The sequence below is a fragment of the Sciurus carolinensis genome, unplaced genomic scaffold (assembly GCF_902686445.1).
Source record: "Sciurus carolinensis unplaced genomic scaffold, mSciCar1.2, whole genome shotgun sequence".
Lineage (NCBI taxonomy): Eukaryota > Metazoa > Chordata > Mammalia > Rodentia > Sciuridae > Sciurus > Sciurus carolinensis.
Window position 1 is genome coordinate 819,099 of NW_025920144.1, and position 144,179 is coordinate 963,277.

A 144,179-nucleotide genomic window follows, 5' to 3' on the forward strand; every position below is an offset into this window, starting at 1 on the left:
ATTATGAGGCAACCATTAAAAGAATGAATTAGGTATATGTATTTTTATAATGGAAAGACTTCCATGACATATTTATAAATTAAAAATGTAAGTAGCATGTAAAGCTGGATCCCATTCTTATAAAAATATTTCTCAAAATATATAAGTAAATCTTTTAAAAATTTATATAACGAACCAAAAGTCTGAAAGCACACATCCCAAACTTTCAACATTGGATAGGTAGAAGGGGCAGAAAAATTATTAAATAATTTCCTTAAAATCTCAGTGCCCTTTAAATGATATTGTATTGTTATTACAATTTTAAGAAATGTTATTTATAAAAAGCATCAATTGATACTTTGTACACTAAATATTTAATTATATTACTTTTCCTTGGTATTTATACAAAAGCAGTATAAAAAATTGCAAAGTGACCTTTGCAAATACCCTATATAAATGGTCATTACTCAAAACATACTTACCATTTCAACTCAATTACATCACTTATTTGTGGGGGGAAGCTGCGGATTGTGTCTGGAGATGCTTTACTACTGAGCTACGTCCCCCAGTACCTTTTATTATATTTTATTTTGAGACAGGGTCTCACTAGTTGTTGAGGCTGGCCTTGAACTTACAATTCTCCTGCCTCAGCCTCCCAGATTGCTCAATTACATCACTTCTATGTAATGTTTTCCTTTCTATTTCCGTTTCATTAAGTCAAATGTTAAAACAATGTCTCTTCCTTTATTAATAACCAGTGTATTATAACCCCAAACTAATTTAGACTAAACCAAAATACAAGATCATGCATATCATAGAACAATGATAATCTGTCTCCTCGAACATAAAATCCTTAAAAATTTACCTCAGTGATTATACAGTATAGACTTATAATGCAAGGAGAATGTTAGAAAAAAGTAAGAATATAAACTACTAAAAATTATTAGATGATAATATGAATATAAGTCCATATTCCCATTTGAATATCCCACTGCCACTTAAGAGTCAACACATATGTAACTAAACTCATCACTTTCCATTCCCATTACCATTTCCCCTAATTCTATTAATGTGAGTGAAGCCTCCCAATGCCCACAATTCACACTCAAACCTGTGCACCATTGTGGACTCTTTCTACCCTCCCCGAGTTCTAGTTGCCATGTTTTGCCATTTCTCCTTCAAATTTTTCCTTGAATTGCTCCTCTTACAATGATCTTTCCTTTAAACTCATTCAATTTTTTTCCTCAGAATCAGTAATGTAAAATTAAACACAAAGGACCTCCCAAATGGTTCAGGCATTATTAATTTATAATCGGCCCTCCCACTCATATTTTATTTGTGCAAAAAAGTTCACTTTTATAAGCATTTTTTTCTCATCCTTAATAAGATAAACTGATTCTCATCAGAAGATACCCATAAGATAAAGTCTGAGTCCTACTCCTCATCAATTCACCATTAAACATAGTCACTACCAGTCAACACCACCAAACTGAAAATTCCCAAATGACTGAGAACATATTGGGCAATCTGTTCTAAGTGCTCAATAAATGTTCATGGGAAATTAAATAAAAAAGGGTTGGGATAAAGAAAGAAAAAAGTAGGATGAATTTAGAAACCAGAAAGCGAGGGAAGGAGATGCAAGAAATGAATAGACAGAACAAGTCAATAAAAGAGTTTATCGGGCCAGAATTCAATGTAGGGAAAATACTAATGTGATGTACAACAGAAGCCGGTCAAAGACAGATTAATTACCTTCGAGTTTCCTAATACCACGTATGTTTATCGTGCTATATATATAAGACTTAAATTGACCTGTATTTGACCAGATGGAGAAAAAATTATTTTCCACTACTCCAATAGCACATAACCATTCATTTTTTAAAAATTAAGTCATAAAATGGTTTTGAAAATGGTCCCCTTCCTCTTAACACCATTCGACCAAAATTGGCCAAAGAACCGCAGGATAAAGAGCAACCCTGGAGCCTCCCCCAAACACGGGCTTTTCTTCCAATCAGGCACAGACGTCGTGTGTATGAACAGTGAATCACACTGCCCCTCAACGTGTTTCCTCCTCCCTATGAATGAGGTGCTCCCCTTCCATACCGAGTAAATGCAGGGCTGTGGCTAATGTCCCACGGGGAGCCAGGGTTACCTGGACAATTGGGGTGCTAATTCTTCCCCCACTAGAATAACCACCAGACGCAGGGGCGTCGCTGGGAAGCAGCCAGGAGCCCTGACCCAGCGGTGCCTCCCAAACCCTCTGAGTGCTGCACGCGGCTGGCAGGCGCTCAGGGAACCCGGCGCCTGGGCGCCACCCCACGACCAGAGGCCCTTGGCCGCTAGTCCCCAGGGTCGCTGCCCGTCCCGCCGGCGGCCCGACTTCGGTGCTGCTACCCGCGCCTTTCCTATGGGCAACAAGTACCCGCCCTCCGCCCGGCTCAGCCCTCACCGGCACGAGCCGATGGTCTTGATGAAGGGCATGTCTCACCCAGGAACACATCCCACAGGCTCAGCCCCTCCAGCAGGCGCCTCGCCGTCTTGGTCTGCAGCAGCTCCTCGAACTCCACCTTGATCTTCTTGGTGACCCAGCGGCGGGTGAGCGCGGTGTCCCGCAGCTCCGGGAACAGGAACAGGATGGCGGCCTTGAGAAAGTAGGTCTCCTGCGTCGGCGAGGCGGGGGCCTTGGGGCAGGGGTCGCGCAGCCCTCGGCCCCGCAGGAGTGCTCCTCAGCCCCGCAGCCGCCATAGAGGTGCTCCGGCAGGACAGGCCGGCACCGGCTCCATGTAGCAGACGCCGTCGCCCCCGCTGGCCGTCTCGTCCGCCGGGCTCAGGCTGCCTGCGACCCAGCAGCAGGACCTGGGCGAGCAGCGTGAGGAAGGAGCCCAGCACGGCCACGCCAGGATCATGAGCAGCAGCCCCATCCCGCCGCTGCCGCCGCCCCTGCTGCCTCCATGTTGAGGACGTGGGGCGGCGGGGTCGGGGCGAGTGGCTCCCGGGGCCTCGTCCGGGACTCGGCCTGAGCGCTGAGGCGCTGGAGCTGCAGTGACCCGCGCCTCTTCAGACTCTCCAGAGCCCGCCTGGCGGCGGCGGCCTTAAATATCATTTTGATGTGTTGTCGGGCACTGAAGTCGGGTCTGATTCAGTTCACTAACCTGTTTTCCTTTCCTCTTTTCACACATTATTCTGACTTCTGCTTCACAAAGTATAATTAATGTCCTTCATTTCTTGATGTGAGGCCATTGCTGCAGGCTTCACAGAATCATGTAACATAGTTTTTCACCCTCCCGAGGCATTTCTTCATGTGTCCAAAATAGAACACAAATTGAAAATACAGTGTGGGGCTCCCGAATGGTCAGTGTAACAAATGAAGTTTCTTTTTGTTAATCTATGAACAGGTTTGTGAAATAACCAGGTTGGCGTTTGCCACAGAGGTGACCAGATAACCATATCATACAGCATTTTTGTCACTTGTCAAATCAGTTCCTCTGTTGAGAGCTCCCTGAAGTGATGATTGTCTAGATACAATACTGGACTTACAGAAATCAGTTCTTAAAGTAGTGTATTTATTAATTCTTCCATCGTGTATTGAGGCCCCACTATAGGCAAGCCTCTGAGTCAGGCAAGGTAAGCAATTAAAATACAAAAGATGCTCCTGCTTTCAAAGAACTTAGGTAAGAGAACCAGACATACCTCCACCATAGAGTTCTCAACTTTTGTAAATCATGTTGATATTTGAAATGTGCCTATAATGATGGTTATGTTAAGGGTGACATATCATTTGTTGTTCAGCTTGGGATACTTTGAAAGTGAAAGGGAACTAGTTTTAAACAGCCTAAACTGTTATTGTTCTGGCGTAACCGGGAAATATCCTATTATCTACCCTGTAAAATTAATTGTTTCACTTGGTACACTTCTGTTCTCCTCAAACCACAGTTGAAGTCTATGATAGGTAGTTCCAGAAATCAATTCTACATGTTACAAATTAATTAATTGGTCAAGTGATTCAAATCAGACCATAAAGTTAATCACCTCTTGTTAGTTTTCATTTTCTTATTTCCCTTATTGTTTACTTGAGCAGAATTTTTGGCATTTGGTTCCATATGTCAAAAATAGAGTGATAATCAACCAAACTGGAAACTGCTAGTTGAATACCAGGCTGGGGTTGTGGCTCAGTGGTGGATCACTTGCCTGGCACATGTGAAGTACTGGGTTTGATCCTCAGCACCACATAAAAAGAAATAAATAAAATAAAGGTATTATGTCCATCTACAACTAAAATATTTTTTTAAAAACCTGAGTACCGTGCTGTTGCCTAGTACAATGTGACATGAATTGTTTCTCTTAATTTTAATTTTCAAAAAAGGGGTGTATAAATTTTTATGTAATATGAATCTTTTAAATAACTTACATTGCTTTTATGAAATAAAGTTATATCTCAATAAATCCATTGCTGAATTCTTTTGGTGAGAATACATGATTGTCATACAGAAAACTAGATACATAGCAACATTTAACATTAGAACAATTTTAAATATCAAGGTAACTTGAAATTGGTAATTGTTTTAATATTATTTATACTTAAAGCTTTCATGACACAATATTTATTCATGGTATATATATATATATATCTGATTTTATACATATATATGATTTTCCTGATCATTATAATTAAAAAGTATTCTTTTTAAAAAGTTATATTTTGTTTCACAATGCTAGTTCTGAAACATAAATTCATTTCATTTAAATTGTTGAAATCTATTTAAACTAGTTGTCTACAAAAAAGCAATATATTAAATATGATATCCAAAACAAATAGGATATTTGCATTGAAATGTATGTGATCATTTAGAAAGCCCATTTATGATTGCTCCATTTTCCAGTTTAATTTAGTTCTGTAATAAATACATTTTATTTAACATTAAAGAGAATACATGTTTCTTCAATCTATCTCCCTTAACATTCCCTTGATAATCCTATGCTGATAACAAAATATTGTTATAAAGAAAAACAAAGATATTTTCCTATTTGTTATTCAAGGTGGCAATATATATAAATATCTGATAAATGACCAAAATCTCTCTAGTTGATACATAAAACTTAGTAAAAAATTACATTCTAAGACCAATATCTTCCTTTGAATTTTTTTAATAGCCAGCATCATGTTGATTATAAAGTAGATAATATTAACTGATATAATCAAAGAAGTTGTTTTGAAGTAAGTGCAAAACAGCAATTGCTAACTTTAGAATTGGTGTGTGTGCATATGTGTGTGTTTGTGTGCTTGTGTGTATGTTCAGTCTTCTTCACAGTTACTAAAATTAAGATGAAAAATAATGATGCATATTAAGTACAGAATATGGACTTACTTTCCCTAACAAATTCATAGAACAAAAAACAAGGTATTACGGTTTTTATATAAGGTGTCCCCCATTATGTCTTGTATTGATGCACAATGTTCAGAGGTGAAAGGAATATATTATGAGAGCTCTAATGAGTGGATTACTCCATTTAATAAACTAATAATTGAAGTGGTCTTACTGAGTGGTTACTTTGGGCAGGTGGGGCATGGCTGGAGGAAACAGATCACTGGGGGCATGACTTTAGGGTTTACATTTTGTCCCTGATGACTCTCTTTCTCTGCTTCCCAGTTGGTATTTGCTGAACTGAGTTTTCTTTCACTAGGACCTTCCACCATGATGCACTGCCTTATCTTGGACCCAGAAAAATGGAGTCAGCCCACCAGGGACTAAACCTCTGAAACCATGAATCCCCAATAAACGTTTCCTTGTCTAAGTTGTTCTTGTCAGATATTTTGGTTACAGGGATTAAAAGCTGCCTAACACTAGATTTGGTAACCTCTTTGTTGATGATAGTGTTTTGGAGTTAAGTAAGTCACACTCTCCAACATTTCCATTCAAGAACCAAATTCATAGACAGCTTTTTATTCATGTTGGACTGAAACTTGATATAAATTAGCTCTTTCCTGTACCAGTCCCAGAGGAAGTTTAGATCCATAAAGATACAATCTGTAACTCGAGTATTATATGATATCAGAATGGGCAGGACTCCTCAAAATCTTAGTGATCTAGAAGAAGTGTAATCTCTCTTCAAAGTTAGATAAGTATGGTTGAATCATTAAAATACATGTCCTAACCTAAACTAGTAAGAACTGACTGCTATTGCAACTTTGAAAAGATATTTTAAAAGAAAGTTGCTCATGTTTCTTTTTAAAACCCTCATTTCATTCTTCTTTGCTTAGTGAAATATACATTTTCAAAATTTTCCAATGAAAACTTCCTGGCTTCCCCCACCACAATCAGTATTTGGAGGGTCTTGTTTCCAGAACACCAAATACACCTCTGCCACATCTTATAATAACACTAATTAATGAAGACTGATATTTGCTGAGTACTCACTCTGAACCAGAAATTATTCTATGGTCTCATGCACATTATCGTATTTGTTATTCACAGAAGTCTTAAGACTCCTTCCATTTTACTGGTGAGAACACAAACAAGAGAGACAGGAGAAAATGTTGTCTTTATCTTTAATAAATTCAGTGCCTGGCAATCATGCATGGCAGAGTAGTGTTTCAGTATTTACTGAAGGAATAAATAAATGCTTTTTAGTTTTATTTGATAATTTGTTTGTCATTTAAGTGTTGTTTTCAATGTAGAAATTTACAAATTGTGCTCCGTATGCAGAGAACTGAGAATGCCAAGTATTTATGAAACAATGTAAGTGCCATATTGTGATCATAATGATCCTTTGTCTTGATGGATTACTAGTTCTTTCTATAACTGCATTTTTACATTTGTGAGGGTAGAGGAAGAAAAACCTGGGAAAAAATCATTAAAGCCTTAGACTTCCTTAGGGATCACTTAACAAGGCTTGTAGATATGAGTGAAGGAAGGGAATCTAAGACACAGGACCAAAAAGATAAACAACATCAAGGCAGATTGCTAAAAAAGACCCCAAACAACAAGAGAGTAAAATATGCCAAGGAAAAACAGGTGGTGCCAGAAGAAAAGGAGTATCTAGGAAAGATCTGGAAGAGCTCCTGAGTAGAAATAGCCCTGGTGCAGCCACAATAGCTCTGGGAAGGGGATAGAGAGTCCTGCATTTGCCCTCAAAGTACCATTAAAAAGACCAAAGTTGATCATTTCTCACAAATCTAATTGTTAGAAAATAAGCCTTATACAGCATTTTCCAAAAGTTCTCCCCTTTCCAAATTCAGTCCAGCAGAAGGGTTTGTACTGTGCACTCCCACTTCCTCACTGCCAATTCAGCCTCTCTCTAATTCACCTTCTTGTACAGTAACTGCTCCCTTATGGACATGCTGACATTCTGGGCTCCGAGGCAGGAAATCCAATGTTCTGTCCTTTCATGGGTCCCATGACAATGCAGAGAGCTGCAGGAGACAGTGCCTTCCACATATCCCCTACAACAAAAAGAGTGCCAGCATCTTCCAAAAGTGACTGTTTCATCTACGTGTGTTTCTTCACTACCTCTGGACGTGGGTAGGATGTAGGGAGAGATGGAGGAAAGTGAGCAGAAAATCAGAAATACAATATATATTCCCTACCATAATAACCTCGAGGAAACTGTAATCTTATTGTAGGGAACAAAAAAGGAAACTGAAAACATATCAGAAACAATCAACCCCTAATTTATGTCATTGAGTAAAAGCACATATAAATTCACAGAAGTCTGATCTCTACGAGCTATTGCAACAGGGGAAGTTTTTATGGAGGATATGGGAATTAAACAAGGCCATGAAATATGAGGAAGATTATTTATAGAACAGAAATTGGGAGAGCATTCAAAAAGAAAAAACATGGCCTAAGTAAAGACTTAATAGTGGGAAAAAAGTTTATATGGGAAAAGAGTAGAGATTAGATAGGCCTGACTGGTACAGGCAAAGAATGCTGGGAAAATGGCATGTGAAGTGGGTAAATTAAGTGTAGGGTTAGAGGATGGATTAAATTGATCAAGCTTCTGTGAAAACTAAGCCAGAGAAAGAAGAGTCTTTCAGAATTCTGTGATTTAGGCCTGAGCTATAGTTTCCTCGGAACTATTTCCTACAGCTTGCTGGCTCCCACTCACTTTATGACTGGAAGGAATCATCTTAGATTATTTCATTGATTGGTTGCTTTTAAACAGCAGAAATTTATATCTCACAGTTCTGGAAGCTGAGAAGTCTGAGATCAAATTGTTGGCAGATATGGTGTCTAGTGAGAACCTGCTTCCTATTTGTAGCTGGTGTCTTTTCTCTGTGTTCTTACATGGTGGAAGGGACATTCATGAGGGCTTTACCTTTGTGAACTGATCACCTTCCAAAGGCCCTGTCTAGTGATACCATCATCTTGATTTCAGGGAGACACAAACGTTCACACCATAGTAGGACCTCACATCAAAATGGTAGCAACTTTCCTTAGTGATGTTTTTATTTTCAATAAGAATCCCAAATTATATTCTTAGACTTATTCTTCCATGTAGGAACTCAAATCACAAAGATGGTTCACTGTTACAGAGGTTACGTATGTGTGTGTGTGTGTGTGTGTGTGTGTGTTTATAATGCTATGCAGACAGGAAGTTTTTCTTTAAGCAAACACTTGGAGAAATTTGGTCTTTTAACTAGCCTGTTACATACGCATATTACTTAGCCCAGACTTTGATTTTGTCTAATTAAAAGTTTTTTTTCTGCACATAGTTTTGTTCCTAAATTTTGTTTTAAGCCCTTTTAAAAAAATTATTTGAATCCTTTCTAAAATTTTTATTCATTAATTAACATTTCAAGCCTGTCATACTCTCTTTCTATTTCTATCAAAGATCCAAAGACATGCTTTAGTCTGGGGAGGTTTGAATATAATCAGTTTAAATCTCCCCTCATGGAAAAACAAAAACAAAAACTAGAAAATTCCCTGGATACTCACCACTGGAAGAGTCTCTGGGGAAATAGATTAATGTTATTGTTCATGATCTTAAAGAACATAAAATGGAAAAATATGTGAACTCACTTTAGAAAATGTCCCAATTGACTAGATCAATACAAAATGTGCCCTAGACTGAATAGCAGGTAGTCTGAACATGTTCTATGATTAGTGGGATCTATTTTCAGAGCTAAGGAATCCAGTTATTATAAAAGCAGAACCTTAACTGCCCAAAAGACATTAGCCCATTGCACAGAAATGCGCTCCCCACACACACCTCAGGAATAAGATGGGCAGGATTCCCAAGGTGCTTCCTCCTTCCATGAGCTGTATCCCCTGATTTGGGGCTCTAGTGATGAAGGGAAGCATTCACCATCCAGTATCTCATTTAATCCTACCATCAGTAGTTCTATTATGTCCATGTTACAGATGCAAACACTAAGGTTTGAAGAAATTAAGTGATTTATTCAAAGTCACTTAGTTATTCCAAGCTGAAATCCTCATTTTCCCCTTTAATATATAATTCTGGTTTCTAATTTGTAAAATAAAATATTTAAAGATCTTTATACTGGAAAATTATAGAAATGTTAATGTTTTTTAATTGTAAAATGAGTTTTTAAAAATAGATACAATTACATATAGTTCACAAAAACAAAAGGTTTTCATGAGACCAACAGTGCCCAAGAAACTCTGTGGATTTTTTTTAAGAACATTCCAGAAGCAAATGAGGAATAAAAATGGGAAGGAGATTGCAAAATTTGCTGTATGGTCCTAGTGGGATCTGTATCTATTTATTTTTACTGTTAAGTCCTATGAATGCTAGAGTTGATCACAGCTGGCAGTATGTAAATTATCCTAATTTGTAGCTTCTTGAGGTTAAAGGTTGTGTTTGTTTAGCTGCTTAACTGCATTGCCACTTAATTACCAATATAAATGCTGTCAAATTATAGAAACCAATAAAAGCACCTCAATTTAAATTTTTATTTGCAGAACCCTAAGTAATGACATTGAACTTCACAGTCACCTAGTGAGGTGAGCTGAAGATATCTGGCTTCTGTGTATAATTCTGCCTTGAATCAGAAGTGAAGTCTTTCAGAGGATTCCAGCACGACTGGGGAGGACAAGCCACTCCTCCTCCAATGGAAAAAATATGTGCACCTTTAGAAAGAGACACTCTGGGATGTAAAGGACCTGGAATAGGTTATGAGGGCCATAAAGGCGATGCTCAGGCACATGTTGGCCAAGCATTTGAGCAGCGAGCTCTACCACTTTGAAGTAAAATATTGTGTGGGGTAGAGTAGGCTGAATCCTGAGTGTAACTCACAAAGCACTGTTAGCAGAAAAGAGCATAACAAGGATACTACCCTTGATTCCATTCCCTTTTAAAGACTCATGCACTAATTTACTCATTCCACATCATTCCAATAATTACAGATTGCAGTCATAACCACAAACTCAGACTGAATTCTCTTGGTTCAGATAGGGCTGGATTAGGCCTGATACAAAGATATATAGAGACTTCCCCTCTGCCTGAAAAACATTTCAAGTGTCACCTGGGCATAGCAAGAACTGATCATCACTCATGTTGAGAAGTGCTGCATTTGGTTTACAACACCATCTAATTTGTTATTTCAGTTTAAAAAAATTTAATCATCTACAGATCTTTATGAACTTTGAAACTGACTTCATGAAGAGAAAAAAGAAATGGTATGTAGTTTGATTATAGCTTTCTGAATATACTGCATATAGGAAAGTGTGGGGCTTAAAATCATACATTAAGTAAAAAAATGTGATATGTTATGAATTGCAGGAGTTCACGGCAGAGAATGTGCCAATTAGAAATTTTGCTACATAAAAGTATACACTTATAAATAAAAGTAGTTAGATTTTCAACATACTACACATTTATAATTCTGCCTTCCTTGATTTTGTACATTAGAGTATGTAGCAATTTTGCATCTGACTTTCTATATGCAGTAAGGTGCCCTTGCAGTGAGATAATTTAAGTGTATCTATATACTATATCACCATCCTTATCAACATGCATTTATTCAATTCAGACACTGTCCATGTATGCTTTATAGATTTGATAAATAATACTTAAGTATATTTTATGTAGTGAAATGTGTGTGCTTTTTCCTATAAATAATGTTCAGGTCCCTTTTTAATATTACATTTATAAGTAAAGATTTTGAAACTCAGTGTCTTAAAAGGAGTAAAAACCACTCTGCAGTTCTCCCAGGCTCCAGGGGTCAAATATAAAAGGCCTCTTTAGTTTGCCCCCAAACTATTCCTATTTATCCTTATGGAAACATAAACTCCTAGATTTAGAGAAAAGGAACCAATGTGCTTGGGGGAACCAGGTGTAAGTAGTATGACATTCAAAAGAATTAGCTGCCATTACTGGGAAATTAGAAAATGACTGTAGAATTCTTAAGTATGCACAAATTTCAAACTTTCCTTCAACTTATGCTGATGTTAGTCAAATCTCCTGTAGGCATTGATTCAAGTACCTGCTGATGGAGTAAAAATACACAGAAACTTGTTTACAAGAAGTGCAATTATCTACATCTCAGCAAATAATGCCAAGTGTCATGTAATATGCTGAGCTCAGGCAGCCTGTGGCCAATGACGAGCTCTCTCTTTGCTTCCCATTAATATTTACAGTTGAAAGCAGTACATGGCTACAATCTAAGTGCTGCACCTAAAAAGGGAGTTGATGGCTTGATACCTTGTTTGCTGACACTGTGAAACCCTGAAATAGCTACCTTCTTAATCATCACCTGATAACATTGTGTTAAAACTGGAGCAGGTGTAGCGCATGGCTGTTTTATACAATCAGCAACCCCAGGAGATTGTCTACATTGTTTAGTTGTTTTATTTCTCGATAGACATGCTGGGTGTTAAAAGCACAGAACTGAAAGTTGTGAATTATGGGTCTTTCTCTTTGTGCTCCCCCTGAATTTTTCAGCATTTACACAGGAAGGCACTGTAGAGACGGCTTACGGCTCAGACACCCGCTGTGTGCTGGGCACCTTCCTAGAACTCACCAAAGAAGCCCACCAACCCATCTGCATGCTTTACCAAAGCTCGTTCTCACATGTGAAGCATTAAAATAATTACACAATCTTCTACAAGCAGGGAAATGTGACTGGCTATAAAAGCACTGTACACAGGAAGGGACCTGAAATAGAAAATAACCAGTGATACTCTTCTTTCAGTGAATAAATATGCCAACTAAGGGTGACAATTGAAATGACAGAGCAGATTTGGGGTTACATCTATACAGTGCTCCACCTAGCATGCCACTGGGCAAAACTGAACAAGGTCTAACAATTTGGATGTCAGATCTGTGGCTTCCTATGACTTTGGATAAATTGCTTAAATCCTCTTTTAGATAATCATTAATTTGATGGTTGTGAAAATTAAAATGGCGTGTGTAAAATACTGGGAATATACAAACTCTTCAGTTTGTAATGACTTTTCTCTTTTCCCTGTATACCAGCTTTTAGTTAAAAAAAAGTACTTTGCAGGTAATTCCATTGTAGAAAAAGAACTAGATATTGGAAAGATTAATTGCCTGGATAGAATGCACAAATAAGCAAAGACCTAGTTGTCATCTTTGTGGCAAAAATAATATATTTATCATGGGTTCCTAAAACTAGGAAAAGAACCTTAAAAATATCAGCAAATGGCTTTAAAGAAAAGAGAAAAATGAAACCATGTGATACAAGACCAGTTTCTAAGAATAAGAACAAAAATGTTTTTAGCACTGCGGTGATTTCTGCTTGGGTCTCCCACCACACAAAGAGGAGTACTCGGACTGAGTTAAGCCATGTTGTGGCTGCTTTTCTCTCAATGATTTTATAGCTACTCCTTGCAATGTTGAATCACAGCAGATGGCTTCCTTTTACACCCAGCTCTGTCCAAGAAATGTAAATGTGTCTCCTCACAACACTGAAAATACCGAGGCTGTGTGTTTAATCTGTGCTATGCTAGCAGAATGACCCTGAAAAGAACATGAGTAGGGAGCATGATTCGAGAATTGGCATCTATCCTTGTAAACAGCATCAGGGAGTATTTTTTGAGTCTAGTGACTAATCACAGTTTTCTTCCTGGGGCTCCTAACACAGCCATATCCCTGAGGACCAGTAACATAAATAGTGATTGAATAGAAAAGTTATAGACCCAAGGGAAATCTTTTTTAAAGGGGCAGAGAAGAGGATGTTTTTCTGGAATGTGGGGGAAAAAAAAGAGGGAATTGTGATGAACCACAAAATTGAAGAGGCTGAGTTTATCATTTGAATTCTCAATTCTAAGTCCCTTTGGGAGTTAAGAAAACAAAATTTCCCTAGGTTTCAGATTATTAAAGTTAGGAAGAGGAATATTTTAGTAATTACTTCGAAATTCAGTACAAGAATGTAAATAGAATATGAGAAATTGCCATAATTGACAAGATTATCCAGAAAAAGAACCTTATATTCTGAGAATACTAATAGTAAACTATAGAACCAAAATACAATAAAGCACTTTAGCTGGGTCATCTTATTTCCTCTTAAATAAGTATCTGAAATGGATAGGAAGAAGGAAATTTGATTTTCATTTGATTAAAAGAGTTACTAAAAATCAGTGGCAAAGAAGAGTTTTTAATGTAATTTGCCCTGTGAACCTTTCTTAGGAGAGTATCAAACTTCTTGGTGCCTCTATCTCCCATCCTTTCTTGGGTAAGGACAACATTTTAAAGAAGGTGGAGACATTATGAATATCATATTTACTCTACATATTTCATATAGAATTAGAGCTCCTCAAATATAAAGTAACCATTTTGGCTTACTGGCTGATCTAATTTTATAATGGCTTTTAAATTCTGTGCTAAATTTTTATGTAGAGAAAGAGCAGTTTTAGTTTGGCAGTATTTTTAAGCTAGTCAGAAAATGCTGTTAGACTTTATTTTGGTCTCTTTCAAGAAGAAATGCTTAGTGCTAATATAAACATATCTTTTTCCCCTGTTGTGCATTTGGGCATTTAGTACACTGTTAGTAAATTGAAACATAAGAGTTTAGTTTGTTTGTTTGTTTTTCCCATTCCTGCTAACTTTAAAACTCACAGACTTTTCCCAAATGGCTTATTTGGAATTTGAAAGCCCTCCAACTTCTGAAAGACTCTTTTAGTTCTAAAAGTAAATATTATTTCAACAAATCCTAACAATGTGAAGGTTTTGGTTTTTGCTAGGTGTCAGGTACCTTGGTGATTTTAGTTGCTATTCACTCATAGATTCTGGTAATTATCACTTCAGATCTGCCCAGTCATAGCTCCACAAGATCCTTCTCTGTTTAGACATGCTGAGTCTTAAACTCTTCGGAAAAGAGAAGGCTGTGCAGTGAAAGGCTTTCCACTAAAGCACGGTGTGTGTCCTTCATCTTCCAGGAGGCAGAGTTTAAAACTGGAATCCTGATAATTTGATGTAAACTGACAGTGACAATAGAAATGGCTAATTCTGAGATTATTTAAGGGAAGAAGCAGGGTATAGACATTCATCAACAAAACAGAAGAGAGCGTTTTTATTTCTATGTTTGCTTTTTAAAATAAGAATGGAGTAAATGACACAGTAGATTATATAAACAAGGACTTCAATGACAAGCTGTCAAAGTTAAAGTAATATATTTTACATGGGTGACCTGATGCCACACTTTATCACCTACACTAGGGGAAGCCAATTTGAGACTGGTCAATAAAATACAACCTCCAGAGTTGGGTTTGGGGCAAAGCTAACGTGGCATGGCAGGGCACGGTGATCTTGGATCCTCTTCTGTAGGATGGGACACAGTGGGAGTTGGCACTGCTCCCATCTGGGGTTCATTTGGTATTTAAGCTCGATTTGATAAACACTTGGGCAGGTATGTCAGAAGGGACGACACAGCAGGCTTTGCTCCAGTGCAGATTATGCTCCAGTAATTTAATGCAGGGCTGAGGAATAAATGGGACTAGTGATTCAAAAGCTCAATTTACTGCAGTCTCACAACTGTTGAAAATTAAAATACATGTGCTGCAAATTAGGGGCTACTAGGGTATCTCATTATAGGAGACTGGTGTTTTTCAGAGGCTGGAATCTTTATTGAATTATTGAGGGACATACTTGAATGTAGACTTGGACCAAATAATTTTCTGATAAGTTAACCATAAATCCTCAGTAAAATAAGCTTGGTGTTCTCAGCATATCTATTGGCTTTTTGATCATTTTTATGACTTTCCTTTTACTCGTCAAATTATCCTTATATGCTCTTAAAGCTCCTCTGACATGAATTGAGTCAACACAAACCAATAGACCTTCATTACTTCGGCAACTGGTTTTGATTTGGGGGCAATAAATATGATGACACAGACTAGGTTACCTTTGCTGAAGGAATATGCGATAAACCACAAGGATGTCAGGGATTTGGCATTCTTTTTCCTGTGCAATGTGTGAATGAATGATTAACAGCTTTCAACCAGCTGAAGAAAGTTGGAAAGAAGAAAGAAATCAGAATGAGAAAAGTGTCATGGTGTGGGTTTTTGGTTAAGAATGGTGATAACAATAGATCATGAGAAAGTCCATGAACACCCAGTGCATGCCTGACACTGCTTGGCACTGGTAGGCAAGGTTCAGGGCAAATAGGTGAGGAAACTATCATCTGATGTGACCCATACCTTAGTATCTGGAAGGAGAGATTTGGCCATCAATGGGAGTAAAATTTATTGTCTGATAAAAGTATAGAGGAAAGAGAAATCAGCAAGGGCTGGAATAGCCAAGGAAGGGATAGTGGGAGAAAGAAGAACTGCACGTTTTGGAGGCTAGAGAAACTTTTCAATATAAAAATCATTTTTCAAAATACCACTTTCCAAATATTTTTGGAATGAAAGCTCAAATCTAAAGAGAGTCTAAAGAAGAAAGGTTGGCCCATCACCCAGATTGACCAACTTTAAGACAATTTGCTACCTTGCTTTATTGTTAGTTACATATATTTGTTGCTGAATCATTACAAAGTAGATTGCAGACATTATAACATTTTTCTATACAATATTTCAGCAAGCATCTCCTAAGAAAGAGGACTTTATTCTAGAGTTACAATGCTAGTATCACATTCAAGAAACTTAACATTTCACATACTATCCATATTCAGGTTTCTCCAACAGTTCCAAAGATGTCCTTTTTTTGATTCCTTTTCATTTATTTCTTTTTATCCAGGATACAATCAATTGTATTTGGTCATCTCTGTTGTTATGTTTTTTAGTGCTTTTAACCTCAAACATTCCCTCTGCCTTCTTAATTCATTTGCCACTAAATATTCTCTTTCTTTTGAAATCATGTATAAAATAAATTGGCATATTTTTCAGTCACCTCCTAAAAATCTATGTACTATGGAAGAGATGGGGTATAAGAAACTCAAGTCTTTCCTGTGCTATAAAATGCAGATTAGTAGAGGACTTTTGACATGCACACAGAAAAATAACTAAAATAATAAAGTTGATATATTTCTAGTAACTGGTCCAAGTCACATGGAATAGGAAAGAACCAGCAGAGAATGTACATGAAATGGACTTCCACTTCACTGAAGGAGAGGAAACAAATCCTCCTGAGATAGTATCTCCATGGGCTACCTGCCCAGGTTGGTAAACACCTTCCTGGTTGAGCTGCCACTCCCCTTTACACTTCTCCATTTGTGATTCTACATAAAGTCTCACCCTTTGCAGACAAGAAGTCCCACTACCATGTCATGCTTCTTGTTCCCATAATGCAATGGGACCATGATGTTATTATCTGCCTAATACCCCTTCCATCTCCATCCCATAAGGCACTGCATCCCCAGCCCTATTTATTTATTTAGAGACAGGGTCTCACTAAGTTGCCAAGGCTGGCCTGAAACTTGCAATCCTCCCACCTTAGCTTCTGGAGTCCCTAGGTTTATAGTTTGTGCCCCTGTGCCTGGACACCCTTCCCTTCTTTACCTCATTCTCCCAGCAGCTAACTCCCTCTGAGAAACTCAAGGTTCACCATGAGGTCCACCTTCCTTCCCCTTGCCACCCTTTAGACTCACCTCCAACCTAAGGCAACCCACATGACAATGGTTGTTTGTAGCTGCCCCCACTCCTACTCACTACCACAAAATAGAAAGTTTAAGACCATGACTGTGACTTTTAGTTCCATACCTTCATTACCTTCAATGTCTGAAACTTTAAAGGCATTTAGTAAAATTTTATTGAATGAATGAATGAATGCATGAATAAGTGAAAGAATTAATTCACCACCAATAAATTTTCTGGGCTATCCAGAACTCATCTTATGACTGCAAACAATTTAATAATGCATTTAACAGAGCAATGAACATTACAAGTGTGTGAGTCAATAACAATTGATCAGACACTTTGTGCAAAGCTCTTAATTTTGTATTATTGGAAAGTTCCAGAGTAAACAGATAAACAGATATTCCCCTTACAGTCCTAAAGGGAAGGGGCAGAATTTGGCTTAACTCACAAAAAGCAGTAGCAACACATTCAAGTGCATAGTCCATGCCATACAGCCTGGCTATTGGTCTTCCCAATTACCAGCTGACCCTGGGTATAGCTGTATCCAGGACCCAGGGAGGTAGAGTCACATGGGCTTCCCTGGGGATGCTTTGCAAAGAGCAAGGAAAGATTAAGTAGTGTTCTGCAAAGGGGAGAAAAGGTATGGTTGAATAAATGGCATGTTTCATGATGGAGAAGTGGTATTGGCAGAATTAGGTGATTCCTGCTTGAGAAAGAGAGCTGCATTGCTGGAATGGAGGTAGATGGATTGTGACACATAATAACCAGATGGAAGTTAAATAATAAAGAGTATCAGTTTAAAGATGAGAAATTTTGGTTTGATATGTTTGGGTTAGTTTCCATGGACTTCTAAGTCTGGTAAGCAAAGTTGTGTATTGTTTTCCTTTCTATTATGGTTTTCCTTTCTGTTATGGTTTAGATGTGAGGTGTCCCCCAAAAGCTCATGTATGAGACATGCAATAAGGTTTAGAGGTGAAATGATTGGGTTCTGAGAGCCATAACCCAATCGGTGAATTAATCCCCTGATGGGGATCATCTGGGTAGTAACTGTAGGCAGGTAGGGTCTGGCTGGAGGAGGTGTGTTCCTGAGGGCATGACTTTGGGGTATATATTTTGTATTTGACAAGTATTTCTTTCTTTTTCTCTCTTTCTCTGCTTCCCCATCTTCATGTAAGCTACTTCCCTCCACCACACTCTTCTGCCATGGTGTTCTGCCTCACCTTGAGCCCTGAGGAAGAGAGCCATCCTTCTATGGACTGAGACCTCTGAAACCAAGAACCCTCAAATAAACTTTTCCTCCTCTACAGTTGTTCTTGTTGAGCTAGTTGGAGGGTGCATATTCTAGGGGAAGAGGAAGTAGCTGGAAGACTATTCAATCACTCAGGCAAAAGATAGTTAATGCCTTAGACCAGGATGATGACTATGGGGAAGCAGAAATGTGAAATTTAAGTGGAGGACCAAACTGGGAAAGGATCTGGGCAGAGAGCAGTGAAGATGGGAAGAGATCAGGATTTAAAACCCCAGGCATCAGCAGCTCACAGTGCTGTACGATTTACCCACTTGAATCTTCAGTTAGCAACCCCTGTTTTCCAAAGTAAAACAGAAAAAGAAGAGGAAAATGGAAAGAAAGAAAGAGTATGCACAAAGATCTTCTGAAACCAAGATGGGACAAGATAATGTCCATTAGTTTCATCTAACTGATGAAAAGAAAAATTCGCAGATAGAAGATCACAGCTGGTTGCTGCTACTTTATTGTTTAAGCTTCACTAGCAGTTCCTGCTTGGGTCACCTGGTGATGCACCTGCCCAGAATATGAGGGGCAGGAAAAAGGAAAACATAAACAGATTATGTCTAATTTCACAAAATGGAAAATGCCCAACCATCTTCATGCCTTCTGGGTGCCTCAGTCATCTCCTATCTTATCTACTACACCAGTGTTTGTCAGCAGTACCTCAAAGATGGCATCTCCCTTACAGGGGAGCCAGAGAGCAAAGGCTTCCATTTCTCTGTCAGACACATGCTGGGGTTTCTGTCCGGCAAAAATTCTAAGAGAAGGAAGTTCTGAGTGGAAAAAGTCCATAGCTGGCTGTATGATGCTGGAAAAGTTCTTAAACTTTTAGCTCTCTGTTGTCAATTACAGTATCTCTCTTGACAGATACTGTTCCAGGTGCTGGGGCGACAGGTGGGAACAGGGAAGACAAATGTCTCCCACTTCACGGAGCTTCCATTACAATAGGAAGACACATAAACTAGACAGATGTCAGAGTGCCTAAGAGAAAGCTGACTGCTTGCTGTTAAACAGGGTGGTCAGGACAGGCCTCCCTGAGAAGGTGACACAACATAGAAACACCTACCTCATTGGGTTAGTAGGAGAATCAAAGTGGTCTCTGAGTGTAAAGCACCTGGCAAAACTCTGACAAAAAGCTCAGAAGAAACGGTTAGCTATTATCTTTAAACAATAATTTTACAAAACATAATGAAATCTGAGTTTGGACTGCTGGGACTTAGTTCTTGTATGAAAGAGAGATGATTTTTATTCATGAGTTCTTGCATTCCAAGGAAAACAATAATATCACTTACACCACCTGCTCCCAGAGAGAAAAACATGAAGACAGCGTCTCCAAACTTCTAGCTGCTTTCGTGCTTCTGCCTGCAAACTGGGTTCTGAAGCAGCAGGAGGCTGTGAAGCATCAGGCAAGAACTCAGACCCACTACCTGGGCTGGCAGTGCAGGAACCACTGACTCGCACTGGATCTCAACTCAGCTCTTACCCAGAGCACACATCCAATCATTATTTGTTGAACGCAAGAATAAAGGTGTCCCTTGATGCCCAATATCACAGCACATTTCAAGTCACAATATAATTCAGCTGTTTCCTAAAGGTCACAAGAGGAAATGTGCCATGCTTGGGTTAATGTACAAAAGAGGCTAATGGTTTAATTGCAGCTAGAATTCCAAATATATCTCTTTGTGCTAGAGCAGTTCCTTTTTCTCATTTATCTCCAGCATTTTGACAGGAAATTTGCATAGTCACTATCCTGCCCTCTTGAGCAGGGCCTTGTACGCAGTTAGAGATACTTGGTTACATCATCTCTAAGAATCAAATCCACTGTCCCTCTGCTCCTGATTCAAGTTTCCAGGTGCCAACATGGGACTCGTCCAGCTTAGGTTATGCACCTGCCCATAAGAATGTATTTGAAAGAGTTGGTGGTCCTCCAAATGGCCCAGAGATGTTGTCACCAGAAGTAAGGAGAGTGGTTGAGGGCAGCAAAATCAGGCGATACCCCTGGCACCACCCCACAAGCTGCAGAAACCCTATGACCTGGGGCAATTGTTTAGGGGCTTGCAGGCCACTTCCTGCTCCATGAGCTGCTCTTTTACCCAAGTTGACCAGAAGTGCTAATGGATGAGGTGGGTGCTCTGTGTCTTGGAAGAATTTTCTGGCTCTTTCTTAACTACCCCAACTCTTGCCCATTTTACAATGCAATCCTTTTCCTACCCTTCCTCAACAACCTGCTCATGCACACATTACTGGCTTCTCCCTTCATGATCTCATTTCCCCATCCTCCTGGGGTGCTCCTGGGGATCTCCATCCAAACATAACACTTATACTTGAACTCTTATCTTAGGGTCTGCTTATGGGTGGCAAGGCCTACCTGTATGCTTTGCCACAATGACTGAAAAGCCATAGAGAAAGCACTTACTTATGGATGCACCCAGTGAGTTAGGAGCTGTAGTTTCAGGCCATTGTGCAACCCTGTCCCCTCTTCCTCACCCTGAACACTGACTTTTTCTCCTAGATAAGGTTAATGTGTTAATGTAACAAAGGTCTTAGGTATGGACAAGTATCATAAACCTTTCCTAAAAGAACTGTCTTGCTGTCCCAGGAAAGAGAAAGGGGACCCCTCGTTAGAGCACACAATTGAACTGTCAATACCTGGATGCTAGAACATAGAAGCCTCTTCCATAGACCTCCCTCATCATTAAGATGGTAACCAAGTCCCCAGACTTAGTTTATGATTGGAAAATGTTATTCAGGTAATGGTCAAGTCATCACAGACTGTTTTGGCTGTCATCCCCAGAGTCAGAGGCTGAGACAAGGATTCAGGGTCACACAGTTCATTGATGGGGAGAAGAGAGTGAGGGTAGGTGGGGGAAGGAACTAAGCAAGGGTGTAATTATGTTAAGTCGAGCATTGGCCTGTAGTTGTCCCCACCTGAGATAAATGGATGACCTTTTGTAGCCCTGCATTGGTAAGTCATTGGTTGCATGTCACTGCCAGGAGAGGGAAGTTATAACCAGTTGGTGAAGTTGGTGCCCATTGGTCAAGAGCTATTCTTGGGGAATGGATGCAGCTATGAGTGTTTGCAGCCAGCAGATAAAGCAGCTGCAGAATTGTGTGTTAGTCCGGTGTCTGATGGTGTGTGTGTGTCTGTTTGCATCTGCATGCAAGTGTGTGTGTGTGTGTGTGTGTGTGTGCGCATGTGTGTGTATGAGAGAGAGAGAGAGAGAGAGAGAGAGAGAGAGAGAGAGAGAGAGAGAGAGAGAGAGAGAATGTAATATCTACTGGTTGGTGGTTTCCACTGACAATGTTCTTTTGAAATTACATCAACTGCCACAATTATTCACTTACCCCTTTCTTATCTCTGTTCAGTCAAGAAAGTAGATTAAAAAAAGAAAAATAACACTAAGAAAGAGATCTGATAGTTCAGTTTTTTCTCTATGCATTTATTATTTAAATTTCATTCACTCAGAAGACATTTATTGAATTCCTCCTATGTCTGAGCCATAAACACAACCAAATGCTGGTGGTATTTTTGTGATTTCTTCCTGATTGGAGATAATTCATGTTTATCTATAAGCTGAACAATATCATAAATATCCAGGTCCCTATACTGAGTCTTGCCATCTTTTAAATCATCTACCTATTCACCTGTCAATCCAGTCATCTATCCAGTCATCCACCTGTTCACTTGCTTGACTACCCATCCACCCACCACCCCATCCATCCACCCACCTGTCTACCCACCTGTTGGCTTGCCCACCCTTCCACCCACCCATTCACTATTAACTCAACTCTATACTTGTTCACTCATCTATGAAACCACCCATTCATTCAACTCTCCACCAGTGAGCACCTACCACCTTCCAGGTAATATTCCTAGGTTCAGTCAATTAATCAATATGTTTTGAGTACCTTCTAAGTGCCAGATACTGTTCTAGGTGCTGGAGATAAAGCTGTAAATAGGAAGATATGGTCCTTGCCCTCATGTATGTTGTAATTCATGAGTAAGACCAGACATTCAACCAACAGTTAGGAAGGTAAAATATCAAGGTACTTCTCCCCCTCCTAATACCTTTCTCTCTGAGTCTCCTCTCCCTTTTATATGCTTGAAAAATTTTGATTTTGAAAAAAATTATGGAGAATTTAGCCTAGAAGGATGAGTATTTAGCCTAGAAGGATGAAAGAAACATCTTCCAGAGCTGAGTGGGATTTATGTTCACTAGATTCTAAGATCCTTGAGGGCTATAAGTGTGTGCTTTAATTCATTGCTTTATCTTCAGGGTCTATCTCCTAGTAGGCACCAAACAAATATTTGCTAAATGATAAAGAGAGTTCAGACTTACTCTAGTTTCTGGAGTTTTAACTCACTGAAATCTTTTTTTTTTATTGTGAACAAATGGGATACATGTTCTTTCTCTGTTTGTACATAGAGTAAAGGCATACCATTTGTGTAATGATACGTTTACATAGGGTAATGTTGGTTGATTCATTCTGTTATTTTTCCCCTTCCCCCCACCCCTCCCATCCCTCTTTTCCCTCTATACAGTCCTTCCTTCCCCCATTCTTGCCCCCCTCCCTAACCCTCACTCTAACCCTAAAACTAACCCCTCCCACGCCCCATTATGTATCATCATCCACTTATCAGCGAGATCATTCTTCCTTTGGTTTTTTGAGATTGGCTTACCTCACTTAGCATGATATTCTCCAATTTCGTCCATTTGCTTGCAAATGCCATAAATTTATCATTCTTTATGGCTGAGTAATATTCCATTGTATATATATGCCACAGTTTCTTTATCCATTCATCAACTGAAGGGCATCTAGGTTGGTTCCACAATCTGGCTATGGTGAATTGAGCAGCAATGAACATTGATGTGGCTGTATTTCTGTAGTATGCTGATTTTAAGTCCTTTGGGTATAGGCCAAGGAGTGGGATAGCTGGGTCAAATGGTAGTTCCATTCCAAGTTTTCTAAGGAATCTCCAAACTGCCTTCCAGAGTGGTTGCACTAATTTGCAACCCCACCAGCAATGTATGAGTGTACCTTTTTCCCCACATCCTCGCCAACACCTGTTGTTGCTTGTGTTCTTGATAATCGCCATTCTGATTGGGGTGAGATGGAATCTTAGGGTGGTTTTGATTTGCATTTCTTTTATTACTAGAGATGTTGAACATTTTTCCATATGTTTGTTGATTGTTTGTAGAACTTCTTCTGTGAAGTGTCTGTTCATTTCCTTAGACCATTTGTCAATTGGGTTATTTGTAGTCTTGGTGTTGAGTTTTTTGAGTTCTTTATAGATTCTGGAGATTAGTGCTCTATCTGAAGTATGATTGGCAAAGATTTTCTCCCACTCTGTAGGCTCTTTCTTCACATTGCTGATAGTTTCCTTTGCTGAGAGAAAGCTTTTTAGTTTGAATCTATCCCAGTTGTTGATTCTTGCTTTTATTTCTTGTGCTATGGGAGTCCTGTTGAGAAAGTCTGGTCCTAAGCCTACATGTTGAAGATCTGGACCTACTTTTTCTTCTATAAGATGCAGGGTCTCTGGTCTGATTCCGAGGTCCTTAATCCATTTTGAGTTTAGTTTTGTGCACGGTGAGAGATATGGGTTTATTTTCATTTTATTGCATATGGACTTCCAATTTTCCCAGCACATTTATTGAAGAGGCTATCTTTTCTCCATTGCATATTTTTGGCCCCTTTGTCTAGTATGAGGAAATTATATTTATTTATGTTTGTGTCTGTGTCTTCTATTCTGTACCATTGATCTACCTGTCTATTTTGGTACCAATACCATGCCGTTTTTGTTACTATTGCTTTGTAGTACAGTTGAAGTTCAGGTATTGCAATACCCCCTGCTTCATTTTTCCTGCAAAGGATTGCTTTAGCAATTCTGGGTTTCTTATTCTTCCAGATGAATTTCATGATTGCTTGTTCTACTTCTGTAAGGTACATCGTTGGGATTTTAATTGGGATTACATTGAATCTGTATAGCACTTTTGGTAGTATGGCCATTTTGACAATATTAATTCTGCCTATCCAGGAACATGGGAGATCTTTCCATCTTCTAAGGTGTTCTTTAATTTATTTCTTTAGTGTTCTGTAGTTTTCACTGTAGAGTTCTTTCATCTCTTTTGTGAGATTGATTCCCAAGTATTTTATTTTTTTCGAGGCTATTGTGAATGGAGTAGTTTTCCTAACTTCTCTTTCTGAAGATTCATCACTTATGTATAAAAATGCATTGGATTTATGAGCATTGATCTTGTATCCTGCTACTTTACTGAATTCACTTATGAGTTCTAAGAGTTTTCTGGTGGAATTTCCTGGTTCCTCTAAGTATATAATCATATCATCAGCAAATAGGGATAGTTTGAGTTCTTCTTTTCCAATTCGTATCCCTTAAATTTCTTTGGTCTGTCTAATTGCTCTGGCTAGAGTTTCAAGGATGATATTGAATAGGAGTGGTGAGAGAGGGCATCCCTGCCTTGTTCCAGATTTTAGAGGGAATGCTTTCAGTTTTTCACCATTAAGAATAATATTAGACATGGGCTTAGCATAGATGGCCTTTACAATGTTAAGGAACGTTCCCACTATCCCTATTTTTTCTAGTGTTTTGAGCATGAAGGGGTGCTGTATTTTATCAAATGCTTTTTCTGCATCTATTGAAATAATCATGTGATTCTTGACTTTAAGTCTGTTGATGTGGTGAATTACATTTATTGATTTCCTGATGTTGAACCAACCTTGCATCCCTGGGATGAAACACACTTGATCATGATGCACTATCTTTTTAATACATTTTTGTATGCGATTTTCTAAAATTTTGTTGAGAATTTTTGCGTCGATGTTCATTAAGGATATTGGTCTGAAATTTTCTTTCCTCGATGTGTCTCTGTCTGGTTTAGGTATCAGGGTGATATTGGCTTCGTAGAATGAGTTTGGGAGGGTTCCCTCCTCTTCTATTTCATGGAATACTTTGAAAAGTATTGGAATGAGCTCTTCTTTAAAGGTTTTGTAGAACTCGGCTGAGAAACCATCTGGTCCTGGACTTTTCTTTGTTGGTAGGCTTTTGATGACTTCTTCTATTTCATTACTTGAAATTGGTCTATTTAAATTGTGTATGTACTCCTCCTTTAGTTTAGGCAATTCATAGGTCTCTAGAAACTTGTTGATATCTTCGAAATTTTCTATTTTGTTGGAATATAGATTTTCAAAATAGTTTCTAATTATGTTTTGTATTTCAGTCGTGTCTGTTGTGATATTTCCTTGTTCATTCCGAATTTTGGTAATTTGGGTTTTCTCTCATCTTCTCTTTGTTAGTGTGGCTAAAGTTTTATCAATTTTGTTTATTTTTTCAAAGAACCAACTATTTATTTTGTCAATTTTTGTATTGTTTCTTTTGTTTCAATTTCGTTGATTTCAGCTCTGAGTTTAACTATTTCCTGTCTTCTACTACTTTTGGTGTTGGTCTGTTCTTATTTTTCTAGGGCTTTGAGCTGTAGTGTTAGGTCATTTATTTTTTGAGTTTTACTTCTTTTATTAAATGCGCTCCATGAAATAAATCTTCCTCTAAGTACTGCTTTCATAGTGTCCCAGAGATTTTGATATGATGTTTCTTTGTTCTCGTTTACCTCTAGGAATTTTTTAATTTCCTTCCTAATATCTTCTGTTATTCATTCCTCATATAATAGCATATTGTTTAATCTCCAGGTGTTGGAGTAATTTCTGTTTTTTACTCTTTCATTTATTTCTAGTTTCAATCCATTATGGTCTGATAAAATACAAGAAAGTGTCTCTATCTTCTTGTATTTGCTAACATTAGCTTTGTGGCATAATATATGGTCTATTTTAGAGAAGGATCCATGTGCTGCTGAGAAGAAAGTGTATTCACTCTTCATTGGATGGTATATTCTATAAATGTCTGTTAAGTCTAAATTATTGATTGTGTTATTGAGATCTATGGTTTCTTTGTTCAATTTTTGTTTGGAAGATCTGTCCAGTGGTGAGAGAGGCGTGTTAAAATCACCTAGTATTATTGTATTGTGGTCTATTTGGTTTCTGAGATTGAGAAGGATTTGTTTGACATACATGGGTGAGCCACTGTTTGGGGCATAGATATTTATGATTGTTATGTCTTGCTGATTTATGCTTCCCTTAAGCAGTATGAAATGTCCTTCCTTATCCCTTCTGACTAACATTGGCTTGAAGTCCACTTTATCTGAAATGAGGATGGATACCCCAGATTTTTTGCTGGGTTCATGTGCATGGTAAGTTTTTTCCCATCCTTTCACCTTTAGTCTTTGGGTATCTCTTTCTAAGAGATGAGTCTCTTGCAGGCAACATATTGTTGGATCTTTCTTTTTAATCCAATCTGCCAGTCTATGTCTTTTGATTGATGAATTCAGGCTGTTAATATTCAGGGTTATTATTGAGATATGGTTTGTATTCCCGGTCATTTGACTCATTTTATTCATTTATTTGCTTATTTTTGACTCGACTTGGTTCCTCTTTATTTGAGAGTTCCTTTAGGATATCTCCTCCCTTTCCTGATTTGCTTCTTTGTTTTTCATATCTTCTTCATGGAATATTTTGCTAAGAATGTTCTGTAATGCTGGCTTTCTTTTTGTATATTCTTTTAGCTTTTGTTTATCATGGAAGGATTTTATTTCGTCGTCAAATCTGAAGGTAAGTTTTGCTGGGTATAAGATTCTTGGTTGGCATCCATTTTCTTTTAGGGCTTGAAAAATGTTATTCCAGGCCCTTCTAGCTTTTAAGGTCTGGATTGAAAATTCTGCTGATATCCGTATTGGTTTCCCCCTGAATGTAATTTGGTTCTTTTCTCTCACGGCCTTTAAGATTCTGTCTTTATTTTGTATGTTAGGTATTTTCATTATAATGTGCCTTGGTGTGGGTCTGTTGTAATTTTGTGTATTTGGAGTCCTATAAGCCTCTTGAACTTGATTTTCCATTTCATTCTTCAGATTTGGGAAATTTTCTGAAATTATCTCATTGAATAGGTTGTTCATTCCTTTGGTTTGTTTCTCTAAGCCTTCCTCAATCCCAATAATTCTCAAATTTGGCCTTTTCATGATATCCCATAGTTCTTGGAGATTCTGTTCATGATTTATTACCATCTTCTCTGTTTGTTCGACTTTGTTTTCGAGGTTAAATATTTTGTCTTCAATATCTGTGGTTCTGTCTTCCAGGTGTTCTATCCTATTGGTTGTGCTTTCTATGGAGTTCTTAATTTGGTTTATTGTTTCCTTCATTTCAAGTATTTCAGTTTGCTTTTTTTTCAATATCTCTAACTCTTTATTGAAATGGTCTTTTGCTTCCTGTATTTGCTCTTTTAACTGTCGATTGGTGTGTTCATTCAATGCCTGCATTTGCTCTTTCATTTCATCGTTTGCTTCCCTTATCATGTTGATTATGTACATTCTGAACTCCCTTTCTGACATTTCTTCTGCCATGCTGTCATTGGATTTTATTGATATAACATCCAGATTTGTTTGAGGCATTTTCTTCCCTTGTTTTCTCATGTCGTTCAGGTGTCAGTGGACTGCAGATATGTTGCAGATTTCCTCTATTGACTTATAATGTCCCTGAAGATTGCTAGTGTATCCCCTCTTATCCTTCAGTAGCCTGAAGTCTTAGAGGAAGTTGATACTTCGGTGTTCCCCTAGGTAGCTGCCTCTCTTGGGGTGGTGATCTTCAGGTGGGGTATATTCCCTGCTAGAGGGCAGAGGTGCCTCTACTTGTTGACCAATGGTCATCCAAAGGGGAACTAGACTGCGGGGTGAGGCAATGCCTGTTTGGGCCTGTGTCTCTGGTTTTACCGTCTTTGTGGGAAAACCTCACTCGGCGGGGAAGACCCACCCGGTGGGGAGGTCTCGCTAGTCCGTTCCCCTCCTAGAGGTTCCCCTCAGTCCACAACTACCACCTGGGCAGGGCAGCCTTCCCAGGCAACGTTTCCAGGGGCCTGGACCTACCTCCTGGGCTTGGGAGCCCTGCCCTTCGCAGACGAGTCTCCTTAGGTGGTCCCTCCTCAGAGAAGCTGCCCGCAGTCCTGGAACCTTTGCTTCACCCCTCAGCTGGTCTCTGTGTAGCTCTTTCAAGAAAAGGTGCTTAGATCCCCGGCTCGGACCGTGTTTTGCACCTAATCGGCCTGGCTATGCGACCCCTCCTCTGAGCAGTCACTTGGAGCCTCGTACATATGCTCCAAGCCCCAGTGACCCATCGCTCGTCTCTTCCTCCAGGCAGCCACCCGGTGCTCTGTGTGGGCGCTTGGAGACCAAGCCACTCACTGCGTACCTCCACCTCCTCTGGACAGCCCACTCCCTGTTGCTCAGGTGGTTGCTGGATCCAAACAACTCGCCGCCCCACTCTTTCTCTGGCAGCCGCTGGAGCTCTGGCAGATCACTCCAAAACCAAGCGGTGTGTTGCGCAACCTCCTTTGCAAAGTTCCCCGCTTTCCGAGTTCACTGTGGGGGGAGGTGTGTCTTGCCGCCTGGGCAGGGCAGGGCAGCCTTCTCAGGCAACGTTCCCAGGGGCCCGGACCTCCCTCCTGGGCTTGGGAGCTCACCCTTCGCAGTCGAGTCTCCTTAGGTTAGAGAAGCTGCCCGCAGTCCTGGAAACTTCAATCCGCCATTTTTCGCTCGCTTCGCTGTCCGTTTTTACCGCTCCGGCGGGGGAGGGGCGTCTCGCCGAGTCACTCTACTTCACAAAGTTCTCTGCATTCCGGGGCTACTGCCCCATCCGGGATGCCTCCCCTATGGGAGAAACTCACCCGGCGGCTTTGAGTTGGTCCCAAGTCACTATCTCCTGTTTTGAATCTTGAGTCCTGGAGCAACATGAAATGCAGCGCCCTCTAGTCCGCCATCTTGAACTCTTCCTGAAATCTTTAAAGAAAAAAAAATTTTAAAAGAAAATAGCACTTTCAGTAATATATTCTTATAAATTCTTAAGGTTGTTCCATGTTAGCCATAGTAGAAGTAGAAAATCAGCCCAGAAAATGAAGTTGTAGAGATCAAAGAGTCCAGATGGACAATCCAAAGTTGATTATCCTTTAAAGATTCTCAAGGAAATATTAATACTAGGAAAGCATATAGAAAGCATATAGAAAATCTAGTAAACATTCACTAGGAAAAGAATATTCTCAACACCAGCAAAGTTGGCAGGATTGAGATAAATGACACTTTGCAGGATATTTTCCACACATGTTTTAATGCTTTTATTGAACAAATATTTGTATTTTTAAAAATCATTTTGAATTTTAATCATAGCAAATGTGTATATTTGTTTTAAAATGTATTTTACAGTAAGATGCATGAAGACCACCTGAATTCATCTATCTCTTTTTTGGGGAAGTTCCAAAATAAAGTCCAACTTGCTTCTATGTCCTCCAACAGTTTAATGAGAAGATATAAAAGGGTAACAAAAGCGAGATTTGTGACAGTCCTGGAAGTGGTGCCTTCTTTCTAGCATCTTGGGATCCAACCAAGAGACAGTGGAGTAGGTGCCCATGCAAGATGGTTACTGTGGTTTGAGTGTTTTCCCCCAAAGTTCATGTCTTGGAACCTTAATTTCTCTTGCAGCATTGTTGGGAGATGAGGCTTTCTAGGACATGTGTGGGTCCTAGGAACAGGTCATGTGGAGGTCATGAATAGATTTATGCCTTTCTCACAAGAATGGGTTAGCAATCAAGAGAGGTTTCGTCTCCTTTTCTCTCATGGCTGAGTCTCATCTCCCCTTCCAACTTCTGCCATATTATGAGGCAGCAGAGGGCTCTCACTTGATACAGTCATCTTATCTTGGACTTCTCAACCTCCAGATCATAAGCTCACTAGACTTCTTTCTTCATAAGTTACCCAGTCTCAGGTATTTTATTAAAGCAATGTAAAATAGACTAAGGTGGGGTATTGATAAATGTAACTCTGGTGTCAAGAAGATTCCTGTGTTAGTCATGTTTTCATTGCCGTGACCAAAACACCTGACAAGAAACACTTAGAGGAGGAAGCTTTATTTTGGTTTATTTTCATGGTTTCAGAGGATTCAGTCAGTGGTCAACTGGCAGAAGGGCATGGCGGACGAAAGTTGCTTAGCTCATGACAGTCTAGAAGTAGGGATAGAGACAGAGGTGGTGGTGCGGGAGAGGTGGAGAGAACTGGGAGAAGATAAACGGGTATGGCCTCAGTGACCTGTTTCCTCCAACTAGGTCCAACCTCTGTGTAATCAATTCAGCTACAAATGGATTAATCCACTGATGAGATCAGAGACCTTATGTTCCAATCATTGTCTAAAAGCCCTGACCTTGCTGTCTTGGGGACCATGATTACAACCCATGAATCTTTTGCGATTCATTCCAGATCCAAATCGTAACAAATTCCTCAGTCCTTAGGGAGGTGATGACTTGGACTTAGCCCTCAGGTAGCGATGGGGAGCATGGAGTTGAGAGTAACCCTGCACCCCACATCTACCAGATTTTGAGTCATTGGAAGCCTCTTGATTAAAATCCCAGATAGACAAAAAATAAGATATTCATAGCATACTACCCAGAAATAAATTTGTTAATGTTTTTATGTAAATTCTTTTGGGTATTTTTTTTGTCTCCATATAGGAAAATATATGTAGAAAAATATTTTTAATAATAATGGGATACCATATATATACAGTTTTATAAACTATTCTATTAAAATATTAATATAAATGTCTTTATACCCCCTTATATATTACCAGTGGGTACTTGTTTACTACCTGTAGCTACCATGCTACTTGCTGAGGGATTTTAAAGATATTAATCAGCATTCCTAATTTCAAGATTACAGTTTAGGTAACAATTTAGTTTAATGGACTGTCTTAGTTCATTTTCTGTGACTATAGCAAAATACCTGATGCCCAGATGTTTATATAGAATAGACAGTTATTTGGCTCATGGTTCTAAGACTGGAAAGCCCAAAAGCATTGACTGACATTTGGTGAGGGCCTTCTTGTGGCAGAGGATATCACATAGCAAGACAGGGCAGGCATGCTACATCAGGTCTCGCTTCTTATAAAGTCACTAGTGCCATCATGGGGTCCCCACTTTGATGACTTTAATTCTAATTACCTTCAAAAGATTCACATCCAGATACCATAAGAATTTGGGGATTAAGTTTCCAACACATGAATTTTGGGGGAACCTATTCAAACCAAGAAAGAGGACATACACATTAAAATTGGTATAGCAGAGGGAAATGAGAGGGAGAGGGCTATGAAAAATGGTGGAATGAGAAAGACATTATTACCCTATGTACATGTAAGATTATATGAATGGTATGAATCTACATCATGTACAACCATGTACAACCATAGAAATGAAAAGATGTACCCCATTTGTGTACAATGAATCAAAATGCAGTCTTTAAAAAAAACAAAAGAATCACATGGAAGAAAAATTTGGTATAGCAATAGAACAGCTAAATAATAAAAGACAGAATTGTAAGAGTCCACACATTATGGTTTGAGGAAGATAGTCGACAGATCCTTATCAACAGAAGTCTTGAAGTTATCTCAGCAATATCATTTACTCACTGGGTTTGTCAGACCATACTTTTCAGTCTTCTTGTCTACAAAGTGGGAATGAGAATAAAAATAATACCTACTTGAAGGGTTTTGTTTTGGAGATAAAATAATAAAATAATGATAAGTAATGGGAATAGTAGGCACTCACACCGATCTTACTTCATGCTGGGCAGTATTCTAAGACTGTAACATGGTAACTAACATCATGCCAGACCCATGAGTATGGAACCGTATAATTAGCTCATTTTACACATTAGACAATGGGAAGCCCAGGGAAGCTGAGTAACGGCCCAACATTATACAGCTGAGAAATGGCAATGGTGAGACTAAGCCAGGCAGTTTATCTCTATGTATCTGAAGGCGGCTTTGCAACCAGTGGAATGGGGACAATAAACTCCATTGGGACATTGACTGCTGGTCCCATCTATCACTAACATCAAGAGTGAAATCAGGAAGAATTCCTGCTGCAAGTGATTAGACCATTTCAAACTAGCGGGAAAAGAGGTTTAATGGTTATAACTGAGAGGTCTGAGGCTGGATCCAGGGGTTCACCCAAGCCCTATCTCTTTCTTTTTTTTTTTTTTTGCCATCTTTGGCTCTGTTTTCATCCACAATGGCATCATTCTCAGACTCATCCAACCTGGTGGAAAGGATGACCTTAAGTAGCTCCAGTCCAGTATGACTGGAAATTGAATGGTTCTGACAGTATTTTTTGGGAAGGTTTTTCACCAGGCTGACCAGGGGCACATGCCTACTCTTGGCAAGGTGGGACCAGCCTGAGGTGAAACACATCCACTGAGGATTCCTGCAAAGTGAGAGGGGGATGGGTTCTTAAAAAAAAGAAAGCTTGGCAGACAAAAATCATGCATTATGCAGCCTTGCTACTGAAAGTGAGGTCAACAACAAACCCCCAAACTAACTTGAAAAACAAAAACGGTGAAGAGCTCACCAAAACATCACATAATTTTTGTGGACAAAATTCAAATATTATCATTCAAAATCCTAAAATAATGTGAATATCTTGTTTCTCAGAACAAAGGACAAAGGAATAGGATAACATTTTTTCTCAGGTGGAAACAAGGTTACCAACAGAACAAAGCTGTGAGGGGCCATTGACATCAATGGTTAGGTTTTTATTTTTTATTCCCTGAAAGATATAAATTTATGTGGGGCATGGTGGCACACATCTAGATGAACAGTGGCCTTTTTTTTTTCGTGGTGCTGGGGATTGAACCCAAGGCCTTGTGCATGCAAGGCAAGCACCTTACCAACTGAACTATCTCCCCAACCCCTTGGCACACATCTATAATCCTGTATTCCCAGTGATTCAGAAGGCTCAGGTAGGAGGATTGTAATTTTGAGGCCAGCCTCTGCAATTTAGTGAGCCCCTGTTTACAAATAAAAAATGAAAAGGGTTGGGATATAGTTCTGTGTTAGAGATTCCCTGGGTTCAATCCCTAGGACCAAAAAAAAAACCCAAACAAATAAATGATACAAACTTCTACTTCATCCCAGTTTAAAATGTTTTATTTCAAGACAGGGTCCAGGTTGCCCAGGTTGGCCTTGAACTTGACTCCTCCTGCCTCAGCCTCCCTTATCTCTGGGATTATAAGCAGGCACCACCTGGTCCTCTGCTTTGCTTCTACATTTTGCTTACAGGTAATCAGTGAAAGTACATAAAGGAGATGGACTAATTCAGTTCACTTTGTGCTTGGTAATAACTTGGAATTGGTGGAGAGGTTGAGAAAGTTGGAATTAGCTTCTAAAGTTTGTTTGAAAAACTCTTTTCAATGCCCCAGACTCTTACAGAGCCTGAAGTGCAACTCACCGTCTTAGAGTTCTTAGCATCACGCATGAGTGGTTCTGCCGACTTCAGATCCTTCTGGACAGCATCTTCCCCACAGTTCCGAAGGGAGTTGAGGTGGTCTTGTACTTTCACACAGATTCTGTCAATCATCTGCTCCAAACCAGAACAGAATCCAAGTCAGCCCGGTGGGTGTTCAGACAGAAGGAAAGAGAATGAAGGAGGATGAGAAATCAGAAAAAGGAACGCATGGGCTGAAACCTTCTCCTGACATCTTGGAGAACTCAGCTGCCAGCTGATCGTTGAGCTTAACTATTCACGCAAGGAACATTCACAGCATTAACACCAGGCACTAGGTCCCTTTCATGCCTTACAAAATGCCACACTTAGGATGATGAGGGCATTTGAAAATCCTGTAGGCCCTCGGTGACACTTTGCTGGACAGTAACGCTCCTCCTCGACTATCCCTAAGTGCTCGCATGGTGGCAGGTACTGAGGAGTGGGCTCTACAGTGTGGACGCTTCTGAGGGGCACACGAACTGACGCCCCCGGCCCGCTGGGCTCCACATTACAGAAACCAGAACACTTTCTGGGAATTCATGGTTTTTCAATTAATTCAATTACTTCGAGTACTTTTCTATATAAAATTAGAGCCACCAAAACATAAAAGTGAGTTGAGGTTGACTATGTGAACACAGGTAAGAACGAAGTTAATACACCTAGTTTCTGTTCTAAGAAGGTCTCCCTCTTGGGTCAACCGCACTTGAATCACTTTCAGTTGCTCCATGAGTTTAAATATAAGACCCACAGGGAGTGGCCGACCATTGCGGCAGATGGAAGGCACCACGGTGGTGAAGACTGTGCACGCAGGGAAGCGCAGGGAACGTGCTGCGTGTGAACATGATCAGGCCTGGTGAAGGTTTGTGTGGAGGGTCAGTGCTCCCAGCCATGGTGTGCAGGTGGCCAGGGCATTTAGGTCGGGGGCAGAGCCCTCCTGAGCACAGGAATGACCTTCTTGAGTGGGCACCCTCACCTGCCTCCCAGGCTGGCCATGCAGAGGGGGCTGCTGTGAAGCAGGCTGCCCTGCTGCTTTCTCTCCTCAGCCTGGGCCCGAAGCCCACCCACTCTCCACTATGACTGGAAGCAGCATGAGACTCTCATCCTGGCACAGTGCTCTTGGACTCTCCAGTCTTCAGAACCTCAAGACAAAATAAACCTCTATTCTTCATAAGTCACCCAGTCTCAGGTATTCTGTTATAGCATCAGGAAATGGACTCAGGCAGAAACCAAAGAAGTCTAAAGAACAATGTGTGGCTTAATTTTTTTTCCCAGTATCTCTTTATCAAAGTTATAGGTTACCCATTTCATGTCCTTAAAAAAAATTTAACTCTTCAGAGATTTTACATGTCAAGAGTCCTTTCCCATCTGAAAATTCACTTGGCAGGAGACAATCTAATAACTCTTTTTTGGTTAAGTTCACATCTTTCTATTTCTTTTTAATTATTCGATATCATAACTCTGGGCCCCGAAGTCTGCCCTCCTTCTCCCACCAACTCCACCGTAACAGAAGCTTCCCAGCCTGCTCAGAAGTGGTAAGTTCTGCATTCAGAGCTCAGGTCTACCTGCAGCAGGGCTGCCATCCATCATCTTCCTGTTTTATAAAATCAGGCTCATGGTGCCTACCCAACTTCCTTCCTCATGTCCTATAAGACCTGCTAAATAACAGCACTCTAAGCTCCTGCTTTGTTGACAGAGTCAGGGGCTTGCTAACAGGTCCCTTAGCTACAAGCACACAGAGGTTACCTGAAGATGCCCCTCATCTAACACTCTCTCCAGCTAAAACAAGGATGCCTGTGGGCAGAAGTCACATCTAACTTCCAGGTTGACACAATGCACTGCAGAGAGCTAACCAAACACTTGAAAATGTCCTTTTAATTGATAGAAATCCTAACTCCTCAAACTGCATGTTGATCTATGCTTTCATACCTAACTAAAAATAACTAAAAATAAACTCTGATTTCAAGAGACAAATCACACAGTGAGAAAGGAACTGATACACCTCTGGGGTCACAAAGTCTCATTTGAAAGGCAAGTGGATGTGGCACAGTGACATTATCAATTTTAGTAATCACAAAAGGACAAAGAGACCCCTGAAGTGGACACAATCAAGCATTCACCAAGGAAAGAGCATTCAAATCAACCTCGCAAGAATGGAATTGAAGAGTTGAACATTTCAAAGTCATGTCCTAAAGGAACATAAAATTTTAGTTTTTCAATTCAAATGAGACTAAATTTCACATCTGGAACACTCCTCTGGGCATGCTCCTCAGGGTTAATATAACCACGTGGATCCTGTTCAGATGCTAGAGCCCACCATAAACTGTTTGGATGACACAGAACGACTGCACAGGGCAAGTCAAAAGTTTGAAAACAGAAACAAGGAGCTTGACTCTCAGTTTACAGATCATGTCCCTAGGGTATGCGAACGTGAGAAATGGAGGAAACCACAAGCTTCAGGCCTGCCATCTCTGGATTCATCCCATCAGGAGACCCTGCAGTAGAGGAGTGTGTAGGGCTTTCACCTTAACCTACTTACATCACCAGAAATCCCTAGGATTCAGTTTTTCTAAATCAACACAAAAAAGCTGTAGACCACAGTAGTCTGAGAAGCTCACTTCTTCCTAGAAAACATGCACTCCGTCATCTGGAGAGAGCTTTTCTGTACCTGGGCCTGGACCGTCCTCCTATGTCCTTCCTACAGGTCCCTCATCTTCCCTGGAGAAGTCATGAACAGAGCGCCATCTTCCTGGGACGGTCCTCACAGATCTGGGCACAGCTCTCTCCTTCCCTGACCTTTTCTTCAGGCCAAACGCACCCAGTGCCTTTTGCAGGTCCGTTGGTAACAGTCTGGTGATCTCTGACCAGTCAGGACACTCTTCCCTGATTCTCTCTTCTGTCTAGGGCCCACGAAGTGTGGCCCATCAATAAGATGTAGGTACAGGCAATGCAGGAGGTCAGGACTGGACATGGGACTGGACCACCACCTTCCTCACTGAAAAAAATCCTTCTGCAGGTGGGACCGGGGGCACAGCCTCCTCACAACCAGGTGGCACGACCTGCCCAGGTCATGCTTGCTGGACCACCAGGCCCTCAGGTAACCGAGCAGCTGAGCCGAGGGCTAGGACTTAGAACCGCCTGCAGTAAGTGCTACGGTCACCACTCAGCTCGCTCTGGGTTCTGACAAAGAGCCTGCTTGTGAGAACTCCCCTTCCTCCATGTCTGTTACGGGTTCAGTTCAAGAGAGACGCTGTGGCAACCGGCACTGCAGAGGGAACGCTGGAGGGAGGAACCACACACAAGCACCCACAAGCCTGTGGCAGACGGCCTCACAGGAACAGCAACAGAGGACAAAAGGGCCACACAGCCAAGGGGCCACAGGGCACAGAGGTGTCACCCGCTGCTCTACTCAGACCCCCTGTCCCACAACAGTGCCTGCCATGTGGCAGACTTGGGGTTCTTCAATGATAAACGTGCCAGAGGAAGCTCTACAAGGCTGAGGGGAAAATATGAGTACACGACCAATGCAATCCAGGGCACGAGCGTTACACTCCACGTATGCTATGTCGAAATGCATTCTGCCCTTGATAACAACCAGTAAGAACGGCAACAAAGACTGAGCTGAGCTCAAAGGCGGCTTGCTGGCTGTTGTTTCTGTGGAGCAGGAGAAGAGAAGGATTTGGCGGGGAGGGTAGTGAGATAAGGTCTCACTGTTTCGCCCGGGCTGGCCTCAAAGTCCTGAAGACGCCTCCGCCTCCAAGTAGGGGGCACTGCAGGTGTAAGCCCTGTGCCAGGGGAAATGCAGGCAGAAGGATGAACAGCAGCAGGGACACATCCAGGCACTGCGGCCCAGGGGACAGAAGCACCCTCAGGCTGCAGTGTCTCATTAGGGCACGTGTCAGGGTCCTAGCACAGCACAGGCATCGGGCTACAGAGTACGAGGAAGAGCAGCACGTCCCTGCCCAACTAGGAGATCTGGGAATCCCCGCCTCACACCTGGGGTGTTGTGGGCAGGGGAAGGTGGAAGGAGATGAGAAGATGGAAAAAGCAATTCCTGTGGTTCTTGTATTAAAAGAGGTAGAAGGCTGAGCAGGGAGGTGCACGCCTGTAATCCCAGTGGCTGGGGAGGCGGAGCCAGGAGGATCGTGAGTTCAAAGCCAGCTTCGGCAACAGTGAGGCGCTAAGCAACTCAGACAGACTCTGCCTCTAAACAAAATGCAAAATGGGGCTGGGGATGTGGCTCAGTGGTCGAGTGCCCCTGAGTTCAACACCCAGTAACCCCCAAAGAAAAGATGTAGGAGGAAGTTAATAAAACCAGAACAATATCAGCAAAACAAAACCTCTGAGCAAGAGTGCCAGCAGTAGGAATAGAAAGAAAAGAACGGCTGCTAAAGACGACTCAGAGGGAAGTGGGTGGTCAGAGGGAAGTGGCTGGGTCAGAGAGAAGTGGCTGGGTCAGAGGGAAGTGGGAAGGTCAGAGGGAAGTGGGCGGGTCAGAGGGAAGTGGGCGGGTCAGAGGGAAGTGGGCGGGTCAGAGGGAAGTGGGAAGGTCAGAGGGAAGTGACGGGTCAGAGGGAAGTGGGCGGATCAGAGGGAGTGGACGGTCAGAGGGAAGTGATGGGTCAGAGGGAAGTGGGCGGTCTGAGGGAAGTGTGTGGGTCTTAGGAAGTTGGCGGGTCTTAGGGGAGTGGGCGGACCAGAGGGAAGTGGGCAGTCAGAGGGAAGAGGGCAGTCAGAGAGAAGTGGGCGAACCACAGAAGCCGCCAGGTGAGGGAAGGAACAAGAGGCTAAGAGACTCGGCGTGGTGTCACAGAGAAATGGCCAGCTCAGGAATTCAATTGTGCTGTCTCATGAGCCCTGGTCTCCGAGGGCTATGCGGTGGAGATGCTGAAAAGGTTAGTGGAAAGTTGGACGCCCACGAGGGGTCAAAGCAGGACCATCCACGGCCAGACCTGGACAGGCAGACAGGACAGCCCCCATCATGCAGCTCAGAGAAGGCGCTCCTTCGCGAGTCGAGAGGAGAAAGAACTGGAGAGAAAAAAGAGAAGCATGAGAACGGAAGACAGCCATTCAGAGTGGCCCACTGTCTCACGTGGGAAAGTGAAGTTTGAAGAAGACGCGGTGACCCATACCACAGTACTCCAGGTAACAGAGACAAGAGCAGCAGACCCCCAAGAAGGAGCCGCCGCTCCGTGCACCTCTGAAGCAGGTGCTGTCAGTGTCCCCGCTCTGCAGAGGCAGAAACAAAGGCTTGCAGAGGTTAGTATGCGACCAACAGAAGTTCACAGGTGGGTAATTGCGGAGCCCGGACTGAAAGCTGGGCCATCTGATCTGAAAGTCCAAGTTCCCAACTAAGCGACACTGTCTTCCTTCATCAAAGACGCAGGAGGATAGGGCCCCGGATTGAAGACACGGTGGGAACTGAGAAAGCACTTCGGGGAACAGGCAGCGAGCGGGCCCAGCTTCAGCAGTTACAGAGCATGTGGCAGCAGGAGCCCGGATCTCAGCAGCACAAGTTTCAGGTGAAGAAGCGCGTGGGGCAATGGCTTCCTTCTCCTCTTTTATGTAGGGTGAGAAGACCAAGGGCAGAGCTCAGAAGGGACAGCGAGGGATCAGTGTCTGTAATTGGGACTCAAGGGCACAGCCAAGCTCACCTTCACATCCTTGGTGGCTGCTTCCAGCGTCACGTGGCTTGAGAGCTGCCGGAAACCCTTAGCTGGAATCCTGGAATATTTACTTTGCATGGCTCTATGCAGAAAATGCTTGACTCCCAATCAAGAGCATTTACAAGGTGGAAAGGAGGGATATGAGCTGAGGGGGACCCAGAACCTTACAGAGCTTTCCTATCAAAGCCAACAGACAAAATTAGATACAGGAGCAGGGAGCTGCCTCAGCAGTCCAGCAGGCCAGCTCTGACCTCCTAGCCCTGAGGACGGGACTGGCTGCAGGCTGCTGGGCACTCCTCACAGAGGGACTGTGCTTTCCATATTCAAAGTTCTGAGAACCTCAAGGCATGTCTTTCCCTCTAAGTCACTGGATGATTCAAGTCTGAAAATTGCAAGTCACAAAATCCTCAGAAATCCCCTAAGCGAAAGCGGGGCAGCACACCCGCTACCTAAGGGTGGAGGAACTCGGAAGGATGCCACCTGTGCAGGACTGCGCATCTGTGGCTTTGCCTGTGCACGATTTCCTTTTGATTGAGAGGATGAACTTCCCTTTAAGAATAAGCACTAAAAATGGCAGCAGGGAATTTTAGGATGAGCAAAATACCCTCTGGATGCAGAGGAAGGCTGGAGAGACACTGACTGAGAAAGAAGCCTGCATTTCAGTGACTCACAGAGGAATGCCAAGCAAGTCCCAGGTAACAGATTAGCACTTCCATTAAACCCTAAAACCAGGAAATAACAGTAAACCAAAAAGTACTAAGCTAATATTAGTCCCTTGCAGGGAAAAAAAATAAATTTTTTTAAGGTACTGATAAAGTCAAAATAATGTTTTCTCAGAAGTTCTGCTACTTCACTAATATGCGTGATTATTTTTTCTCAACACATACTCTTTTGCTTTTTCTCAGTTGAAAAATACGTGTTTATAAAAAAATAGTCAAATAACTCTGAGACATACAGGGGAAGAACACCGATGCTCACACTGCCTACAGCTGCCTGAGGGGACCCCTGCCAAAGCCGAGGTGGACCTCCTCACGGTCTGCACACCACGCAGCCACCAGTGTCACTGCACCTAACAGGGACCGCCCACGCTTCACTAGCGACACCTCTCATTCTCTCAAGAAAAAAAATGTAAATGACACCTGCCAAGGGCGAACACAAGACAAACTATCCAAAATAGCCTAAAATGACAAAAGCCTACCCCCGTTAGCTCCACTCCATCGGCAGAGACAAACACTTCCTTTGATTCTTCTAGTGGCTTCCATTATGAGATTTAAGAGTATACTGATCCTTATATGTTTTTGACTTATGAATTTTAGAAAATAACAGGCAATACCAGGAAACAAAAACTTAAAAATCCAGCCTCCTTCTGCTGGCACTCAACTGGCCTCTTCAAGACTAACCTGAGTTTCACTACTTTTACAGAATCAGGATTTCAACAGGGACGTTCTGTAATGTAACAATAAAGTTTGCCCTCATTGTCCAAGTTAATATAAAAGCCTAATTCCTCAAAAACTCAATTCCAGAATTGTAATCATGCCCCCGCACCAGAGAAGGGCCTAGATCCTACTTCTCTTAAACCTACAAGTTGACTGTCTTGAAGTAGGAGCCTTCTAAAACCTTCAGATGCATTAACTTCTATGATTCTATTTCTGTTTCTTATTTATACCTCAGCACTTGTTTTTCTTTCTTATGCTCAAGTAACTTTTTTTGTATGGGGTATGTGGGGACAAAAATACTGAGTCCATGACTGAAAATATTTTTGCTGTATCTTCACATCTATGTGATACAATGGCTAGATACACAATTCTTGGTCCAAAATAAATATCCTGCTGAAATTAGATGACAGTACCTTGCTTACTTCTAATAATTGGGATGGATGCTAAAAATTGGTTCTGCTATTCTTTTAAGGAAACCTGGGACTCAGGATGAAGCTCTGTAGTAGAGTGCTTGTCTACCATGCAGGGGACACTGGATTCAGTCCCAGCACTGCAAGAAAGAAAAATCAGATAACCTGTCCAATCTCTGTGGAACTCCTAAGATTTCTTCCTGTCTCCTCAGAGGTTCTGGAAGTTCACTGCCCACTAGCATCTGGCAGCAGCTAGATGTGGATCTGCATATCCATTCACTATGATCAATATGAGTGAGCCATCTCAACTCCAAGATCCATTTCAAATGGTGCTGTTCTGTTCTGCCCTCAGACATCTGTCATTCTTAAGTCCCTTTTAGGACTTCTTGGTCTTCCTGATTCTGTCCTCCTAACTTTTCCTTTTTATTTTTTATCTGTTTTTTTACAACATGTCATAAAGATTTTCCCCACCTTTTTCTTCCAGCAGAACAGTCTACTTTGCATCCCATGAGCTTATTAATTCTGTATTAGTTATATTTAAATTGCTCAGGATTATTTCTAATTTTCTGATCCCTCCTTTCACAGTAGCCTACTCTTACTACACAGACAGCATTTGCTCAAGTCCCAAGAACTTCACTAATTACAATTTTATTTGAAGTCCTCTACTATCTCTGAATTATCTGATCTCAATCCTTCCATTAATCTTGTTCTTTGACATTCTCTTTGTTTTCCTCAAATATCACAAGACCCTAGTTTTGTTAATTTTTTGAGGAAAATATTTCTTACTTTTAGAATTAGTGTTATAATTCTCTGTTCCCTCTCTAATGTTGATAGAAAGGAGTGAAGCAAAAGAGATTGGCTCCTTGGTCTCTCCTGCATTCAAGTGTTAAGTAGTATTCCACAAACTCTTAAGATGCACAAGGCGATCTGCATCCACTCACAGCAATGCAGAGGAGAAGGGAGTGCAGACAGAAGGTCTCCGAGCTGAAAATCCGATGTCTCCTGGACTCTGCTATCAATCAGGAGTTCCTGGCATCTGTACATACACCTAAAGCACACCTTGCTGGCAGTCATGCAGGCTCAAGATCCACCATCACCCTGGGCATCAGCAGGGGCTACTTCCACCCCTCTGCCCCTCCTCACAATCCTCTTATGTTGCTGTCACTCTCAGAAACCAGTTCTTAGCCCCTCTGGGAATGAGTCACATGAGAAAGTTCTGCTCCTGGAAAGCCCAGCAGAAGCGGGACGAAGCCAGGGTGCCCTTACCTGCTGGGTGGTGCTGGTGACGATGCCCTGCTGGAGGCGGTAGGCCTGCTCTTGAAGGTACTTTCTGGTCTCATGGTTCCGGAGCAGGTAGTTTTCTATCTGGAAACTAAACAGATGCGTCTCTCAAGATACACTGTTCCTGAACTGACAATCAAAGCCCTGTTGCGCACCTTCTCCCAGCACCTAGACCCCACAAAACGGATGAGATGTGGGAGCTGCTGGTCACTGACATTCAGGATTGGTGTGTTTCATTAGAAAAATCAACTTTCGGGTATTTGGAGTGATTTCTGTGTGACTAATAGCTGACAAAAGAGAAGCTGGCATCCAGTTGCCTGAGACCCCATCTAGCCACTTCCTGTCACTTGTCAGCAAGAGGCGTCATTCCTTCCACATGGCTCAGAAGTAAGGTGAATGCCCCCCACACAGTGCCAGTGGGACTCCAAACCTCAGACTGATTCCAGTTGTTGAAAATGTTTTATTTTAAGGGGGGGGAAAGACTAGCTACAAAAATTAAAGGATGAAGGCTGGTACAATCAACAGACACATACTCCTTCCATCAATGCATCAGGTTTTCATATTTTCTTAAAATAGTAGAACAAATAAGAGAATGAATTTCCACAGAAAGAAAAATCCTGAAGTTGCTTGGCAATTTTGCTTATGCACAGTCTCCTGTGCAAAACCAAAATGTACAAGATTCAGAAAGCATGTCTATGAAGGGCCAAGTGCCCTGGACACACACTGAACTGGAACACAGGTTAACTTCTCACAGTGATGGATGCCCAAGAAGGGGATTTTTAAAGAGGACTGGATGTGGGCCAACTGTGCTAACTACATTTTTTTTTAACTTGTTTTGTTTCTTTTAATACTAACACTTAATACTTGGCTTTTAATTTGCCACGGCAGGTCCCTGGTAAAGAACTTCCAATAACTGTGAAGCCCTCAGTAATATTAAATTTTCACTTCAATTTTCCATATGCCAAATGACTACTACTTAATAGCAATTAGGAACAATTAAAATACAGAGTGTAATTACTATCATTCACGGAAACAATAATGAGGAGTCAAATGTACCTCTCTACTAAATATAAAGGAGATTATAAAAATGAAGAGACCCCTGAAATGAAACCTCATTAAAATGACACATCAATGCCCTGACATTATATGACACTGACTTTCTCTTACTGCCTCCCAAGGTGACACCACCACTGTAAACGGTTTGCTCAAAGATTCTGAATAGGAAGGGCACACACGGCACCCAGCTTCGGGTCCTTTGCTTCATTCCTGTCCTTTCGGGTATGGCCTCACATTTGGCCAGCCTCACTGGCCTGGGTCTGAGGGCCCTTGGGTTGTCCAGGAGGCTTCTCTCACACAGGTGGGCAGTCAGGGCTGGCCCTGAGCTCCAGACCTTTCCAGGTCCACCCTCCATGCTTCATAGACTAAGCCAGGAACCAATGTGAAGAAAAGCAGTATTCCATGCTTGTCTCTCAAAACAAGCTGAAGGGAAGATGAGCAACCACTTCCAAACATCACTTTTTAATAGCAGTCATGTGCCCATCACTGCTGAAGCTATTTGCATCTTGGCAGAGAAGACTGAACTTTCCTTCCATGCACCGTTCCAGCTCCTGGGTTAGGAAATAAGGACCTGGGCTCTACCAGGGTAGCACTTGCCTTGCCTGGCATACTCCAGGCCTGGGGCTCCATCCCAAGTACCACGGAAGAGGGAGGAAAGAGAGGAGGACCTGGCTAAGGTACACTGGGAAGGAAGGGGACAAAGGAGTCATCGTCATGTCCTCCGGACCCTTGGGAGCAACGGTGAGTTGGGAGATCATCTGGAAAGCGTCAGACATCTCCAGGCTCACTGCTGCAAACGACATCGCCACAAGGAGCAGGGCACATATGTGAAGTAAAGGAATCCTGCATTTAAAGAAAACTACCAAGAGTGAGTGGTGGGTCACACTTTTTGTTGTTGTTGTTTGAATGGAGTAACATTCAACAAGCACATTTCTTCCAGAGGACAAAGATCCCACTATTAAAATGAAAACTTGAACATGGAAAAGGAGAGTTAGGTTTTATAAGAAAAACCATCATGAACTATAAAATCATCCATTTTCATCAAAAAACACAAATTTTACAGTCAGCCCCTTGGCCTGGTCCTTGCCCCCAGTCTCCATGTTCTCTGTTCGCATCGGTTGGCTGAACAGCAGCCGCTCTTCATAGAATGGATGAGTCTAGACCACGTTTACCACACTGCGCTCATGCCACTTGTTCCGGCTTCTGTTTTCCCTTCTTTGCTGCCTTTTGTTCCAACTAAGCATTTCATAGACCTGCATTTCTCTTCTCTCTTATCATACCAACTATCCAGGTATAGCATACCTAGTCCAAACATCAAAAACCCAAAAGGTTCCAAAATCCAAACTGAAATGTCGTCACTGGTGGAAAGTTTTACATCTGACGCTAAGGCTGTAGTCGAAATGCAGCTGGGTCAGGTGTTTCACATGGAACTGCCCTCAGGCTGGATGCTTGAGGTATATATGAAACAAGAGAATTTCGCATTTGCATTTGGGTCCCATCCTCAAAATGTTTCATTATGTGTATGCAGATATCCCAATTTTGGGTGGGGATTGAACTCAGGGGCGCTCAACCACTGAGCCACATCCCCAGCCCTATTTTGTATTTGATTTAGAGACAGGGTCTCACTGAGTTGCTTAGTGCCTCACTTTTGCTGAGGCTGACTTTGAACTCAAGATCCTCCTGCCTCAGCCTCCTGAGCCACTGGCATTAGAGGCATGCACCACTGCGCCTGGCCCAAATTTTTTTTAAAGTTCAAATTTTGAAAATTTCTAGTTCCAAGCATTTCAATGAGGGATATTCAACCTATCCTCCTTTATAAAAGTTTGTTTATTGTTTGAAATATACATTTATAACCAATCCAAGGTCACTGTAAAATAAGAAAACAGGACTTTATTTTCCTTCATTGATTCCTCTGTGGTGCTCTTCCTTTTCCTAGATCTGAGTTGCTGACTTACATCCTTTCTCCTTCGCTCTGCAGAACATCTTTTAATACTTCCTGTAAGGCATATCTACAAGCAATACATCCTCGGTGTGGTTGTACTAGAATGTCTGTATTTCCTCTTCACTTTTGAAGGACAGTTTCACTGGACACAGAATTTTAGGTGGCTGTTTTTTTTCACCACTTTATAAATATTTCCTTCTTTTCATGTTTATGTGGTTTCTGTGCTGCAATTCTTTTCCTCATTTCTCAACGCATTGGGTGCTTCTTCCCTCTGGCTTCTTTTGACTCTCTCTTTACCTCTGCTCTTCTGTGGACTGAATGTGATAGGCCTATGTTAATTTATCCTGGATGCTCCCTTAGCTTTCTTATTTGACAGTTTAGTGCCGATCACTAATTTTGGAAAATTCTCAGCCATTATTACTATGATGTTTCTTCTATTTCTTTCTCTTTCTTCTCCATGAGTTCCTACTATATAGATGTTATATCTCCTACTACTGTTCCACAGTTCTGGGTTTTTTAAGTTTTTTTCCCATTCTCTTTTCTCTTTGCCTTTCCCTTTGGGAGGTTTTTTTTGATGAATCTTTCCTCACCTGTGTCCAGCATACTGTCAAGTTCATTAGTGGCACGCTTCATTTTCTGCTACTTTTAAAAAACCTTTTCTAGAATTTCCTTTTGATTTTTTTCTGAGAAGTTTCTCTCTCTCTGCAGAAGAGCTGGTTGTGTTCATGTTTCCCGTTGCTGTGTGTGCCAGAGGCTTCACCTTCTAGAATCCTTCCTTCTTCTCCCCTGTGGTTTTGGTGTTTCCCTAGAAGCACTCTTTTTGAGGCTGTCCTGCTGCTTGCTTAGCTGTAATCTACAGTTACACTGGATGTGGTGGGGAGGGGTCAGGGAGGAGAGGCATTCTACAAGCTTATGATTAAGTTTAGGGATGTTCTTGGTCACCCTGAGTTCCTGGGCAACTTTCACAATTGTTTATTGTTCAGTACTGGGGATTGAACACAGGGGCACTTTACCACTGAGCTATATCTCCAGTCTAAGTTGCCAGGCTGGCTTTGAACTTGTGATCCTCTTGTCTCAGCCTCCTCCAAAACTGATATTACAGGGAAACATCAGGGGATTTCCTACAATATTTGCTATGACAACTGGGTGGGGCTTCTGGAAAGAAGGTTCATGCCTGGCTGGGGAGTCCCTGAGACTAGGACCTAGAAGTTAGATTCTTAGGCATGTCTAGAGCTGGCCTTCAGCAATCCCTCCCTACAATGTAGGTATTTTCACAAGTTACTGACTCTCCTGGCTCCTGCTCCTGATCAGAGGACCTCAGCTACTATTCAGTGATTCCTGGTACTTTCCAGGTTTCAGGGTAGTAGTTTAAGAAAAGTTGTTGATTTCTGTTTTTCTCAGAATTTTTTCGGTTGTGGGTGTGGGAGTGGCCACTCTCACTGACAGAAATCCAAAGCCAGAAACCTGGATTCTCTAGAGTGCAGGCTTTGTTCTGAGCTGGCTGACACCCAGATGCAAAGTGAGACACCTGACATTTGTATGCTGCTTTTCATATACGTTGCTTTGCCTGATGCACATGGTCACCTTGCTTGTTCTAATTAATAATTTTCCTTAACTTCAGTTCCCTTATCTGCAAAATGGGCATATAATGGAACTCACCTCATTTGCCATTTTAAAGATTTTGTGTGTTAATTTTTGAGACGCATTTAAGACGGTGCCAAGCACCCATATGTAAACCTATTTTTAAGTGTCTGATAAATATAATTATTGCATAGTTTTATTTTTCTTATTTATGTAGATGAAAAATATTGAAATTCAGAAAAAAAAATTCAAGTAACCTATTGAAGGTTAAAAAGCCAGGAAGAGTTTGTTTTGAAGTCAAATCTTTCGAATCCAAGTCTTAGATGATTTCTTTGGCCTTACCAGCGCTTTCCTCCCCTGGACCCCTTTCCCTGTCTCCAATCTTATGCCTCTTTATTCAACAAAAGCCTACCAAATATCCAAGCATGCGTGCCAAGCTGCAGAGGATTAAAAAAACTAAAAATACATAGACTCTGCCTTCAAAGAGTTCACAGTCTATCAGCAGGAAAAAATGAAAAAGAAAGTGGAGGCATTGACGTGGGGCAATATCACAGAGCTGACAGCACAGACAGGCCAACTGCCCACCCAGGGGAACTGAGGTGCTCTGAGAGTCCAGGATGGCCTGACGCTCGATTCAGTCGACAGGCGAGCACAGCAGCGTGAAAAGATGAACTTACGGCACAACCGGGACAGACTGCCGTCACGGGAAAGCAAACAAGAACTGCGAGATCCTGCTGCAGTTTCTGAGGTCTGGAATCTGCATCTCCAGGGAGTTTGCTGAGGTGGAACAAAATGGAGAGTGAAAGTTGGTGGGAGATGAAGTGCATGTGGAGAGAAGCAGATCCTGGGCAGAGTCTACTGCATGTTGTGGAGAACAGGCGCTACGACCCTGGCAGCCATCGGGGGAAGGGGTAAAGGTTCTAGTTTGCTCAGACTTACCATGAAATATGATGGCTAATTTTTCTTTAAAACAAGATAAGAGGAGGAAAATGTGGCAATGATCCCGGTGCAAGATGGTGGACTAGAAGAAGGAATCGGGTGGGGAGTGAACGCAGAAGCTCAGGCTGCAAACTGGTCAGCCATGACTGAAGGCTGACAGGCTGAGGGAAACCAGGGAAGGAAGTGGAGTTGGGGAGTCGAATGAGAAGAACGCAAGACAAAAGAGTTCAAAGATACCCCCCAGCATCTCCGTGGAAAACATGGAACAGCCTTCTTGGAGGGAAACATTTGAGCACACCTAAAATGGAAAGCTAAGGAGCCAGAGAAGGCAAGGAAGGAAATACAGAAAACTAGGGAATGAGTCTGAGGCCCGTTCCCAGTCAGGGCAGAAGCGAAGGCCACTGGAGACTTTGCAGGTGGTGAGGCTTCGGGGCAGAGGCTGCCGTCATCCCCAGAATGGAGGCGGGAATGGTGTGGGTCAAGACATGGTTGTTGACTGTGAAGGACAGAAATTTACATACCGTACACATAGCAGAATGAGAGCTCAATGATTTTCCAAATTTCCTGATGAAGCAGGAGGCAAGGTCCTCTCTGCTGAGGATGAGCAGGAGGGGGACCTGTGAACTAGCATCCTGCTCTCTGCATTTCCAAAGGGTGATCCGGAAGGTATCGTGCATAGGCTCTGGCACACTGAGATGGCCAGCATGTTATTTTATGCCACTAAAACTTCATGATAAGTTTTAGCCTTATTTAATGTGACCCAGTCAGGCATTATGCCTGGCACGATCATAAGAATACACACACAGGAAGTTTCAGAACCTTGTAAAGGAGCAGAACTGCTGGTGTGTTCAGAATCACCAGTAACAAAGCTCAAACGCATTTACTGTAACTAAGCTACCGAGCCTGCAATACCTTTTGCAGAGCCTCTTCTGTCTTCTCAGGGTTTGTTTTAAGGGCTTGAGAAGCATCGTACATGGGAATCAGCATGAATCTCAAAGTGTAGTTCCTACAGAAAGAGAAACAATGGACAAATTTTAAGATAACTTCCTAACACCTTAATCCATCACTCTTATTTAATGTTTTGTTTGTTTTTTTTAAATTTTGGTATCAGGAGTTGAACCCAGGGGTGCTTGACCACTGAGCCACATCCCCAGTTGTTTTATTTAGAGATAGGGTCTCACTGAGCTGCTAAGTGCCTTACTAATCTGCTGAGGCTGGCTTTGGACTCACGATCCTCCTGCCTCAGTCTTCCAAGTTGCTGGGATTAGAGATGTGCACCACCACAACCGGTTTAGCACTCTTATTTTAAATGATGGTCTTAGAAAATTCTGCCACCAGGCTATGGCAGCTCAACCTTCTTTATTGGCCACACATGCAGTGCCGATGCCACTTCCTTAATTCATTGTCCTATCAGCAGAACACTAAGGAATGTGCTTTTGTTGTTTTATTTTCATTTCTGAATTACATCAAGGAGATTTTGTAAATAGAAAATGTATGTAAAATGGAAAATTTATGTAAAATTATGTAAATTGAAATTTTTCATATTGGGACTGAAAAGATGGACTGAGAAAAAGCCCGGGGGGACATGCCCAGCATGGACTTGCTGCATGGGTTTTAGCGACCATGGGATCCGAACAAACCTGGGTCACACAGTGACCTGGTGACAGCCAGTCCCAAACAGGTAGAGGGAGAAGACAAAACATGCACTTGTAAAGCAAATCCTTTAGAATCCACAACTGTCTGTTCAGTCTCCGGGCTCCTAAGTAACAAGGCCCCACTCGGGGCTGTCCCAGGAGTGAGCCCCTGGAATATGTCCTGCTGCCTCACACCCTCCTCTCCGCGGATCCCTTCAGTTCATGTTCAGGATCAGTTCAAGTTCACTGGGCTGGAGAAACAAAAGAAGTGACAGTGGGTGCCCCGTCCACAGGTCACCTCGATGGCCAGCAGCAGGCTGAGGAGGCACAGTGCAGAGGCAGGTGTTCTGGATGAGAAGACTGAATCTGGCCCCTGGCCCTGATCCTGACACTGCTCCCAACTGCAGTGTGCCCAGGTGACCATGAACACCTGCCCTCCTACCTTGGACGACTGCCAGAGGCACTTTATCAGTCCCACCCCCCATGCATCTGTCCAGCCCTGCAGCCTGGTGCTCAGGAAGAGGCCTTCTGGGCTGCCTGGTGGCAATGGGGGTGCTTGGTGGCAATGGGGGTGCTCTCTTGGAGCACTGGAATTGCACAGCTGCCTGTCTGGCTTTGGGTCTCTGAACGACCAGCAAGCACTCACCACGTGATCCCCCCACATCTGCATGACTTCGAATGAAGGAGTGAGTGGATTACTAGTTCCCAAAGTGAGGTGTGAAGAGATAACAGAAAATAAACACCTTCCTTGCTAATGATGGATTTGGATGGTTATTAACTCGTGGGAAAATATTCTTTTAGTCCAACTTAAAGAGAGGTTTAATATAAAAGAATCAGATAAGGATAAGGCTATCATTTCTACAACTTATATCTTCGCTTTGTTCTAGCAAAGCTGTTTGTCTTAAGAGGACCCAGCTCGCTAAAACTCTGAAATGATATGTCCTTTTTTTGCATTGAAGATACTCCTTTTCCTCACCAATGCTTACATGTTTCAGACCAGCATAGTTTATTTAAAGCTGATGTGGTTCTGAAGCGCTGGCATTTTGGAGCACAGTGTATGTAATTCACTGTGGTCCAGGGAGACCTACGGTCCACCCGAAAGTGCTGGGTTCCTAGTACATCTGCTCCTGACTTCTCTTAACTCCAGTGGAGGCTAAAAGTCATGGGAGCACCAGGGTGGCGACTGTGACATGGACACCTGCTCCCACCCGGGGCCATGGGCACAGTCATGGACGTGATGTGTCAGCTGCCTGACCCACTGTCTGTGACCAACTGAAGTTAGAATAAAAGGACCAAAGGGCTGAGCCTTTGTGATTTTTGTGGTGGCAGCAACTCCACTTCCTGGCTAAAGTAGAACCACGGGACTGGAGATGAAAGGCACTTACAGAACGATTACTCCAGGAGATTCCTTCAGGAGGCCTGGCACAGGGCAGGGGATCTGGGCGCCTCAGCACCTGGCACCTTCCTGGGAAGAAAGGGCTTCTTCTCCACTGATTGCCTCTTTCCTACGTGCGCTTTAGGCGCCCCTATTTAACCCCAACGTCTCCTTTGACCCTTCTGCCTCCATACCACATGAACATTGATGACACCCAGATGCCCGGCTCTCCTCAGACCCAGTCAGGGGGAGCCAGGGCTGAAGATACTGTTTCAAGGACATCCTAAGGTCCCGTGAGAGAGTCCTCCCCACTGTACATGCACGCTGCGCCTTGGGAGTGTGTACAGATTTCTATAACACAGCTCGCCTTAGCATTCTTTAAGACCCCAACAATCCAGGCTAGAGGCTTTCAACCGAGCATGTGCCCAACAGGACACCTGCTCCAGGGAGCGCACACTGGCTCCTGCCTAAGTCCCCTGGACCCAGGAACTTTGGGTACAAGCAACTAAACTCAATGTCTCCCCTTTGCCTTTAAAAACTTCCCCTTGGCTCCTTCTCTTTGGGGATGATCACAGGTGACTACAGCACAGGTGTTCCCATCCCATCCCTAGCCATTTCCAGAGGAGTCCATTATTCTTTGCAGAATCTCTCTGCAAATAATCTCTATTTAGGTTGACATATTCAATATGAAGACTGAAAAGTCCAGAACAAAACCAGATTTTTAGTATTTTTTTCAGTCACGTCTATTATTATTACTTTTTCTTTAGTTTACGGGAAAATATACTTGACAAGAAGTCACAGTTGCAGATTTTAGGTAATATGATAAAAAGTCTTCTGCAGCAACACTGACCACGGACCAGTCTGCCTTTATATTTTGGACCTTGGCTTTTCTGCTTCTCTTTTTCTGCTTCTCTGGATTCCACACTGTCATAATGGGCACAGGAGAAGACCCAGTAGAGATGGACTGTGAAACCACAGAGCAGGAAGTGTGAGGCCATGCCACAGACCTCGTGGGCTCTCAGGACTGTGCGGTGGCTTCAGCCCGTCAGGCATTGCTACCCTCATTGCGCAGGTGAGAAAACTCCCTTGGGGAGAAAGTCAGTGTCTTCCTGGCCCGTGGCTAGACACTGGACCCAGACCTGATCCCAACCCACCGTTTCTCCTGTCTCCCCACAGTTTGTATTAGTACTCTTAGAAAGAAAAAGCCCAATTAAACTTACTTTTCCAGAGCAACAGCTATGTCCTGAAAGCCTTGTGCAGTGATGTTGTTCTTGTCCCATATCACAGTCCTGTTTGGAAACCAAACCACATGGATGATGAGACACTTCTGCCATGGGACAGGCACCTCTTACCAGTGGCACCAAGCACAGCAGAGATGTGCCGTGAGCAGGGAATGACGGATGGCCATCTCCATCTGTGCTTGGAGCAAACAGGATGAGCACGTCTCCCGACATCACAGTCTTATTTTATTTATTCATTTATTTTTTGTGCTGGATAGGACCCAGGCTACCTGCATTCCAAGTGTGTGTGAGCAACCACTGAGTCCCGCCCCTGCCAAATCTGTCATTTAACACAGGGACTACTTGAGAAGTGTTTCTGGACAAACCACCTAGAAGCAACAGCATATAGATTAACTATTATAATACCTGACATTCTACCAGTCAGAAAACTCTAGAACCTGATTCCTCTGACACCTTCCCAAAAGTATAATCATGTTCTATCTAAAGCTATTTATTTATAAAAAAAAAAAAAAAGCCCAGATGGTTTTAGGTACCGAGACATTTGCATGCCCAGATGGTTTTAGGTACCGAGACATTCCCCATGCTGACAGAGGAGAATCTTTTCCTATTTTCCTGGTTTCCTCATTTCCGGGTCCTGGTGCAATCCGCAGTCCTGGGGACTACACTCACTCGGCTGGCAAAACCTCAGCTACTATCAGCAGTAATTTGTTGACTTGTTAAGCACAAAGCCTATTTTGGAAGGGAAGTCCTACCTGGCCCCCAGAACATGCATGCTGTAGAGGCATTTCAAGATGTGTCTGTCCACCCAACACAGTGTGTGGATGACCCCAGCCTCATGACTGCTACTGCTTTCCCGTCCCTGGCTCAGGGGATACCCTGACTTTCAAAGACACAGCCGATGTTCTTGGCTGGTGGCTTCAGTTTAGGCAGAAGGATCAGGTTCTGCCTTACACTGGACAGTAAGGGAACCACCGGGGATGGGCCCTGGGGGAGTGTGTGTGAAATTTTCACCCACCAGATGGGAGACCAGCGAGTCACCCCGTCTCTGAAGGATGGATGCCAACAATGTGGCAGCATGGCATAGGGAAAACCGCAGTTGAACGTCACTAAAGAGAACAGCTGATGTCCAGTGTGAGAGGCCAGCAGACACCTGTACCCTGGGGTTTTCAGTCTTTGTACGGGGGGACTGGGGAGCGGAGATAAGACCCTGGGCTCACAACCAAGGACGGTGCCTGAGCGAATGAGGGCATGCCATAGGCAGGACCGCAGGTTCCAGAGGCCAGTGTGGCAGCCAGTTTAGTTTGTACAAGGACAGCCTGTGACGTTCCCAGAACTGAAATCGCCTGACGATGCACTTCTCAGAAAGTGCCCTCATCAGGCGCCACCAGGCTGGGTGGGGCAACCCCAGTGTCAGTGCTTCCTGTCACGTGGCTCTGTGCACTTGGCTGCATTGGTAGAACCCGCCTCATTCTCCCTGCCGTGACCCACCACAGTCCACTGTCAGGACTGACGTGAGCAAGAAGCCAGGACTGCTCTCCGTCAGGTTTCACCTCAAAACCCAATTCTTTAATGCAACTGTCTGAAGAAATCCCTGTGCAAACTCTGAAACACCTCCCCCTGACCAGCACAGAAGACTTGCAACTGCTGTCTCTCCTTCCTTAGAGAAGCCCAGAGCCCCGGGCATGGCCAGCTCCCTAAGGCCACCCACTCCCAGGCCTGGGGGTGTGGCCTGCCTACCTGAGCTTGGTGTTGATCTGCAGAGCTTTGGCCAGCATCTTTGCTCCCATGTCCCCCATTCCATTCCCACTGATGTCCACTTTGGTCAGGGAGGTGTTGCTTCCCAGGGCATTGATGATGATGGTGACCTCTGCTTGAGCTTGGAGTCAGCCAGGGACAAGGACTGCAGAGGCTGTGGAGTGAGCGACACCAGCATTCAACAGACTCACCGGAGCAGCAGACCCTCCACCCCCACTGCGTGCAGAGGCACAGGAACAGGCCCCATGTGCAGTGCTTGACATTAGGACGCAGTCTCAAACACTGACAGAGGGATCTGGAGGTTCTGGCATGAAACAGACCTTTAAAAGGAAACTTGGAGAAGGTGTGTTTTAAAGCTTCTAGCACCTGCTGCTTCTCTGCTAAGGGCAGCTCACTTATGGAGGATAGAAAGAAGAGCACAAACGGCAGAGATCCTCAGCTTTGTTAGAGTCACAGTGTCCCTTTTTACCAACTTTAATACAAGGTGAAGGACACTGTGAAGTACTAATAAAGGACAAGTGCAAGAAAAACCCAGCCAAGACTAACAACCACTAGACTTTACTGAACAACTACCATTCTAACCACTGTTGAAGCTCCCGTGTGTATTGATTCACTTACTCCCCCAGGCACCCAAGGACTGGGTGCTACTGTCAGGGGACACAACCACAGTTACCGTCAGAGAACAACTGGACTGGGACCCAAACCCTGTTCAGACAGGTTCCAGATTTCACTCTTAACCACTAAGTTATGCTGCCCCAGTCAGCTCATCCTAGAACTTTCTACCATCACTCCTTAACTTTAAGTTATAATCAGAAGACACACCTACAATCAAACAAAAGCAAAAGTCAGATTTTATGTGGATAACTGTGGTTTTTTGTTGTTTTTTGTTTGTTTGTTTGTTTGTTTGTTTGCAGTACTGGAGACTGAACCCAGAGGCATTTTAACACTGAGCTGCATCTCTAAGTCTTTTTATAATTAATTTAAAAAAAATTTAGACAGGGTTTCACTAAGTTGCCCATGCTGGCCTTGAACATGCAAACCTCCTACCTCAACCTCCTGAGTAGCTGGGCTGAGTGCCTTATTCTCTCCTAAGCTATGTGATATATCCAAACCAGCACACTCATGGACCATTTAAGTCAGAGACTGGAAGCCATTTGGGCTGAGGACAAAGTTCTGGCCATCAGAGAATCTGACCAAAGCATGCTTCCAGCCTCACTTCATGTGCTCTGCTGCCTTCCTGTGGGTGTGGTTCACATGTTCCATGGAAGCCAGAATGAAGTAGTGAAGGGGCAGGCAAGAATCTCAGAACCTGAGCCAGCAGGACTGGAAAAGTCAGCACTATTCAGATCTGTGGGACATGGACACCTTCTGGATAGCACGGACTGGTTCATTAGCAGTTCTGAGATTACCAACAAGTGGATGCTGAAAGCAGATTGGACAGTTTGGAATTGGACTCTAAAGATATGTCCCAGTGATCTTCATGGCGACCCACATAGACTAAGGTATAACTACATCTGCTCAACCAACCAACACTGACTCCATGGGGACACCTGAGAGAGGTCACCAGCTCAACCCACACCGACTCCAAAGGATGCCTGAGAGAGGTCACCTGCTCAACCAACACTGACTCCACAGGGACACCTAGAGAGGTCACCTGCTCAACCAGCCAACACTGACTTCACGGGGACACCTGAGAGAGGTCCCCAGCTCAACCCACCAACACTGACTCCACGGGGACGCCTGAGAGAGGTCACCTGCTCAGCCAACCAACACTGACTCCAAAGGAAGCCTGAGAGAGGTCACCTGCTCAAACAACCAACACTGACTCCACAGGGACACCTGAGAGAGGTCACCTCCTCAACCAACCAACACTGACTTCACAGGGACACCTGAGGGAAGTCACCAGCTCAACCAACCAACACTGACTCCACAGGGACGCCTGAGAGAGGTCACCTGCTCAACCAACCAACACTGACTGTAAGGGACACCTAAATGAGGACCATCTGCCAAAGCATGCAGGAGAGAGGACGAGGGCGAATGAAACAAGACTCAAACGTCAGCAGAGCACCATGTGGCCTGGTCACTACCTATTTTCCTTATCACTGAAACTATCACATTGTCCAGATTTAATATATCTATGGTAAAATGGAAAGGTAAGAGCACATTAATCAGAATCAAATTCATAAAAGCAGTGGACTGTGAGGACTAGAGTGCGTAACATCTTACCGAAGCCCAGTCTGGACTCAGGCAGGTCTGCTGAGGCGCTTCGATTTTCTCAGTCTTACACTCAGGTAAATGGGAAGCACAAATGAAAGTGCTTTGGACCCAGGCAACCTAATGTCTTCAATAAAACAACGGCAATATTGCTTTAATTGAAAGCTGTAATCACATCTGTCATCATTTCAATAATCTCTATTCACCTACTATGAAAATGAGCTGTATGATGGAGTCTTCCCAGAACTGGCAAGCTGCCAATTCTCTTCACTCACAAGCACCAATCCCAGTACCATATTCAAATTCTAATACACCCCATTTAACTCTTAAAAATAATTGGCAGAGTCGTTAATGGCAAGGGAACAGGGGAATGGCATGCATATTTATGAGGTCATCCCTTCACAATTTGCTGCGCGTCAGTGGAACATTACTATTTGAATTCTCACTATTTCTTTTCCTAGCTCAGCATGCTTCAGTTGCAGCTGTCTCCTGCCCTCAGGCACCGCCAGGAGAAACACCTCTGCTGTTGGTTACAACACGTGTTTGTATGTAACCCTGCAACACAAGATCTCTGCCACACCAGCCCCCCCATGCCTGTGCCCCAAAACTCTGGGTCCAGCAGGCTGAAGACCACTGTGCACCTGAAGGCTGCAGAGGAGCCCACGGGCACCTGTGTTTCCCCCTGAGGGCCACACTGGGCAGACAGAGGTGTCACGCGCTTCAGAGAGCAAGTTCTGCAAACATGAGGTCTGAATGTCAAAGGTAGAAGCTACTTTTACGAATGTAAAACTCTTAGATAAATAAATCAATATGCAAGCCCAAAGGCACCAGCTATTTGTGGGATTTCTGAACTCACAAGGCCTTTTTTTAAATTGCTTTGCACCTACTGATTCAGAAGCAGGAAAAACAACAGAAGCCACTTTAGAAAAAACAGTCATCTACTTTTCAATGACATGAAATAAAAAGGTATTCATTGCACAGCATGATTAGCAGCACATTAATCACACTTAAACACTGGTAGAACTAACATTTACACAGCAAACTTTATCATTTGTAAATATGTTTTAGGGGAGTTTTAAATATTTAGAATATCTTTAAAAGAATTTAAATTAAAGAAATGGAAGATCCTTATGTAATATTTTAAAACATGAAAGATACATTTTTTGTAAAATAAAAATTTTCCTAAAATATTTTGGGATAAATATTAAATATGATTCTGCATCACTGGTTTCCCTAATCTTTTAAAATCAGTTCAATACTGGAAAATCTGAAGGACAAATAAAGCAGAGTGCTACAGAGTCAAATATGTAAAACAAACAGCATGAATTTGAAAAGTGTATCCCCAATTTTAATGACCCAGCATCAGAGTCACAAAATATGGGGCTTATTAACAAATTAAGACAGAGAAGTGCTTGAATCCGTTAAGTAATAATGGGTGTCATTGCTTAGCCCACAGACGGAGAGTCTTATCCACACGGCGACAGGACAGCGCACAGCCTCCTGCCTGACAGTGGGGAGCACACCTCCAAGTCTCCATCCCCCTGGGCTCCGCAGCCTCCTCAGAAAAGTCAGCTTATACTGGTGACAGAAAATTATCGTATTTCCTGGTGTGAATCCAAAAGGGAAAAAGATACTTTTCCAAAACGTGACAGACTTCACCTAATTAACCACCCTCATGAACTCCAAGGGAAAGCAAGACGAAACGTGAAGGAGGTGCCTCTTACAGGAGGAAATGGTGGGTTTGGGTTTTAGGAACCAGAAAAGCTGAGTTTGGTAACCAAGTAGGAAAAACCTTCAACAGTATCGGTGAAACACAAGGTAGGGAGCACCAGCTCCAGATCAAAAGGCTTGGTGGTAGAGCACTCTTCGCTTTGTCTGCAAAACACCTCTTCTTTTTTGGAAATGTGCTTTAGAGGACAGCAAAACAGGATTCCGTCTGAAATTAGACTTCTTCACCCTGAACTAAGTTTGGTTGGAGCCACTGAAGGTGAGAGGAATACAGGGAGATGTGGTGGAGCTCAAGAAGCCATTTAAGATGCAGGAAGTTCCTCCACCCATGAATTCCAAGCCACCACTAGTTGCAACCCAGTCAGCAGCGTGATGCTTCTCTGCATAAAGATCAGAGAGCCACTGAGATGACCTGAGGATCAGTGTGTGAGCCCAAGTTAGGAAGTGGTAAGGCTAATGAGACAACCAGCTCGGGACCCGGCTTCCTGTCACCTTGATTTACAGTATTCCTGTAACTGTGATGAGTTGCATGAAATAGAGAGTAAATAAATGTCTAAAGACATCCTCCAACTCTACTAAGCATAAATATTTAATCTACTTTTTTAACGACCAACAAGAGAAAACGTGTACTTGGACAGTATTATCTGAAAGCATTTTGGCATGAGTCCATTAGAAACAGTAAGAATGGCAACAAATAAAAGCTGTTAGTCAAAAGCATCGAAAACAATACTCACTGATTCTTCATCCTGAATCATCTGTACTAAGTTGTCCAACACAGGTGTCAGATTTCTAAAGGGATTTTAAAGATGTGGACAGTGGAATCAAATCAAAAGCTTTCACAAGTCGGGTTATTTTCATCATTGTCATATAAAAAAATTCAAAACTCTTACTTGGATTTCATATTATTAAAATTTTTGCCTAAGGCCAGGTGTTGTATTGATCTGTTTTTACTGAGCCACACTATTAAGGTAGAGAGGTCGGATTCTATACCTGGAAAGAATCAGAGTGAGAAGGGTCACAACAAGGAGACACGGGACACCACGGTGACTGCATGCGCAGCCCACCCGGCTCTCCAGGCCAGCTGCCAAAGTGCCTCTCTGCCTTCACAGGGCTGGAAGCGTCCCCTGCAAAGACTCCTCTAAGCCTCTTACACAATCAGTAGCTGCACAATGTCAGCAGGATCTGGGGGGGACAATGGCAGCGTCTCTCCCCCTGCCCACTTGAGAGGTGGTCCCTACGTGTCTGCCCACAGGTGACTGTAAAGTCGGTTATGCAAACTGAACATGTTCATCACATGTGGCTACAACCAGCAGAGATGAAGCAGATTAAACAAGCTTCTGAGTAAAGAAATAAGGGCACCATTCAATTAGTATCTAGAACAGAGAGAGTTGGGCTCAGATCTTTGTCAAAATACTGATGTTACCATTATCATGATTATTTTCAATATTTATCATTTTATACTTATTTATTTGCAGTGCCTGGGATGGATTCCAGGGCCTTACATATGCTCAGCAAGCATTCTACCACTGAGCTGCACCCCTAGTCCTTGATGCTATTATTTTAAAGGGTGGTAATTTACTCCAAAGAGTTTGTATATTTGACCATAGAAATCAACTTAGTAAGACTGGCACAGATTTATGCCCCACATTAACTCTATTGTTAAATTGAAAAGTCCTGCCATCAAGAAATGAACTAATAATATTGAGGTGTTGTCTAAATCAGGCTACAAGATTATCTTCCCTTTTCCAACTTGCTTCACATCATATTTTGGTGTCTCCTGATCCGTGACTCACCATTGTCGGAGATGTCCAAGCTGGTGATGTTGTGGATCTCGGCAATGCAGCCCTCCAGGACTTGTGCACCTCCCGACCTCAGCTAAGAAACAAACCAACACAAAGTCAGGCGTCCACCCCACTGGAGGGTCACCAAAGCACCAAGAACAGAACAGGTGGTCACAAAACAAGCCAAAGGAAAAGCACACATCCCTCAACTCCAAAAATCTATTCTCCACAGCATAGAGATGCTGCTGTTTCTGCACCAGGCAATGTAGCATTTCACCCTAACACCTTTGGAAAAAGGGGAAGATTACAGAGGCTTCCAGAACAAGGTGGCGTAAGTCAGCATGTTCTTCTGCCGCTCTGAGTCAAGGCTAGGTCACTGATGGTACCAGACAGGATGCAAAGGCCGTGTAAATGACTGTTGTGCTTACTGTTGAGGCAGGGTGACCGGGGGAAGTGTGTGCATGTTCAGAACAGACAAATTAAAAGCAGATATTTTCAGTCCGTGGTTGGCTGACTCCTTGGATGCAGACCCCAGAGTCACCAAGTGCCTATCCTGCTTTCTGGTCTTCCCAATGCCCTCACAGGGCATCTCCCACATGCCCCCAGCCCTTCCCAGGACCCCTGCAACTGTGCACCTGCACCCAGCTTCTTACTGGCCTGGACTGAGTCAGCACAGAATTCAAGGGTAAATGTCTGAGAAAGCTTGGTAGTAATTGTAGTGAAAGACCCTCCGTCCCCCTGTCCAAGGAAAATCACGCGAACACTGGCTGCAAAAGCAAGAGGCTATTTATTAGGTACACAGGCGCCTGCGGGTGCGCAGCAAAACCTCAGCCGGAGCTTCGGTGAAGTGGCACACCGGGCTTTGGGGTACAGGGTTTTTATAGGGTGAAGGGGCAGGTTTCGCGCGGGGTAAGTAACAGGTTTCTTATTGGCCATCTAAGGGTAAGGTTATTTTTCTTCATGGTTCCTGCTTATCAATGTAACTGTGCTGCTAACTGTCTCAAGGACAAACAGGACTGCTGGGCCCCTGTGCTTAAGAGGGATATTTGTCTGAGGAATGTGCGGTAGCCTGGAAACCTTATCCGCCAAGGACGGGAGCGGGGCTCAGCCTCAACTCAGGGTTTGAGGCATGGAGCTGGGGCCTTTCATCTCCCCCCTTTTCTTTATCATGGATAGAATCTTATATCCATTTGTCCATTTTTCCTCAGTTATGGTTAGTACCTTCAGTTTGCTTAATTATTTGGTACTGTTGAGTAAGGACCATAGTCTGGATTGTTTAAAGGGAATAATACAGACTTCTCCCAGCAGGGAGAAGGGGGCCATGGCTGATATTCCAAAAGTCCCAAGAAGTGAGCGCACCCTACATCCCCTAGGTCAAAGTTTCCTTTGTTCTTCAGTTCTTTCCCCCCTTTAGCTATAGGAACTCCCAACTGCTTTAAGGAAAAGGGGGCGTCGGTCGTTCTGGCTGCTTCGAAGCTGAAAGGGGGCAGTGAGGGGCAAGCAGTTTGGAGTTCCTTTTTTAAAAATCGGGTCAACCGAGGGGTCCAAGGTAGAAGTCTGGTTGGGGAAGAGCAGGTTGTAAAGTCATCTGGGGGTGGGTGCTTCTATGATAGAAGAACAAAAAGACATGAGTACTGAAATGAAATTAGTACAAAGTAAATGTTGCAGCATCTGGAGCATACCACTGAGTATCATGAAAATGACAGAAGTCAATCTCTCACCAGGAGGTGGAAGAACTGAGAAATTGTTCCCATAACTAGACCTAGCAAAGGCTGGAAAGGACAAGGCCTTTATTTGGGAGCTTTAACATTGTCCAGGTTATCAGGAATGTAAACACAACATTTAACTCTTAATGTCATAGATATCCCAAAAAATATAGTTAAGCTACTTAAGTCATCTGATTTTGTAAAATATCCCTTTATTGGTATAACCTGTGTTTAGTAGAGAGCTCTATACTTCTGTTACTTAGGGCTAGGTAATCATACGAGCAAACATAGATTAAGTATACCCGTGTAGCTTAGGAAGATCTGCAGGCCTTAAACTGACTAAAAACTTCTGACTCTGGCAGTTTCTCTTGATAGTTATCAGGCACATTTGCTGAAGAATCTTTCTTTCATTTGTAGCTTCCAGTCTTTATTCTAGTGGACTAACACAAGTGTACATCTTAAGTTACATTTAACTGTTATTTTTCTTAAATGCCCAAGAATGGTTATATTTTGGTTTTAACTGTTTTGCTGGGTGTCTAACATCAAGTTGGTCAAATTGACCTGGTTTCTGTCTTGTTAAAGAGTCAGCTGAGTTCCCACAGGGGCCACTTGTAGAGAACTTAAGAGCAGCTTCTTAGCTCCACCAGTGCCGTTGGTTAGGCAGGGTCTCCTTGATGAGGTGACTTCCTTTGGAAGCATTAAGGGGTGTCTCCCTTTTTTCATGACCCTCCTCTGCAGCAGATGCACTGAGTGATTTTCATCCTCTAGTCTCAACAATCTCCTTGATCAGGAGGTTGTGTGACACAGAGTTGCAAAGCTCCTTAGAGAAGTTCTCTTGTTCGTGGGTTCAGGCTGACTGAGGACAAAAGATCCAAATACTGGCCTATCTTGCCTTCTGTATTTAATTCCAATCTCTAAGTTTGATCTTAATCATCCAGCAAGCCAGTTTCACCAGTCATAAAGTAAGAGTACTGGGCTTTAAATTCAATGTCCATAACTTTGCAGTTATTTACCCTTTTATCTAACTGGAGTCTCCATTAGTACTGGAAGTTACTACTATCTGTTAGGTGATGGCTTATTATCACAAGTTACCTAGGTTGCGTGTTCTTGTGTTCTTGAAGCAGCTACTTCTGCAAAACATTAACAGGTAACAGTTTTACAAAATGAAATTAGCAAGAGTAAAAATATATTCTGCTTGTATAATAGCTATCTTGAATTTTGACTGAGAACCACATTATATTTCCTATTTGAGATCATAGTAATTTTACAACAAAAACCAATCTTTTGATTATAACTTTAAATAAGCTGAAGTCTGACTTATCTTGGAGTCACTCTAACATGCAGTAAGGTGGGAGGCAGAGCCTTATCTCAGGTAAGGCGTGACTCTTTATAGATTTTAAGTGTTCTAATCCTACAACTAATTTTTGCCCCTTTTGCCATGACCAGCATGACCAAATTTTCAAGTTCAGCGAGGGTCAAAGGAGTATTAGAAAATAAAGGTTTATAAACACAGATTTTGAAGATTAAGCTGAGATCAGATGGAGCTCTATTCTCTGATGGAAATGTGGATCTAAAGAGTTATGTTAGCAATCTTTATACATGTCTTATTATTTTAGAGACTATGTAAGCATTATTCTTTGTTTTTAGGAGAGTTACAGAGACTAGACCATCTATGCAACTTTTTCCCACAACTGCAAAGTACAATGTTAGGAACTCTGTGTAGCTCTCAAATAAGTCCACTGTCCAAAGTTACTGTAAGGTGGGCAGGAACTAGAGAAGGGAACTGATGAAACACTGGTTATCTAGCAAAACAATTTCTTTCTGCCCAAGAGCTGTGTGCCTGATATCAATGTAAGAGCTGATAGGACTCCTGTACAGAGCCTCCCCAGGGAGGTTACTGCCACAGCAGTTAGGCATCTTGTGCTCCTACACAGGAACACTTCCAGGCACCAGGCATGCTACAGTCATGAAGTCAGGGACCCCAAACTCAGTCATTGTTGTCCCATTTTTGCTATGATGCATTATACTCTTTCTTAAATGTCAATTTAAGAAGTTTATATATATTGATTTCTAGGTCCATATGAACATTAGTTAACACAGTCTAACATTATATCCAAAACAGGAATCAATCAAAGAAAGGCTGAGAGAGCTTTTAACTTTTCTTTTGTGTAGCAAAATGTTTTTACCTTTTACAATATGAACCTTTAAACAAATCAGGCTGTCACTAACTCTTAGATATATATTTACATTTAAATTTTTATCTCAGTGAAATAAGTAACCCATTTTACATATACCTTACTGATAATATGTCCCATAATAGAACATTAAATGATAGAAATAAATCCTCAATTAAAATTTACTCTTTATAAGTTTAATATTACCAGTACAGACAAGTTTATTCTGGAGAATAGCAGCTTGACAAATTTCCTGCTTTAAAAACTTGTATACCTGGAAAATATGAATACATTTAATATACAAGGAGTGACCATTTCACAGTTACCTTGACACTTTAATCTTACTAAATTCAGTTTTTAAAGAAAAATTTAGACTCTGTAACATAGTACAATACTCTTAACAGTTGTTTAACCATAATTGTATACACCCCAATTTTTAAGACTAATTGTTCTAAAGAATAAAACTTAATAGACACAAAGTTAAGAGTAAATTAGTGTTTCTAAGAAATCCTTGCCATTTTACCATATCTATAAAACTTTGGTTTATATCAGAACACTAGTATTTCACCTTAGGAAAAATCTTAAATAGCTTTAGCTGTCTCACATACACACAACCAACTTAGTTACACACAGACTTGTTGAAACTTGCCCTTTACTTACACACAGACTTTCTTAGCACTTACTTAGACCCTCATGTATTCCATCACACAGGCATCTGGGTAAGAACACATCTTACCCAGAAACATTTTCTTTTCCTTTTTATTAAATATATTTCCAAACCCAGAACCTTTTATTCTCTTTTCCCTACCTGTTGACCCCTTTCTGTTTACATTCTGAAACAACTCTAACTGAAACACAGTGAAAGGGGAGATGGTAGCTCTAAATCCAAGTCTAAGAGCTCCTTGGAGCTTTGCAGAACTGGAGGGGGAGCAGGGGGAAGTGGTAAGGGAGCAGATGGAACACTCACTCTCCGAGTTGAGGTTTTATCTGTTAGAACATAACTCTTAATAACCTTGTTTTTAGTAATGACACAAAGCAATTTTAAACTCTTTTTAATTTACCAACCTATGAAAACACCAATAATGTTTAAGTATGATGCCCCATGGAATTTGAGGGGTTAAGAATACTTGATGTTATTTAACAATGAGCATTTTAATTTTGCAAATTAATCAGATGTCACCAACAAACACATTTGAGTAATCCCATACATGTTAACTCTAATTCACTTATTCTGTAAAAACAAGAAAGCAGGCAAGTGTCCTGAACAGTATTTGCTGTCTCTTTCCTGTTGAAGAAAAGTCCTAGGAACAATTGATATTAGACATTGTTTAACATTAACATTTCATTAGTTTGACCACCTGGAGACTTGCAAGTTATTTCTAAAGATATTTTACTTTTATTAGTTTACCCAATTTAAATTGAACCTTTTTAAATCACGTGAATAAAAGTATTTGGATCCATTCTTAAATTTTAATTTTAGGAGCGCTCAGTTTTGATGCAGATAAGACATAACACCAGACAGTACGACATACAAATAACACAAAATCAAAGGCCTTGTAATTTATAGGTGAATCTCCATTGCAATGTAACAGATGTTCAAAAACTTTAGTTGAATAAAAAATAGAACTGATCAAAAAGAAAAAAAATCATTAACCTAGGTATGTAAGATCAAAATTATGAGCTCAAAAATACAGCATTAAAGAAAAACAAAACAAAACAAGAATCCTGGAAAATGAATTAGTTCTGTGTAGCAACCCAGAAGTTTAAAACAGACACCCTTTTTTTTCTGGTTGAGAAATCAGGTTAGGTTTGAATGCAGAAAATCACAAAACATTATTTCTTACTACTTTTGAGGAATGGAGCTGCTGAGCTCTTTGCCTAGGGGGATTGGAGTAAATAAATCTCTCAGGAACAAGGAGAAGGACTGCAAAGTACCCTGCAATGAGTATCCCTAAGCCTAATATTGGATTAACACAATGAAGAATTTAATAGAAGGCAAGAGTAAAGACCATATAGTACAATACACAAACAGACAGACACATAGCATGCTAAATCAAAAATTGGCTAGCTGGTATTTTGTCAATAAAAACAAACAATTTCCAATTATATCAAAGAGTTGCCCAGGCGCAACACAATGCCCAAATGGGGCCAAGAGTTAACCGGAAGCGATAAGTCGCCAGAATGCAGCACAAAAGCTGCTCAGATGTGAGAGTCACTTAAATGCGACAGAGTCGCAAAGACCCTTCTTTGGGCCAGCCTACGTTGAAGGTTGGCCATTCAGAGTGCAGAGGGTTACTCACTTGTTTTTTTTTTGACCTCCACCGACAAGTTGCCGGCACAGTTCCGGACGTCTTGCCAATGGTCGAGGGTGAGACTCAGGGGGGTTACCATGGATTGCCCCATTTCAGTCTTGCTGGTAAAAAAGGAATTTAAGAAACAGGCACAGGACACAAGAAAACACAGACCAGACAACAGATTACAAGCGCTGCGCGTCTTGGTCGGAGAGTGCAAGCCCCTCCGGCCAAAAGCAAGTCCCGACGAATCGAGCACCAAACAAGTCCCGACGAATCGAGCACCAAACAAGTCCCGACGAATCGGGCACCAAGCAAGTCCCGACGAATCGGGCACCAAGCAAGTCCCGACGAATCGGGCACCAAGTCCCCTAGGACGTCTCCCAGGGTGGCAGGGGAGAAGTCTGAGCTTCTCGGGCTGCCCAAAGTACAAAGTGAACACGCGTGATCGTACAAAAGCTGCGCTCAAGTGACGTAGAAACAAACACGAAACACGAAACAAACACGACAACAAGCTCGAGCTGGCCAGTTTACCTCCCAGTAGTTCTTCCAGAATTTCCTCGGGCAGGGATTCGGGGCAGCAAGAACACAAATCTCGGTGGGACCTCCAAATGAAAGACCCTCCGTCCCCCTGTCCAAGGAAAATCACGCGAACACTGGCTGCAAAAGCAAGAGGCTATTTATTAGGTACACAGGTGCCTGCGGGTGCGCAGCAAAACCTCAGCCAGAGCTTCGGTGAAGTGGCACACCGGGCTTTGGGGTACAGGGTTTTTATAGGGTGAAGGGGCAGGTTTCGCGCGGGGTAAGTAACAGGTTTCTTATTGGCCATCTAAGGATAAGGCTATTTTTCTTCATGGTTCCTGCTTATCAATGTAACTGTGCTGCTAACTGTCTCAAGGACAAACAGGACTGCTGGGCCCTGTGCTTAAGAGGGATATTTGTCTGAGGAATGTGCGGTAGCCTGGAAACCTTATCCGCCAAGGACGGGAGCGGGGCTCAGCCTCAACTCAGGGTTTGAGGCATGGAGCTGGGGCCTTTCAGTAGGTTTGCTGCATCTGATAACAAAACTGAGTGCTTTTCCTAGTCTATGACTCTCTAAATCTTTCTGGTAACTCAATCTCTAGTCATTTTCTAATGTATACGTTTATGATTGATAGATTTTAAAAATAAACGCCCCCCCCCCAAAAAAAGGGGAAAAAAACCCATAAACTGTTCCTAGAAGCTCTGCTGTGGGCTGCAGCTGTCAGCAACACTGGGGAAGTGGACAGGTGGATAGACCTCGTCAAAGTTACAGCAGGGCCCCACCTAGGCAAGCTCAAGGAATGAGTAGTGTCCAGGGCAAGGAAGGGGCAGGTTTAAGAAGAGAGACAGAAGCCCATAAGCCTTCACTGTTACACGTATGCTGATAGAGAGTGATTTCTCTATTGAGAAATAAAATTGTGCAAGAAAATCTCTGTCCTACCTTTGTAGAGTAAAAATATTCTACTTATGTGAATGGAAAATACAAGTAACATTTAAGTGTTTAATTCTGTTTATTTCATAAATACTTTTACTGATAATATTTGTGCATAAATGTTAACAAATTTTTTAATTTAATTTTTTATTAAAATCTTTTTTATTTGTACAGACTGCATTTTGATTCATTGTACACAAATGGGGTACAACTTTTCATCTTTATGGTTGTACACAATGTAGATTCACAATTTTAAATGCTTAAAAATAATCAAATATAAACAACATCTCCTGATTTATTGGTTCATAAAGTACTTACACAATGGCCAAGCTAAGGAAAGCCCAAGGAGAAAAAAATGAAAACCATTATCAGCAGCAGGAGGAATAGGGAGAGAGAAGAAGCTGAAGTCTCTATTAACATACTGTAAAACAAGTGTCGAAAGAAGTACTTCTACCTACAATGTGCTCCCACAACAAAAATTAAAATTTAAATAATAACTCATCTTTGGTTACCAAGAATATCCAATTAAATTTATAGCTTATTAGGTGACTATAATTCCCCTGAAGCTAAACCTTTTCCAAAACATTAAAAGCTTTTCCATTACTGTAAATGAAAATCCTTTTAAATCAATTTGCATAATCAAAGTCATGTCTGCATGTAAAGCTGGTTTTTAAATTACCCTCATTTGGATCCTACACACTAGCAGTGTTGAAAGGAAAGCAGAATCAAAGAGAACTGAGTTGAACCAGTAGACATGTTTTCAAAATGTTAAAAATAAAATCTTGTTTTTTTCCAGAGTCGTGTCTTCTCACTGGTGGAAGGCGGACCACTTCAGATGTCACTCAAGTGAAAAGTTTGTGTCTATCACTCAAACATCCATGATGGGGACAAGCAAAAGCAAGAACACTAAAATTTAGAGAGAATTTAGTAACACACTTTCTTTCCTTAAAACCTTTTGCTATTTAAAAAGATGTGCAAAAGTAAAATAGCACCCAAATTATATGCTTTTCTCCTATATAGGTTCCAACTTTAAAAAGTCAATTTTTATTCTGGGGAATTTCCACATATAAAACTGAACAGTGTAGGTTTCCCCAAAGGAAAAACAAAAGAAAAGAAAGAAAAAGATGAGAAAACACATGAGTCACTTCCAAGGTGTGAGCAGTGGCATGTATCAGATCACTTCACAGTGCCACCCATCCCAGGATGCTCTGCAGTCACGCACACCAGTGCAGACTGGCGGGCCTGATGGGCACAGGCTCAGTGCCTTCTCCAGGACGGCAGAGGGGCCTTCCAAGGCAGTGCACGGCTGGAGAGCCACCGCCTCTGCTGCACTGTCCTGCCCACTGCACATTCACTGTCTGGTGCTCGCGCCCTCTGCTTCGTGAGTTGCAAGGAACCATGTGCACATCTGCAGGAGCGTTTCCCTTTAAAGGAACCCGCTCTCACACCTAGTTCTCAGCTACCTGCAGCCTCTGCATCTGCTCTGAAATACCAAAGGTTCTTCCCTCACTTGGAAGAGGTCAGGGCTTAAAGAATTCAAGTCCAGCATCTTCAGACTGTTCCCTTGAGCTGTGAACATGAAGTAATTGGATCAGAGACCTATGCAACTCCTCCGTAGGGCAGAAGGGTGCATGGAGAGTACACAAGAACACCGCACTCACTGCCACCACAAGAGACAGCTGCAGAGCTCCTCCGCAGGAACCCACCCAGGGCAATGGAGCATGTGCTCTTCTGCACATCTGCACGGGGTTCAGTCTCCAGCCTCCGACAACCCTGACCACAGTGGGGAATACTGCTGTGTCAAAACCTCAGGTGTCACTCTAAGTTCATGAGACCAACTCTTCTTGAAAGATGTAAAAAACACTTCGAAGGCAATTTAAAAAACCAATGTTTTAGTAAAGAAAGAATATTTATAGTTTCAAATATAAATTTTTAAAAAGGCACTATTGACCTGTGCTATAAATTCTGAAACTCAAAATAAGTCTCCTCCACAGTAATCCTCTTCCTCTCCAGGGAGTAGCTCAAATAGGCTGGGTCAACTGTGCAGCACCATGACACATGCTGTCCCTGAAAACTACCATCATCCCCGTAACAGGAGGAAAACGTGGGTGAAAGAGGGGAATGTGGGTCACAGCCCAGGACCTGAGCTGGGCCTCAAAGGCACCTCTGGATTCCACAGGGCTCTGGCACTCCCAGGACTACCGAGGCCCTTGTCTTACAGATCAAAGAGATCTCTCCTTGACAGCACCAGAAGACCAAGGGAATTAAAACCCAGTGGTAACATAGTTAATGTGAAATGCCTTAGTGACACAGAAGTTAAGCATCAACATTACCAAGAAATGTAAGGCAAACTTCAGCACTTACCACACAGTCAAAAGAACACAGAGCAGAAGTTTGGATTTAGTTCCCCAAATAAAAATGGCATTTGTATTATAGAGAAGCAACTCCATGATCGACAGATTCCGACATAAACTTTCTCCTAGTAGTTTGAAGAGCACATCTCCTTTCAATCGAATTCCTTTGGGAGAATGAGGAGCCATCCTAAGCTCTAGGAGACAACTGTCAACTCACCATAACAAGATAATGGGGCCCATAGCTCCTTTAAAGACAGTCTGCCTGAGTCAACTCCTCCTAAGCTTCCTACCCAGAAGCCTTCATTCCTACCTCAAGATGACCATTCTGTCTCCTCCCATAAACTCAGTTGGGGATGATGGTCATTTACAGGCTAGCGATGATACCATACAAACCTTACTTTAAAATTAATGACTTTTTTTTTTACCATTGAGAAAAGTGAATCTGTTCAAAAATTTTATACAAATGTTTTACATTAAATGAAAAATTCATAAACATAAAACTACATTGACATTTTCACAAGTGTTCATTGTTTCCCTGTGGTGGGTGGCTGTGACCCAGGGACCCCTGTGGAGCTGCGTGGCCCTCAGGTACCACATGGGAACTGCAGGACCATGGCGTCAAACCCTCCAACACCAGACACCACACACAGACACATCTCAGGCACGTCAGCCCCTTGTCTCAAGAAAGGCATCCCTACAGAAGCGACCTCCTGTGACCATTAAGGTGACAAGGAGAAATTTCATTCCCCAACACCTTTTGGATTTTGAAACTAGATTTATCTGATGATGCAGGAAGTCCAGTGCAAATTCTTCCACGATTCTCACAGAATGCTAACAGTGAGGAGAATTGACCTCTGAGGGCTAAATTGAGAATGAACAGGAAGACAATGTTCACAAGCGCCTGATTCCACCCTGCATGGTGCAGAAGCTGCTTTCCAAGCACACTGCATAAACTCTGAAGCCCAAAACCCAGAAGACCCTGGTTAGGGCTCAGCACCAAGCCTCCCAGCTCAGATGAAACCAAACCTCCAAACACCTGCGAGGTTACTTATCCTGCACAGGAGCAAACCAAAACCCATGTGGACACCCAGCCCTGAGGAGCAGTGTGACAGAGTACCCGGACAGAGTTCAGAACAAGAGTTGTGTGTGACCAGTTTCCATTTGAAGCAATACAAGCTGGGACTTCATGCACATGGTCAGCAGTGCTGTGCTATAAGCCACACAGTGGGGAGACAAGTATGTTCCTGGCTTCCTGCTATCTGCATCAGTAATGTTTCCTATGATACATAAATGAAAGGCCAAAATTAAGTTGGAATTGTCAAAATAGCAATGGCTAATCCCAAATTCAGAGTTTAACCACTTGATCTGAATTTTTTGTCCTGATTTTAAAAAAAAAGTATGAAAGAAAAGGCCGACTAGCAATTAGGCTGAATCTTATGAAATTGCTTATAGTGTGCTATTTTTGACCCCACAAAGATATCAATTTCTATGGGGATCACCTAATATTGCTTTTGGAAGATTTCCAACGGAACACAAAGAAGCTTAAGAGGGTACCTAGCAACACGTCCTATGTCAACCTGAGAACAGAGTGTCCCATCACACTTCCACCCAGTCACCACAGCCAGCCTGGTCATGGACAAGTGGGAATCAGGGCAGGTGCTTTCCTCAGCTCTGCTGTGGCTGTGGCAAGCAGAGGAGCACTGTGTCCAACCCAACCTGATCAGAAAGTCACATGAAAATGTTAGATCGCAGCATCAAGATACCCAGTCAAGATAGGAAACCCAGACGATGGGCCACTGCCAACTCACAAGTCTGACCTGTGCAGCGTCACCTTTACACCAAAGTCCTTCCCATCCCCCTTCCCTGGCTCCCTGGATGAGCTCCTGCTGCTGGCACACCCCTAGTTAACTACTGTGAGCACACAGCTCATGTTCCCAGAGTTGGTTTCTACTTCATCACCTGTTTTCATGAATGAAAGGTCACTGGGTTTTGCACACAAAAGGTCCAGAATGCTAGGTTATTTTTTGAGGGTTTTAAAAAAATTGTATTTCTTTTGCTTTCTTATTCCAAGACAATAAGACTAGTAAATAGCAAAGGTGGTATCAAAAATAATGAAACAGTCTACACTAACAACTTATATTTTGTAATCCCAGACTCATCAGTGTACAGTATCTAATGCTGGAATGGTGCCTGGCATTTTGTTAGGAGATAAGGGAAACACAATACAAAGTATGACACAATCCTTCCCTCTGTAAAGCCACAACCTCGCTGGGGGAGCACACAGGAGCCAATTAACCCATCAGACACGAGGTGGTTCAGAGTCCAGATGCATGTCACTAGACAATTAGAAAAACACGATCATTAAGGGCTGCAGACACAGGGAATAAACCAGCAGCCAGAAAGAACAAGAAAACAGCAAGAGCAAGCCGCCTTGATGAGAACCTGGTACCAAGAAGTACTTTTCAAAGATCCCTTTAAACCTCAGCACCTGGCAAGGGGACCTACTAACATCAACTCCACTGTGCATGTGTAGAAGCTGAGACTGAGACTTAACAATATCAGCAAGTCCATCCAGCTTAGGCACCTGATGCATGTGCAGGAACTGGCCTGAGCTAGATCAAGGAGCAGGGTCCTTAGGGAAGAAGAGGGTACAATAAGCATGTTGCCAGGTGAGAAGAACAGAAGGACCAAAGGCCAGGATGGGACTGAGGAGTCTCCACCCCGAGTCCTGAGCAGAAGAAACAGGGCTTGACAAACTGGACAAGACCAGGCTCTGGAGAGGTCCAGAGACTTGCACCTGGGTGCATTCTTGTCAACCTCCATAGAAACCAAGAGTCTTGAGGTAGGAAAAGTTTAGGCGTCCTCTCAAACATAAAGGCTGCTAGTGTCTGCTCTTCTCTGCGGCCTCTGATTTGGAAGTGTCTGGACTGCTGTAATTCAGAGAGGTGTTTTCACTCTCCTTTTTTGAATCAAGACATTAAAAAGTAAAATTAACAAGTCACTCATTCCTTTTTACACTCTGGAAATCCAAGTCCCCTGCAAGGAATGCTGTGTGCCACACTTCATGATGACAAAGCCCCAACCCCACCCCAAGTTTAACCATCTTCTTCCTTTTAACAACATAGATCAGTTTTGTCCTATACTTGAACAAACCCTATAATCATTCAAAGGCCCAGTTCAAATATTAGTAGATAAAGGAGCAATAGAAAGGTAATGATGGAGAAAATAAGTTAATTAGCACACAAATTCATAGAGTTCTCCAAAGCAGGTAAAGTATAATTTTTTAAATGTCTGTTGACTTGCTTAAAGTATAAAATATTACAAAGTGGAAGAAAATGCAGAAAAATGATAGAAATTTTAATTATAATTCTTTTATGTTCATCCTAAGGAGTGGCACTTTTCATAAATAAACCAGGCTCTTTTGTGTTTACAGAAGAAAAAAGAGAAAATTCTACAACTTTTAGTTAATTAATTAATTTTTAATTTATTCTTTATTAATTTTTTAAACTGTGTGATAGTTTGAACAACAATTAATGTTAGTATATATAGATCTATCTGATTCTTTTTAACTGTTGTTTACTATTCTATAGTGTGGATATGTAGTTATTTTGTTACCTCTTTATTAATGCAGCACTGAAGTTTTTTACTTCTTTTGCTGGTACAAACTGTGTTGCAAAGAACATCTTTTGTGCATGTTTCTTAGTGGTGGCCTAGTCTTCATCAGAGCTTGTCTCAGGAGCAGAGCTGATTGACAGTTCCAGCTGTTGCACCTCTGAATTCATCACAGGCAGACCCTTCTTCTACCATGCTGTTCCCAGCCAGTGACTGGGCACAACAGGGTTACAATAACAGCCATTCCTTTCTGATGCATGATTCCAAGGCTATGTGGACTGGGCAACTCCCTACTGGCATGGCCTAAATTCTTTCTTTCAGAACTGTTTTCTGGTGTGAGGGTTTTCCTTCCCAATCTTTTCTTACCTCTCTCCTTTCACAGGATCTTTGTCATAGTTTGAAGGGCTTTCTGCCTTCTGCTCCATTGCCCCTTGTTCTTCACAGGTGTTTCCCTCAATCAGTCTCCTGCATGCTTAATCTTAACCTGCTTCTCAGAGGACTGGAATTGATCCACTTCCTGACCACCTCAGCAAACATTTCTTTAGAAAAAAAATTGGAGAAATAACATTTTGGGACCATTAAGGATATACGCATTTGTTTATCTGTCAGTGGATTAGTTTTCTATTGGTAAGTATATATGTATATAAAATGCATACATCATAAATAAATAACTTAAGGGATTTCACACATTCAACATGCCCAAGAAGGCAGGACACATATTAGGAAACAACATTGTCAGCTCTTCAGAAACCCCTTCAGGGTCCCTTTTACTCATCCCTCCAAAGATTTTTTTTTTCTTAAATATCTTTATTTAATTGTATGTGGTGCTGAGGATGGAACCCAGTACCTCACACATGTGAGGCAAGCACTCTACCACTGAGCTACAGCCCCAACCCCACCCCAAGTTTAACCACCTTCTTCCTTTTAACACCATAGATCAGTTTTGTCCTATACTTGAACAAACCCTATAATCATTCAATATGTATTGAGATCATGCAGTGTGTTTTCTTTAGCATTGACTTCTTTCTCTCAACATTGTGAGATTAACCTATGTTCATTTATTATCAGGGTTGTGTATACATATTTTACTGTGTGACTAAATAATTTGCTCATCCATTTTAATATAATTTCCAGTTTATGACCACTAAAAACAGTGCTGAAATGAACTATCTTATACAAGTCGTGGTGAAATTGTGAATGCATTTCTGTTGGGTATTTACCTAGGAATTGCAAGGCTGCTTCTTTTGGAGACGTGCTTTTTTCTTTTTTTCTTTTTGTACTGGGGGTTGAAACCAGGAGTGCTCTACCACTGAGTAACATCTACAACTCTTTTTTATTTTGAGGCACGATCTCACCAAGTTCCACAGGCTGGCCTTGAGCTTGTCCTCCTGCCTCAATCTCCAGAGTCTCTGGATTACAGGAATGTGCCACCATGCCTATGTGGAGATGTGCTTTATATTGGACTCTTTCCTAGAGAAGTCATAACTGTAACATAAGATTAAAATAATGAACTCTTGACTGTGGGAAGCAACCAGAGTTGTCAAGAATGCTAGAATGGCAGATGTGAAGAGTAGTTACTTAGGCCTAGGATTGAGTTAGTGTTCCCAAGAAAGAGTAGAAATGGAGTGCTCCCCTGGAGGTCCTCTTGAGAGGCAAAGAGGTGAAGGTTATTTGTCTTGCAGATCCACAGAATGAGACATATGGACAACCAAGGGTGAAAGAAAAGTAACAGAATTTATTTTGGAAATGGAAAGGAAGCAAAGCTCCTACAAGGGAGGGGTTGCCAGTGAAGTTGCTACTATTTAGGGGTTTATATGGTGTGGTTGGAGGTGACCTTTAAAACTGTTGGCTAATGACATTAAGGGAGAGGGATTTCTATATCCAATCAGAATGAGATGCTTGGTGGTCATGAACTGCCTGTCCAATCAGGATGTTGACCAAGCACTGTTCAAGTGCTGATCACTTGCTTGATCATGTGCGGCATCTCCCCAGGGATTGGCTCAGGCACATACCTGCAGGCTCCCATGAAGTTACTGATCATGGGCTGCCCAGCTTATCGAGGTCTCTTCCTGACTGCCTATCATATCTCTGACTCCTGATGTCACTCTGACCTTATTGGGAGGATGATTGTGGCTTCCTGGATGGTAGGTAAATTTGGTCAAGGCATTGTGCTAATGGAACTTGCTGGAAACCTGCCTTCTGGGATGCTGGATATCCAGACAGAGGTGCCTTGGTGGTGTTGAGGAAGCTGCTGGCTGCTTGGTGCTGCTACTCATTGCACATGGAAGAAATCCACTTCAGGAATGGGACCCTGGAGCAATAACAGGCTGTGGAAGCTGAGTAAGAGGAGTGCATGAAACCTAGTGACAATACTTCACATCGTGCCAGCTGGCCAAGGAGGAATATCCACAGAGTCCCATATTCCATTTTGCAGAGTAAGCAGGAGGGATGGATATGGAGCAGAGGATCCTCAAACTAATACCTGGCACACTCTTATCTGCAATTAAGAGATACTCAGTAGAAATGAGTTGGAATCCATTGAACTTGAGGCATTGAACTCAAATGTTGCCAGTTATCAACAAAGACATTGTACTAAGTTTTAAGTAGCTTCCTACTCCTATGAAAGTAATGACATTGCCAAAGCAAGTCATAAGTCAAGGAGAGACAGACTCTTTCTGTTGATGGGAAGAGCTTAAAAATCATATTGCAAATGAATGGATAAAAATGTGCCATTAATTGGGGCATCAGTGCACTCAATGTACTACAGTTAGCAACTGCCTCTGTCAGGCCGAAAAGAATTTATTGAATTGGTATGATATTTTAATGGTATTTTGTATCATAGAGAATCAGTAGAGATTAAGATATCTGCTGTTGTATTTGTAAATACCATGCATATACAGCTCTATCTTGATTTAATTTTTTTTAGTTTCTGATACAATTTTTTTCTTAATTTTTAGTTGTACTTTTTAGTTACACATGTTAGTAGAATGCATTTTGACATATCATACATACATGGATTGTAACTTTCCATTTTTGTTACTGTACATTATGTGGAGTTACACTGGTCATGTATTTATACATGAACATAGGAAAATTATGTCCAATTCATTCCAATGCCTTTTCCATTCCCATCACCCCACCTTCCGCCTACTCCTCCATGTCCTATCCCATGGAACCCCCTCTCACCTATTGTGAATCAGCATCTGCATATCAGAGAGAACATTTGGACTTTGTTTTTTTGGGATTAGCTTATTTCACTTAGCATGATAGTTTCTAGTTCCATCCATTTACCAGCAAATACCATAACTTCATTCTTCTTTATGACTGAGTAATGCTCCATTGTGTATATGTACTACATTTTCTTTATTCATTTATCTGTTGTAGGGCACCTAATTTTCTACTGTGGAATATGAGAATTTAAGACAGTTCTCTGTTGTGACCAGCGTGACCAAACTCTCCAGTCTGGTGAGAAGCAAAGGGGGATTGGAGAATAAAAATTCACAGACACAGATCTTGAAGATTAAGCTGGGATCATGTGGAGCTCTACTCACTGATGGAGATGCAGATGTAAAGAGTTATGCCAGCAATATTTATTTTATATGTCTCATTATCAGGTTAAAGACTATGCAACAATTATTCTTTGCATTCAGGAAAGTTACAGAAACTAGAACATCCTATGTAGCTTTACCAATCCACAGTTGCAAAGTGCAATTTTAGGAGCTTTGTGTAGCTATCAAGAAAGTCCATTGTTAAAAGTTAGTATAAGGCAGGCAGGAACTGGAGAAGTGGAGCTGGTGAAATGTGGTTGTCTAGCATAAGAGTTCCTTCTTTCCCAAGAGCTGTGTGAGATCAAGGTCAGAGCTAATAGGACTCTTGCACAAAGCCTCCTCATGCAGGGCATTGCCACAGCAGCTAAGCATCCTGTGCCTTTGCACAGAAACATTTCCAGGTACCGGGCATGCCACAACCATGAAGTCATCGAAGACCCCCCAATCTCAGTCACTGCTGTCCCATCCTCTGTCACCACTCTCCACAGTTCTCCCTTTGCTCATGTTTTTTAAAATACATGCTCTTGTATGTGCACACACTTTTTTGTCCCTTAAGTTCCTCAGATAGACTTATTCAATTTTTGGTAGCTCAGTAGTGTATATGTTATTGATATTCAAATGTCATGGATTGAATTATGTTCTCCATTTATATGTTTGAGTCTTTACCCCCAGCACTCAGGATGTTATCATATTTGGACATAGGGTCTTTATAGAGGTAATGAAGTTAAGACAACCCTAATCTAGTATGACCAGAGTTATTTTAAAAGGGGAAATGCACACAGGGAGACACCATGAGTAGGTCAAGGCAGAGGGTGGGTTGATGCTTCTACAAGCCGAGGAATGCTAAAAAGTGCCTGCAAACCATCAGCAGCCAGGAGAGAGGGATGGGACAGTTTCTCCCTCGTAGACTTTGGACTTTCAGTGTCCAGGACTGTGAAACAATACCTTTCTGTTGTTTAAGCCTCTGGCTTTTTGGTACTTTTTTACTGTAATCCTAGCAAACTAATACAACAAGTCATATATTATTATTGTATTTCTTTCCTTTTTATTTTATTTTTTGGGGTACCTGGGATTGAATTCAGGGGCATTCGACCACTAAGCCACATCCCCAGCCCTATTTTGTATTTTATTTAGAATCAGGGTCTCAATGAGTTGCTTAATGCCTTGCTTTTGCTGAGGCTGGTTTTGAACTTGTGATCCTCCTGCCTCCCAAGCCATTGGGATTACAGGTGTGCACCACTGCTCCGAGGTGTATTTTCTTTCTTGAAATACTTTTTTTTTTGTGGTGCAGGGGATTGAACCCAGGGCCTTGTGCATGCGAGGCAGGCACCATCTGAACTATATCCCCAGGCTTGAATTAACTTTTTTTTCCTTGGTATTGGTCAGTCTTTCTTCTCTGTCTCTCCCTTTACTTTTCTTTATATTACCAACCTGCCCCAAATGTCCACCAGAGGTGTACTTCCCTTTTCAATTTGTTTAAAAAAAGTTAGGTTGTTCCTTAAGGTCATCTTCTTTTCCTTGAAGATGTCCTTCCTGCAGTCCTTGAACTTTGTGCTCCAGCCTGAGCATGTGACTTCCTGCAGTTGTCACTTGACTGATGTTCTGGAATTGTTCTTCCCCAACTTTGTAATTTTTTAAAACCATCCTTGGAATTCTCTCTTCTCCTCTCACATCAGTTTCCATGTTTTCCAGATTCCACATGTTTGTTTTCTTATTTCTAAGAAAAAGTAGAGCCATGGAGGTAAATTCTTTGAAATTATTTTAACCTCATACTTGATTGATCATTGTGTTTTTGTGGTAATTTGCTATTGCTGCATAACAAATTATCCACCAAATTCGTTGCTTAAAATAATAAAAAAGTACATTTTGAAATCTTATTTCTGTGGGTTGGGGATCTGGCTGCATCCCCTGCTGAGGGTGTCTCGCAGGCTGCATTTCAGTGTCGGAAAGGGTTGCAGTCATTTCGGGACTTGCGTGGGGAGGATCTGCTTCAAGATGCACTCATGCAGTAATTTTCAGGGTTCAGGGTCTCAGTTTCATTCCACGTGGGCCTCTCCACTGGGAAGTTCATGGCATGTCAGCTCTTGAAATCATCTCTGCTGGGGACCCTCCTTAGTTTTCTAGAATCCTGAATCTCAGATTCCCATTTATGCATCCTTTAGAGAAATCCTTTACACTGATGTCTAGTCAAATGGTACCTCATCCTCTCTTCCTCTTCCTGGGTTAATGCCAAAACAAGGACAAAACTGGTTTGGGTGTTTTCACCAAAGTAGAGTTAATCCTTGGTCAAGTTAAACCCACCACAACTGGCTATCCATATGTTTAAATAGATGATAAAAGTTCTTAGGCAGTGTGTCCTTGAAATCATAGACTACTCAGAAACAGCTAGGAATCTCAGGGCACAAAGTTAGTGTGTCCCTAAACTGTGTCTTTCTTAGGGTTCTTTTCTCCAGAACATTGGAACTCACTTTGTGAAAAGTTGTGTCTACTGTGCCCATTGAGTCATTTAGCTCTCCATAACCCTCAAGGACACTTTTAGCATCTAAATACATAAGTCTGCAGAACCCAGTTTTGAGATACTGAAGCTTCTCTTTAGGGCCTTGATCTGGAACAGGACAAGGATAAAAAAGTCCAGATTTCAGTCACTCAACTGCTCGTGCCTGCTGTCCTTGCAAACATATGTCAAAATATTTGCTAGATCACTGTTATGACTGATCAGATACCACCTTTCCTATAAGGTAATGATTCCTATGCATATGCTGTGTTTTTTCTTCTACATAGAAAATTGCTTTATTTATGTTGATTTTATGGGTAATGCATCCTTCTTGGGAACATTAACAATATAGAAACTGAAGTTTCCTGAGGTCTTACCTACTTCCCTAGAGATGCTCATCATTCACTTTTTATTGATGGCCCACCGTATAGCTTGGGTGTATACTGTTTATTGTAAATCAGTCTAAGTCCCTTGGTGAACCCAGTGGTAAGAACCATAAATTTTATTGATTTGAACTGCAAACTTAGAGAAGTGAGCTAAATATATCAAGGACATAAAATGGAATAAAAGGGTTAGATCCTGCTCTTAACAGGAAAAATAAAAGTAGGCAGGTATACTGGTGTCAGAGAACTCTGATAACTGGTACCAGCACAAAAAAGATGGGGCATGGGAACCCTGGGAGTACAAAGCTATTATTACATCTCGTCCCCAACTCCCTCACCCAGCATAGTTAGCAATGACTTGTTTTTTAACATTAAGTCTTCCTTTTTATATTGTCACATTTTAATTATACATAATAGTGGGATTTGTTGTTACATATTCATACACGCACATAATTTGACCTATTTAATTCCCAGTTCCTCCCTTTTCCCTTCACTGATCCCTCTGAGTCCCTTCTTCTACACCAATTTTCTCCCATCTATTTTCATAAGAGACTCCCCCTTTCCCCTTATCTCTTCTTTCTAGCTTCTACATATGAGCAAAACCTTGACTTTCTAAGTCTCGCTTATTTTGTTTAACATAATGCTTTCAAATTCTACCCATTTTCCTGCAAAGGGAATACTTTTGTTCTTTATGTCTGAATTAAAATTCCATTGTGTATATGCACCACCTTTTCTTTATCCATTCATCAGTGGATGGATACCTAAGCTGGTTCCATAATTTGGCTACTTGTAACTTGTGCTGCTGTAACCATGGGTATGTGTGTGTTGCTATAGTATGGTGATGATTTTAAACATGTGCATATTGACATCTTCTGAAACCACAATGGGATTATTCCATTGTTCCCAGATCATAATTCTTTAATCACTTGTGGAACATTGGGAATATGGAATTTAATCTGGAATTATTCATGTTTATGAAATGTTTGGTGTTTGTTGCTCCTAAGCATTTAAAGAGTCATTTTGTACAATGTGTATTCATCCAACAAATACACATTGAGTTGTTACTACAGGCAAAAGATAGACATCCTCTTCATTCTTATAGAGGGTTAAGCCTGAAGGAAATATTTAGGGTGTATTGAGAAAGCAGTTTTGAGGTTTTTTTTTTTTAATTGGAGATTGAACTCCATTCTATCACTGAGCTTTTATTTCTTGAGGCAGGACCTTGCTATCTCAAACTTGTGATCCCCCCACCTCAGCCTCATAAGTCTCTGGGATTATAGAGGTACATCATTGCACCTGGCCAGGGTTTTGTAAACTGGAGATTCAGAGGATATTTCTTTGAGGAAGAGACATTTACTGTGATAATGGACAGTCATTAATTTGGAGGTAGATAAGTTTAGCAGCAAATGAGGTTGAAGGAACAGCTGTACAAAGGTCCTGAAAAAGAGAGTTCAAGCATCTGAAGAAAACCCAATGTGACTGGGCACAGGGTGAGGTGGAGGGTGATAAAGGGAGGCTGGAGCAGCCAATGGGACCAGAACAGACAAGGAATAGACTGGCCCAATGGTGCCAAGGCTGAAGATGAAATTTAAGAATCATCCACCAGACAGCACCATGGAGGCCCTTGGGACTCTGTAAGACTTGTTCTAGAAGAGTAGTGGGGGCACGAGTTTGATGAAAACAGGCTGAACATGGGGAAGTTGTGACAGCAGAACACTCTTGAAGATTTTATAGAAAAGATCATACATAAAATACTTATCAGAGTCAGAAATAGAGAGGAAATCACAACAGCACAACAGCTGGAGTGAGTTAGGAGAGAGCTTAAGAATATTTTCATTAGTTGTTGATGAACCTTTATTTACTTATTTGTATGTGGTGCTGGGAATCAAACCCAGTGCCTCACACATGCTAGGCAAGTGCTCTACCACTAAGCCACAATCCCACCCCTTTCCTTCCATGATTGGATGACTACAGCATGTTTTTATCAGCGTGTGTTTCACTGGTGGAGAAAAGGCTCTAGGAGGAAGGAGTCTGAAGTAGTGAGAAAGAGAAGAGTGTCAGGTGGAATGAGACCCCAGAAGACAGGAGGGCAACAGAACACTCAGAGAGTCACATCTGGTCCTTGCCAGAAAGGGAAATATTTCCTGCATTGTGACAGGTGGAGAGGAGAAGAGAAAGGGTCAGTCGGACCATGCAGAGATGACCCAAGTCCCTATCTGCTTTCTTTTTTCTCTGTGCAGTTTGACGGTAAGCATCTTACTCTCATATGAGGCCAAGAAGGAAGGAAATGTTCAGAATGCAGGAACTTGTCAAAGCACAATAAAATTACTCAGTTTTTCATTTCTTTGAAAAGTTTTAGATTTTTACAAGAGGTGAGGATGTCCCCTTTGCTGTTTTCTTCTAGCTTCTATCATTCATTGGTACTTTTAATCTCATCAGGAATGTCTATGCATTGATTCTCTGTGGATTGAGAGGGTGAGCAGATTTTTAGGCCACGGTAGTCTTTACTGACTCCTAGACTGACCTCTGGCCTCCTCTGTTCCCTCTCCCTGACATGCCTATCCTGCTGGTTTCTTCTAGCTGTGCTTTCAGGTTGACTCCAGGTTGGCCAAAGTATTAACTAAGTACAAACCTTTGTTTTGCATACCTGGTTGGCATTCTTATAAAAATTTGGAAACAAGGCCACTTGAATTGGCCTCTGAGAATTCAAGTGTAAAAGCAGAGCAGAGATGTGCTAACATATTGGGGCAGGGGAAATGGCAATGTTCCCAAAAGTGACGATTGGGAACTGGAATGTGTCAGCCTAGCTAATGACAGAAGGGCCTCAGTCACTGTAAGGAAGGGTTGAAAAAAGAGGAGCAACCTTTGGCAGTACTCCTCCAAGAGCAGCCCCAGGGTCCAGGAGCTTTAGGTAATAGATTTTGATTAGCTCCCATTTCACCAGCTGTGATGATTAATCTTGATTGTCGATTTGATTGGATTGAGAGACAGCTTAGGAAATTAATAAACTACACTTCCCGGTGTATTATCAAGGGTATTTGCAGACCCCATGGCAATGTGGGACAGCAAACTGAGTGGGAAAAACCCTCACTGAATGTGGGGACCTGGATGGAGTGGAAGGAGCAAGCCCATCAGCGTGTGCAGGCTGCACTCTTCTTGAGTGGATGCATATTTTGCTGCTGACTGTCCCTCATGTAAGAAGCTCTTTGATTTGGACTCACACTGGCGACACTCTAGGGATCTTTCAGGCCTTCAGTCTCAGACTGGGGCTGCATCATTGGTCCCTCCTGTTCTGAGGATCCAGCTTCTTGGACTGAGCAGCTACTGGTTTCTCTGGTACTTCAGTTTGTAGATAGCCATTGTGGGACTTGGCACCTTCTGATCATGTACTAATCCCCCTTTTAAAATTACACATATAATCTATTAGTTCTGTGCGTTTGGAGAATCCTAATACATCAGCAGAGCTATTGCTAAAGAAGGAAGATGCAAATGGTTGTATCAGAGTCATTTGGGGGAACTTGGTAATCTTACAAAGTCCAGTCCTCTTCTACTTCAAAGGCCAGGGCTTCCATGTGCTTTGTCAGCTCTCCAGGTGATTCTTATGCACTTCACAGTGTGAGAACTACAGCACAGCTTCCTGACTTGAAACATCCTTGTTCTGTTTGCAAGACCTTCCCTCCTATGACAGAACAGCAGCCTTTGAATGCCATTGTCTTCTCTAACTTCCTTATTCTGATTCTACTCACTAAGCTGGAACACCTCTGTGAGATTTGCAAGCAACTCTAGGTTCTTATTTCCCAAAGAACTGGACTAAAGTGGGGAGAAGAGGATGCAGTGAGGTCATCAGTAGTGAAAGAGAAGGCATACCCTTGAGCCCTTGCATAGAGACACCCCCTCTTTTTTTGGTAGAAGTGTGCCTTGGAGGCACTGTTCTCATCCTGAGGACTGGCTGATCATTCTCCAGTTATTTGCTCCAATCCAAATTATAAAGGCAGACAGGAGAGTTTTGCTAAACTTTAGAATCTATTTCTAAATCAGAAATCACCCACTCCAGTCATCTCTTGTCATGTCCCTCACTCTCCTGGTTAACATTAAAGGTGTTGGGATGATGGTTTTAATCCTTCTTCCACTGGCCTTGGTTTAATAAGAGGAGAACATTTCTGAGTCATCTTGCAGATTGGTGGGGACTGTGAAGAACTTCCCCCAAAAAAGCCCCTGTACCAAAATTTGTTTAGGAGCCAATGTTCAACTAGAATAAGGAAACAGAGAAGGAGGGTGGGGAGGAGAGGAAGAACAAACACAGGAATGATTTAGAATTTACAGCTCAATGATTTGGCTACTTCCAGCATTACTAAGATCAGATTGGACCAGGAAGTGAGCAATTTTGTTCATTGAGATGCAAGGAAAAAAATATCAGAATATAATTTCTGTAGATGGAATCCAGAAAGGCAGTCAGACCCAGTGCTTCTGATCCTAAACAAATCTGCCCAAATCAGGTGGTCTCTGAAGATTGCAGGGATTGAATGAAATTGAGTACATGTGAGGTGATCTCTGCTGGAACCTGAGTACCTTTCTTTCTGAAGCGTATCTGTTGGGATTTCTTCCCCCCTGTGCTTCAGTTTGAAGTGACAATGGCATTCTAAGATTGCTTCTCAGTGTTTGCAAGCCTTTTCACACATTAGGATCTCAGTTTATGGCCTCCTCCTCCTCCTCCTCCTCCTTCTTCTTCTTCCTCTTTTTTGGGGAGAAATGTGATGGGTGGTTAAATCCATGAAGCTTGTCTTTTGCACTTAGTTGAAAAGACTCCCAGTAGAGGGCATCCTTATGTCATGAATTTCCTTAACCCTCAGAATTATATGCAGCTTTTTGAAGTGCACCAGGGAATGGATTTTTGCTTTTGAAGTCTTTGCAGTTTTACTTATTTTTGGCAAGTCATTTATACATAAGGTGTTAAAGTGTTAAGAAGACTTGTTCCAATATTTTTCTTAGTTGGGTAAATGATAATTTGTACTGTTAATGATGGTGGTAGCAGATCATGAAGTGGTTTAACTAAATTTTGGCTGATTTTATTTACTCATAAATTCCACAGATACTGGTGGAGCACCTTCTGTGTGCAAGGCCTGGGGTCAGGGATGGGCATACAGGAGTGAACCTGACTTAAACCTTCCTGAAAGAGTTCTTCTGAAGCATAAAGGGAATAAGATATAAATGCAGGAAGTGAAAAAGCAAGAAAAAAATTTCTTGTTTCAAGTGCTGGCTTCATAGAAGCACTGACTTCCCTACTATTAATTGTTGGTAAGCTTTAGAATTTTTTCCATTTCCTGTTGTAGATAGGTTGCCAGAATAATTGAATTGTTTTTGAATGTTTTAGTTTCTGCCAAAGTTGATTTGTTCAGGTTTATCTTTCTTCCGGTGTTCAAACTCCAGCTATGTTTTAAGAGGAAATTAATCTGTACCTTGCAATTTCACCTCTAATTTTTAAAAATAGATGATTTGGAAAGACTTGCTCATTGTCTTGGTATCTTCCCATGTCTTTCCATTTCTAGTGAAAAAGAGGAATTATGGTAGCTTGGCTTTCTTCCTCCCAGAGGAAATCTGGAGTGACACGTGAAAGTGGCAGAGTTACTTAACATTTTCCTGTCAGAGTGTTGGCAATGGATGGTTGGTCAAAAGTGTGTGACTGAATGAGATGCTGTAGGCTGGGACTGAACCATGGGCTCTGGATGATCCATCGTAACCTCATGTTAGCCATTTGTCAGCAAAGGAAAGCAGAGAACTCTCTGGGTTCAGCTGCTTTGTCCATTCAGGGATGAGATCACTCAGAGCCACTAAGAGAACCAGACCTGCAGTGCAGAAACTTGTTGCTCAGATGGTATTACCTGTAGCACCTTCAGACAGGTAGGCAGAGGGTGCAGCAGGGCAGATATGATCATGAATGCTTTTCGTTTTGTGTTCCATGTTCTTTGAAAGCAGCACCTGGAATTCAGTCTGTACCCCAGGGAGCTCAGTTCTGGAACTTGGAACACACAAGCAAATTTGAGCTTTTTGAGAGGATGAACAGGTGTTTTCTCAGAGCCTGATGTGACCACACTTTCTATAATAGTCCTGCTAGAATGGCCTGGCTTGCCAGGCTCTTTGGGAGAGTGCCATTCTTGAGGCCTGACAAGTTTCTCAGTCCTCAGCCTATTTCCATGACAGCATCCATGGTGGACACTAATAGTGCCCTGTCCTTTGTTGGACCAGAACTTACATGCCCAGATGCTGCAAGTGGTGGCTGCTAAGGACTCACAGCTTCCCTTTTCTCCAGAGCATTGTCCTCATTGAAGGGAGTCACCTTGCCTTGGAGTCTGTATCCTTCCAGCAATTCCAGAGGAGAGACAAAAAACGGGGGTACCAAATGTCAGCCAATTGGTAGGAGTCAGCTTTGTGCTGACTCATGCACTTCAGGCACTCTATGGAATCAGAGTGAAGGTGAAGTCCAACTGAGATGGACTCCTTCTTGCTTAACAAATTTCCCCACCCCATAGTGCTCCCCACCTCCCTCTCCAGGCTGTACTCTTACAGTAAATCATGTCTCAGAAGGCTTCTAGAGACCTTACCTGGACAGCATCTATTTTGAGTTGGAAGGACAAATAGCCTCTTCACTTTACATAATGTATTCATTGCCATCAGCTGTACCCCCTTGCTCTCCATTTTGAGAACAACAGTTTATTCATGTATCAGATGGCTATTGGCTTCAGTCCATTCTGGTTCCCAGGTGTAAATCTTGTTAGATCCAAGCCAATCACTGCAGTTTTCTTTCTCTTTTCCAGTGTATGGTTTAAGAATGGCACATGACCCAATTCTGGCCAGTAGCACTTAAAGGAAGTTGGTCAACTAACATGTATCTGCACACATTTTCTTTAATCTCAAAAAGAAGAGCAAAGGAAAAAATCATGTTTGTATTCCTATCTCTGGACATTATCAAGCGAGTATGTTAGCAGAGATTCAGCAGCCATTTTGTGACTATGAGGGAAAACCAAGATGATCTTGGACTCTGAAGATTATGATGTCATTGAACCTTTGAATTAACTAATCGTGTAACTGCCTTACTTTTAACTATGCAAAATGATGAAAGTTTGTATTTGCTTAAATATGCTTTATTTGACTCTGCTGCTGTTTATAAATGAGAACATATGGATACCCAAAAAGCTGGTCTTCAGAAAAGTTGCCTTCAAACGACCAATTGATATTGAGAAAATAGAAAAAGGGAATTGGTTACATTCAATTTTTATGTTATAAAGCATAGAATATCTGATAAGAATTTATAGAGCATTTTGTTTTGACTACTGAACCACCCTAAGTTGATGGAAACAAAAACAGGAAATGGGGTTATTTTTCTTCTGTCACTAACTTTAAACATCCTCTGTTCCATTTTTCTTCTTTCCCTCTTCCTGATGACAGGTTTTTGTTTACTTTCAATTGTAAGACAATCTCATTTCTGTTTCATAAAATGGAGTCCAAGTTGTCAATAATTTCAATGTTGCATTTACTTAAATACATTCTTTTCTTACAGCCCAGGCCTGAAGACTTCATGTCTGGAAAAGGAGGAGTCATGGTTTAGTCTCTCACATCTCATTCTTGCATCTGCCTCCCTTTCCAGGTTTGTTTTCTTCTCAGCTGGTGTTCAGTGTGGTTGTCCTTCCTGACTCTTGATGGCCACCATTTCCACCATGATGGCTGCTGTCCACAGGCTGACTTTTCAGTAGGACAATTGGGATTCCTTGGATAGGTTCACTGAGAACACTTATACTTTGCATTCCAAAAGCTACTTGATCTTCTGGGATCCTTCATCTACTCTTGCCCTCTGTCTCCTAGCAGTAAACCCCATGTAGCCTCTTCCTCTTCCCAAAGGACACCCCTGATTTGGGATGCCATTAAGATGCATGGAGTCTGCCTACCAGTCATCTCTTGGTCAATATGCTTATACATTCTTGCCCCACTAAAATAGGAACCAAATTTTGCTCTGTCCTTCTGATGTAATCACCTCCCAGAACCTTCATGCCCTATACTCATCACCTTCAGGGTTAGAATTTTGACATATGGGATCTCTTTCTCCCTCTCTTTTTTGCCTTTGCCTTGACCACTGTAGATGGCTTTAGCCATTCCCTTACCTCCCACATTCAGATCTTTCCTGGCAGGAAGCAGACACTAAGTCTGTAGTCACATACCCTCCCAACTCCTAGCGACATATAGAAAATTCTTCTAAGGACTCTTGCACATGTTTCTCCACAGTGGTCACACCTAATGAGCTTTTAAATTTCAACTTTCTGCCTGGGAGTGAGAAGCGAATCTCTGTCTTGTTGGTACCATTCCTCTATGAGGAATTCCATCAGAAGTCTGGGGCAGAATGTAGAAAACCAAGCCAAAGAGCTTTCCATTCCAATGAATTCCCATTAACACTTTTCAAATGTCTTATTTTCTCTAATTTAGGCTGGAGGTCAGTGATGGGGATTGATAGTCAAAGGCGGCAGTCTGGTTACCTTGTAGGAGATCCTGAAGGAGGGCTACTCTATTAGTTTCCCTGTGTCTTAGTCCATTTGGGATGCTGTAAGAAAATACCATCATCTGAGAGGCTTATAAGCAACAGAAACTTTTTTTCTTACAGTTCAGAAGGTGGGGAAGCCTGAGATCAGGGTGTGAGCACAGTCAGGTTCTAGTGAAGATCCCCTTCTGGGTTATAGACCATCAACTTCTTGCTGTGTGCTCACATGGTAGAAGGATGAATGAGCTCTCTGGGGTCCCTTTTTATAGGAGCACTAATCTGACTCATTAGGGTAAAGGCCTGTGTAGATACCACTCTCTAACACTATCACCTTGAAGCTTAATATGCAACATATGAATTTTGGGTGGACATAAGCATCCAGCCTATTGCATTATTATTGCTGTAACAGAGTACCACAAACTTGGCAGATTAAAAACAAATTCATTATCTCAAAATTCAGGAGGTCAGAATCCCTGCATCAGTCTCAGTGGTCTGAAAAGTCAATGTCTCCATAGTTCCTTCTGGAAGCTTTAGGGAAGAATCTATTACCTGCTCTTTCTGGCTTCTGGGGCATCCATTCTTTGATGCTTGGGTTTCTTCCTCTATTTTCCAAGTCAGAAGCAGTACATTTTTAGATGTCTCCCTTTCTACTTCATTGTCCCCTTGACTTCTCAGAGTCTGATCCTCCTGCTCCATTTCATAAGGATTCTTTGCAAAGTCCCTTCTGACATGAAAGGTAACATATTCTCAGATTCTGGAAATTAGGACATGAACATCCTTGGAGACTGTTACTCAACCGATTTTCTAATCTATGGTGATAAAAAAATTCCCTGTCACTTTCTTTTCTTTTCTTTTTTGAGCAAAAGGAAAAAGAAGGTTTATTGCTTTGTGAGCAAAGGAGAGACACAGGGGACTCCTGTTCCAAAGGCTGTGATTGCTTCAGCAGGAACAGGGGGTTTTGAAGAGGTGACTCAAAGGCTACATTCCACATGTTCTCTGTCAGGAGTTGTAATTCACTTGTTAATTTGGGAGATAGTTGTCTCTGAGATCTTCTGGTACCATCTCCAAAGTCTGGATTAGTTCCTTCCTATGATGAGTGTGTTACCTGTCACTTTCAAGTTCTGTGTGGCAGTGTGACTAGTTCCTGCTAATGACACTCAAATTGTAAACATGCATTTCACTTCTGGATGGAGCATTTACTTTCCACTGCTCAACTCCCCCAACCTCTTTTGCTTGTTGATGCAAATTGCGCAGACTTGTTTTTGAGACATTGCAGTGGTAAGACCATAGTGTCACTGTCCACTTGGACATGAAGTCCCTCCCCCACCAAACCTGCCTTAGGTGTAGTGGAAGCAAAACAAACAAACAACCCCAAATAACCCTTGTTCCTGCAGTTTCCCCTTGCCCATCTTGACTGATAAAGTCAAGCTTTTGGTTCTTCCACTAAAACTGTGAGATAAAAGGAAAAATCCCCCTCAATACACAGTCATCCTATAATTGTTTTTTTTTTTAATGGCATATTTCTGTATGCTTCTTGAGAGTATCTGTGACTTCGTCCCATAATACTGAGAAAACTTCGGTATGAATTTTTTGTAGTTGAATATGCATTCATTTTGATTACTCTACAAAGAAATGGGATTTTACAAAGAGATCCCAAGAGACGCTTCTGAGGATTTCATGGGGAAGAGCATTGTCATATACATCTGGTCTCAGCTGGTCTCATCTGTCCTTCTCTCCAACCTGTAACCTCCAGGTTAGGAGGAACTTTGTATTCTGCTCATTTTTGTCTTTAAAAATTCATTCTAACATTTAGTCATCAAGTCATCTTTTTGGTAGTTTGATTTCTTCTCTTTCCTTTTTATTTTGCCTCATCAATGAATTTAAGCCATCTCAGCAAATAATGGTATATATTGAGCATTGTCTTAGATTAGATTCTCCCAGGTACACTTTAAGGATGCTAGAGCATATATTTATGTGAAAAGTGATTCAGGGAAACATGAACTGGGAGGTAGGAATTGAAAATGAAAATAGAGAAGAGAGGGCTGGGGAGATAGCTCAGTCGGTAGAGTGCTTACCTTTCTAGCACAAGGCCCTGGGTTCGATCCCCAGCACCACAAAAAAAAAAGAGAGAGAGAGAGAGAGAGAGAGAGAGAGAGAGAGAGAGAGAGAGAGAGAGAAATAGAGAAGAGAACCTTAATGCCTTAATGATCAGGTTATCGCTCCAGACAACTTGGGCTCAAATCTGCTGGAGACCTCTGAGACTGGGTACAACATGCCTCTGGGAGTCATTCTACCTAAGGGGCAAAGGAATCAGGACTATGACTCAGTAATCCATGTCCAAACTTTGTGGAGGGCTGTTCCAAGGTACATTGATTCCAGTTTTTATTTTTCTTCTGTGTGGGCTAGAGTCTGACCATCAGAGATACCTCGCAGGGCATATTTCTGGGCGCATGCAGTTGGAATTCTGGACCTGAAGGATGATGGTGAGTGAGGAGGGATCTGCCACATTTATGGTTATGTCCCATGTTCAGCATGCTTTTTGGGTGCTCAAGTCACTCATGATTGAGGCAGACACACCCCCTAGCACTTTACTGTGAGGTAGGATGCTATGTGATAACAAAATGGATAAAAAAGAAGCCACATGTGCCTGGCAGGAGGAAAAATTAATTTTACTTCTGGAGAGCAGAAAAAGTGGACTTTGATTTTCCGTTAAAGGGTGTAAAGGATTCATTGAAGTGAGGAGCTTGTTTCAAGTGTGCAGACCAGTGTTAGCACAGGAATGGCTGTTGCTGCATCAGATTATATTTTGGGAAAGTTGTAAGTAGTAGGTTTGACTGGGACAGAAAGTAGTTGAATTGAAGTAGGAAATTGAGTTGGAAGAGAATGGGGCCAGATGATGGTGGGCCAAGAGTTCAAGTTATGATATTTCCATTACAGGAAGAAAGCACTACATTTTAAAGACTTGCAGATGGACTTAAACTCTTGCATCTGGATTCTTCAGGCAATGACATATCCCATCCTTTGCCTACTTCCTCCTCATCCTCCTTGAGCTCTGGGTTTGCCTTTTCTCATGTGTCTGTGTGAATATTTATTTCTAAATTCTTTTAGCTGATTCCCCTTGGCTTGCCTAGGTACAGTCTTCCACACATTGAGTTTAGGATGGCTTCATTTCCTAGCACTTGAAGCAGTGGCAGCCAACTTGGGCCCTCATCTCCTTGTCTCTTCTTCCTGTCTTGTGTCCTCTCTACTTCCTGCTCTAAAATGCTCTGACTTGACATTCTTACTTCTTTCTTTTCTGTCAGGTAGTTCTTACTTTTATGCCATTATATGGATCATTAAACTCTTATCTAATAGTTGAAGTATATAAGGGTGTTTTTAAAGAACTATTATCTTTTGAGTCCATTGTAGCTACAGACTTGTGACAAAGTCTGCTTATACCTTTGGAGTAGGTTCCAGATCATAGAAAATCATGTTATTCTCTCATTTGATAAATCACCATTTTATATGTAATATTTAAGAACAGAAGATATTTGTATTTGTATTATGATAAAATGACTCAGTAAGTAAACGCAATATAGTTTTTTTTCTTTTTTGTGTTTTTTAAAACCCTGCTAAGGAAGGATAATTTTGCTGAGTAAAGGTAGTACAAAAATAGGTTTTTGTCTTCAGTATGCATTGATTCATAACTGACACTGAGGTAAGTTTTGCTGTTTTCTAAGCACTGTTCTGTACCATTTATATGAATTAATATTTCTAATCATTATGACAACTCCAAGAAGTAGTCCTGTAATTGTCCTCATTTTACAAACAAAGAAATGGAGGCAAAGCAAGTTCACATAATTTTACCTAAGGCTACACAATTTGAAAGAGGCAGAACTGGGATTTGAGCCACGACATTGGCTCAGCATTCTAGTTCCTTAATTCTAAGCCATAACATTATTTATTGTGCTATACTTTGATGGGTCTTGTCAGTAGTCTTGGGGCCAACAGCATCAGCAGCACCTTGGGACAGATTAAGAAAATGCATTCTTTGGCTATGGCTCAAATTCCTCAATTAGCAAGTTTGGGAAAGGACCCAGCAGTCTGTGTTGAAACAAACCCTTGAGGTGATCTGACGCACACAACCATGGTAGACTGCCATCTATGTTGAGCATAGTTTGGATTTACCCTTTGAGTTATGTCTCCTTTCAGATAAACAGTGTCTGTGTTATCCATGCAATTACATGGGAACTGGGTTCCCCTATCCTGATCTAAGGCAGGTGGATGCCTCTTTCCTTAAGTCTTCATTTTCTCAACTGTGGATTATATGGCAACCTCTTCCTATCTTGCTGGAAGCTTTGTGGAGGATGACAGAAATACTGTATGTGATTGGCTTGTTAAATACAGATTGCACTGATAAAGTTTAAAGTCCATGGTTAAGTCATGAAGTTAGTCATCTCTCACAGAGGATTAGATCTAATTATACTACTGATAACTGAAGAGGGAAAAAGTAAGAAGTTTTGTTTTCTTCCTCTTAAGTTGTAACTTTTACTGGCATGTTATTGACTGTAGATGGCCAAGGCTAGGATAAAGCAGTTTTTCACATTCTTCTCAAGAAACCTCCAGAGTCATACAGTGAGTATAGTATTACTCCTGGCCTCAAAAAGCAATTTTGCTGTCTTGTTTGATTTTTGTCTTTTAAGGCAGGTATTCTCTGACACCCTAATTTTTGCTGATCACCCCCTGGAGTTTTTTATTTCTCTTTGACACAGAAAGAAGTTATTTGGTCTGTCCCATTTTTCCCACCTGTCTCTTCAAGTTTTCTTTCCTCCCATCATTTTGGCATTCTGAAGAATTGTTTTATAAAATGCTAAGCTTAGTTTTTCTCCATGCACTTGATCATAGTTCCTGAAACAAATGCCACATGCACCTATATGTTTGACATACAGTTGCTCCCCATATCAGACGTGGCCTGAGGTGGGGATTAGAGTGGAGCTTCTCAAATATGAATGTTGTACAAGGCACCTGGACAATCTTGAAATATAAATTTTGCTTCTGACAATTTCCTGGGCTTGCAATTGGAGTAGCAAAACTCTTTCATCCTTTTTTTTTTTTTTTTTTTTTTTTGGTACTGGGGATTGGACCTAGGGATGGTGCTTTACAAGTGATCTACATCTCCAGTCCTTTTTTATTTTTTGTTTTGGGACAGGGTCTTGCTAAGTTACTGAGACTGGCTTCTAGCATGCAATCCTCCTTCATCAACCTCTTGAGTCATTGGTATTATAGATGTGCACACTACATCCAACTTTCATTCTTTTTTTTCATATGTTTAAAATTTATTCTAATTAGTTATCTTTCATTTTTCACCTTAGATGAACATTATCTAATCATGGGTGGGATACAGGGCATTTAAAGACTACCAGTACTTAGGTTGTACCTCATAGAGTTTGCCTCAGACATTGGTGTAAGTTTCTTAGGTGAATCTAAAATGCAGCTAGAAACTAGAGGAAGTCATCTTTCTTTCAGTGGCTCCCTGAAATTGTCCTTCAGACTGCCCACTCCCAGACATTCTAACTGACCTCAGATAGAGCAGAGAGTGGTAGTTGAGAGCAAATAATTGGATCCTGGCTTCCCAGGTTTGGATTTTCATTCTCATGCTTATTAGCTGTGTGACTCTAGACAATTTAATGCACCACTCTGTATCTTGGTTTCCCTATCTGTTAAGTGGGTGTAAGGTTGTAGGTTCTATTAAAGGATTATTGTAAATTAAAATATGCAAAGTCCCTAAAATAGTATGTTATTTGTCTATTGCTGTGTAACTAATTACTTAAAAACATAATGGCTGAAGACAACAAGTCTTTATTACCTTATAGTCTCTATGGGTCAAGAATTTGGAAGTAGTTTTGGTTCAGGGTCTGAAATGAAGTTGCAATCAAAATGTTAGCTTTAAGGAAGATGTAGGATAAGGATACAAAGTAGTAAACATATTGAACAAGTCCAAAATGTAATGAATGACAGGAGGACTAGAGTTAATAATAGAGTATTATATTCAGGATTTTAGCTAAATGAGCATGACTTAATCAGCCTTTTCACCACTGTGAAAAGACCTGACAAGAAGAATTTTAGAGGAGGAAAAGTTTGTTAGGAGCTTGTGATTTCAGAGGTTTTAGTTCCATAGATGGTTGACTTCATTGCTCTGAGCATGAGGTGAGGCAGGCTGAAGAATGTGGTAGAGAAACGTGGCTCAGGACATGGTCACCAGAAAGGAGAGAGGGAGGAAGGAAGAGAGAGAGAGAGAGAGAGAGAGAGAGAGAGAGAGAGAGAGAGAGAGAGAGAGAGAAAGAAATAGAGAGAAATGTCTGCTCACTAAGAACAAAATATATACCCCAAAGTCACCCCTCATGACCTACTTCCTCCAGTCACACACTTCCTGCCTATGGTTACCACCCAGTCAATCCCTATTGGGGATCAATGCATTGATTAGGTTAAAACTCTCATAACCCAATGATTTCACCTCTACACTTTCTTGCATTGTCTCACCCATAAGCTTTTGGGGGACAGCTCAGATCTAAATTATAACAGGGTGGATTATATATGCTCTTGCCACAAGGAGAATAATGGGCAACTATGTGAAAGGATAGCTGTGTTCAACTGTTCCACTCTGTGAACATTTTATTGTATATTATGCATTTTTTATAATATATTATATTGCTTAAATATACATTATATAATTTCCTGAAAAGAAAAGGTGTTGACTAGGGATGCAGTGATCTTGACAGGACTAGAGGATTTTCTTCTTCCAAAAGAGCTCCATCCCTTGGCTGTTGACTGGAGCCCCATGGGCACCTTCATGGGAATGTTTAAAAGTCTTTACAACATGGCAGCTGACTTCTTTCAGACTGAGTGATCCCAGAGGGAGAGAGAACAAGGAGGAAGTCATGGTGGTTTTTTATGACACAGTCAGAAGTCACACCATCATATCTGTCCCATTTTGTTTTTAGCAGTGAGGCCACATTTCAGGGGAGTGAAATGGAGCTCCACTTGTTGAAAGGAAGAATATAAATTGATTTATATATATATTTTAAAACCACCACATTGAGGCTCATAGTAAACAATGTGTTAAATATTAGCTGTTTTCACTATCTGGTAGCATATCCCCATCTGAAAATGCTTCATGGTGCCATATTGTTTTCTTGACATATCCCTGACCAATGGAAACTTTGGTGATGATAGTATTGATATAAAATAGTGACTTTGCTTGAAGGAACCTAAGAAATTTCTGAGCCAAATATGAATGACCAAGACTCAGAAGCATAGATAACAGACTCAGAATTTGCATCATGCTATCCTGAATGACATGTTCTACCATGGAAGAGTTTACATGAACTTTTATAGTCACAGAACTAAAAAGAAAGCACAAACCAGTACATTGACCAATTATAATAGTGGGTGGATCAGGTAGGTGGAAAAATGGAGAAATCTCTTGTATAGATTTTAGATGTTTTAGCATTCTTAGGGTTAGGGTTAGTTGAGGCCAGAGGTCTGATAGCCTATTGATGAATTCTGAGAAGTTTACATGTCAATCATGAGAATGTTAGTTCAGATACAAAAGGTGATTGACATTAAATGTTCTAAGATAGCCTAAGACTCTTGACCTATAGCATTACATCTCTCCACAATCAAGATGCTCTCCTTAGCCAAGTTCAAACACCTACAGAATCATTCAGATAGATGCAGCTTCTTCAGAGGAATTCAATTTACTGTTGAAATGTTCTATTTCTTCCCTGTACAGTGCAGTAGCTACTATCTATTGAGTTTTGTACCAAAAATGTTTGGTACAACTCAGGAGCTAGGTTTTAACTTATCTAATTCTAAATAATATCTAATTAATATAATTAATATCTAAATAATACCTAATTATAAATAATTATAATTTAAATTTAACTAGCACATATGGTGACAGCTACTATAATGGACAACTCAACTCTGGAACCTAACTTTCAACAATGTGCAATTGTGACCCACAAAATCTGCATCCATTTAGAGTTTTCTTTTTTTATGTCACATAACATTAACAATGTTTCAACTCAATTAAAAATTAACTAAAATCCAAACTAGGTAAATGTGAACAATTCTCAAGGGAAAATACAATCAACAAAAATTAAGGTTGACCTACTTATCAAAATAATTACATAAATACTCTACATAACTGATCATAAATATGCTCCATATGGTAAAGGTAAACACAATTGGAATAAGTAAAAAGGTAGGATTATCTTTATAAAAAATTCAAAATACTAGAAGGAACTAAATGAAACTTTTAGAACTAAATGTACATATCAGCACTTTTTTATTTTTTTATTTTTCATTCAGTGTGGAGGCCTTTTATTGTTTTCTTAATCTTTGTTTCCCTCTTCCTTTCTAGTGCATGTGTGTACATACATGCACCTCTTTTTTACTGTAAACAAATGAGGTACAACTTGATTCTCTGGTTGTACATGAAGTAGAGGCATACCATTTGTGTAAACATACATTTACATAGGGTAATTGTGGTTGATTTATTATGTTATTTTTCTTTCCCTCCCACCCCTTCCACCCCTCTTTTCCCTCTATGCAGTTTCTCCTTCCTCCATTCTTGCTTCCCTCCCACCCCCCATTATGTGTCATCATCTGCTTATCAGTCAGATCATTCGTCCTTTGTTTTTTTGAAATTGGCTTATTTCACTTAGCATGATATTCTCCAATATCATCCATTTGACTATAAATGCCAAAATTTTATTATTCTTTATAGCTAATATTCCATTGTGTGTATATATATATATATATATATATATATATATATATATATATATCACAGTTTCTTTATCCATTCATCAATTGAAGGGCATCTAGGTTGGTTTCACAATCTGGCTATTGTGAATTGAGCAGCTATGAACATTGATGTGGCTGTGTCACTGTAATATGCAGATTTTAAGTCCTTTGGATATAGGCCAAGGAGTGGAATAACTGGGTCAAATGGTGGTTCTATTACAAGTTTTCTGAGGAATCTCTACACTGCTTAACAGAGTGGCTGCATTAATTTGCAACCCCACCAGCAATGTATGAGTGGATCTGTTTCCCCATATCCTGGCCAACACCTATTGTTGCTTGTATTCTTGATAATTGCCATTCTAATTGGGGGTGAGATGGAATCTTAGAGTAGTTTTGATTTGCATTTCTCATTGAAATGTTGAACTAGAGATGTTGAACATTTTTTCATATATCTGTTGATTGCTTCTAGATCTTCTGTGAAGTGTGTGTTCATTTCCTTAGCCCATTTGTTGATTGGGTTATTTGTAATCTTAGCATAGAGTATTTTGAGTTCTTTATATATTCTGAAAATTAGTGTTCTATCTAATGTATGAGTAGCAAAGATTTTCTCCCACTCTGTAGGCTCTCTCTTCACATTGCTGATAGTTTCCTTTGCTGAGAGAAAGTGTTTTAGTTTGAATCTCTCCCAGTTATTGATTCTTGCTTTTATTTCTTGCACTATGGGAGTCCTGTTAAGGAAGTCTGATCCTAAGCTGACATGTTGAAGATCTGGACCTATTTTTTCTTCTATAAGATGCAGGGTCTCTGATCTGATTCCAAGGACCTTGATCCATTTTGAGTTGAGTTTTGTGCAGTTTGAGAGATAGGGGTTAATTTCATTCTGTTGCATATGGATTTCCAGTTTTCCCAGCACTATTTGTTAAAGAGGCTGTCTTTTCTCCATTTCATGTTTTTGGCACCTTTGTTTAATATGAGAAAACTGTATTTATTTGGGTTTGTGTCTGTGTCCTTATTCTGTACCATTGATCTACATGTCTATATTGGTGCCAATAATATGCCATTTTTGTTACTATTGCTTTGTAGTATAGGTGAAGTTCTGATATTGTGATACCCCCTGCTTCACTCTTCCTGCTAAGGATTGCTTTAGCTATTCTGGGTTTCTTATTCTTCCAGATGAATTTCACAATTGCTTGCTCTGTTTCTGTGAGGTACATTGTTGGGATTTTAATGGGAATTGCATTGAATCTGTATAGCACTTTTGATAGTATGGCCATTTTGACAATATTAATTCTGCCTATCCAAGAACATGAGAGATATTTCTATCTTCTAAGGTTTTCTTTAATTTCTTTCTTTAGTGTTCTGTAGTTCTCATTGTAGAGGTCTTTCACCTCTTTTGTTATATATATTTTTATATGAGGAATAGGCACCTCCAAATTAATGTAATATTAACTGAAAACAACCCATATAAAACACATAAACATAGATTCAAGAAGCTGAGTGATCACAAAAAAAAGACAAACTTCAAATAAAAACTAAATGCATCATTATAAAACTACTGAAAACCAAAAATCTAAAGCATCGAAGGAAAATGACATCCTCCAATCAGAGGACACTATATCCAACAAAAATATCCTCAGGACAAAAGGCAAACTGGAAATACCTTCATATAAAGGAGAAAATCCATCACAAGCAGAAATGACAAGAAATACCAAAAGGAGCTTTTCAGGCTAAATGGAAATGGAGCAAAAACTGAAAATTTCATGTGTTTTGTTGATAGCTACTAATGTATGTGCTTTGACAAGACAATACAGTAAACTAAGAAAGAGGATGACATGGATATAATAAGGAGAACCAGCACAAGAGAAGTGTAAGGAATTTCCCAAGATGACAGAGAAAGGAAACCCCAGGATAGAAAATGTCCCTCAAGCAGAGGGCAACCTCTAGATTGGAGGATGGCAATTTAGATTGGAAAAGTGTCAAAAGAAATAATATTATAACCAAGATCACTGCACAGAACTGCTGTAGAAACAGACACATGGAACAGAATAAAGAGCCCCAAAATGAATATATTTATGATCCACTGATCTTCAACAAAGATGCCACAATAGGGAGAGCACAGTCTCTTCAATAAATAGTGCTAGGAAAACTGAACATGCAAAAGTATGAAATTAAGGCCATATTAAAAAATCATCTCAATATACATTGAAGAGTTAAATATAAGACTTGAAAGTGCAAAACTATTACAAGAAAAAGAAAGGATAAAGGTGTATGACAGTGATCTGGGCAAAGATTTCTTTGGAATATGAACCTCAAAGCATAAACAACAAAAACAAAAAAAATTCAAATGAGATTGCATCAAATTAACCAGCTCATCAGAACAGCAAAAGAAGCAATCAATACAAAGAACAGACAGACACATATAAGGAATTCGAGCAACTCATGAACAAGGAAACAACCCTATCTTAAAATATATAATTTATGTATATATATATATATATATATATATATATGTTATATATATGTGAATAAAAAAGTTGAACTCAGAAGTAGAAAATAGAATGGTCGTTTCTAGGAAACTACTCAGAAGTAGAAAATAGAATGATCGTTTCTAGGAAATAGGAGGTTAGGAGGGGTTGGGGAGATGTTTTGTAATGCAGAGAAATAAGTTCAAGAGACCTACTGCATATCAGGGTAACTACAGTTAATGAAAACATATTGTATACTTGAAAATTGCTAGGAGAAATTTCAAGGGTTCTTACCACAAAAAAATAGGAAGTATGTGAGGTAATGGGTATGTCAATTAGTTTGATCTAGTCATTACACAACATATACATACAATTGAACAAATAAGCCAATACGTGTAAATAATGGGAGTCAGGTTTGTCAATGTTGAAGAAATTACAAATATAGAAAGGCTAGAACTGCAATTGAATTGGAGAGTAAAATAACATAACAGAGTCGCCCGGTTCAGCTGCTTGTTCTTGTTGTAAAATCAGCGATGGACCCATTAGAATCCGGGGGATCTGATGGTGATTTCTGAGCTGCGTTCCTCTCTGCCTGTCACCTGGGAAGTTTATGCGAGATTTGATCAGAATTTCACAAAACCAGGCAGAGTCTGTGCAGAGCTGTCAGATGAAATAAGTTGTCAGTGATGATTGTGTGAATTTGTAAATATTTATGAATTCACAAGCTATAAATGTGCAGCTTTTGGGAGGGCAGAATCTGCTGCTCACCAAGTCACAGACTACTATGAATATTTACAGAGTCCCCAACCTACTAATATTAGTTCTTTGTGCTCACGAAGAAGCACTTCTTGGGGATTGTAACCCTTTCTGGGATAAAGCATCTGAGGGAAAAGAAATATAACTAAAGGAATAACCCCCCCAATAAAAAAACTCATAAAATCTCGATACATTTGTCTGGCGTTTGAGATTCTCCGTGTTGGCACCGCGATAAGCTCCTTGTCAGTCACGCTAAAGCTGTTTGCTGAGTGGGTTTTGAAACAAGTTGGATTGAACCAACTTGAGATGGCAGGTGGTCCAAAGACCAATTTTTTTTTTAAGCTCTTGCTCAGTGACCTGCCTGCACCAAGACCTTGAGCAAGTGTTTGGGTCCCTTGAAAGCCGCTTTTCCCAAGGCAGCCTTTCCCAGATTTGGCTCAGTTGTACTCCTGTGGTGGTTGGCGGGTGGGTGCTGAGCCTGGGCCCCTCGTTCTGTCTTTCTCTTTGTTAGAGCTTGTTAGTGAGCTCCGGGGAGATGTGGGACACGGGGACGCACCTGTCAAAGGAGAATGAAAGAGAAGCCCGGAAGGAAAGGGTCCCGATCAGGACAAGCCACCCAGCATGGTGGAGAAGCTAGGGGAATGGCACCCTGGGCCACAAGCGGTGTGTGACGTGGGGCGAGGGCATGACTCTATGCATCAGTCAAGGTATCTGAGAAATGGGAATGATCAGGGTGCTGCCCCCCGGGGCTGCTCCGACCAGGGCTACAGGAAGGAAGATCTGGGAAGCTTCTGTGTGTGTTACACAGATACAGGATCAGGGTCCAAATTCCCCACAGGTGCCACTTAAGCCACAGGAGGGTGCAGGAGCCCCCCGGTGTGGGCCCTGGGAATCTGACCTCGCTGGATGGATGGAAGGATCATCTCAGGGAGCCTCCAGCAGCCTGGGGACAGAGAATGTGCAGGTCCTGGTATTGCCCACCGTGGGTCTCTTTGGGAAGCTGCTGAGACAGAACCCATAGCAGGGGCCAGCCTCTATCTGTCTCTGGCTTTTTTCTTGCGGGGAGTACTGGGGATTGAACTCAGGGGCACTCGACCACGAAGCCACATCCCCAGCCCTATTTTGTACTTTATTTAGAGACAGGGTCTCACTGAGTTGCTTAGTGCCTCACTTCTGCTGAGGCTGACTTTGAACTCCAGATCCTCCTGCCTTGGCCTCCCGAGCCACTGGGATGACAGGCATGCACCACCGTGCCTGGCTGGGAAGGCAGGATGTGAATGAAGCAGATCAGGCTGGTCCTCAGGTCCCGATGTCAACTTCACCAAAGCACTGCTGGGCTTGAGAGTCCCCAGGGGGGTGAGGGTCCACCCTGACACCACGCCCACGTCCAGCACCCAGTTCAGCCCAGAGTCTGCGCTTCACACGTGTTTGTCAAGTTAAGTTTTATTTTACTTATTTTTAGAAATACAGCAGTCCTTCCTGATCCTTAAAAATCTCAATTTATAAACAGGCATGGCAGGGAGCAATTATTCACATTATTCAGGATGTCTTCATTTTATAAAAAGGATTTACATCAGGGTTCCATTAAACAGCAAGTCCCTGTAGTGCATTTAAAAATATGAATCAATTTATAGCTTGGAATTTCACACACGCTTTCAGAAGTCCTTGCTGAATAAAGGGAGCAGAAGGCACGTCATTCATTCATTCCCTTTCCAACAAGCGATTATTGAGCACCTAATATGTCAGAGCTAAATATCATGGCCCCAGCCCTCAGATGACACTTGGTCCAGTGTAGTAGAGAGAACATTAATTAATTGATGAGTTTTCCAATTTGAGAATGAATTAGTGCTTTAGAAAGAGAAAGGTGACCTCCCGGCCTTCAGGGTAGGGAGACTTTCCTGAAGAAGGACAATTTGAGCTGGGTTTTGTGAGATGAGTAGGAGTTCACCTGTTAGAAATTGACCTAGTATTGAAAGTTTTCCCCAAGTTTAGGACCTTACATGTTTATGTAGATATTTATTAGTCATCAAATTCCATATGCAAATACTGTTTGTAGGCAAATGAGGCAAGTTTTAAACTCTTGTCTCATTTGGAACTTTTGCAAATGTTTTCAGTTTCTCTCAGTTGATTCTATAAACAATAATGGAATATGTACACAAAGGAATATTACTCAGCCATGAAGGAGAATGAAATTATGGCATTTATTGGTAAATGGATGGAACTAGAGAATATCATACTAAGTGCAATAAGCCATTTCCAAAAAACCAAAGGCCAAATGTTCTCCTTGATATGTGGATCGTGACACACAATAAGTGATGGGGAAGGGAAGAATAGTAATTCATTGGATTAGACAAAGGGGAATGAAGGGAAGGGAGGGGGATGGGAATGGGAAAGATAGTGGAAGGAATTGTCATCCCTCTCCTATGTTCATATATGAATATGCGACCAGTGAAACTCCACATCATGTGCAACCACAAGAACGGACTCCTCATTAGAATCAGTTATGCTCCGAGTCTGTATAATATGTCAAAATAGACTCTGCTGTCATGTATATCTAGAAACAAAAATAAAAAGCAATGTGAGGTGAGAATGGCATGGAGCTTTCTTTTTAATTTTTTTATTTAAAAAAATGTGCTCTCACTACAAAAAAATACAAGCAAGCAAGACATCCATACGACCTAAAGTTCCACTCCCAACATGGCCGAGATAAATTGCTCAGCCTTTAGTTTACAGGTTCTTTCTCTGGGTGCATGTGTAGTGTGTTAACAAAAATAAATAGTTTTCAGTTTCATGATTTATAATCAACCTTTTAAAAAATATCACCCCACACAGGGAGAATACAGACCCACTGCCCTTCAATATTTTCCTAAGTTGGTTTTGACCTGGCTGTGTGCTTAGCACTCATGCATCTATTTTATTTAAAAATCCCCCCATGTTGAATGACTACGTTGTTTCCCACTCTTTGAACTAATGTAAATAACATTACACTGAATATCTTCACAGCTCCATTTTTGCTGTGAATTATTTTTTCCCCTCCAGTTACTCTCCTTCCACCAAAAAATAGACCAAGTATAAGACTCTGAGGGGAGAATGCAAGTTGGCCAGTGACCAGGCACCCAAAGCACTGAGCAGTCCTGCAGTTGGGGTTTTTGCAGAGTCTGTTCAAACCTGAGAGAGCAAGGCTGACCCCACCCCATAGGCAGGAGGCAGAGGGAACACAGCCACCACCCAGGGTCCCGCCACCTGCCACCAGCCACACCTTCCTGGCAACAGTGGCTGCATGAGCTCCCCTCTGTCCCTCCTCTCATGAAGCCTTCTTAGAAGGGCAAGCAGGTTCACAGCAGTCCATGACCTGGCTTCGGGGCCACGTGACTTCTGGATGCCTCATAATTAGTCACTGAATGAAGAAGTGGAAAGCGGGGAGGGAGGAAAGCAGAAAGGGAGGATGAGTGAGAGAAGGAGGACATTTTCCATGGAGATGTTGAGGGATGGATGGTTGATGATGGATGGATGATGGACAGACAGGTGGACAGGTGGGTAGGTGAGCAGATGGGAGAGGGAGAGAGGACTGAGGACCTGGAAGTTCCTTAGACCCCATGCTTCTGCCTCTGTGTGGGTCCATCTTCTTTATTCCTTGCCCCAAAATTTCTTCCAATACTGGGAGATGGAAGTGTTTTAACAAGAGCCAGCAGAGAGCAACACACTCTCCCTTCTTAACATTTCAGAATGGGGAGCAGTAAGAACTGCCACAGCCTCCCTGTTCTGGGAAAAAAATAAAAATGACTCCCCTGTACCCTCCTCTCCACTTCCTGTCTCCACTGGAAGTGGTCACTGCCCACGTCCTGGGCATGGTAACCTAGGTGCTGTACCCCGAGACTCACTCCAGCCCTCCTGGGCGCCGGCCTCCCTTCCTATCTCACACCCACAGACTGGTGGCCACCTTTGAGAATCAGAGCCCAGAAGATGACAGTGAACTTGTCACAATGATCACAGGAGATGGCAGGATGGAAACCGAGCCAGTGTTGTGCTGGGGTTCAACCATCAAGATCCACCAAGGAGATTTCAGCTTCCCAGCACGTCTTGCAAGGATGACCTCAGATCCATCTGTTCCCTCTCACAGTGAGCAAAGGCCTCCGTCTTCACAGGGGAGTGGCTGGCTCTCACCCCTTTCCTCTTCCCGAAATTGGGCTGGGTGGGGTTAGCACCAGGGCGAGCCCGGGGAAAACTGGCAGCCTGTGGTGTCTGCTGCCTGCGAGGGTTTGGGGGTCTCACTTGCAGCTCAGAGTCACACAGTTCAGTGTCTCCCATGGGCCTCTGTGGAGATGGAGCTGTGTTGTTGATGTTGAGTGTTTATCCTGAGCATGCAGAGTCATATCAGACGTGGCTTAGTCTGACAGAGCTCACAGCTGGAACATGGGACGGGGTGGCAGACACACAGACAGTCAGATGTGGCCACATGAAACATGACATCGTGGGGGGAGATGCATAAACATGGGGCAGCAGCATTGAATACAGCCTAGAAAGTTCCATGAGTTAAGAGGTAGATGGATGGAGGGAGGTGTGCCCAGTGACTCTCTTGGAAGAGGCAAGCATCCCTTGAACAGTTATTGACTTGGGTGCCTAGCCCAGGTGTCCTTGAGTCTTAGAGACAGTTCCAGAGATCCACAGGGAGGACAGGAAGCACCAAGGAATTCGTCTGCCCCAATCCAATGCAGCTCCTCCCTAAGGACCCTTAAGAAATGGAGTATGGATACCCCAGCCCCCTCCCTGCTCTGTGGAACAGATGAGAGGTCTCTCCACAGAGTTGCCTAGAAGGTGTCTGCAGGATAAGGCCCCATCACCCATGGTGACCACTGGCTCTATATTCTGCCCCCAACTCACTGGCCTGCCTCTCCCACTCCTCTCTTGGGGCTTCCTGGGATCCTCCCCCAGAATACATCTTGCCCTTGAGTCCCTGTGTCCAAATCTGCTCCTGAGAGAACCAGAACCAGGACACTAGGGCAGAGGGAGAACCATAGGTGGAAAAAAAAAACTCATCATTGAAAATTGAAATTGAAATTGCAGGGTACAGAATGTATTATTTGTAGACTGGTTAGGATGCCCCCATGAAATTTTTAGATGGTTTCATTCACCACATACATGCTGTGCATTTTGTTTTTATGATACTTCTCACAGAATACATATCCTGAATTTCATGAAAAAAAAGTTTCCAGAAACTGGTTCTCTACTACCCAATTGTTCAAGTTTAATAAGATGAAAAGGGTATCCTTTCAAATTAATATTAAAAAAATTTATTAAGGAAACTACCTTGAACTTTAATAATACAATGACTTTTTCCAGGGTAGATTCAATACGGTTGATAGGTGTTTGATCCTTTCCAAGAATTTTGTTATTGGACACACTAAAAGAATATGTTTATAGTCCATTTTACCTATAATACAGTATTGAGGAATTATTTTAAAAATATATTATTGTATGTTACTATACATAAGAATACTGCATTTTCTCTAGGTTTTTACAGAGAGATCCCTTATTTCCAACCTTAACCATTTCTGCCATAAAGTCTGAAAACCAAAGTCATTTCTGTATATTAATTGTCTCATAATATGGAGTTCCAAGACAGAAAATTCCTTTTCCCCCTACTTGGTTCCCCTTAGTCTTTTATTTAAAGAGGGGGAAAATATATACACATACACATACACACACACACACACACACACACACACACACTTCACAGTCACCTCAGTTGTCTTTTTACAGAAAATTCCCTATAGTTTTACTCATTCAAATTTCTCTTCAGCTGGCATCTCCTTCCTTTTATCTTAAAGTAATTGTTTCCTGTTTACATTAGTGACGATTTGTTTTAACTTAGACATTCTGTTGGCTTTCTTTTACACAATGTGAAGAGGGTATTAGTATGCCCCAGAATGTCACATTTTGTTTTCATTTCAGCAGCACCTCTGCCCCCTCTCCATATTCCCCTCAAATATTTACCCTGAATGTTCACATAATCTTAATCTCCAATGTGAATCAAACACACCTCCTGTTATTCCCTCCCCATCAACTAAGCATCACTCATCACTCTTTCTTACTGACAATAACAGAAATGATGAGAATCTCAAAGATACAAGGGTCACTAGTTTCAATTCTCAAGAGTAAACTTATCCTAAGTCCCTCCATAGCTAAAAATACCTAACATCTTAATTGTTCCCTCAGGGTGCATACTAACTTGCTTCCTGTCTCAGTAAATGGGACATACACTGGGGGAGGAAAAGTTAGAAAGACAGAGGTTGGGATACATTTTCAGGGCTTGGAACACTACATTATGAATTAAATGAATTAATCAGGCAAAAAGGTGTCCTGAAAGGTTATTCCATGAGGTGAATGATGTAACTACAGTTGTCCAGAGGTGGTTAAAAGCACTGAGGGCCAGGAGAATGAGGAAAACAAGTATTTTGAGAGTCTCCTCAAGTGGTATTAATAAAGGCATGAATCAAGGGGACTGTAGAGAAGAAGGGATAGAAAGGAAAGAAAAGTATTCCCTGAAGTTTCACAAAACCCAAGGAATCATAGTTGAGTAATTTCAACAAATACATACTACTATGATGATCCCCATTTTTGTTTAGTAGCACATTCAAAGAAAATTCTTTATAAAATGAAAGTGATTAAGACATTCAGAATGATGAGTTAAGAAACTTCAGGATTTGCATAGTAAAAAAATAAATGGGAAAAGGAACTGACAGGCTGTGATTTTCCAAAAGCAAAATTCAATTTTCAGAGCAATTTGAAAATTTACAAACTTCTCTGAAATTCCTTGTGATTTTTTTTCCATTTCACTAAAGGCAACTTCATCTACTGCTTTAGTAATAAATGCAAGGGAATTAATTCAGACTGAAAGTCACTTATGCCCTTTTAGTTTTTATCAAAATTAGAGTTTTGTAGGACAAAAATATATCTGCCAAAGTATTCTAGTTTACCAATGTCTTTAAAATAGTAATGACCTATTCACTGCTCCTGACCAAAAACAATTTTAGAAAGCTGACTGGAAAAGTAGGAAGACATCATTTTCTCATTCAACATTACTGCGTACATAACTATGCTAGACCATATTCTGTACTAGAAACAGGGAATGCTTAAGTAAGAAACAGCCTTTACATAAAGAAAAGTCTGTTAAAAAAAATCCCTAGGAAAGACATACAAGAGAAGTAAACATCCAGAATGGCAATGTACAACTTATGAAAAATAATTAAACTTTGGGCACAATTCAACTTTCATTATTTCAGTGCATTTAAATTTTCATAGCAAAAGGAAAGATTTGCAAAAAGGCAAGTATACAAATTCTTACTGGTAACAACTTTCCAAGAGCTAGTTTGGTACTACTTATATAATTGTCGAAGGATCAACTTGACACTTAATTCACATTTTTGGAAGGACAAGGTAATTCCAATAGAAGAAAAATAATGACTAAAAGCATTCCTACAACTCTCTATGTGGTTTGCGCCAAGTCAATTTCCTCCTCTATTATATCCTCAATTTTTCTTAATACCTGTTATTAACTACATCAGATATTAAAATAACAAATGCACGATATACTGCTAAAAAATTGGAGGAAAAGTTTTACATAAACCCGAAGTTCAGTATTATAAATTAGCTTTCATTAGAAAACTTCACTCTACATAACAAGGCAAAAATATCTTTTCACAGAGTCCTTGTCACTGAAAAAAAAACTTTAGGTTTTCATCAATTCATTTAATAAGTGTTTGTTGAGCACCCACAACGTGCTAGGGACTATTTAAAAATCTGGGTCTAGGAGAGTGAGGAAAATGGGCAAATTTGTGGAGCTTAATTGAATTAAGAATACCTTTAGGGCTGGGATGTAGCTCAGTGGTAGGGTGCTCGCCTAGCAAATGTGAGTCGCTGGGTTCAATCCTCACTACCACATAAAAATAAATAAATAAATAAAAGTATATTAAAAAAAGAATACATTTAGGAAAATAGGAATTCACTGAAGAGGTGTTATTTGAGCAAAGACCTAAAAAGGTGAGTAACTGAAATGAGGAAAGCACACTTCAGGCAGAGGGAACAAAAGTAAACAGGTCCTCAACTCAGCTCACATGTAGATTAGTAAAGGAACAGCAAGGAATCTTTTGAGGCTGGACTGGGCACAGAAAAAGTAGTAAATGGGGTTACAGCAGGGAATAAAACAGTGTAAGGTCTAGCAGGCTAGTTACTGTAAAGACTGATTTTTATTCTGAAGAGACAGTGTGTCTTTGGATGGTTTTAAGCAGGGAAGTGACATCAGTGACTTTTTAATAGTTGGACAATTAACTGTAAAATTAGCATGTTTGGAAACAGCTACTTTAAGTCAAAAATATTTTAAGAATTTAAAATGAACACATGAATTTGGGAGGAAATCAAACAAAACATGAACAATGGGTCATATTAAAAATCCCTAGCTGCCCGTGAAAGGGACAGACTGATCAGAAACCAGGTGTGACAGCTTAACATTTACTGGCAACCAGATTTTCTGCGATGTTAACAGACCCCGATAGTGAGAAAAACTAAAGTTTTCAACAAAATCACTTGGCCGCTGATGAACCCGAAAACCCCTCCGTTTGACAGGGCATGTGTTTAAAGACTCACCTTCACCTCCTGAAGTAGGTGGGTCCCGGAGTGCCAAGCCATCTGGGGAGTGAGACTCATGAGCAGGAAGAAGGCCCTCCAGTGATGCAACGCAGCTGCCCAGCGGAGCATGGCTTATCTGGTCTACTGGCTGCCACAAGAAATTCAGGGCGCCAACCTCCAGGAGTCAGGGTTGCCTTCACCTGGCAATCGCATCTCCCACGGGTGACAAGCGGACTCCACCCTGAGCGACAAATCACCATCGGGCCACCGAGTTTCCCAGACACCTTGTAAGAAGCTGCGATTCCATCCACCAGCGGGCCTGGGAAAGCCCCCAAGCAGACGCTGGTGAGAATGGTCCCAGTGGAAACTCCCCGTCAAGCCTTCCAGACCCATGCACCTGGCCCGCAGGCCGCCACAGGCCCCCAGCATGTCCCGCGTGCAGGGGGAGAGGACCGCCAGTGTTACCACTGGGACACCCGGAGAGTCTGCGGGCCCCCAGCTGAGGGCCCCGAGGTGGACCGGGAGTGCTCACCCGAGGAGACGTGGAACGGCTGGTCGGGAGCTCAATACTTCTTGGGAATATCCACCATTTCTGAATCAATGACTCTCCCACCGTCCCAGTCCCAGACCCTTTTCGCGCCCTCCAACGTACTCACAACTCCTTGATTACGACCACCTTCCGGGATCTCCCTCTCAGCGCTGCCGCTACCTCCTTGTAAGACGCTTGCGCGGTCCCACCTCCCAGCCACCGCCGCGCCTGCGCGGTCCTTCTGCCGCAACCCTTGCGTCCGCCCTCCAGCTGGGCGCTAACTCCGCCCAGTTGTACGCCCCACCCCAGGCGTGCGAGCCCTTCACTGCAACTGCTGGGAGCGCTGGAGCGCCAGTGCCTTTTATTGCTCCTGCTCCATCTTCTAGCGCGGCCGCCCTTGGACTTTCACATTCCTCAGCTGCCGAGGGCGCTCGTGGCTTGTGTGCGGCCTAGGCTTTCTGGTGTTTCAGCTGCTTCCCTGAAAGGTGTTTTGTGGCTGTCAGTGCTGTCCTCTCACTGCTCTAAGAGGAGGATCTTCTAAATTAAGGTGTAAATCCTGAACAGCAAGATGGCAGAATAAAGGAGGTCACTTTCCTTGCTGCTCTGCAGGTCGAAGCCAAGAAAGGCAACTTCTACACAAGGTGAGTGAACCAAAAGAAAAGGGGTGTGGGGAACTTTACTGGAACAGATACAACCATTTTTAATTTTGCATTAAAATAATTCTCTTTTAAAGAAATGAAAAATTGGGGAAAAAATGTTTTGTCACCTACGTATGTTTTATTCAGTACTTAGTATGTGCTGGGTGTTCTAAGTGCTTTGAATGAATTAGCACATTTAATCCTCTAAGCCAACACATGAGGTATAGGTACTACTGTGTATTTTAAAAGTGAATATAGTGAGAGATAGAAAGGTGATTTGCTAACTCAAGTTCAGTCAGCTGACTGAACACAAACTCAGGCAATCTGGAACAACAACCTGAGTTTTTTAACCAGTCTACTGAACTATCTCCTTAAATTGACTATAGCCTGGCCTAGCGGGTATTAAAGGAGGCAAACTTGCCTGATCTTGACTTTAGTAAGACTGATTTTTAAGAATGTTTGCTAAAGGTTTTTGGTAGCTTCCCTTTATTAAAGGTGTTCTCTATTTTGAGTTTTGTCATTATTTAGTGTTTTTATTTTGCAAAATGTCTTTTCTAGTTTTTTGAGATAATAATGTTTGTTATCTTTTGTTAGTTTGATGTGTTCTGTAACTAGATTTTTTAATGTTGAGCTGTCTTGTATTTTCAGAATAAACATTAGCTAACAAAGCTTTATTTTATTTCTCATTTGTCAGATGATTTTAGGTTAGGTTTACTTAATAGTTCTGGAAATTAATATTGTGAAGATGAGAGACCTTTATAAGTAGTACTGATTTAACCACAGATGACAAACTAATGGCTAATAGCTTATTAGTTTAAAATAAGAATGACTTGTGTATAAGATATTTATTTTTCACTCAACAGGGATTTTTAAAAGCACTTAACTAAAAATAGGTCCAGAAACTGTGAATCTTAGTATATAAACATTATGGCATTTTGGAATTTGTAATCTAATGGTAATTTGGGTGTATTTATGTATGGGGTGGTGGTTAAAGGAGGTAATTTGTGACTCCAAAACAGTGGGAAGTTCTTATCTAATTAATAATTTAGTAAAGATAATAATTTGATGCATATTTTATTTGGTGTTTTGAATAGAATTTTTTTTAAGGTTTACTTTCTGTTTTTTGTTTTTATTGCTTAACGCTTTCTTTGGTTGTTACATTAGAGTGTTCTTGAGAAACCTACATTATTGTCTTTCTGAACTTCTCTTTTCCTTGTCTATTCTCATTATAGTCAGGGATCCCTTAACAACAAGGATACATTTTGGTAAATACATAGTAAAGTGATTTGTTCATTGTGTGAACTTCATAGAATGTATTTACATAAACTAAGATAGATATGACATCACTAGGCAGTATCATTTATAGGACCACCATGGTAAATGCGGTCTGTTACTAAAGGAAATGATATTACACTGGGCACATGACCTTACTTAGGTTTTAAAATCAAACTTTCTTAAAACATTTTTGAAGATTAATATGTTGAAAATAATTATTTAGTAAAAAGAGATATGATACAAAGAAGTTTGTCTCTCATGTAACCTAAGAGAAATCAGTGAATTTAAAATAATTATTTTTACATTTAAAATGAAATAAGATAAATAACATAAATTCTAAATTTGAGAAAAATACAGTAAATAATTATCAGATATAATGTATAAAAATTAGAAAATAGCAATTATGTAAAGTGCTTTCATCTTATAAAAAACTAATGATTTTAGAATTATTTGTAAGGTATATTAGTTTATATTTTCACTTCGTAAAATATATGTTGATCTATCCATAGCACTTCCAATCACTTCTAAATTTCTTATGATTTACATAAGGACAAATTGGCTTCTATCCTTGCCACATATTCAGAAATGTGTTTCTTCTTAATTATTATGTGATATGTACTTAATGTATAATTTTTAATTGAGCCTTTAAATTTTTCAATTTTTTTCTTTTTATATATGACAGCAGAATGTATTTTGACATATCATACATTCATGGAGTATAACTTCCCATTCTTGTAGTTAGTTATACATGATGTGGGGTTTACACCAATCATGTATTCATATATGAACATATAGTAAAGTTATGTCTGATTCATTCTACTGTCTTTCCATTTCAAACACTCCTTCCTTCTCCTTATGCCTTCTTGTCCAATCTGATGAAACTACACACACACACACACACACACACACACACACCCATGTGCATGCACACACACCTTGGCCTATTGTGAGTCAGTATCCACATATCAGAGAGAACATTCAGCCTTTGGTTTTGGGGGATTGGCTTGTTTCACTTGGCATGGTATCCAGTTTCATCCATTTGCCAACCAACACTGCAGTTTTATTCTTCTTTATGGCTTGTGTTTTATCATGTATGTGTACCACATTTTCTTTGTTTGTTCATCTGTTGAGGGGCACCTAGGTTGGTTCCATAGCTTGGCTCTTGTGAACTGAGCTGCTATACACATTGATGTGACCAAGTCACTATAGTAGGCTGATTTTGAGTCTTTGGATATATGCCAAGAAGTGGGATGGCTGAGTCAAATGATGGTTCCATTCTGAGTTTTCTGAGGAATCTCCCTACTGTTTTCCAGAGTGCTTGTACTGATTTGCAGACCCACCAGCAACACGTGAGTGTACCTTTTCCCCACATCCTTGTCAACATTTATTGTTGCTTGCATTCTTGACAGTTGCCATTCTGACTGGGGTAAGATGCAACCTCAGTGTAGTTCTGATTTGCATTTCTCTAGTTGCTTGTGATGTTGAACACTTTTTCATATATTTGCTGACATCATGTTTCTGTTTCTGTGAAATGCCTTTTTAGTTCCTTTGCCCATTTGTTGATTGGGTCATTTGGGGTTTTTGGTGTAGAGATTTTTGAGTTCTTTATATACCTAGAGATTACTGCTCTATCTGAGGTGCAGGTGGCAGAGAATTTTCCCCCATTTTGTGGAATCTCTGTTCGTGTTCTTGATTGTTTACCCTGCTGTGATACCGTCCTATTGAGTCTTGATTTTACTTCTTGCACTTTAGAAGGTGTTTCATTATTTTGTTTCTTGGTGGAGGTGCTGGGGTTCAAACCCTGGGCTTTGTGCATGCTAGGCAAGCACTCACTCTACCAACTTGCTATGTCCCCAGCCCTAATTTAGGAATCTTGATGAAGAATTTGGTTCTTAGGCCGACATGATGGAGAGTTGGGCCTACTTTTTCTTCTAATATGTGCTGAATCTCTGGTCTAATGCCTAGGTCCTTGATCCACTTTGATTGGGTTTTGTGCAGGGTGAGAGATGGGTTTCATTTTGTTGCAAATGGATTTCCAGTTTTCCCAGCATCATTTGTGGAGCAGGCTCTCTTTTCTCCAGTGTATGTTTTTGGCACCTTTGTCTAGTATGAGAATCTGTATTTATGTGGGTTCATCTCTGTGTCTTCTGTTCTGTACCATTGATCTTCTTGTCTATATTGGTGCCAATGCCATGCTGTTTTTGTTACTATAGCTCTGCAGTATAATTTAAAGTCTGTTTCACTTTTCTCCTGAAGAATTTCTTTGGCTACTCTGGGCCTTTTGTTTTGTTTTGTTTCAGAAGGATTTCATGACTCCTTTTTCTATTTCTATGAACAACATCAGAACCTTATAGGAATTGCATCGAATCTGTGTGGTGCTTTTGGTAGTATGGCCATTTTAACAGTGTTGATTCTGCCTATCCAAGAACATGGGAGATCTTTCCATCTTCTGAGGTGTTCTTCAGATTCTTTCTTTGGAGTTCTGTAGTTTTCATTGTAGAAGTGATTTCACTTCTTGTTGGATTGCTTTGCAACCATTTTATTTTCTTTGAGACTATTGTGACTGGGATAGTTTTCCTATTTTTTGCTTTCAGTTGATTCAGTACTGATGTATGAGGATGCAATTGATTTATGAGTGTCAATTTTGTGTCCTGTCACTTTGCTGGATTCGTTTATGAGTTCTGGAAGTTTTCTGGTGCAGTTTTTTGGGTATTCTAAATATAGAATAATGTGCTCAGCAAAATGGGGATGGTTTGTGTTGTTGTTTTCCTATTCATATTCCTTTGATTTCTTTCTTTTGTCTAATTGTTCTGGCTAGAATTTTTAGGACTATATTGAGTAAAGGTGGTGAAGGAGAGCATCCCTGTCTTGTTTACTTTCTACAGGGAATGCTTTAAGTTTTTCTCCATTTAGAATGTTAGCCTCGTGTTTCACATATATGACATTTGTAATGCTGAGGTATGTTCCTACTATCCCTAGTTTTTCTGGTGTTTTGAACATGAATAGATGCTTATTTGTTTGAATGCTTTTTCTGCCTCTTTCGAGTTGGTCATGTGATTCTTGTCTTTAAGTCTACTGATGTCTTGAATTAAACTTATTGATTTCCATATGTTGAACCAACCTTGCATCTCTGGATGAACCCCACTTGATTCTGGTGCGCTATCTTCTGAACGTGTATTTGTATACAATTTGCCAGTATTTTTACATCTTTGTTCATTGGGGATATTGGTCTGAAATTTTCTTTCCTGGATGTGTCTTTGTCTAGTTTTGGTATCAGGGTGATAGAAATTTCATGGAAAGTTTGGAAGGGTTTTCTCCTTTTCTAGTTCATGGAATAATTTGAGAAGGATTTGTGTGAGTTCTTCTTGAAGTTCTGGTAGAGCTTGGCTGAGAAATCATCTGGTCCTGGGCTTTTCTTGTTTGGTGGGCTTTTGATAGCATCTTCAATTTCATTGTTTGAAATTGATCTGTTTAAATTTTGTGTGTCCTCCTGATTTGATTCAATTTGGGTAGGTCATGTCTCTCTAGAAGTTTGTTATCTTCAAGATACTTTATTAGAATATAAACTTACAAAATCAGTTCTGATTATAATCTGTATTTTAGTAGAACCCATTGTGATATTTCCTTTTTCATCATGGATTTTGGCGATTTGAGTTTTCTCTCTTTCTCTTTGTTGGCTTGGCTGAGGGTTTATCAGTTTTGTTGTTTTTTTTTAAAACCAACTTTTTGTTTTGTCACTTTTTTCATTTGATCTTTTGTTTCAATTTCATTGATTTTGGTTCTGGTTTTGATTGTTTCCTGTCTTCTACTGTGTTTGGTGTTGATTTGTTCTTTTTTTTGGGCTTTGAGAATGTGGTGTTAGGTTTTTTATTTGTTGACTTTGTATTCTTTTGGTGAATGAGTTCAATACAGTGAACTTTCCTCTTAGAATTTCCTTCATAGTGTCCTAGAGATTTTGATATGGTTTCTTTGTTTAGTTTCCATTTGAAGTAGCTGTCAGTGATGAGAGGGTTGTGTTGGAGTCACATAGTGTTATTGTGTTGTGGTGCATTTGAGTTTTGGAGTTGGGAATAGTTGGTTTGAGGTATGTATATGCTCCATTGTCTGGGGCATAGATGTTTGTGATTGCTATGTCTTGTTGAGATACGATTCCCTTGAGCAGTGTGAAGTATTTTTTGTCCCTTCTGATTAACTTTGGCTTGAGGTCCACTTTGTCTGATATGAGGATGGAAACCCCTGCTTGTTTATGCGATCCTGGGAATATGTTTTCCCCATCCTTTTACCTTCATTCTGTGAATATCATTGCCTATGAGGTGAGTCTCTTGGAAACAGCATATCGTTGGATCTTGTTTTTGATCCAATCTGCCAGTTTGTATTTTGATTGATGGGTTTATGCCATTTATATTCAATGTTATTGTTTAGGTATGGTTTCTATTCCCTGTCATTTTGAATTATTTCTGGTTCAAATTGGTTGCTCCATTGATTTGCTCTTCTTTTAGTGTACTTCCTGCCTTTGTTGGTTTTCATTTTTATTTTTAGTTTCTTCATGAAATATCTTATTTGGTATGTTTTGTAGTTCAGGCTTTCTAGTTGTGAGTTCTTTAACTTTTGTTTATCATGTAGAGTTTTTATTTTGTCATCATTTCTAAAGCTTAACTTTGCTGGATATGGTATTCTTGGCTGGTATCCGTTTTCTTTCGGAAGTTGGAATATGTTGTTCTGACACCTCCTAGCTTCATGGGTCTGAGTTGAGAGATCAGCTGAGATCAGGATTTGTTTCCCTCTAAATGTTACCTGTCATTTTTATCTGGTAATTTTTAAAATTCTGTTCTTATTATGAGGTAAGACGTTCTGAAGGTATGTTGGTTTTGGTATTTTTTGATGTGGCGTATTTGAGTTCCTGTTGGCCTCCTGTATTTCATTTTCCATTTTATTTTTCGGGTTTGGGAGATTTTCAGATATTGTTTCATTGAAAAGGTAGTACATTCCTTTTGTTTGTATATCTGAGCATTCATCTATACCAATGAATATTGAATTTGGTCTTTTCAGAGTTTCCCATGTTTCTTGCAGATTCTGTTCATGGTCTCTTAATATCTTTTCTCCATGGTCAAGTTTGTTTTCAAGACTGTATATTTTGTTTTCATTGCCTGAAACTCTGTCTTCCAAACGATATAGTCTGCTGGTGGTGCTTTCAGTGAATTTTTAATTTGGTTTATTGATTTCTTCATTTTTAGGATTTCTGATGGATTTTTGTTGTTGTTATTGTTGTTGTTTTCAGAATCTCTGCCTCCTTATTGAAGTAATATTTCACTTACTGTATTTTCTCTATGATTTCAATCCTTATACCATCCTTTACTTTGCAGATCAATTTAACTATGTAAATTCAAAACTCCTTCTCTAACATTTCTTCCACTGTGGTGTCAATGGATTCTATTACTGAATATCTTGGTTGGTTTGGGACAAATGTTGTTTGTGTGTCTACCCATCTAACAGTATAGATCTGAGGCAGTAGAGTGTCTACCTTGTGGATGTGTAGTATCCCTGAAGGTTTCCAGGACATCACTTGTGGAAAAGCTGCCCGTCTGCTTTCTTGGTTTCATGCCATGGAGAAGCCAGTAAGGCAACCCCCTCTATTCCACCATCTTGAAAACCATTTAATTTTAAAGCACAGATTAAATACTATTTTGTTGAAAGGAACATTTTAGTGTTTCTAAGTGTAGTATTTTAAGAAATTTTTATATCAGTGTTATTTGATTTTACTGCCATACTATTATAGCTATAATTTGCTGTTTTCACTGTCTATTTGATTCAGGTGAATTTAGCTTTGCCTCTGTTTTTCAACCATAATTTCTTTTTACGTTTCAAAGTTAAATACATTTTTGAATATAATTGCATTATGGAATACAAATCCATAGGACTTTCATTTATATACATTTTGTTCAGTTCTGCAAATTGTCTTAAAATATTTTGTGCAGAATAAAACATTTTAAATTCATAAAAGCACTTATCTATTTTTAATATGTAATATAACAATGTTTTATAATTTGAAGTGTGCAAAACAGTATGCAGTTTTGATATCTAGAGTACACAATACCACCAATGTCTTTAAATCCTTTTGGAGACTTTGCATATCTAAGAAAACATTTTATTTTCTTCTTCTACTTCTTCTTCTTATTTATTTATTTATTTTGACACTACAGGGATTAAACCAAGGACCTTGCACATGCTAGGCAAGCACTCCACCACAGATCCACATTCCCCATCCGTAGCTCCTCAGTGACTGACGTCTTACCAAGTGTTCCTCATATATTATACAGCATGTCCAGTGTCAGGTAGCAGGATGGGGACATCCAGAGTGCAGCACACAGCACGTTGACAGTGATGTGCTGGAGGTGCTTTGGCACCAGTCCTGCTGTTCAGATGGATGAGAGCTGCCCCTGCCCAGGATGGAACAGGCAGCCCTCTGTGGTGACAGACCCCATAGTGCGTTCCTCTGTAGTTGTAGTAAGGCCTTGGTCGTACCTACGCCTTCTCTAACACGTTATGTGCCTGGATGTAACCCAGCTAGGAGGGTCAGCAGTGACTGCAGAGGGCCGTCCAGGAGAGAACCAGGCTGTGGCGGAAGCCGTGGCGCCCTGGGTGTGTGGCACGATCATACAGAGCTGCCCATCACAGGGTTTCCTGGGGCCGCTGGACACAGGGGCCTGGTCATGGTGGTTGTGGCACCTCAGCCACCCTTCAGGCTTTCAGCCATATGTCTCTGGTTGCCCAGGAAGGTGACCCTCCTCCACCCCGGCTCTCTCAGCAGAACAAGGCCTTGAGCCAAATACGGCTGCACAGAAGGGACTTTCAGACATGGAGTACCTGAAGTCCAAGATGGTGGCCACCGAGTCGTCCTCAGAGGAGGAGAGTGAGGATGAAGCAGTGAACCGTGATGAAGGGAGTGAGGCAGAGGAGTCCTCCGCCACCGAGACCCAGTAAGTGCGAGGGAGCACAGGGGCCCTGCCTGGGAATAGGAGGCCACAGGAGCCCAGAGCCTAGGTGCATGCCTCTGGGGGACAGGGAGGGGTTCTGTGCATGTCTACGTGGTCCTGCGGCCCCATTGCTGGGGTGCCACATGGAGGAAAGACTGCCCCCTCTGAGCTCACTGCCTGCCATACCTGGAGGGGCCGCCAGCCACCTGTCAGGGCTCTGGGAGTAGTGAGGGTGGTCGCCGTGTTGCACGTGGTGTACAGTAACAAGGCAGATGGACTTGAACAGGCCGTCATTGATAGGTGAGTTTAGTCAAGCCCGACTACGTGCCTGATGACAAACCCGTCATCACGGAATGTCCTCACAGTCTCTGGGGCCGTTCTTCTTCCATTTCATAGGTGAGGAAACTGAGGCCCGGAGAAGGGAAGTGACAGGCTCCCATGATGGGGTCAGGCCCCAGCCCAGGTCTTCCAGGCTTTGAAGTTGAGAGTATACAGGTGGACACGACCCTTGAGGATGGCCACCTTGTCCCCCAATGGGGAGTCATCTGCTCCAGACACAGGGCACTTGGACATGTGTGTGTCCCCATTCTTGAGTTGGAAGCAACCAGTCTTTTGCTTCCCAATGAAAGGAAGGGCCTCCCTCTGCCTCCTCTTCTCTTTCCTCTTCCTCCTCCCTCCTTCCTAGTTACTGTGCCCTGCAGGGAGTCTGGGAGTTCAAGGCCCAGTCTCAGCTCTGACCCTTGGGGCTACTGGGCCTGGGGGATGCTTCAGCCCACAGGCCTCTTTGATCCTAGTCTGCAGAACATACTGGCAGTGTCCGGCCTTCCAGCCATCTCCTGAACCCCTATACTCAGGGTGGCCCTGGGGGTCACCATGTCCAGCAGGGTTGGGGCAGCAACCTTCCCAGCACATCGATGTTTCTCTGGTGGGAATAGAAATGACCTTGTTCTGCACCTGTTGGCTCATGGCAGTCTCTGCTGGGGAGTGAGTGCTAGCTAGGCAGGTTTTAGCACCAAAGGATTTACCAAAACTTAGGTTGTGCAGAGCTATCTGGAGTCCAGAATTACAGGAAAAGGTGCCAAATTCAGAATCCGTGTGGATTTAGAGGCTTAGTAGGAGGCTGGCCTCTGCATGTAGCATGGAGCCAGCTGAAATCAGCAGCTGCAAGGTAGGTGCCTCGGCTCCTCCCTCTGCCCTGGCCCTCTGCTGGCCTGTCCATGGCATGCTGACCTGGCTGCAGCTCTCACTTCAGAGGCAAATGGGGACCCTGCATCCACTGCCTCTGCACTGGCCAAACCCTCAGTCTGGCAGGCACAGGCGCCAGCACTTCAGCTACCCTGGCTGCAGCTGCTCCTGGAGCTGCCACGTCCTGGTCTGTCCCCTGCTCCCGCCACCTCAGGGAACCCACTGTGGCCTTTTCTCTTTGTTCTCAGACAGAGAAACCAGCGAACGAGAAGGAGCCCATCACCTCCCACACCGTGAAGCTGCGGGGAGCCCCGTTCAGTGTCACAGAGGTATGTGCTCTGAGGACAGGGCGAGGAGGGGGCCACTCAGATTGAGAGCTGGAAGGAGTCACAGACCAAAAAGGCTGACCGATGGCATCTTGGGCGTCACCAAGGAGGGACTGCGATGGCTGCCTCGAGCAGGGGGGGCCTGTTCTGCTCCCTCACCTACAGTAGGGCTGGCCTGTGGTCAGATGGTTCCTGTGGAGAGTCCTTCCCCATTTTGCAGCGGGTGGCTGCTATAGGTGCTTGTGAGTGTGGAGGTGTTGCTGTCTTCAGAAACAGGCCACAGTCTGGCTGGCACCATGCCTGCAGCTGACTGGCCCTAGAGCTGCCTTAGCAGAGGACCCTGTTCTCATGCCCGCCTTGTGACAGCCATAGAGGTTCCCCATATGAGATCCTAGAAGACACAGCTAAATAAAAAGAACGAAAGTCACCTATAACCGGGATGGCCGTGTGAGTGACTGTGAGCTGGCGTAGCCAGAGGGGATGCCAGGATGCAGGTGTGAACGCTGCAGGTCTGACGACTGGAGGTGATCCACAGGTGCTCACTATTCTCAGCACACTGGGCTGCCCCACCCTAATTCCTGGGTCCCACCCAGTGACAATCCCTGACATTTGGGACAAACCTTCTTAAGTGTCCTTTTCTTTGTGCACTGACGCTGACCTCTGTCGTTGGTTTGCATTTTCCACATCCCTCTGTGAGGACTGGCTTGCGACACCGCCATTTTCCTTCTTGCATGTTCTTCCATGCTCAGGGACACTTTGATACACTTTCCTGGTCTCCTAAATGGGGATATGGGACTTAGAATTTTTTGCTATTAGAAATACTGAAGCAGTTCCTTGAGATCGAGGTCAGTTGGGTTTTTTTTTTGTTTGTTTGTTTGTTTGTTTTAAATTTGGTACCCAGGATCAAACCTCAGGGTATATAACCACTGAGCCACATCCCCAACCCTTTTTATGTTTTATTTTGAGACAGGGTCTCATTCAGTGGCTTAGGATTTCACTAAGTTGCTGAGGCTGGGTTTGAATTCATGATCCTCCTGCCTCAGCCTCCCAAGCTGCTGGGAAGAGTGGCGTGCAGCACGCCCATCCTAGTTAACATTTTTTTAGGGAAAAATACTCCTCATAATGAGAAAAGTTTCAGAAACATCAAGGATTTGAGCTGAACAAATTTATTTCTAAGGAATTTGCAAACTTTGATGGAAAAACAGAAAATGGACATGTTGACTGCCTACCAGCCAGAAACCCTGTAAGGCCACAGCTGCCACGGGTTCAGAAGGTTGACTGCAGAATCCATAGCCTGAACAGCAGGCAAGAGGCGCCAATTTCTCTAATTTACACAGATTCTTATGAAGGATATATGACCCGCCCAACAGAAAAATGAAGAAAGAACAAGAGGTTTTTGAAGAAAAAGAATTCAGGTGGCCTGTACAGATGCTTGAATTTATTCATAATTATTAAAAACAAAATTGAAACTGCAAGTTCAGGTTTTTCACTTGCCAAAGTGGCATACATTTTTCACATTTGGCAATAAACATTTTCATGCCTTTTGAAGGACAATGTAGAAGTGTCAGGCAGAATTAGGAACATCCAGGCCTTTGCTGAGTTGGTGCTGAGCTTTGCCCCACGGGTGGATCCCCCGAGCACACCAGAGTCTGAACTCAAGAAAGTTCTTTGCAACCTTCCTGTTATTATTTAAACTTAATGTGTTGATTTATAGTCATCAGTAAAAGTAGAAAAGCAAAGCTCCTAGGGATGCATTGTGTCAGGGTAGACGGGGTCCCCAGGATTCCTGCTGGCAGGTCAGTGGAAGGTATCCATCAAGCTCTGGCGGTGCGGGTGGAGGCAGGCCATCCCTGTGGCCTTGTTAGGCACATAGGATGCTTTTTGCAACCTGCTCACCAGCAGTTGATTGTTCAGGGTCCGGCTGTCACATGAGACCTTTCCCAAGGCAGTGCCGCCAGCAGTGCTAGAGTAGGCTCAAAGTTCAGAGGACCTGTCACTTGGCCTGGGACAGTGGGAGCAGACTCCAAGGGATGAGACCATGCTGGCAGGCTGGGTGAGGTCCCGGGGGCTTAGTCTGCTGCCCCGCTCCAGAGCCTGCTGCCAGGCCCATCGCCTTTCCCAGCTGGAGCATATGGCAGCCTGCAGCCAGAGCCTGGGTCCCCAGCCAGGTATGTCAAGTCCCAGGTTCCCCAGAGCCCTGACCCTCTCCTCCTGCAGGTGGATGCTACATTGAGGTGTTCAGGGAGAAGCACATGCCCATAGCCAACAGAACAGTGTGCAGCCCTGAAAAGGCAGAACACTCTGGAAGAACAAGGAGGAGGAGGACCTGGCTGACTTCGGGAGGCTCTTTGTGCACAACCTGCCCTACACCAGCACCGAGGAGGACCTGGAGGGTCTCTTCTCCTCCTATGGTAGGGATCTGCTCCTGGCCATGCACCCCTGCTGTGCCCGGCTCCCACTTGCCTGGGTCTGCCCCATCTGCCTCCCACTTGCTCTTGACCTTGGGCAGTGGCTCCAGCTGGTCTCCTCATCTGAAAACAGGACTTGCTGTTCCCACTGCAGATCCAGTGGCATCTTTTGTTTCCTGAACTTGAACTTGGATTCCTTTTTTTTTTTTAATGGTGCTGGAGATTGATCCCAGGGTCGCTCTGCCACCCAACTACATCCCAAGTTTTTTTTTATCTTTTGAGACTGTCTTGGTAAGTCCATGAGGCTGGCCTTGATCCTTCTGCCTCAGCCTTCCAAGTCGCTGGGATCGCAGGCATAGCCAGCACGCCCAGCAGAACTTGATTCCTTAGCTCTCACTGTCCAAACGCAGAGCGGGAGCGATGGAGGCGTTTTCCTGAGATTCCTTGGCTTCTGGTGTTGGAATTCAGCAGCCGCCCAGCCCTCCCCTCCCACTGTGCTCCTGCCTGGGAATGCTTTTCTTTCTCAAGTCTTCCCAAGCAAACCCAGCTTCTGAGAAGAGGCAACAGCCAGGGCTGTCTTTGGTTTTGCTGGTGTTACTTCTTGAATTGGGAACTTGCAGTCCTGTAGTTGAGCTTGGTCACAGAGGCCGTTTGTCGAGGGGAGGAAGGTGGGCTCACAGTGCAAGTGAATCTGTGCTCTGGAGATGCTGCCAGTGCCCTTGTCTCCCAGGAGACTGACCTGGGTGTGGAGGATCAGTGAGGCCGTGTGAGTGTGGCTTGGGCCAAGGACAGCTCAGAGGTCCCAAGTGGAACCTGCTTGCAGGCCAGGTGATGGGACCTGAAGGTCTATCCACGCTATCCTGCTCCCCAGGTCCTCCCACGGGCTGGTGCCCTGGCCACACAGCAGCGCTGAGTGGATGGGAGTGGGCTTGACCATAGACTGCAGGTATCCATTTGGGATGTGGCCACACTTGGTGTTCAGAGTGGAACCACTGCAGATAGTGTCCTCTGAGAGGGACAGTGTCACAAACACTTACGTGGCACTAACTGCAGCAGGCCTTGGTAGTGACTGCACACTAAGTTTTGGACCCTTGAGGTCACTGTGTGTGTGGCAACTGTTGTGCCATGCACAGGTGAGAGGAGGAGGCCTGTGTAGGCGAGGCCACTGCCCAGGATAGGCTGTGCACAGCAGGCCTTGGAGCCAGGTGCAGCCCAGCACCTTCCTCCTTGCTTCTTAGGGTGGGTGTGAGGGGACTGGGAAATGACACCCTTTACCTGGAGGTGGACCTTGTGGCTGGCAGTCGCCCTCCTTCCCTCGGACTGAGTGGGCATGGCCAGTGCACAGCAGCTGTTCTTTGTTCGTGTGGCTGACACTTAGTGCCTGGCACTTTCCCCCGAGCATGGGACCAGCTCCAACCCAGGTGACTGACGCTCTCCTGTCCTCAGGTCCCCTGTCAGAGCTCCACTACCCATCGACAGCCTGACCAAGGAACCTAAGGGCTTTGCCTTTGTCACCTTCATGTTCCCTGAGCATGCAGTGAAGGCCTACATGGCAGTGGATGGGCAGGTGTTCCAGGTGAGGTTGCTCAAAGGCCCACTGGGGTCGCCAAACCTGGTGACAGAGGAGGGATGACCCTGTGGAATGCAGGGAACTCTGCTCTTCAGGGTCACCTTGCGATGTGCCCAGGCCACCTCCCCTCCAGTGCACCTTCATTCACAGTGTATGGACCTTGTGGGCTCCAGGCCAGACCTGGCCCACCCACAGCCACTCACGTTCTCCCTGTGCAGGGCCTGGGGGCGAAGTGTGAGGGGCTGTGGGGTGTCACAGAGGAGCACCTTTCCCTTGGCATGGCCATGTCGGGGACCCCAGTGTCAGCTGGACCGAGAGTAACCATATGTCTGCTCCGGCTGCCGTCCCTGTCCTCCTGCATGTCTGGCCCTGGGTCCAACTTGTTTAGGACAGGAGGCACCACTAGACAGGAGGCCCCACTGGAGGGCGGGACTGGAGGTGAGAAGGCAGCTTGCCCACTTCCTCCCCTGTCCCTGCAGGGCAGAATGCTACACTTGCTGCTGTCCACCATCAGGAAGGAAGCCACTGAGGATGTCGACACCCCCGGCTCATCCTATAAGAAGAAGGCAGCATCCAAGGACAAAGCCAGCAGCTGCAGATCCTCGCCAGCCCTGCCCACGCTGTGCTGCCCTCTCCGCCTTTCCCGACCACCTGGTCCCTTTTGCTCTATAGCTTGAGGTTCATCCTCACCTCTGAGCTGGCTTCCCCACTGTGGATGGGGAGAGCGGTGCGGAGCTCACTTATGCTCTGAGGTATCTCGTCCTCTATGAGTGGATGGTTGCCACCTGCTGGGCCCTGGCACAGGCCGGCTGCTGGCACTGCCAGAGGTTGGATCTGTCAGCCCCGCTGCCTGTGGGTGGGAGGTGAGGTGGCGGGAGGGATAGGAAGGCAGGGAGGCTTATGATAGGCTATGTGTCTGTGAGAGAGGGTCCGTGGGTCCCAGTGTGGCCTGTCCTGCTCTGCCCCTGCCCGCAGCTCCCACAACTGGAATACGCTGTTCATGGGGCCCAATGCTGTGGCCAAAGCCATCACAGAGAAGTACATTGCCACCAAAAGCCAAGTGTGGGGCCACGTGAGTGGCCCATGACTTGTGAGCTTCGTGTCCGCAGACCCTCTTGGTAAATCTGTCCAGGGCTGGACCCCTGTGGAGTTCTTTCTGGGCAAAACCAGGAGCCCATTTCAGCCACGTGGCAAGGGACGTCCCTTGATTCTGCCCATTGGCTGCTTTCTCCACGGTCCTCTGCCCTTCAAGACACTCGAGGTCAGCCTGTCTGTAGAGGTGGACGGCAAGCCCATGTGTAACTGAATGACTTGGTGGCCACATTTTTAAAAGAAGCAGGAAAATTAATTGTAACAGACACCGTCCTCAGTTAACGCTTCTGAGGGATCATCGCTTCGCTGCACCCAGTGTAGTCACAGGGTGTTTCTCCTCCCTCGTTCCCACCCAGGCCACTGAATTCCATGCGTAGTAGGACGTGGGTTCTCAGGTACCCAGGGGCTCATGGATGCCATGCTCTGCAGTGCAGCTTGGCCTGAGTTGGAGGGAAGGACAAGGGACAGTTGCAGTGGCTCTGGTGCCACCAGTGCCCTGAGCACCAGGGCTTCGCAGTGCTGGGACAGGGTCCTGCCTTCTAGAGCCTTCTGGTGACTTCTGGAGCCTCCTAGTGGAGACAGGTGGAGAGAGGAGAGCCTGGGCTGGTGGGGGAGGTGACAGAGCAAGGACTGCTTGGTGTGAGGGGTTAGGGTCAGGGTCAGCCCTGCAGAAGCCCCCAGGGGCTGCAGGAGGAGCTGCAGACCTGCCCACTGTGGAGAATTGAAAAGCCCGAGCTGGTGTGGGGACTCATGACTGGAGAGGGCGCCCGAGGGGGTCAGTTGGGTGTGGCTGGGTGAGGGGCACCGCCGAACCCACTTCCACTGAGTCTGCTCAGCTGTTGGCTGGAGAGAGCAGATCGGGTCCATGTGATGGCTGCAGGCCTCCTTTCCTCCCTCCCTCAGGAGACCAAGGGCAGCATGGCTGTCCGTGTGGCCCCTGGGGAGACCCAGCTGGTCCAAGAGGTGCAGCGCTTCCTCCTCCACAACGGGGTCAGCCTGGACTCCTTCAGCCAGGTGGGTCCCCACTGCCCTCCCCGCGGACTCTGATGGCCCCAACTGGTGGCTGCTGCAGAACTGGGGACGGGGCTCCGGGGAGGCTGGGGATGTGTTGACAGGCCCTGTGGTGACTGGAACCAAAACCTGAGGACTCACTGCTCTGCTGCCCCTCGCAGGGACAAGCTGCTCCTGGGGCTTCTCCATGCCGGTGGCAGCAGGTGGCCTGCAGTTCCACACTGAGATGCCACTCTGATCAGTGGAACAGTGACTGGGGCACCTGGGAGGTACAGCAGGCTGGTCTTTCACTGTCAGGGTCTGCATGACTCAGTGGGGGGCTGGAGGCTGACCCGTCAGCAGAGCTGCCCAGCTGTGGAGCCAGCAGGTGGCCTGCTGGAGAGGGTGGCGCCTCCTGGGTCTACTTCCCAGGCGCCTGGCCCCTGGGGCCCCAGACAGTGCTGGTGTCAGACTGGACCCCTGCTGTCATCCCTCACAAGTCCTGTCCACTCCACAGGCCTCAGCAGAGTGAAGCAAGACTGTGATTATGGCCTAGAACCTCCCCGCAGGCACCCTGGAAGCTGAGTTGTGGGAGACCTTCGGCTGCTTCGGGCACCTGGGCCGAGTGCTGCTGCCCAAGGGTGGCGTCACTGCCATCATCATGGAGTTCCTGGAGCCCCTGGAGGTGTGCAGGGCCTTCTGACACCTGGCCTACTCCAAGGGAGGGCTGCCCAGCGCAGTTAGGGGAGAGGGACCTGGTGTGTGGGAGGGCCCTCAGTCTGAGCTCCACCCTCCCACAGTTCACCTGCAGAAAGCACCCCACCCCCGCTTTCCCTGGCTTCCTTTCCTGCCTCAACTTGAGCCTTCACTGTCTGCTTCTTTGCTGCCATGTACTCGTGATAAGCTGAATTCCCTATACAGGGCTGTTTAAGAATATCTATAGCCACGGCAAGATGTCCCAAGATGGAGTCCCACAGGTTGGCACCTTTGCCTCTGCAGTTCCACCATGTCCCACTGTATCTCAAGTGGGCTCCAGGTGTGTCTTCTCCAGCATAGCCCCCACAGAGGAAAGATCACCAAGAGGCTCCAGCGAAATCTGCAGAAAAGAATGTGGTGGAGCCAGAATTGGGTAAGAACAGATCTATGTGGGAGGAGAGCAGGGCAGCACGGAAGTGTTCATCAGGCCACTGGTTTAACACTTTGTTCATCTTGCACACCAACAGACTTCAGTCTCTAATTGTATAGGTGTGTAAAACATTCCTGAAAAATAGAGCATCAGAGCCAGGCACGGTGGCGCACACCGCTCATCCCAGCAGCTCGGGAGGCTGAGGCAGGAGGATTGTGAGTTCAAAGCCAGCCTCAGCAACTTAGTGAGGCACTAAGCAACTCAGTGAGACCCTGTTTCTAAAATATAAAATAGGGCTGGGGGTGTGACTCCATGGTTAGGCACCCCTGGTTCAATCCCTGGTACCAAATAGAGCGTTCTGAGCACAGTGTAAGGTAGCAGCTGAGGGTGAGGGAAGAAAACCTAGATCTCTTCATGCTTAGAATAGTCGGGAAAGAGTCCCTGATCCGTAGGTGGGGTGAGCTGGAGTCAGGGAGGAGAGCCCTGGTTGCATGTGGCACAGCTCCCCTGGTGTCCAGCGACTGCACAGGCAGGAGAGGGAAGAGCAGTGGTGAACCACCCTGGCCTGGGTGGTCCCAGTCCACTGGCTGACCCACAGAGTAGGCATGTGAGCAGGGTAAGAGTTACCTGTCAGGACTGTTGTGCAGACTGCAGGACCTGGCACATCCCTGGACCTCACCCCTCTCAGGATGCCTGAGAACTGAGACGTGCCCCATACCCACAGCTGCCCCAGGAGACGGGCAGCTCCCCAGGGACCCACGACCACACCTTGTAGTCAGACACCTTCAGGAGCCTCCTGCGGACTGGGTTGTTTGACCCAGGTTTTAAGATTCTACCCCTCGGCCCATCACACACAGGGTTACCAATTGCTCAGTTTACTAAAATGAGAATTTTCCTCTTAAAGACAGATAAGTCCCTTGTCTACCATCTCCATTGTCCTCATATATTTACAACAAAAGTGTTTTATGGCAAAAAAAAAAAAAAAAAAAACAGTGGGTGCAGAACCTCTGATCACCCCTGTAAGGTTTGAATTTGTGGCCTTGCCTGGTCGGGGCCTTACTCCATGCCTGTGGCTCACATCCACGTGCCTGTGGGTCTTCAGGACTGGCCGTCTGTAAGGGCATTTGTGACCCACTGGCCTGGAAGCTGCACCCATCCCTTCACTCTCTGCCCATCCCTTCGCTCTGCGGATGGAGTGCACCCCATTTGCTAGGTGGATGGTGAAAGGCATGAACCTTTCCAGTCCCTCCTTGGTCAGCTTTGTGTTGGGGTCCTTTCCACCCTGCTTGTGCTCCTGGAACTCACCCCTCATGGGGTCCTCCTGTGTCCATAAACAGCCGTTGCCCTGCAGCTGCCAGCCACCATGGCTTTCAGTTCCGCTGCTGCACATGAACCCAGTTAATGAATTCTGACCCAATTGAACCCTCCTCTCTAGCACACGAACTGGTGGGGTCAGGAGGCTTGCAGACAGCTCTGGTCTGGCTTCTTCCTCCCTGCTTCGGGCACAGACAGGACAGGCACATCGGGCACAGCACCTCCATCTGGCTGGGCTGATTTCATTTGAACTAGATGGTGCCTTCTCAAGCAGGCACCTCGTCTGCCTTGCTGACCATGCACCCTGCGGAGTGCCAGGCCCTGGGAGTGCAGAGAAGGTGCTGCCCCAGGGCATAGTGGGGCCCACTCCCTGCCTGCTGGCACCAAGCTCTCTATGTTCTCACGCTGAGGTGCTGCTTCTGGGGAGTGGGCCATGCGTGCCGGTGATGGTGGGCAGGGTCCCTGTCCCATGCCCACTCTGGGGCTGGGCCAGATGCCTCCCTTCAGGCTGGATCTGGCCCTGAACAGTGAGGGTGGCACCCACGCACCCCCCTGAGGACAGAGGGAGATGCCACGCTGACAACATCTGTAACTCTGCTGTCCAGGGTGACCACAATGAACATGGCCCAGACTTCCCAGGACCTCCTGGGCTGGTCATGGACATGTCTGAAGAAGGCCTCGGGTACAGGCCTGCTCTGGGGTGTGAGCAGTGTCCTCTCGGCACCAGTGTCTGGACCCTGTTAGAATGATCTTCTGTCCCCAGGCTCAGGTTAGTGTTGAGGGTCCCGACAGTCCTGCAGCTTGGAGGGGCTGGTGTCTGCTCACTGACTGACAGGAGGCCTCAGAGCCAGGATCTGTCCAGCACCGGTGGGTTTGCTGCAGCCTCTGGGAGCCTCTGTGTTGCCTGCACAGCCCCCGGTCCCTGGTCCCCTGAGCTGTGCCCTCTCCCTTTCGGCACCCCACCCACTCTCTGCACATTGTTCCAGATGCTTCCTCAGGATGACAGGAGGTAGGGGGCCCCAGGGCCCCAGGCTCTGTGTTTGGGGCTGGGCAGGGGGAGCGGGAGGGACCACGCTTCTCTGCAGTGCTCTGCTCTGCTCTCTGCCACTCTCCAGGGAGTGGCCAGCATGTTTTATCTCCCCACAACCAAGACCCTCATCTCTAGATAAAGGGCTCAGATGTGGGGGTCCTGGAAAGCTGCTTGCAACTGATAACAGTCTGCTGGTGGCCACAGCGCAGGAGCCTAGAGGAGTGGCATGGCCTGATTATAATAAAGCTGTGTGGTGCCGCGTGCCTGGATTTGATTGTGGGGCTGCGGCAGAAGCCCCTCCCTGCCTCCTGCCCAGGTGCTCAGTGGTACCTGCTCCTGCTCCTGCTCCTGCAGCCAGCCCCTCCACTGCTTACTCCTGCCAGAGCCTGGTGATTCTGTTGGCGAACATCTGCTTGAGTTTGGTAATCACTTATTTTTTCTTTCCTGTCGTCCTTTGTCTCCCCATTCAGGCTGGCAGCAAAGTACTTCTTAAAAAGACCTTTGGCTGGTGGCCTCGGCCCTGGGTCATGTCTGGGCCTGCTTGGACCTGGATGTGGGTTGCTGTGGGATTTGGCTTGGTAGCTTGGAGGTGCTGGGAGGTGCAGGGGTGACTGGGTCAGGTTGGGTCCATTACTCAGGGCCAGCAGGGACACTGTTCCCTACACACAGAGGTCTGGCCTGGAACCTGCAGGAGGAGGGCTGGGCTCCCCTGCAGCTGCCTTCCCTCAGAGGGGATCATGGGCTTCCCTGGGTGCCAACCCAGCCAGCTGGACACGCAGGGTCCAGGGGCAGTGTTCATGGTGCAGTGTTGCTTCTGGGGTGTTGGATAGGCCCAGGGGCTGTCACACAGCCTTGATGTTCATCTTGCAGTCAACCTGCACGCAGCTCGGACCATGGTCCCCACTCACATATGGAAAAGAGGAAGCCCCGGGGTTAGTGACCTCCAGAGGTCACATGCGTGGAGGGCATGGGGATGTGCCCTGCAGCTGTGAGCCCTGAGGCCTGAGCCCTTGCCCGTCCCCACTGCTCCCTTTGAGCTCTCAGCTTGTTGGCCATCTGCAGATGTTTTTGGAGTATCCTCTCTTGACCAGTGCTGGGGGTGCAGGGGTAACTGCATCAGGCTGGGTCCGGTCCTCAGTGAACTCCCCTTTATTTGGGGACCCAGATGCAACCAGTAAGGAAGGTGGTTTCAGAACAGTCTAGGGGCTCTGGAAAGAGGACACCAGGGACATGGTGGCCTTTTTTTACTAGTGTGACCAGGAAGAGTTGTCTGAGGGCAGGATGTTTGGACTAACACTGGGCAAGCAAAAACCAGGCCTGGTAAAGACAGGAGGGGAGCTGGTTGGACCAGGAGGTAGCAAGTTTAAAGGTCCTGTGGTCAGCATGTCTCTGGCAGGCTTGAGCATTAATGTAGAGGCCAGCAAATCAGGGATTATGTCAAAGGAACTGGCAAACTGGGAGCAGGCACTGAGAGGCCACTGGTAGGGCAGCCACTCTATTGTCCAATGGCAGGTGATAGTAACCAGGCCTATGGATGAGTAGTGGACGCTTGTTTTTCTTAACAGCTTAGCACAGTGCAGGAGTGTGTGTGTGTGTGTGTGTGTGTGTGTGTGTGTGTGTGTGTGGTTTTACTCCAGGCTGCAGGAGGGATGTGGAGGCAGGGCAGCCTCGTCACTGACCCAGGCTGCGTGGGTGGTACACAGCAGAGCTGGGTGGTACACGCCCACAGCCTTGTGTTCCCACATGCGTGTCCCATGGCTCTGCCCCTCCTGACTGCTGTCTCTAGGCCCCTCCTCTCCAGGCCCTGTGGTCAGCAGATCTTTAAAGACTGCCATGCCCTCGTCTCATAGCATTTCAGGATCCAGACACTCCGGGGGCATTGATGTCATTATGGGCGTGAAGGGTTAGGACATGGATGTCTCTGGAACTAGCCAGCCTGTGCTGTTGGGGAAAGACCCGGCACACGGGAACACTGCTTTCATCTTCAGCCAGCTGTTTTTCCCAGTGCCCCTCCCTGGGCGGGGCTGAGAGCGGCTGACCTGCCCAGGGAGGGACAGTTCCTGAGCACAGTTCCTGAGGTGCCCACTGACCCAGCCTGCTCAGCTCAGCTCAGCTCTCACTAAACCCAAACACCACACCCCAGGTGGTGCCTGTGACCACCTGACCAGGCTCCTGGGCTGGGGTCAGGTGGAGTCGACTCCACCTTGCCGAGGACCCTGGCCTCCCCAGAATGTCCCTGGGAGACTCCCACTCCTGGAACCCCGGCAGGCCCCTGAGACAGTGCAGGGAAGGTGACCAGTCTTTGCCAGAGGTCTCTGAGCAAGAGGGAGGTGTCTGCTTGCTGGTTGGTTAACCAGCTCCTGCCTGGCACAAAAACCTCTTGCCGTTGAGTTAGGTTGCCAAGATTGAAAAACTGGGTTTTCCTGTGTAAAGTTGTGTTTTCTGCTTCTTTTCAAAACTCTGAACTTCTGGCCATACCGAGTTGGCCTCCCCAGGGGGCAGAAGCTGGATATTGCTGAGGAGAGGCTACCCCTTGCACTGCCCATTAACCTTCTGGTACACCATTCTCCCCAACCCTCTCCCCTCTATAAGTTTCTGTCAGTCTTCTGGGAACCTGTCTTACCTTCCTGAAACTGCTTGGCATCTAATGTTGGGATGCCAGAATGTTCCCAAGTCCTCCCATTTCCACCTGTTTGTGTTTGTGATGTGGTCTCTGTGGTTGTGGATGAGGCCAGGTAGCCAAGGCACCCAGCTGAGGTCCTGGCATGTGGCAGGAGATCTACTGCCCATTCTTTCTTTGGCCTTCAACCTCTGAGATGCAGGATGACCAGGAGACCCAGAGGGTCTTCCTGCTGATGGTCTTGACTTTCACTTTGATTGAAGTTCTCCTCCAGGACCTGGAGTCTGAGCTGCTGTGGCTTTAGTAGGCTGTTTCCTCCTCTCTCCTTTGAAAGTGTGTTTCTGAGTATCAATGGCCACACCTGGAGTCCCTTGCTGTGTCTGTTGGTTGTTTCTTGGGTGGGGAGGAGCCTGCATGTAGATTTCCTCCTTGTGGCCTGGGACCCAGGAAGCTGGAGGACTGGAGGTGTCCTTTGGGTCCTGGGAGGGTTCCAGCTTGGTCACTAACCATTTCTTTGAGACTTGAATGGTTTGTTCAGCGGCTAAGCAGTTGACACCTAATCAGGACTGGAAAGCTTCAGGCCACAAGCAAGAGGCACAGAACAGGGTCCCAGAGCTTGGCGTGACAGTGCAGGGCAGGTCTGAGCACCTGGAAGCCCCCTTAGGCCCCACACAGGTGGGAGCTGTTGGAGGGAAGCATGCTCGGGAGAAGCCTATGGGCTCCTCTTGGGTCACGGGACCTCGGGAGCTTCTACCAGCCTGGGGGGCAGGGCTGGAGTCTGGGGCAGGGCTGCCACCTGCTCAGCACCAAGGTGGGTTGGGGTGAGGAATCCCCTCCCTGGGGCTGTCCCCCTGGGGCTGTGGGATAGCTGTTGAGCCTTTCCTGGGGAAGGGGCTTTTCCCCAGGCTCAATTCTCGGGACTTGGTGAAATTGGGGAGGTTGAGCCAAACTGAGCGCATTTCCCTAAAGTAGGGTTTCTCCAATGGTCCTGAGGCTGAGACATCCACCCTCGCTGGGGCAGTCACCTGCACTGGGCCCTGGCTGACTGCCCATGGCCCTGCCTCTTCTGCCCAGTGCATCCGTGGGCACCACCACTAACTGGCAGGGCCACGTTTGCCCTCCCTCTCCGTGGAACATGTTCCTTCAGAGTGAGCGAGGTGCAGGGGCGGTGGTGACAGGTATTGGTACAGCTGCCTGGGTCTGTAGTTGCAGAAGTGGCTACGGCCCCTGACCTCTGTTCTCACGGCTGCATGTGCATGTGTGCTTTCCCCGCCCGAGCAGACTGACGGAATCACGCACCACCTTCCTCGTCTTCACCTTCAGGTCCCCGGGTCCATGAGCTCCCTTCAGCATTCCTCAGCACATTGTTTCTGTGGCACCCTACAATCACAGCATCCAGTGGCCTTGCTGGTCTGTCTGGAACTCTGTGGTGGGTTTTCCCAGTTTCCACTATTATGAAATACTATGACTTCCTTGTGTGTAGACAAAACCACTTTGACACACATGCATGTTCAAGGGGTATTTGAAATCCATATTCAAAGGGTTTTAGAAAGCTAATTTTTCCCATTCTGTTATTTTTGCAAAACTCTTAAGATGCATTTTAGTTTGAAAGTTCACTAAGTGCTGTTTTTTAAGGAAAAATAACATTTTGCTTAGGTTCATGGTTTCCATAATTTATTTTGAAGTTAAAATGAGTATAGCCTAGACCTATCTGGGGCTTATAGGATTGAATCTCTGTCATATTCTCTTTAAAACAGAGCAGGATCTGGGTGCAGTGGCACATGTCTGGAATCTCAGCAGCTCAGGAGGCTGAGGCAGGAGGCTCTTGAGTTCAAAGTCAGCCTCAGCAAAAGGGAAGCGCTAAACAACTCAGTGAGACCTGGTCTCTAAATAAAATACAAAATAATGCTGGGGATGTGACTCAGTGGGTAAGTGCCCCTGGGTTCAATCCTCAGTACAGAAAAAAATAAAATGCAACAGGGGCAGATGGTGGGACTTTGTCTCTCTCCCTGACTCTCTTGTTGCTGACCTGCAGTCCCTCCAGACTATGCCATGGAGGCAGAGCCCCTTGGTACAGCATTCTGTGCTTTAGGCCCTGGCTTTGGTGAGTAGATGTTACTTAATGGGGTGGTTTGTTTTTGATGGGGTTAGTGGCTGACAGTGAGACCCCAGAAGGTGAAAAACCAGCAGGGGAAGGAGCACAGGCCTCCTCATCCAAGGGATGAAGAAGAGGAGGAGGAGGAAGAGGAGGAGGAGGAGGAGGAGGAGGAGGAGGAGGAAGATGAGAGACTTCCAGGATGCACTCTGTTTATTAAAAATCTCAACTTCAGCACCACAGAGGAGATGCTGAGGGAAGTGAGTATCCACCAGGAATGGGGGATGCTCCAGGCTGCAATGAGGGCAGTGTGTCTGCTCTGGTTCCAGCACAGCTCGGGTGGTGGACAGCCCACCCTACCGCACACCACCCCTGCTGTCCAGGGGAGGGTTCACATTCCAAGTGTGCATGAAAAGAGTGCCCCAAACTCTTCTGTGGTTAGAGGACCAGAAGTCAGTGCCACCACTGCACGTGGCCTGATGGAACCTGCAGGAGACTCGTGAGTGAGGGTGTCCCTACCTGGCACATCTGGATGGGGTGAGTCTGTACCTGTGGGAGGAGAACAGAAGGGGCAGGGTAGGGAGCTCCAGGCAGGAGTTTGGCAGATGCCCAGTGAGCATGAGCCCATGGGCTGCAGGGCCAGGATGGACAAGGCTCCACTCCTGCTCACAGGATGGGGTCTGTGAGCTCCCTTTCCCCCCAAACGGGACTCCCCAGCAGAGGTGCTGCTTTCAGTGAATCAAGCGTGGCACAGAACAGACGCTCACCAGATTTTCTGCTTAATGGATAAGTGACACAGCTCACAGCCATGAACTTGTCCTGGAAGGGAGATGGCCAGAGGATGGAAATCTCTGATTCCCCTCTCTTTCAGAAGGTCCCCTGAGCTCTAAAATTCTATGGAGGGTTCAAGAGAAGAGGCAGTGTCCACTGACCCTGCCTCTGTGTTGTGACTGTCCCTAGGTAGGACAGCCACAGCAGTGGAGAGGCCCAGACCCAAGCAGACAGCATTGCCAGGGTGCCTGGAGCACCTGATGAAGCACTGATACTGACATGACTTGGTTTTAGAGGCGCACCCTAGCAGTGTCTCAAAGGCAGGTGACTCTGAGCCTGTCAGGCCAGGTCTGGTCCTGTGTTGTCTTTGTCACTCCTGGCGTGGTATGGGACATCACTATTGGATCAGCATTACCTAGAATTGCACAAACAGCAACTCAAGGGTGTCCTCAGAATTGAAGGCCCTGGAGCTGGAAGGTTCAGCCAAGATCATCTAGTTCAGCTGGGAGATGGAGCTTCAGAGAGGTTGTCTCACTGTCCTGAGCTCATACAGCCCATTAGAGCACTGTGGGGAAGCACAGTCCAGATCACAGGACCCCTGTCCCAGCACCTGAATGTGGAGCATTGATCACGGATCAGTCCTCCCGGGCCTGGATCCTGACCTCACTCCTTGCTAATGGGCAAGCCCTGCAGCCTTTCTGTGCCTCAGTTTCTCTGGCTGTAATAGAGGCACGAGTGGAAATTTCCCATTGGGTTGTTTTGAAGGTTTGTTTGACTAGGATGAGTGAGATCCTCCAGGTAGAGGGTCCCATACCTGAAGCACAAATCTGCCACTGGTGTGTGTGAGGGTCTCTGCTCCTCCTCCTGCCTGTCGCTCACTTGGTGGACAGTACTGAGCACCTGCCTGTCTTTGGTACTGAAGACAGAGCCAGAGTCAGAGCCATGTGGAGTGTGCCTTAGCTGGGCTCTAAAGGGAGACAGGAGAAGGGAGGGGAAACATAGAGTGTGACTTACAGTTTTTTAGAATTATTTTGGCTTTAAGCACAGAGGACAGTGAGGTGGTCGGGCCTGGAGTCAGTAGAGTCCATGCCCCTGAACTGACCCCAGCTTCTGGGGTCTGCAGAAGACCTCTCAGCTGATCCAAGGCCTAGCTCCTCACTCTGTAAGTGGAGCAAAAAGCAGCCCAGCTGCTGTTTCGAGAGGCCCAGAGGACTGACCATGTTACTTGGAACAGGCCATTGCTCACCAGCTCTGAATGGCCCAGGATCTCCGTGGGCAACGTGGGAGGACAGTTTGGCAGGCTGCACAGTGTCTCAGAGCCTGAGTCAGCAGCCCAGGCCCAGGTCCAGGTCCAGCATGTCCAGCTTTGTGACCCCAACTGCCAGCTCCTGAGGCCTGGCCTTCAGCTGCCCATCTGAGGGTGTCTCTGGATCACTAGGTGGGTGGATGGTGTGGGACCTGGCACAGGCCCTGTGCACAGTGTGCAGCCTGCTGGGGTCAGCTCTGTGTGCTTCCTGCTTCCTGTGCCCGTGGGTGGACCTATGGTGACTGGAGAGGCTCCCACACAGGTGGCGAATGCTCCCCGAAGTCGGGGGCTGCATGATCCTCTCTTCTCCAGGTGTTTTTCAAAGTTGGTGCCGTGAGGAGCTGCTCCATCTCCAAGAAGAGCAAAGCAGGTTACCCATGGAAATCTTGGCTGGAAGGAAGTGGTTCCAGAAGAAATCGTACCTGCAGGCGGGGTGGGCAGCCAGGCTTGTCTGAAACAGCCCCTCCTCTCTCCTGGAGACTTCTGTTGTGCAGTCAAAGAGGCCCATGTGTCCTGGGCTGTCCAGAGCCTCACAGGCTGTCATGTGGTCCTGGAGTTATGCACCTAGTGGGTGGGCAGGGTACCATCAGCACCCGGAGGATCCCTCCTCCCCACTCCTTCCAGACACAGCAAAAAGGACTGATTGTGTGCTTTCCCACTTCATTTCCAAGAGAAATGACCCATACATAGAACTTCTAGATCATTCTGCCACATCATTAATCTGCACCTCCCTGCCCATTAGGTAGTGGGCAGACAGAGATCACTTGGCCTCTCCTTTCAGCCCCAGGTCTTGTTCTGATGCTCCTAGCCGCCCTTCATTCATACCCTGGTTCCCTGCAGAGCATGAACAAGGACATGTCCTTTGTCCTTTATCATAGCCACATACCCCATGCAGCAGCCCTTTGATTCACAGACATGGTGCAGTACAGCACGAGTCAAGAGTGACCACTGCCCATTCACTCCCTAACTGGCCTGGGCCACCAGGCAGTGAGCGCCAGAGATGTCCCTGTCCCCAGGCACCTGCAGTAGCTGGGAGACATATGAGCTGGTGGCTTAAGCACAGGGCCAGGAGGGCTGTGGCAGGGTCTTCAACTCAGAGTGGGCCTAGAGGCACGGAGGCTGAGCAACCTGGTGGCAGAGGCCAAGGCAGGAGGTGCCCTGGAAAGGGAGGCAGTTTCCAGCTTAGGAAGTGATTTTTATGCCCTGCAGGGGTTTGGACTGCAACCTGGTGGGGAACCACTGAGGGTTTTAAGCAGATGCTTCTGTGTGTGAAGTTAGAGGTCCCTTGCCTCTGTCTGCTCATGCTGCCATGGCAGCAGATAAAACAGGCTGCAGGGACACTGCCCCTCTGGGAGCCTGCCCTCACCCCTGCAAGCACTCAGCAGTGACTTGCCACCCCATCATCAGTGTTGGAAGTACCTCTTGCGGTGTCCACTGTCCTTTCAGGAGCCTGCCATCCTGTCAGGTGTTGGGGAAAGCTAGGTGGTATCTGGTCAGCTAGGTGCAGCAGGATGAGGCCATGCTTGTCCTGGGGCTGGCATGAAGGACGACTGGGTACAGGTGGCTGTGCAGCAGCAGGTCATACTGCTAACGCTTGAGGGGCACAAGGAGAGATGGTGGGCAGAGCTCATGCAGAACTGATACATGGTGGACCAGCAGAGCTGGGTTCTTGGCACCAGCTTGTGCCCCCCTCCCACAGTCCCAGGTCAGCATTTCCTGTGGGCTGAACCCACGGGCACAGAGGCCGGGAGCCAGGTGCTGCTGTTGACAGAGACCAGCCTCCCAGGCAGAATGGCCTTGCTGTGTCGGAGGCTGGGTGAGCTCCTCTTTCTCAGGAGTACATTTGACACTCAGGTGCAGATGCCAGCAGCCCACCACCCATAGCCTTCTGCCCCGAAATGAAAACCCTCTGCTCAGAGAGCAAACTGACAGTCACCATGGGACAGGACTGCCTGCCCCCTGCAGTCCTGAGCCACGTTTGAGCTGTTCACGAGGTTCCCTAGTGTGCCTGGCCCTTGGTTCCTCGGTCTCTGGATAGAAACACAGGCGCAGGGCTCTGCAGGGGAGGCAGAGGTGCAGTTAGAGACCTTGTGCTTTGGGGTGCCCCGTGGGATTCCCCAGCATTACCTCTCTATGCCTGACACACACACACTGAAGCCCCTGAAGAGGCTGCTGTTGCTCTTGCCCTCTGACCTCCTGCCACCTCAGAGGGGGAACCAGATGGAGCCAAGACACCTTCACCATCTCCGTCAGAACTTTAGACCCAAAATCCAGGAGCCAGATCCAAGGGTCAAAAAGGCCTCTGGAGGCAGACCTGGGTGCTGGTGACAGCACATGGAGGCAGGGCTGTCCAGGTAGCGGCTCCTGCTGGAGAACAGTGGTCAGCCCCGAGTCAGTTCCCCTCCCTCACAAAGGTGGGATCGTATTAGGAAGTTAATTATCACATCAGTCATCTGTTAATTATTAGTGATCATCAGTGGGTGGATTCGCTGGGGCAACTAGTCGTAAATGGCAAGCCTGGAGCTGAGGCCATGTGGGAGCTGGAAAGAGAACTGGAAAGTATTCAATGCCAAGCCATGGCTCACTCTGTGATCCCTCTCATGGTGTGTCCTCCGTTCCAGAAGCACTGATTTCCATGGAATTTGGATTCGTGGAGTACCAGAAGCCAGAGCAGGTCCAGAAAGTCCTCAAGCAGCTGCAGGTAAGCGAGCTGTGAGTCAGGGTCCATGCTGGGGGCCCGTCATATCTGAAATTGGGGGCAACCCCTGAGCTCCCGTCCTGCTGGACCCATTCTTTCACCACTTTCGAGGGGACAACACCCAAGCAATGAAGTCCCCTCTCAGCCCTCCACAGCCCTTCATTCATTTATTCCACCCACGCGCTTGTGTCATAGGCCTAGTTTGTTACAGCACTGTGGTAGGCCTGGGGAGACCCTTTCACTTTCTGGTGGGGAGATGGGCAGTGGAGCCATGAATTAACACAAGACAAGGTCATGCCAAATTCTGTCACATGACTTCAGAAGTGGGGCTGCCTTGGGCTGGATGGGCAAAGGGGAGCCCCTGAGGAGCAGATGGCTGAACTGACACCTGCCCACACGAAGTCACCTGCACAGAGACTTGGAGGGAAGGCTGTCCAGGAGCAGAGGATGGCATTTGCCAAGGGCCTGTGTCAGGGACTCCAGGGAGTTGGGGGAATAAGCCCCACAGGGCAGCTGGCAGAGCAGTGTGTGGTGAGCATAATGGGAGATGGAGGTGTTTAGGACAGATTTGCATGTCACTTAAAGGACTGGATGTCAGCCTGAAGGCTGGGCGAGACTGTTGGAGGACTGGGATCACATTGGAAAGGGTCTCATTTGTGCTCCAGGACAGTTTCCAGCCCCTGTGTGGAGATGAGATGGGAGGAGGGTGGGCAGGAAACCCTCAGTGGCCAGAGAACAACAGTAGGTAGGGCCAGGGATGGGCAGCAAACGTGCTGGAAGGGGCTGGAGAGTATCTGAATGTAGATTGAATGTTCTGTGCAGATGGAGGAGACAGCCTTCCTGCTGAGCCCTAAGTCCGGGGATAAATGTGACCCTTAGGAGGAGGGAGCCATCACCACAGTGAGCACCTGGCCAGGGGTCTGTATCACCCTGGGGAGCCAACCTCACTGACAGTGACCACATCTCCCTCACTGAGGCCCACGTGCCAGGCTCTGCCAGGGCAGGGAAGAGGGAAGAGCTCTTCCTGGTGTTTGGTTAGACACCGGAACTCCCACTGTGTCACCGGCACTGTGCGCTGTCAGCTCAGACATGGCTCCTCAGACCCTGTGGTCATCTTCCTCTTGCATTCAGGTCAAGGTTCAGTTCAACTCTGTCATGCACACAGGGCACTGCTCAGCCCCAGTCATGCGCATGTGCGTGCCCATGGCCACTGAGGATTGCTTATGCAGAGCCACCTGGCTGTATTTTCTGGGAGGTTGGAGGGACTTTTGGGGTATTTCACTCAGATGCCAGCTCCACCCCCAGGGACCACAACCTTAGGCGCAGGGCATTGAGCCAGGGATTTGGAGAGCTACAGATTAGGTACCAAGTTCTCTCTGCAAGCCACACCAGAAAGGCCCCTGAACCTTCAGATGCTTTTAAGCAGTGGCCGAGCCTATGCACTTGAATGATGTAAAGGTCAAGGCTGCCACATGGTTCAGTGAGCATTTGGAGGCTGGGTGTCTGTGATGACTGGCCGCTGCCTGGCTCTCACCCTGCCATCTTCGGGAAAGTCCTTCTGTGCCTGCCCTCCTGACCCCTCTGCACAGCATCTGCCAGGTCGGCCTTTATAAGAAAGGCCTCTGTGAGCAAGACTTCGGTGAGCACCAGCCCTGTGAGCTTGGCATCTATGAGCTTGTCCTCTGTGAGCACAGCCTCTGTGAGCATGGCCTCTGTAAACAAGGCCTCTGTGAGAACAGTCTCTGAGAAAGGCCTCAGTAAGCACAGCCTCTGTGAGCAAGGTCTCTTTGAACATGTACTCTGTAAGCAAGGCCTCTGAGTTTGGGCTCTGGAGATTGGCCTCTGTGAACATGGACTTTCTGAGCAAGACCTCTGTGAGCAAGGTCTGTGAGCAAGGACTTTCTGAACAAGACCTCTGTGAACAAGGGCTGTGAGCTCAGCCACTGTGAGCACCGCCTTTGTAACCAAGCACTCTGAAAGATAGGAATATGTGAGCATTGCCTATATGAGTTTGGCCACTGTGAGCACGGACTCTGTGAGCACTGCCTCTGTGAGAATAGCCTTTGTGAGCAATAACTCTGTGAGTGCAGACCCTGTGAGCACAGCCCCTGTGAGCACAGACAATGTGAGCAAGGTCTCTGTGATCAAGCCACTGTGAGAATGTCCTTCATTAGCAAGCCCTCTGTGAGCACAACCTCAGTGAGGAAGCCCTCTGTGAGCAAGTTCTCTGTGAGCAAGGCCTCAGTGAGCACGGCCTCTGTTAGCAAGGTGTCTTTGAGCAAGGCATCTGTAAGCAAGGCCTCTATGAGCTCGGGCTCTGTGAGCTTGGCCTCTGTGAACATGGACAATCTGAGCAAGACCTCTGTGAACATGGCATCTGTGAACTTGGCCTCTGTGAGCTTGGCCACTGTGAGAATGGCCTCTATGAGCAAGACCTCTGTGTGCATGGCCTCTGTGAGCACAGATTCTGTGAGCAGGTCTCTGTGATCACGGCCACTCTGAGAAAGGTCTCTGTGATAAAGGCCACTGTGAGCATGTCCTCTATTAGCAAGACCTCTGGAGCTAGACCTCTGTGAACATAGCCTCTGTGAGACAGCCTCTGTAAGCATGGCCTCTGTGAACACGGCCTCTGTGAGCTTGGCCTCTCTGAGCAAGGCCTCTGTGAGCATGGCTTATGTGATGAAGGTCTCTGTGAGCAAGGCCTCTATAAGCATGGCCCCTGAAGCTCAGACTCTGTGAGCATGGCCTCTGTGAGAAAGCACACTGTGAGCTCGGTCTCTGTGAGAGCCTCTGTGAGCATGGCCTCTGTGAGCAAGGTCTCTGTGAGCATGCCCTCTTTGAGAACACTCACTGTGAGCTCAACCTCTGTGAGCACTGTCTCTGTGATCACGGACATTGTGAGCATGGGCTCTATGAGCAAGCTCTCTGTCAGCTTGCCTCTGTGAGCACAGCTTCTGTGAGCTTGGCCTCTGTGAGAATGGTCTCTGTGAGCATGGATCTGTGAGAACGGCCCCTGTGAGCACAGCCTCTCTGAGCTTGGCCTCTGTAAGCTCAGCCTCTGTGAGCACAACCTCTTTGAGCAAGGCCTCTTTGAGATGACCTCTATGATCGTGGCTTATGTGAGCAAGACCTCTGTGAGAAAGACCTCTGTGAGCTCGGCCTCTGTGAGAACGGATTCTGTGAGAAAGCCCTATTTGAGCTCGTCCTCTGAGAGCACGGATCTGTGAGAATGGGTTCTGTGAGCATGGCCTCAGTGAGCAAGGTCTATGTTATCACGGCATCTGTGAGCAAGCCCTCTGTGCTCATAGCCTCTATGAGAAGACCTCTGTGAGTTAGGCATCTGTGAGCACAGCCTTTGTGAGAATGGCTTCTGTGAACACAGCTCTTATTACCAAGGACTCTGTGAACTCATCCTCTGTGAGCTCAACCCCTTTGAACTCGGCCTCTGTGAGAACAGCCTCTGTGAGCAAGGACCCAGTGAGCAAGATCTGTGAGCAAGGCTTCTGTGTGCTTGTCCTTTGTGAGCACGGCCGATGTGAGCAAGTCCTCTGTGAGCTCAGCTCTGTGAGCAAGGTCTCCATGAGCATGGCTGCTCTGAGCAAGGTCCTTGTGATCAAGACCACTGTGAGCATGGACTCTTTCAGCAAGGTCTGTGAGCTCAGCCTCTGTGAGCACTGCCTATGTGCGAAAGTCCTACGCGAGCAAGCCCTCTGAGAGCTAGGCCTCTGTGAGCACGGCTTATGTGAGCTCAGTCTCTGTGAGCAAGGCCTATGTGAGAACGTCCTCTTTGAGCAAGGCCTATGTGAGCAAGGCCTGTGTGAGCTCGCCCTTTGTGAGCATGGCCTATGTGATCAAGTCCTCTGCGAACTAGGCCTCTGTAAGAACGGCCTCTGTGAGAAAACCCTCTGTGAGCTTGGCTCTCTGAGCAAGGTCTCTGTGATCACGGCCACTCTGAGCAAGGTCCTCGTGATCAAGGACACTGTGAGCATGGACTCTTTCAGCAAGGCCTCTGTGAGCAAATCTGTGAGCTCAGTCTCTGTGAGCACGCTGATATGAGCAAGCCCTATGCAAACAAGCCCTCTGAGAGCTAGGCCTCTGTGAGCAAGGCCTATGTGAGCAAATCCTCTGTGAGCTAGGCCTCTGTGAGAATGGCCTTTGTGAGAATGGTCTTGTGAGCACGGATTCTGTGAGAAAACCCTCTGTGAGCTCAGCCTTTTTGAGCAAGGTCTCTGTGATCAAGGCCACTGTGAGTATATCCTTTATTAGCAAGCCCTCTGTGGGCTAGGCTTCTGTGAGCACAGCCTCTGTGAGCTTGGCCTCTGTGAGTCTGTCCCCTGTGACCTCAGCATCTTTGAGCAAGGCCTCTGTGAGCACCACCTCTGTGAGCATGTTCTCTGTGAGCAAGGCCTGTGTGAGCACAGCATCTGTGAGCATGGCCTCTGTGTGAAAGCCCACTGTGAGCTTGGTCTCCTAGAGAACCGCATCAGTGAGCAAGGCCTCTGTGAGCAATGCCTCTACGAGCTCTGGCTCTGTGAACTCTGTGAAATCCATCTATCAGCATGGATTCTCTGAGCAAGCTTGTGTGAGCTCAGCCTCTGTGAGCATGGCCTCTGTGAGCTTGGCCTCTGTTAGCACAGCCTCTGTGAGCTTGGCCTCTGTCAGGATGGCCTCTGTGAGCAAGACCTCTGTGTGCACAGCCTCTGTGAGAAAGGCCTTTGTGAGCAAGGCCTCTATGAGCACAGGCCATGTGAATGAAGATTCTGCGAGCAAGGTCTCTGTGATCACGGCAACTCTGAGCAAGGTCTCTGTGATCAAGGCCATTGTGAGCATGTCCTCTATTACCAAGACCTCTGGAGCTAGACCTCTGTGAGCACAGCCTCTGGGAGACAGCCTCTGTAAGCACGGCCTCAGTTAGCATGACCTCTGTGAACAAGTCCTCTGTGAGCACTGCCTATGTGAGCAATCCCTCTGAGAGCTACGCCTCTGTGAGCACAGATCTGTGAGCCTGGCCTCTGTGGGAAAGCCCACTGTGAACTTGGTCTCCTAGAGAACCACATCTGTGAGCAAGGCCGTTGTGAGCAAGGTCTTTGTGCACAGCCCCTGTGAGAAAGCTCTCTGAGAGCTTGACCTCTCTGAGCAAGCCCTCTGTTAGCAAGGCCTCTGTGAGCACAGCCTCTTGTTACCAAGGCCTCTGAGCTCAGCCCCTGTGATCTCAACCCCTGTGAGCTTGGCCTCTGTGATGACAGCCTCTCTGAGCAAGGACTCTGTGATTAAGATCTCTGAATAAGGCCTCTATTACCAAGCCCTCTGTGAGCTAGGCTTCTGTGAGCATATCCTCT

The 144,179-nt window shown here is 43.9% G+C and overlaps 1 protein-coding gene and 1 pseudogene across 1 annotated transcript; one reads left to right on the forward strand and one right to left on the reverse strand.

The window, feature by feature from the left end:
- Nucleotides 1–32,292: 32,292 nt before the first annotated feature.
- LOC124974346 (F-actin-uncapping protein LRRC16A-like) lies at nt 32,293–109,022 on the reverse strand. The gene is made up of 8 exons (XM_047537680.1): nt 108,912–109,022; nt 59,731–59,812; nt 53,978–54,116; nt 52,220–52,288; nt 48,903–48,996; nt 42,458–42,556; nt 33,647–33,775; nt 32,293–32,307 (listed from the first exon to the last, which is right to left on the reverse strand). The coding sequence occupies exons 1-8, from the start codon at nt 109,020–109,022 to the stop codon at nt 32,293–32,295; spliced, it is 738 nt and encodes a 245-aa protein (XP_047393636.1).
- Nucleotides 109,023–119,447: 10,425 nt separating this feature from the next.
- Nucleotides 119,448–142,711, forward strand: LOC124974347 (probable RNA-binding protein 19; annotated as a pseudogene).
- Nucleotides 142,712–144,179: the final 1,468 nt, after the last annotated feature.

Coding starts and splice junctions, on each gene's coding strand:
- LOC124974346 (XM_047537680.1), bottom strand. CDS start 109,022: ATGCTCCGCTGGGCAGCTGCGTTGCATCACTGGAGGGCCTTCTTCCTG. Junction 59,813..108,911: donor ACCTACTTCAGGAGGTGAAG/GTGAGTCTTTAA, acceptor TTTGTTTCTTAG/CTGAGGTCGGGAGGTGCACA. Junction 33,776..42,457: donor TCACCAGCACCACCCAGCAG/GTAAGGGCACCC, acceptor GGTTTGGAGCAG/ATGATTGACAGAATCTGTGT.